This window comes from Populus alba, chromosome 6, assembly GCF_005239225.2.
Source record: "Populus alba chromosome 6, ASM523922v2, whole genome shotgun sequence".
NCBI lineage: Eukaryota > Viridiplantae > Streptophyta > Magnoliopsida > Malpighiales > Salicaceae > Populus > Populus alba.
In genome coordinates, this window is record NC_133289.1 from 15,414,785 (window position 1) to 15,558,963 (window position 144,179).

At 31.2% G+C, this 144,179-nt stretch overlaps 8 protein-coding genes and 1 long non-coding RNA gene across 13 annotated transcripts in view; 3 read left to right on the forward strand and 6 right to left on the reverse strand.

Annotated features, from left to right (window-relative positions):
• Positions 1–9,386, reverse strand: part of LOC118057946 (bifunctional dethiobiotin synthetase/7,8-diamino-pelargonic acid aminotransferase, mitochondrial) — a 12,267-nt gene extending 2,881 nt beyond the window's left edge. The window contains exons 1-10 of one of the 2 annotated variants that reach the window (XM_073410100.1): positions 8,560–9,386; positions 7,290–7,463; positions 6,876–7,137; positions 5,591–5,671; positions 3,913–4,033; positions 3,495–3,643; positions 2,605–2,699; positions 1,083–1,198; positions 847–993; positions 1–103 (exon numbers count right to left, since the gene is read on the reverse strand). The exon at positions 1–103 is cut by the window's left edge and continues 31 nt beyond it. In XM_073410100.1, the coding sequence (XP_073266201.1) occupies positions 1–103; positions 847–993; positions 1,083–1,198; positions 2,605–2,699; positions 3,495–3,643; positions 3,913–4,033; positions 5,591–5,671; positions 6,876–7,137; positions 7,290–7,463; positions 8,560–9,275 (1,964 nt within the window). In that variant the 5' untranslated portion in view covers positions 9,276–9,386. The remainder of the gene's footprint in view (positions 104–846; positions 994–1,082; positions 1,199–2,604; positions 2,700–3,494; positions 3,644–3,912; positions 4,034–5,590; positions 5,672–6,875; positions 7,138–7,289; positions 7,464–8,559) is intronic. The other variant, XM_035070682.2, reaches the window with a different exon arrangement.
• Positions 9,387–10,196: 810 nt separating this feature from the next.
• Positions 10,197–10,919, reverse strand: LOC118057924 (uncharacterized). The gene is made up of 3 exons (XR_012170055.1): positions 10,822–10,919; positions 10,443–10,727; positions 10,197–10,324 (listed from the first exon to the last, which is right to left on the reverse strand). It is a non-coding gene; the product is annotated as an uncharacterized lncRNA (long non-coding RNA).
• Positions 10,920–27,738: 16,819 nt separating this feature from the next.
• On the reverse strand, positions 27,739–30,685 carry LOC118057945 (uncharacterized). Its single transcript, XM_035070681.2, has 6 exons — positions 30,522–30,685; positions 30,315–30,428; positions 29,573–29,913; positions 28,838–28,930; positions 28,194–28,253; positions 27,739–28,100 (listed from the first exon to the last, which is right to left on the reverse strand). The coding sequence occupies exons 2-6, from the start codon at positions 30,424–30,426 to the stop codon at positions 27,903–27,905; spliced, it is 804 nt and encodes a 267-aa protein (XP_034926572.1). The 5' UTR covers positions 30,427–30,428; positions 30,522–30,685; the 3' UTR covers positions 27,739–27,902.
• Positions 30,686–47,700: 17,015 nt separating this feature from the next.
• On the forward strand, positions 47,701–55,602 carry LOC118057944 (uncharacterized). Of its 2 annotated transcripts, none has more exons than XM_035070679.2 (10): positions 47,701–47,977; positions 48,154–50,740; positions 50,822–50,926; positions 51,058–51,210; positions 51,925–52,088; positions 52,287–52,434; positions 52,529–52,651; positions 52,736–52,823; positions 54,692–55,148; positions 55,271–55,602. In XM_035070679.2, the coding sequence occupies exons 2-9, from the start codon at positions 48,338–48,340 to the stop codon at positions 54,856–54,858; spliced, it is 3,351 nt and encodes a 1,116-aa protein (XP_034926570.1). In that variant the 5' UTR covers positions 47,701–47,977; positions 48,154–48,337; the 3' UTR covers positions 54,859–55,148; positions 55,271–55,602. The 2 variants fall into 2 exon arrangements, with proteins under 2 accessions (XP_034926570.1, XP_034926571.1); XM_035070680.2 differs by having other exon boundaries at positions 48,407–50,740.
• Positions 55,603–66,716: 11,114 nt separating this feature from the next.
• Positions 66,717–68,566, forward strand: LOC118057943 (transcription factor MYB36). Its single transcript, XM_035070677.2, has 3 exons — positions 66,717–67,081; positions 67,201–67,330; positions 67,555–68,566. The coding sequence occupies exons 1-3, from the start codon at positions 66,946–66,948 to the stop codon at positions 68,384–68,386; spliced, it is 1,098 nt and encodes a 365-aa protein (XP_034926568.1). The 5' UTR covers positions 66,717–66,945; the 3' UTR covers positions 68,387–68,566.
• Positions 68,567–80,382: 11,816 nt separating this feature from the next.
• Positions 80,383–83,361, reverse strand: LOC118057942 (protein DETOXIFICATION 16). The gene is made up of 8 exons (XM_035070676.2): positions 82,924–83,361; positions 82,006–82,550; positions 81,808–81,894; positions 81,656–81,712; positions 81,338–81,576; positions 80,925–81,043; positions 80,740–80,826; positions 80,383–80,652 (listed from the first exon to the last, which is right to left on the reverse strand). Exons 1-8 carry the CDS (start codon positions 83,191–83,193, stop codon positions 80,593–80,595), a joined length of 1,464 nt encoding a protein of 487 aa, XP_034926567.1. The 5' UTR covers positions 83,194–83,361; the 3' UTR covers positions 80,383–80,592.
• Positions 83,362–91,809: 8,448 nt separating this feature from the next.
• Positions 91,810–94,136, reverse strand: LOC118057941 (flavonoid 3-O-glucosyltransferase). 2 transcript variants are annotated; one of them, XR_012170079.1, is made up of 3 exons: positions 93,581–94,136; positions 91,940–92,904; positions 91,810–91,878 (listed from the first exon to the last, which is right to left on the reverse strand). XR_012170079.1 is itself a non-coding variant. In XM_073409726.1 (2 exons), the coding sequence occupies exons 1-2, from the start codon at positions 94,071–94,073 to the stop codon at positions 92,045–92,047; spliced, it is 1,353 nt and encodes a 450-aa protein (XP_073265827.1). In that variant the 5' UTR covers positions 94,074–94,136; the 3' UTR covers positions 91,810–92,044. The 2 variants fall into 2 exon arrangements, 1 of the variants encoding a protein (XP_073265827.1); XM_073409726.1 differs by having other exon boundaries at positions 91,810–92,904.
• Positions 94,137–118,107: 23,971 nt separating this feature from the next.
• On the reverse strand, positions 118,108–121,508 carry LOC118057938 (CBL-interacting serine/threonine-protein kinase 21). Of its 2 annotated transcripts, none has more exons than XM_035070674.2 (15): positions 120,996–121,508; positions 120,840–120,902; positions 120,658–120,729; positions 120,460–120,567; positions 120,304–120,375; positions 120,150–120,203; positions 119,862–119,987; positions 119,688–119,777; positions 119,481–119,606; positions 119,303–119,410; positions 119,096–119,215; positions 118,944–119,009; positions 118,784–118,858; positions 118,577–118,665; positions 118,108–118,484 (listed from the first exon to the last, which is right to left on the reverse strand). In XM_035070674.2, the coding sequence occupies exons 1-15, from the start codon at positions 121,155–121,157 to the stop codon at positions 118,430–118,432; spliced, it is 1,386 nt and encodes a 461-aa protein (XP_034926565.1). In that variant the 5' UTR covers positions 121,158–121,508; the 3' UTR covers positions 118,108–118,429. The 2 variants fall into 2 exon arrangements, with proteins under 2 accessions (XP_034926565.1, XP_034926564.1); XM_035070673.2 differs by having other exon boundaries at positions 118,108–118,487; positions 120,996–121,505.
• An 18,397-nt stretch (positions 121,509–139,905) lies between these two features.
• LOC118057923 (ADP-ribosylation factor 1) lies at positions 139,906–144,018 on the forward strand. Its single transcript, XM_035070659.2, has 8 exons — positions 139,906–140,158; positions 140,284–140,322; positions 140,621–140,683; positions 141,471–141,489; positions 142,111–142,222; positions 142,790–142,837; positions 143,114–143,245; positions 143,987–144,018. Exons 1-7 carry the CDS (start codon positions 140,077–140,079, stop codon positions 143,198–143,200), a joined length of 450 nt encoding a protein of 149 aa, XP_034926550.2. The 5' UTR covers positions 139,906–140,076; the 3' UTR covers positions 143,201–143,245; positions 143,987–144,018.
• The last annotated feature ends 161 nt before the right edge of the window (positions 144,019–144,179 follow it).

Below are 144,179 nucleotides of genomic sequence, written 5' to 3' on the forward strand. Positions count from 1 at the left end.
ACTTCATCAAATATAACTGGAATATTTCTACTTCGGCACTCACTTACAAGCACCCTTTGGAAAAGTGGATCAATCATAAGCATTCCACCAGCACCTTGGATAACTGCAAAATAGTCTCAAGCCAATTAGGCAAAGACCATTTAAAACCATATTGAAATTCATAATTTCATCAAACCCAGAACTCTTTCCATAAAAATTGCACTCGCGCACAGGCCACAGGAAAGACCAGGCATTCACAGTTCCTATTAAGTAGGAGTTTCGATTATATAGAGATTTGTTGCAAGGTAAATACAAGACTCAAATGACTAGCGAGAGTGTGAGTGCATGCATTTAAGTCTTGGATATTAAGTTCCAAACCAACTGAATGAAATGCTGGGGAGTCAACATAAAAGAAAATTTGGAAACACTGTTTGCCTAAAATCAAAGGCCACTTGAAAATTGACCAGGCCAAGGGAATAAAGTATTCTGAAGGATTTAAGTTTCTGAAATGTTTTCATACAAACCATAAATTTTTTGAAGGACTTGCACAACACAAAAATCATTCGAAGACTCTTGGATGATTCGCATAATTCAGATTAACTATGCTGATGAAGGGTTGTCTTATCCAGACAACATAAACTAGTACAGGAAATTACTAGAGCCGCTGAAACTCAAGGTAAATTCTTTTACGATGCCGCACATCCTTTCAACAATAAGAAATGAAATAAGATACCAAGAAATCATCAATTGACTTTTGAAGCAAGAGACCTCAAAGATGAAATTAACAAAAAAAAATCAAGAAAACAAAATTGGCCACAAAGGGACAGATTCTTTTAATCCAGGGTATTGTAATAATAATTCTCTTGCCTGGTTCGATAATCAACGCTCCAACATGGATAGATTCTTTTAATCCAGGATATTGTAATAATTTCTGCGATATATACGAGGAATAAACTCCTGTGAGATTTGATTTGTCCCTGCTCTTGTCAAATATTTCATCACGAGTGCTGAAGTCTGTAAATGTCAGTGCACATCAGGAAGCAATAGAAAATAACAGCGGCCAACATAAAAATTTAAAAAGTGCATTTCAAAAGTTTACTTACTCATGTCTTTCTTAGTCATATTTTCACAATGCATTCCCTCAGGTAAAGAAAGATTCCATTTATAATTGGACATAGACACTGTAGGAGGGTCTAGAAAAAGCCCTCTTCCTGTGTACCTGTGAACATGCGTGAGGTAAGTAAATGTTAAATTAATTCAATAATAATTAACTGTCTTTTTTTTTCCTTGAGCGCATAAAATCAATGTAAAAAAATAAAAGAGCACATTGAGGTGAATTTGATGCCTGATTCCTTTAGAAGCAGGTACAATTTTGAGACCAAAATAATTATAGAAGGATCTACAAGGCATTGAGCCTAAAGCAAGGAATTTGGAACCGCTAGCCAAATTTTCAATAGGTACTTCGCTAATTTGCTCCAACTCCCTATTTCATGTTTCATTAACAGGTTTTCCTAGCATAAACATTACATTTCCAAAAACTGAATTTCTTCTTGTTCCACACAACATTCACATCTAATATTCAAGTATAAAAAAATGCAAGTTCTAGATCCAACTTGAACTTAAAGAAACAACAAAATGCTAAGTTATTTTCACTTGGGATAGTAGAGACCTATCCATACAATTACAAAAATTCCTTGAATCCACATCATCAGATCCCCTTCTCGACTTAAAAAGCCAAAAGAAAAAACAATAACCACTATATAGGCATCAATATTACAGCCACTTCAAAGTATCAATGTCATCACCCACCCCACATGATCTGCGCTATCTACTCTGAATTACTATCTTCCTACATTGATCATTCTCAGAGTTCAATGCAGGGCAACAACCAAACCAGGTTGCTGAAACCACTGTTGACCCAAAGCACCAAACTATCAGCACACAATCTCAACGTTTACCTCCCAATTAGTTATGCTAACAATCCACTTCACATTTCAGCTAATCTAATCAACAGGCCCTCGCAGAGTGATCAGTCACTCTTTTCCGCATTGACAACAGCTGAAAAACCATCACTCATTTGACATGAACCAACTCAAGCTTTGCCAGGGGCACTCATATTCAGCCCACTTTTGTCAAAGCAATCTTAAATAATTTCCATTTCTGTGACTGAAGTTATCATTTTTATTACAAGTTACATAATATGCAAGCACTATCCTTACCAAGAGGGTTCCAACCCAACTCAGTTCCCTTGTTTTGTCTTACTCTCTAATTTCTATGAAACAATGGAGAAAACCAACTAGGATATACATCAGAGCAACCCCAAAGTCTCAGAATGATATAGTGATTTAAGAGCTATGTTATTTAAAACAATGATATGGAACTCATGCATAGAAGCTATTTCATTGCACGTGAATTCTCACAACTACGCCTAGTTTTGAGATAATTACTTCCATTTTGCTCATCACCCTATAATTTTTCAATCCTAAATGATTGGTTTCAGCATCATGAGATTTGCTTGTGCAAGAGCACTAATTAGTAAAGCATAGCCCCAAAAAATTGAAACTTCTTAATAAAATAGTTTTATTCATCATAAAATTGTGCTTCTAGCACCAAAATATTCCCTACCATGGCTGTTGGAGGAAGCCTGTATAAGATGATGGTGCTTGTGCTTCCATCGCACCCAATGTGTCACCATGATAAGATCCTTTGAGAGCCAATACCTGAAATAAAACCACACCTAAGTTACCAGCAACTGTTTGGAAGAAACCTCATCCTGAATGAAAAAGGTACATAATGGTTCATGCTTTAGATTTGTAATGATTATCATGCAGAAAGACCCATAGGATATATAAAGACAATTCAGACCAATGGTACTTGAGTGTTACTTTTGAAATCAATAATGTTTTACTTACCACATACAAACAGATATGGGGAAGAAAAAAATTTTAAAATAACAGCATTCAATGCACAAACATGCATGTTTCAATTACTTAGCTTTAACCATATTCCAAAATCGTGCATGTGTTAATAAAAGTAGTCATATTAAGTAGACTACAGAACAATCTAACATGGTGTGATTGTCACCCTGGAATTATCTATATATAAAAAGTGCCCTAGTGTTAAGCTACATTTTAAAATAAAAAACTGTCTTATAACCAGTATATTTGGAAAACTAAGTTTGAACTTGTAAAGCACCCAGCATGGACAATTGTCAGATTTCAACGCCACTTGCTCAACTACTATTTACCTAGACTGTTTTCATTTTTGACAAAAATATACTTAAAAGGACTCACTCTACAACTGCCAGGGTAAATTGAGGTGCACGTATGACCATTGTTTAAAACATCCCCACTAGCAACTAATAATCAGAAAGAAAAGAAAATTAACCTACTTGGGAAAGAAAATCAGTAACCTCAGAAATAACCATTTTTTTCTGAAACCATAATTTCTTGCATTTTTTAAGAAACAATGTCCGAAATGTTATGCTGAAAGATGTAAGGATTATTTAAGTTCACCTTTAGTTGGACAGATTTGTCAGTTCTGTTATTGTTGGGAAAATCTAAAAGGAGTCCATTATCAAAGGAAAATTTGCGAAATGCCATTTTGAGAGCAATTTCAATTGCTGTTGATCCATTATCTGAATAGTATGTCCTTGAAGCCCACCCTGCAAAAGTACAAACATACATGATAAGTTGGGAAGAAGATAGTTTTGAAGAAGTTCAAAATGGATAACTTTAATGCATTTTAAAAGTTATAACTTCACGCCGTAGATGATTAAAAAAAAAACACTTATCACATCTTAAACACCAGGCACATAAGAAATGTTATGTTCATTGTTAATTAAGCAAGTGTTATTCGACATGAAAAAATTAATTACATTATGCCAGTTAAAATGCTTGAAAAAACATCAAATGGCAGAAGAACAATACAAACCTTTACCCACACCCTCAAGCAAAAGCTCTGCACATTCCAACACCGGCTCATAAACATTCTCTGGAAACATTACATGACCATATCTTGCAGCAGCATAACCCATCTCTCTAGCAAGCTCAGTCTGAAACCACCTAAACAAGTAACCACATTAAAGAACTTCAGAAAAGTGACCAAATGGTGCAGAAAAGTGAACATTAATGAGAGAAGATAGTTTGGGAGGCATATGGTAAACTCTCTAGCATTTGTGAAATTACTGGGTGAGCATGGCTCACTACCTACACTGACAGGGCAGCGGGTCCCATGGTACTTTGTTGCCATATGAAATTTATAAGAGTGGATTTTGCCTAAGAAGAGAAACCTGTCATAAGACATGCTTCTGGGCTATTAATACTTGTTTAGTTATAGTATAACTTTTCATGTTACAGTTATACAGTGCAAACTGTCATTTGCTTGGAAAGAGGACCTTCTGAACAGGATAGCTTATTTAAAAGCAGGGGACTCAATAATTAAGAAAAAATGCATCCCTAACACACATCTGTAGATACCACACATTTTAATAATCCTGTCGTGTGTTCCTCGGGTTGTTCCTAATAAACTCATCATCCATTAATCGGCAAATGAGGGGAGGGTCAGATCCAGATAAAAAAGTTCCCAATAATCCAGAGAAACAGTTAAAAGAATCCTGTGTACAAAAAGACTTTCAGAAATCCTCAAGGAAGGAACTTCCACTACATTCATTAAAATAGATTTTTCTACACTTTGCAGAAAGCATTGACTTCCAGCAACAGAAAGGAAAAGAACAACAATAATTCAAATGGTAGAAATGATATGCATATAAATATAAACCTACAAAATCATTTCCAGAATAGCCAAATCTAAATGCACCAATATCTTCACATCTTAAATATTTTATAAGGCCAATATAGCTGCAAATGAAAACAAACTCTCCAGTTCCATTCTCTATTACTCCAGCAACAATATCCCTTCAGCTAAGCAGATTCAAATTAACAGCATTTCTTCTTACTTGCTTGTACATAAAATTGCTTCATTTTTAATGTTAATTTTTGTTTAAAAAGTAATTAGCTTGTAATCTGTCTTGTTACTTACAGCTAAATTTGCTAATTGTTTTGAGTCCATATTAGATGGCACTCCACACCCACAGCAAACAAGCTTGCCATTAAGAATACAAAATTCTATCCCGATGTCACAGAGGTGCATGAGCATCAATTGAACTAACTAAATCAATATTCAAAAGGAAAAAATGCATCTTTTGAACAAGCAATTAACATGCAAGTAGATGAAATTGGTATTTAGAATAGAAAAGAAAAGTCAGAAGCAAAGATTCAAAAGCAGTTTCTAAATGTGGATTCTGGCTGTCAAAGGACCCTATGTGAAAGGCTAGTTCCCCAAAAGAAACACAAGAACAGATTACAAGAGAATTGTATGCCAGTGGATCATAAGAATAATTTGGAAGTCATTGATTGATCCTATAATCAAGTGGCTCATGATATTCTTGTAACTTATTCTTGTTTTTTCTTTTGAAATAGCATTTCTCACCCTTAAAATAATTGATATTTTCTAATGAAGCATGCAATACTGAAAAGATCAGTAATTACAACATGATTAGATAGGAATGTGTAACAAGAATAGAAAAGCAGTTATTTGCTATAAAGTTGACCTGCAGAGTAGCATCAGGTCCTTGGGTCCACCAACTAGCGCATCCATCAAATTGTTGAGTAATAAACTGATTGTCTTGGACCTGAAAATTCTATGAACTTTAGAAGCATAGAGAAATAGCCACTTTACATCAGAAAATAATTCTAACAAGAAAGGTGGGAACATTTGTATATAGCAAACAATTGCATTATTAGTTAGCACATTGAATTTATTCACTTACGCCTTGTTTGTTTGCTAGAAAGTGTTTTCTTATATATATATATATATGTTTGTGTGTGCACGCATGTACATTTGTGTGAACAATAATATTTTAATAAAATACTTTAAAATAGAATATTATTAAAAAACATTACTAATATATTTATATCAGAAATAAGATATATTAATATATAATTTGATGTATTAGTGCATATAATACTTTAATGTAAATAATATTGCTTGAAAATACATTCAAAATATAAAACATGTTATATTATACAATAATCATACATTTTAAATCATATAAATTGTGTTATAAAATTAGAATACCATAGAAAAGAAATTTATTTTCAATGTTCTCTAAACACCAAAAAAATATTTGATAAAAATAAAAATTCTACTATTTTAAAAATTTAATAACTCATAATGTATTATTTTGCAACTTATTTTTTTTGATATGTCCAAACACTAGAAAATGATTTCCAACTCATTTTTCATTATATAACTAAACATGTTATTAGATTTTACTTAAAAAATATTTAAAGAGGTTATATGTCTATAATATTATATTTAAAGTATTTATATTATATGTTTACATTTTATAAAATAAACTATATATAAATTTATAATATAATAAATTCTTTTTTTCACCATTACACTTTTTATATATTATTCTTTTATTGTAAGTGGATTAAATATCTACATTTAATATTCTATAGACGTTAAAAAAACTTGGGAAAAAAAAATACATTAATAAGTGATTTTACAACTCATTTTTCATGGCATAACCAAGCACTGGAAAATGTTTTCCAATATATTTTCTATCACACTTTCCAAACATTAAAAAATAATACACTTTTCAGAAATCTATATTCCATGGAAACCATTTTCTAAAAGAAAACTACTTTGTGACAAACATACAAGGCCTTAGTTAAAACCAATTGCAACCATTTCTATGAGAGAAAAGAAGAAAACAGAAACCCCAAGCAAATATTTTTTTAGGGGCAGGGGATCAAGAAGAATAAAGGGCATTCCATAATATAATTTCAAGTACATTAGTGAGTGACGCCTTTTTTGGCAACACTAACCTTGTAAATGGCAAAGTTCTCGCCACATCTTGAATCAATAACAGTAACAGCCTCTTCTGGTACGAGTTTGTGCTGAGTAAACGGCCACCACAAAGTGTGTACCGCCTTTTTAGCCATGTCATTCAGTCTCAGAATTCTTTCTGAAAAAGCTGATATCATTATTTCCTTTAGAGAATTAAATGCTTCATCAGAATCACCAAACCATTCCACCAAGTCATTTGACATATCTTGTGGCACAGGTGGAAGCACAATTACAGGAACCCTAGAAAAATACAAGAGGAAATGGGAACAAAAATCAATTTAAATATACCAAGTGATATTCCAATTATGTAGGTATCAAATGCATAACAAGATTGCAGTCAAATAATTGATTGAAAATTATCCAAGTCAGAAGAAGAAGAATGATTAAATTACCTATTTCGCAAATATGACAATAAAGGCACCTCATTAACAAGGCCATGATCTTCCAAAACAACAGCAACAATATCATACCCTCGAAGTTTCAAACTCTCATAAGCTGAAATGGTTCCAGAAATACCACCTAGCCTCCCGTCTCCCATAAGAACAGCAGGTAAGCGAAAAGGCCTGCTAACATACATCACAAAGAAGGAGAATATTAATATGATATTTTATCTATCCATGCAACACTGTCAACAATGTTAATGTCATTGAGTGACTGTTGGACTTGGAATATATTAAGGCTGTCCTTTTGTAAGATAACTGAGATATGCAATTCTGCATCCAGGCAAGCACAGCGTTAACATAGGTGTAAACTGTTGTCAAAATCACTGCCACAAAACGCTCAAATCTCACTAAAACCAGTTCATTTCTGCCATGTAAACGAAGCTCCAAAAAACAGATGAAAAGAAAATGAATACAAGCTTTCTTCCTTTACTTGTGTCCTATCTAATGCATATTCTCCGTGAGACACAAAATGAAAGCAATCAACTCAACTAAGTTTTAGTCCCAAATTAGTTTGGTTGACTTCGGAAATTCATTCCCTGTGTTCTGTTCTGTCACATATCCTGTAAGATAAAAACTGCACAAATTCAACTCAACCAACTTTTTGTCCCAACTATCATTGGTTGATTACATAAATTCTTTTCATTCCTTCCATCATACCATTTATTCTCTATGAGACACCAAATGCACATATCAAATACCAAAAGATTAAATTCTTGTCACTTTTTTGCAAAAGCACAGACCTCAAATGAATAAGTATCACGTATATTCAGGTTCCTAGGCAAAGAACAAACACAATCACCAAGCAAGATGTTCATATTCACTGCCAGCTTATTGCTGGGTACTTTTTTATTTATTTATTTTTTGTTCTTTGGGTGGTAAGAGTAGGACTTGAATTCAAGACCTTACTCCCTCTCCACTTCTCATTTAGTTACATTACTACCAAACCAACTTTCAAGGGTACCTTAGATCTTTACTGGACAAAAAGAGTAAAAGCCCACAAATAGTCTTTTATGTAAGTAAGATCAACATGTGAAAATAACATCAAGAAAGTCCAGCCTTCACTTATAAGTTTCATTTGAAGTCAAACAAAGAACCGAGGACATTAATTGTGAAACGTTGAACAAAAACCTGATTCCCAATTTAATAATCAAATGTTAGATAATCCTATAAGCAGCAATTGACAATTAACATTCATTAACAGGAGAGAATGACCACATACCGGTACAAGTCACATTGTAAGGTCCCAGACGGACCTGGACTCGCAACGCCACCAGCAGTCTCAACCACGCAAAAAACATCCATTTCCTCCACCTTTCTATCCTCTTCTTTTCTCAAACACTTCTCTAAAGTCTCCAACACTAAAGAATCCTCCACAACTCCATTCTCCTTCTCTGCTGCCAAGTGCGGCGAAACAGCCTCCTTCCATGCATACAAAGTTTCACAAACCAACTCCGAAACCACATTAACCCCATCTTTCACAAACCTGTTCTCCTCAGTGAAATTCAAATTATAAATCCCTAAGTTCCGACCCTTGGTCTTAGAATCGTCGCCAAAGAGGGAACTGGCAGCGGAAAGGGAGGAATTGAGGACGGAATTGGAGGCAGAGAGAGAGAGAGGAGAGGAACGGAGTGAAGCGAGGGAGGAGAGTTTAGAAAAGACGAAATGAGAATCGGAATCGGAAGGAAAACCAGTTTGGATTGGTTTGAGGTAGACGAATTTGGGGGTTTTGTTAGTGGTACGGGGGGAGAGGAGGAAGGAAGAGGCGAGGCCGGTGGAAATTAGGGTTTTGCCGAGGGAAGTGTTGGAGCCCCATATCATGTAGGTTGGGAAGGATAGTGGGAGGTGCAAATGCTGTGAGGAAATTGTGGAGAGGAATTTGATGTGGATGCGAAGGAGAGAGTGGTGGCGGCTACTGCGGAGGTGGAGGAAGAGCATGGCTACTGGTGACGTAGAGAAACCCTACAGGTAGAGTTAAGGAGGAGCCTAGAGAATAGAGAGTGATGTAACGGCTTCGGGGCGTATCAAAATTTAAAATGTGGAGGGTAGGTCGGGGGCGGGTTGTGGACAGCGACTTTGACTTTTCAAGGGAAGGTAAGTAAAAATGGTGGTGCCGTCACGTGCTAGACATTGATTAGGTTCGGTGACCCCCTTACCATCTTCATTTTTTCCCCGACAAAACGGATAGAAGATATAATTAAAACATGAGTATTTTTAGCCTGTGTCAAAATAACAGATTTCTCTACAATATTATATTAATTAAACTCAGCTTAATTAATAATAATTAATAATATTATATTATATTATATTAAAGAACTCTAAAACGCGTGGGGAAAGTACTGTAGCTTTCCCCACGGTTTTCTTCTCTGCAGTTGAATATCTTGCTTACTTTCCCATAAAATATATTATCACTGAACAAGTTTGAAAAAAACGACATTATAATTACAATGTCTTAAATGCTTTGAAAAATCAGACTGAAAGAAACGACTGATTACAGTGTCTTTTTAATGCTGCATTAAATGCTTTCAGGTTTTATTTACATAAAGTAAAGCTGACCAATCTTTTTGGTGGTGTTGGCATCATTATACATACATGTTGTTCGGTTTTCATTGTCACCTCTCCTCTTCCCCAGCCAAAAACCACATTAGCAATCAACATCCACCGTTGTTTTTCTGCCTTCTCCAGTGGCTGCAGTGTATCACCAGCAGCTCCACCGTGCACCACCATCCTCATGATAAACCAGCAACAGCAGCAAGCACCTCCCCCAGGCCAGGTAGCTTCTTCTTTTCTTGCTTATCCAGGCGAATCATGCATCTCTCAGCTCCGACCTCTATAGCAGAGTCGAAGTATAGCAAGTGACGAGCGAGAACAAAAGCATCACAGCTGTCCAGTAATCCATCCAAGCTGACCAATAGCCCAAGCCAAGGAGAGAACTCCGGACCCTATAACAGCTGTTATGATGTGAGCACTTGCAGTCCACACAGTTCCTGTTTAGAGAAACAACAAAAGAAAGACTCATGATAAAAATACACGACCATATGGCTAATATTTTTTCTTTTTCTATCAGAGTTGTCCAGAATATTAAATAAAGAAGAGTAAAGTTACCAGTTCGTTTGGGGCGGCCATCATCATCAAACCACTCGGAACCACTTCGTCGATTGGTGTCAATTGAGACGCTGAAAACCTGGTGAGGGAGTTGGTTCTTTGCGGATGTGTTCTCACCCACTGCAGAATACATGAGTAATTAATTACCTGTTGCTTGCAATCTGCTTTGCCAAAGGAAATAGCCATTTCGTTAATTATTCTTTTTTGATAATTGTTAATTTTATCGCTGATAAGAGATATTGCTACCGACCTCTGGCTCTTCCTTGACTGGTAGAACTTCTTGATCTGCAATACCCAAATCACCAAATTAGAGAACTTTCAGAAATGTCTTCATTTCTTTTGAACTAATATAGGAAAAGCAAGATTTCAGTTGGCTTACGCTTCCTGGTACTAAAGTGATTTCAGAGTATGATAGATCCATAGGTGTTGAGGTCACATGGACTCCGAAAAATGTTCCTTTGTTGCGATAGGTCATTCTTACAGTGGAGTTCACAGAGATCATATCAGTTGCCACTCCTGTTGAATCAGAACCAGCTTGGATTCTAAATTGCTCAAATGTAACACTCTGCAAGAGAATAAACCAATTAAAGCCAACCAATTTCCTCAATTGTAATAATTTTTGTGAGAAGAAATTAAAATATAATATACCTTCATTGTGATCTCGGGTTGCTGATGCTTGCTTGCCCCCCAAAGAATCAAAGAAAAAAACGAGAACAGGATTAAGAATCCAAGAACAAAAGCTAGGAAATAGCATTTACGAGGGAGACCCTTTCGACGCTCTTCATCATCAAGAAGTCCTTCTTCGATAGCATCACACTCCTTCCACTGCTTTTGTCCCTTTAGACCCCCTGTAGACGCATCATTTGGTGAGATCTTGTGCGATCCAGGTTTCAACGACCCAGAAAACCGGCTTGAAGAGGATTCACGTGAGTGGCGGCCAACAGAGGAGTGAGAATGAGGTGGGGATCCCATGGGGCTGAGTACAGGGGTGGAATGAAAAGATGTCGTCGTTTTCTCTCCATCGTGAGAGTCACGTGATGGGCTCTGAAGCAGTTTTCATCTATTTTTATACCATTAGATTTCTAAGGTTTTTGCCTTCCAGCACTGTCGCAACCTTTTGTTTTTGTTTTATCCGTTCCCCTCATAACCTTTTAGTGTTTTCCACATAGTTATTATTATATTATATCTATTACAGAAATTGAAAAGTGAAGATTGGTTCTGTAATATCTCGGTACAGAGGTTGAAAAGTGAAGATTGGTTCTGTAATATATCGGTGAAACAGTGTTTCACTGTGCACACAGTGCACAGTGAAACTCTTAACCTTTTTTTTTAAAAAAAAAATTTTTTCCTGTTTTTATTTTTTTCCTGTTTTTTATGCCTTTATGGGTTTTTTTTCTTTTTTCTTTGTGTTTTTTTTTTTTAATGAATTTTCTTTTGTTTAATTTAGTTTGTTGATGTGAAAAAAAAAATTTATTTAATTATCAAACTTTTATGACAAGAATCTTAGGTTCGACGGGTTAACCCATAAATTTTTTTGTTTTTTTTCCTTTTTACTCAATTTTTTTTGTTTAGTTTAGTTTCTTAATTTTTTTTTTTTTAACCTGTTGATTTTTTTTATTTAGTTACCAGACTTTCATGACGCGAATTCCAGGTTTGACGGGTTAACCTCATTTGATGAATTAACTCAGTTGATTCAGAATTTTTTTTCTTCCTTTTTAATCAATTTTTTTTTTGTTTAGTTTAGTTTCTTAATTTTTTTTTCTATTTAGTTATCAAATTTTCATAACGCGAATTCCAGGTTCAGACTTTCCCCACCCCTCTTATGCATCAGTGAATGAAAGTGTTTTTTTTTTCTTTTTTTTTCACGCCTCACTATACTCATTATTAATATATTATTATATTATATTATATTATATTATATTATTCCTAAGCATCAGTGAATGAAAGTGTTTTTTTTTCACGCCTCACTTTACTCATTATTAATATATTATTATTATATTATATTATATTATTTAACTGTCTTATTTTTTTTCGTTTTTAATTTTTTTTTTGTTTTTTTAATGAATTTTTTTTTGTTTGATTTAGTTTGTTGGTATTAAATTTTTTCTATTTAATTATCAAACTTTCATAACATGTATCCTGGCTTGACGGGTTAACTTGGTTTGATGTGTTGACCCAGTTAACTTTAGGTAAACCCGTTAATTTTTTCATTTATTTAGTTATCAAACTTTCATGATGCGAATTCTAGATTTGACGGGTTAATCCAGTTAATTCATTTTTTTTTTCTTTTTCTTCATTAGTTTTTTTTTTCTGTTAGTTTTTTTTTTCTTTTTTTTCTTTTTAATCAATCTATTTAGTTATCACACTTATATGACTCGACCTTGCAGCCAGACCTACATCCAAGACTATTGGATCTGGTATTGCAGCCACCCCTACTTAAACTTGGGTCATGCAAGTTTAATTTTATTATTAATATTATAAATATTACTCTTAGGTCAGGCGTTGCAGCCAAACCATTAATTAAAAAAAACAAAGAAAAAAAATCAACTAAAAGAGAAAAACTAATAAAGAAAAAGAAAAAGAAATTAAATTAATTGGGTTAACCCTTTAAACCAGGTTATCCCGTAAAACCTGGGATATGCGTCATGAAAGTTTGATAACTAAATAGAATTTAATTTTTTTTAATGAATTTTTTTGTTTGATTTAGTTTGTTAATGTTAAATTTTTTTATTTAGTTATCAGATTTTCATGATACGGATCTCGAGTTTGATGGGTTTGACCTGATTTGACGAGTTATTTTTTTCATTTAGTTTAGTTTGTTAAAATTAATTTTCTTTCTATTTAATTATCAGACTTTCATACTTTCATGATACGTATCCTGAGCTTGACAGGTTAACTTGGTTTGATGGGTTAACCCAATTAATTCTGGGTAAACCCGTCATTTTTTTTCTATTTAGTTATCAAACTTTCATTACGCGAATCTCAGGTTTTACGGGATAACCTGGTTTAAAGGGTTAACCCAATTAATTCATTTTTTTTTCTTTTTCTTCATTAGTTTTTTCCTTTTTGTTGATTTTTTTTCTTTATTTTTTTTTTAATTAGTTTATTTAATTTATCACACTTTTATAACACGACTTTATAGCCAGACCCACATCCAAAATTCTTGAGTCCGGTGTTGCAATTAGGCTCACTTAAACTTGGGTCATGCAAGTTTAATTTTATTATTAATATTATAAATATTATTTTTAGGTCAGGCGTTGCAGCCAAACCCAAGATTCTTGGGTATGGCCTTGCAAAAAAACCCAAGATTTTTAAATTTTTGTTTTTTTTTTTATATTTTTATACAAAAAAAAATAACCCGCGGCATAGCGCGGGTACCAAGGCTAGTAGAACTCTAAAACGCGTGGGGAAAGTACTGTAGCTTTCCCACGCCTCCTGTGCATAAATGAATGAAAGACTTCTTTTTTTTTTTTTTTTTTTAAGCCTCACCTCACTTTACTCATTATATTATTATTATATAGCCTCACCTCACTTTACTCATTATATATTATTATATTATATTAATATATTATTATTATATTATATTATTCGACTTTTTTTTTTTACGCCTCACCTCACTTTACTCATTATATTATTATTATTATTATATTAATATATTATTATTGTATTATATTATATTATTCCTAAGCATCAGTGAATGAAATTTTTTTTTTTTTTACGCCTCACTTTACTCATTATTAATATATTATCATTATATTATTTAACTGTCTTATTTTTTTATTTTTTATTTTTTTAATGAATTTTTTTTTTTATTTAGTTTGTTGTTATTAAATTTTTTCTATTTAATTATCAGACTTTCATAACATGTATCCTGGCTTGACGGGTTAACTTGGTTTGATGGGTTGACCCAATTAACTTTAGGTAAACCCGTTAATTTTTTTATTTATTTAGTTATCAAACTTTCATGATGCGAATTCCAGATTTGACGTGTTAATCCAGTTAATTCATTTTTTTTCTTTTTCTTCATTAGTTTTTTTTTCTATTAGTTTTTTTTTTCTTTTTAATCAATCTATTTAATTATCACACTTATATGACACAACCTTGCAGCCAGACCTACATCCAAGACTATTAGATCTGGTATTGCAGCCACCCTCACTTAAACTTGGATCATGCAAGTTTGATGTTATTATTAATATTATAAATATTATTTTTAGGTCAGGTGTTGCAGCCAAAGTCAAGAAACTGGAACACTGGACCGAGGAATATTGGATGTGGGTCTGGCTATAAGGTCGTGTCATAAAAGTGTGATAATTAAATAGATTAATGAAAAAAAACAAAGAAAAAAAATCAACTAAAAGAGAAAAACTAATGAAGAAAAAGAAAAAGAAATTAAATTAATTGGGTTAACCCTTTAAACCAGGTTATCCCGTAAAACCTGGGATTTGCGTCATGAAAGTTTGATAACTAAATAGAATTTAATTTTTTTTAATGAATTTTTTTGTTTGATTTAGTTTGTTAATGTTAAATTTTTTTATTTGGTTATCAGATTTTCATGATACAGATCTCGAGTTTGATGGGTTGACCTGATTTGACGAGTTATTTTTTTTCATTTAGTTTAGTTTGTTAAAGTTAATTTTCTTTCTATTTAATTATCAGACTTTCATACTTTCATGATACGTGTCCTGAGCTTGACAGGTTTAACTTGATTTGATGGGTTAACCCAATTAATTCTGGATAAACCCGTTATTTTTTTTTTATTTAGTTATCAAACTTTCATTACACGAATCACAGGTTTTACGGGATAACCTGGTTTAAAAGGTTAACCCAATTAATTCATTTTTTTTTTCTTTTTCTTCATTAGTTTTTTCCTTTCTGTTGATTTTTTTTTCTTTGTTTTTTTTTAATTAATTTATTTAATTATCACACTTTTATAACACGACCTTATAGCCAGACCCACATCCAAAATTCTTGAGTCCGGTGTTGCAATTAGGCTCACTTAAACTTGGGTCATGTAAGTTTAATTTTATTATTAATATTCTAAATATTACTTTTAGGTCAGGCGTTGCAGCCAAACCCAAGATTCTTGGGTATGGCCTTGCAAAAAAATCCAAGATTTTTTAAATTTTTGTTGTTTTTTTTTTATATTTTTATATAAAAAAAAATGACCCGCGGCATAGCGCGGGTACCAAGGCTAGTTAAAGTCTAAAACACGTAGTTTTTTCACTGCAGCTAAAGTTATTTTTTTTTCAGTCTTTTTTTTTTGTTTTTTTTCCTGTGGCATTTTTTTTTTCATTTTTGGTTTTTTTTTTCTATAGCAGTTTTTCCTTCTTTTTTTTACATGTTTTTTTTTTAACGTGTGGGTTATTCACTGTAACAGTTTTTTTTTTTTTTCCTCGCTTTTGTTTCTTCTGTTTTTTACATATAATGTATCATTGTGCACACAGTGAAACACTTGACTTTTTTTTTCATTTTTTTTCTTTTATTTTTTTTTCATTTTGCCCATGGGTTTTTTTTTTTTTGCTTTTTTCTTTTTGTTTTTTTTTTTCTTTTAATGAATTTTTTTTTGTTTAATTTAGTTTTGTTAATGTGAAAAAAATTTAATTTAGTTATCATACTTTTATTATACGGATCTCGGTTTTTTTTTTCTATATTAAGCTGGTTGAGAACTTAGCTTTGTAGCTTTTTTCAAAAAAAAAAAAAACACTATGGATTACTACAGTGTTTCCCTTGCAAGATTTTTTTTTTTTGCTGCAGTGTTTCCCCCACATGTTTATTTTTTAAATTTTCTTTGTTAAATTTATTTTTTTTAATATTGAGTTAGTTGAAAATTTAGCTTTAACTTTAACTTTCCCCACGTTTTTTCATTATAATTATTATTATATTGTATTATATTATATAGCTGTTTTTTTCTTTTGTTTTTTCTTTTGTTTTTCTTTTTAATTTTTTTAATGAATTTTTTTTCTTTGATTTATTTTGTTAATGTTAAATTTTTTTTTATTTAGTTATCATATTTTCATGATACGAATCTCGGGTTTGATGGGTTAACCTGATTTGATGAGTTATTTTTTTCATTTAGTTTAGTTTGTTAAAGTTAATTTTCTTTATATTTAATTATCAGATTTTCATGACACATATCTTGGGCTTGATAGGTTAACTTGGTTTGATGGGTTAACCCGGTTAATTCTGGGTAAACCCGTCATTTTTTTTCTATTTAGTTATCAAACTTTCATGACGCAAATCCCAGGTTTTACGGGATAACCTGGTTTAAAGGGTTAACCCAATTAATTCAAATTTTTTTCTTTTTCTTCATTAGTTTTTTCATTTTTGTTGTTTCTATGTTTTTTTTTAATTAATCTATTTAATTATCACACTTTTATGACACGATCTTATAGCCAGACCCATATACAATATTCTTGGGTCTGGTGTTACAGCTAGGCTCACTTAAACTTGGGTCATGCAAGTTTAATTTTATTATTAATATTATAAATATTACTCTTAGGTCGGAAGTTTGCAGCCAAACCCAAGATTCTTGGGTATAACTTTGCAGAAAAACCCAAGATTTTTTCATTTTTATTTTTTTAAATATTTTTTATACAAAAAAAAAAAAGATGACTCGCAACATCGCGCGGGTATCAAAGCTAGTGATTGGCTTAAAGAGTGTCGGGTGTTTTTTTTTTTTTTTTTTAAGTAGGGGTGGATGTCAATTCAATTAAACTCCATTGACCGGTAAACACAACTCATGACTTATTTGACTGGGCAGATTAATTCTAAGAAATTTTTTAAATTTTTATTTATAATAATATTATTTTTATTTTTATTATTTTTATCAAAAAAAAATGTTATTTTGGGTTTGATATGGGCTACCTGGTCAACCCTTGATCCATATCTTGAGCCAAGCCTAAAAAAGGTTTTGTTTATTTTTATGGTTGGAAAGTATATTTGCAAAAAATTATTTTTTATGTGTATTTTTAAATTATTTTGATTTATTGGTATTAAAGTTGTTGATTTCATTCCGTTTCGTTCGGAATGACCAAAACATTTCATACCGATTCAAAAAACAGAACAAAACAGAATAATTTTCACCTCATTTCAAACCTTGGTCTATTCCAGATTTTTTGGATAAATTTCAGCCAGAATATTCCGGTTTCATTTCACATGTTCCGTTCCAAGCTTGAAAAACTATTGAATCAAATTGAATCCGGTTCAATTTTATTAATTAAACCACCCAGGTATAAAAAAAATTATTTTTCATTATTATTTTCAATAATAATGAAATTAATAATGAAATTAATAATAATATTGTAAATGATTATTATTATTTTCATTAACAATGATATTAATTTTTAAAATTAGATTTATCACTAATATATATGATTTATATTCATGTTGTTTTTTTTCATGTTTATAGTTCGTAGGAATTTACGCAAAATAAGAGATGCTTTAGATCTTATTAGCCTTAATAACATTGACATATTAAATGAATGGATTTGTAACGAATCTAGCCTTCTTGTTGGAGAGATTGGACGACTATTGAAGCACATTTATCTACTTTAACTTTAGATGATGAAGAAATATGTTTTGATGATGAGAATGAGCTTGGTGGAAATAATCAACTATTGAAATGTTTAGCTGATGACTTTCCCCACATACCACCACAGGATCAAGATCCTTATTTCTATGTTAATGATTGAGATGATGTTTTTTTTTTTTGTATTAGTACATTTTACTTCCATAATATTTTGGTATTTTGTTCAAGTTAAATTATTTTAAGTTAAAGTTCTATTTAATCTTGATTATTTAGGAATATTTTAAATTTTGAAATTATATTTGTTTGACATTGTGTTTGTATTGCATAATTTATCTTGAAATTGAAATATGTTTGTTGAATTATATATATAAACAATACAACCCCGAAACAACACGTCGAAATACTCCAAAATCGAAACATTCCATTCCAATAGAAAAAACAAAACACCTACCGAAACAGAATTAACAACCTTAGTTAGTATCAAAATTGAATTTTGAAAAAAAAATTATTTTGATGCATTTCCAAGCAAAAAATATTTTGAAAAACAATTGCTACTACAAAGTCAAATAGGCTATAACTATACTACATACTAACTCTATGACCTAAACTTAAAAATAGTGTTTGGTATTGTGGTAGCGGTTGTTTTTTAAAATGATTTTTGCTTGAAAATACATCAAAATAATATATTTTTTATTTTTTAAAATTTATTTTTTTTATCAATACATTAAAATAATCTAAAAACATTAAAAAATATAATTAAAAAAAAAACCTTAAACTTTTTAAAAAATACGGTCATGCCGTAAAGACAAATGAGACCTTCAAATGAGGAAACACATTTCTTCACCTATTAGAGGTCAAGTATGCAAATTGCAATATACAAAATACACAAACCATAAATACATGTTATAACAAGTGAGAAAATAATGTTATCATGTGGATTCATATGATTCTTAACCAAATTTAGTGTTTTTTTTTATTTACGTGGGTGTCCAGGCCAGCTTATGTGCACCACGACTAATCTCACAGCCCACTGAACATCCTGCAAACCCAGTGAGCATGTAAGGCACCGCGGGGGTGACAGGCGTGCATAATGATGTTTGAACTCAGGTGCAGAGGAAGGGAACAAGCCCCTTCCACCGCTAGGCCAAGACCTCAAGTGCCAAATTTAGTGTTTTTACTTAGATGGATGGCTTGTGCAACCACGTAAGCCGAGAAAAATCTTTTCAAGATAAAATAAAAGAATATTCAAGCAACAATAGTGTTTTTATATGGGCAAGATTTGAATATGTCTAATATATTTAGTTAATTTAATAATAAAAGTTTTTTTTTAAAAAAAAAAAAGATAACAACAATAAAAAAAAATACAATAATGACTAATAAAAAAATAAACACTTGATAATATTATAAAAATATATCCTCTAAATATTTTTAAAAGATCTCAATGATTTTATTTAATAACAAAGAAAAAATTAAATGAAAAAGGAATAAACTTATAAAAAAGAAAATGAATAATATATAAAGTTCAATCACCAGCAAATTGAAGTATGAATTGACCAATTTTTTTTTTATTTTTTTAAAAAAACTTGACTCGGGTCAACATGTCAAATTTACAACCTAATTGTGAGGTTGGGATAACCCTATATAAAAAAGACTAAATATAATAATGGAGGTTAACATTCAAGCAAACTAAATAATAAAAGGTGAAACTGAAAAAAAAATTTTGATTAAGAAAAACACTGCAAAAAAAAACCAAAGTCAACCTAAATTAACTTAACTAACATGTGACCCAATATATGAGATTGAGATAACCTCATAGAAAGAAAAGCAACAAAAACCACAAAATTAAAGGCCCAATAATCTAATCTTAAAAGATGATATTAAAAAAAAATCAATTTGAAAAAAAAAAAAAACCTAAAAAAAGCTAGTGTCAAATCAGGTTAATCTTCAAAACTTATAACTTAAGTCATGAGACTGGGTTACCCCATAAAAGGCGAACTTGGAAATATCACAAAGCAAAATTCTCAATCATAAAAAATAAAACAAATAACAATAAAAAATAATAAGAGTTAAATCTGCTATAAAAGCTAAATGATATAAAACAATGAGGTACACAATTGAAAACAAATCAAGAAAATAATAGGGACCAAATCTATTATAAATATTAAATGAAATAAAAATAACAAGGGATAAAATTGAGAAATAAAATCAATTAAGAAAAGGATAAAAAAAAACCAAAAAATAGCAATAAAAAAAATGAGGACCAAATATGATAAATGTAAAAATCGATGGATGATGAAATTTAAAAAACAATTATAATTTTTTAAATTATTTCAAATGAAAAATAGTAATAAAAAAAACATGGAACAAACTTAAAAGGAAAAAAAAATTGAACGACTATTTTGAAAAACTGGAGGAGCATGCATAAAAATCTTGTTGTGGGGGGGGGGGAAGGAAAAAATAAAAGGTCATTGGCACCAAACTAAAAAATTGTTGACCACACGTGCCTTCTAGGGATGGAGAGGCCTACGAGATGATTCGAACATCACCCGAATGGTATGAGTGTCTCCCTATATGATAACATATGCACGTATCAACCAAAAACCAAGTAGAAATACAAAAAAGTCATTGCATGATAGCTTAATGATGTTTTATTCTAAGGGTTATTTTGTCATTTCATTGTGCTTATAAAAGGAAAAGATGTGGAAGCTCATGGATTCAAGTTTAATATTTTTTTGCTTTTTAGGGTGGTTAAATAATGTTATTGCATTGAAAAAATATATGCAAATACTAATTCATCCCAATCATTTTGATAATGACTAATGAGCCATATGGAAAAGACCATATTACCTCATCTATAAGGCCTTCGGGTTTTGTGTGTGTTTGGTATTATGGTGCAAGTTGCGTTTTAATTTGATTTTTTTTTCAGTCGAAAATGCATAAATATATATATATATATATACACACACACTTCAGCACATCAAAATTGTTGTTATCCATTTTGAGACTCCATATAAATATACAAAAAAAATTAGAAAGGAAAAAAACAAACAAATAAAAATTAGAAAAAAGAAATAAATTTTTTAAAAAAAGTTGAAAAAATTTCAAAAAAAATATATCAATGGAGAGAACATGAATAACATCCAGAAGATTGCTAAAAATTGGTCAGGGATGATCAAACTATATAAGGTTAGAAAAATTGATAATCCAATATGAATTGGTGAAAGCCCTTTGAATTAGAAAATTAAATTTGGGAAGGAAATTCAAAATTGGATATTTAAGGACTCAATCTTTTCAAGGTTTAATTGCATTTATTAAGGGTTTAACTACAAGAAAATTGATTTTTGAATTCAATTTGGGCTTTAATTGAAAGAAATAAAAGTTTGAGGGTTGAATTGCAACTTTGAAAAACTAATTTGTCAAATCAATGGCTTAATTGCATAAATATTAAAGTTTGATAAGCAATTAAGGACTTCATTGGAGAAATTCAAAACCAGAAACTAAACCAAAAAAAGCGCACGGCTTTAGGGACTGAAATCAACAAAATCAATGGCCAAATTAAAGAAAATTAAAAGATAAATGTTCAATTAAGGGTCAATTTGCATTAATAAAAAACCAAGGACTAAAATGAAAAGGGAACTAAACTTTAGGGTTGGTAATTGAATTTTGCAAAGAGAAAATTGCATAAAATTAAAAGTTAGAGGGTAATTAAGGATATAATAAAGAATATTAGAGAGTTTAGAGACTAAATTGAATTTTGGCCAAATCCTAAATTAAAAACCATAATTTCTCAGTGATTACGCTAGATGACATGTCATCTGGTTCATGTTGATAACATACCATTTAGAATAGAGGGTAAACTGTATGTCGTGTGTCCATTATTCATCTTTTTTTAGGGCAATTCTAAGTTGATCGAGTTGGATAAACGAATAAATGTGAAGTTAGAGACCTTCAAATTGAGCATGGTTGGATTCAAATCAAAGATGTGCATCTCCTCTACCATCTTCAGGTGCTCTTCGATGATGTTTACATCGTAATTGCTCCAGCAAAATCTCTAAAGTAGTCAACTCAGTCAGCCTTGACTTTGACACCTATTTTGCAAAATCACTAGTTTTAATACATTTTTTTTATGCAACCAGTCACTTGTCTAAAATCTTTAAAGATTAGTTAAAGTTTCTAATAACTATAATACTAGATGATGACCCCTTAACCAACCAATGACCTCTTAACCTTTCTAAGAAGGGTCCTGTGACGTCGCGCTCTTGCGAAGGATATGATAAAAATCATCAAAAAAGTATTTAAAAATATATTAATATGATGCTTTTCAAGGCAAACATATTTTTAAAAAGCATTTGAAAATGAAAATTATTGCACTCCTAAACAGGTTCAAAATTGTTAAGAAGGGTAAAAGGTCAAAACATTATTTCAATCCTTAGTGTTTTGTGTCTTAATTATTTCATAGTGTTTTACTAATATTTTTTAGGCTTTGGTTAATAGCAATGGTGAAAAATTCATAATTATCTTCAAGATACTATTATTTATAAAAATAAAATGTAGCACATTACGTACCTTTTGTTTTATGTTTCATAAAGTGGTGCGCTAAAAACATTATTTGTATATATAGCTATAGAAAAAATTATGAATCTAACAATTATTTTATAAAAACTGATATTCATAGAATATATTTGGATATTCAACATCATTGATATGATATTTTCATATAATGTTTATAATAAAAACAGTTTTTACACCTTTGTATAAATATTAGCACATTAGAGTGAAAAGAAAAAATCTTAAATAAACAATATTATTCATAACATCCACCTGATTTTAAAAAATCTAATTGTTTGTTATTTATTATTGATAGAAATATATCTATATCATATGCAATACTTGAGAAGTTTTATATTATTCAAGCTGTAACTAGTGATATTTTATTAATTATAGTTTTAGTTTGGTCCTATTTATCACTCTGCCATGTCATTAAAAATTCATGTTAGCAACATAAAAGAAATTAAAATTCTACTACTCTTTTCATCCTTGATTACAATGAAATCCCTAAAAATCTCACCCCACCCTATGTCCTTTGTCCTCCTTTTTCCAGATAAAATCATAGTCTCCCTCCTCCCTCTCTCCCAATAAAATCACAGCACACAACCTTTCTCCCTCTCTTTGACATAGCGGAACCACCCTCCTCCCTTTCTCTTATGGCTAAATTTGATTCTTGAATTTTTATTTTGTATAATTAAGTTCTTTTTAACCCAAATTAGAATCCAATTACATTTTTTATTTAGAGAAGGTTGAATTGAAAAATAAAAGAACTAAAGTGAAAAAAACAGGTGGCATCTTTCTTTTAAATTAGTTAGCAAAGTTTATTTTAGTTCCACATTTTTTTTTAGCTATCAAGTAACTAGCTCCTCCAATTTTAAAAATTCAATTTTGATATCAAACTTTATTTTCTTTTTTTTAGTCCTTTTTTTATGGAGGAGAGAGAGGGGTTGGCGAATTCTAGTGTTAAGAAGAAAATTGTCGTTGACCTCAATTTAAGACACAAAATCGTTTATTTTTGTGTCAAATGGTGCCATGTTATGAGAGAAGTTAAGATTAGGTTTTGTATTTTTTTCTTAAAAACACCTCCAAAAACATATTTGAGCTTAGAACGATTTTTGGTTTCGAGTTCCTTTCAGGTTATGGGGCTGTTTTTTGCATTTTTAAAAATCATTGATTGGTTTAACAAGGTTCCTATAGCGTTTTCTAAGTGTTTTGAATAAAAACAAATAGATTGAAAATGAGTTTTTTTGGTAAAAAACAACAACCTTGTTTTTCCAACCAACCAATTTCTAGATTATAGGGAGCTCCAGATGACGCGTTGGTTTTTCTCAAACAATTAAGGTGAACGAGATCCACCCCATTAACTTACAAAAAAATAATAATTAAAGGCCCCTATGTGAGCGCTTTCTTGCTGGGCCAGGCTCGTGGCCTAGCTTACCTAGTCCAGCACCGCCTGCTTTTTTTCTTAATTTTAATTTTTTATTAATACCTTTTTATTTCTTTTTTAAAATAATTTTTAAATTTATGTTTTAATTAATAGTCATTGTTTGTGATTTTTTTTTGTTATTTAGCTTTTTTTAAATAACGATTATTTTTTTAAGAGGTTATATATTTTTTTATATATCTTATATGGATTAAATTTTTATTTTATTATAATGTTTTTAATATGTCCAACCTTGCATATAATATTTTTTCCTTTTATTTTATTCAAAAAACAATTTATATGTGTGTCGATTTCTATTACAAATTAATTTTAATAAACAAACTCATTAAACACAACCAAGTAAATGACCAATGTTATGATATTAAATATTTTCATTTACGTCTCTCAATTTTTTCAATTATATTTTTATTTGTCGCTAATAACGCTTTGTTCATTTATTTACATAATAGTTCGTGATTTATTTAATTCAATGCATGCATAAGTTTTTTTTTTTTTTACATCTTTTATTTTTTTTATGTAAAAGAACAAGTTGAAAAAATCTATAGGTTCATTTTTTTATCATGTATTGGTGTTTTCAATTTGATCCTTGTTTTTATGATTTCTTATATTTTTCCTTGAACTTTTTGTAAAAATGTTATTGTATTTAGTTTCATCATTCAATCCAAGTTGATAGTGTATTGCTCTCTCTCTCTCTCTCTCTCCATTTATGACCTCATTCTTTTTTTTTTCTTTTGTTGATGTTTTGTTCTTTTCAATTTAAATCTCAAAGTGAAAATTTGGTGTTGCCCTTTAATTTATTTTTTTTATTTCTATTTTAATCCCCATTCTTTTAATTGTTATGTTTTAATTTGGATTTTTTGTTTATATTTTTTTAATTTCATCCTTCAACATTTAATTTTCTAGAGATTGAGCTTCATGATTTTTTTTTCATATATAGTGCTTCCGATCTAATGATCAAAGTCACAAGTTTGAAAAGTTAACAGGGGTTGATATTTTATTTTATTTTTCGATATCATTGTTCAACATTTTTTTTATATATAAAAAAATAGCTTTGTGATTTTGTTTAATTTCTTTTTCTATATAATTATCCCGATCTCATGACCTAAGACATGTATTTTCCAGGTTAATCAGGACTAGTTTACCCTTTGATGTCCATATTAAATGTCAATCTTGTTGTCTTAGGCTGGCTCACACCATTTTTTTTAATCTTTTTTTATTATGTTTCGTTCTTCCATGTTTAATTGACTAAAAATTAAATAACATCATCTTTTTACTATTGTGTGTGTGTGTATTTCTGTTTGCTATTGTTGCCTCTTTTTTTCATATGATTCGAATACAGCTAGATTATTTAGTTGATCGGGACTATAACCCAAGTTATTGGATTTCTCTTTTTTTTATTATTTAATATGCTTGCAACACATAAATATTTTACTGAAAAAATAATACAAACTCACCAGATAACACAAGCACCAGTCTAGTGTGTGTGTGTGAATGAATCAATTTGGTGCCACACTAATTATAATTTTTTAAAACCTTTGAATTGCTCAAGTGAAAACATAATTTTATTATTAAACTCTATTTGCTTATCCCTAATCTTTTTCCCTATGCCAGGAATACTAAAATCTATTTCAAAAGTAAGGATATCAATTAAATCCAAATCCTATAGATACACTCAAACGTTGGATTCAATTTGTGGAAAAGATTCGATACAAAAGGAAGGTTCGTGCATACTGAATTCAAATAAATATACTTTATTTTTTAATATATGATAATTTAAAATAACATTAACTTAATTTTTTTAATCTATTTTAACTATGTAGATGAGCATGAGAGTGATACATCAAAGATTGCAGACATGCATCATGTGAACGAAGAATTTTCTTTCAAAACTGATATGATTTTTTTTTTCTAATGATCATGCTTACAATATCTATAATGCTTATGCACTCCAAGAAGGTTTTGGAGTACAGAGAGTTCAAAAACATTGCAATAAATATGGTAAATATTTTCTTGATCTCAATTATTTGTTTCATAATCTTCATCTAATTGCTTTGTAGAATATGAAAGCTAATTAATGGATAAATATTGTGGAGTTATATTTTATTTGTAATGTCTTTAAGCAACACTTAGCTCTAAAAATACTGTCCTAGAATATCATATTGTTTTTGCTTGTTATTTTAAAACAAAAGGTAGATTTTAAGAACTTGGAATATGTTATATAATTCTTTTTATAAATTGTTTTATTTGTTTCATGTTCTTCTAATAATTGTTAAACAAAAGAAGAGGCAATTTTGTTCTCATACTTTGATTTTTAGGAATGAAGCATCCTTGATGTACTGTACATAAAATATTATTTTTCTTGCTTATGATGTATTCATCTGGTTCGAGCAATAGAGGAAAAAATAATAACGGAGAAGGCCTTGAGCAAGTCTGTTTGTCTGTCAACAAGTCTGCCTTTGATAATGTTCTGACTCAGACAAGTCAGTGCAAATGCAACAACTTCCGCTATACATAAAATCTTAAGGTGGTTAATCAAAAAAAAAAAAAAAAAAAAAAAAAAAAAAAAATCTTAAGGTGGTGCAGTAATAATAATTTGAAATGAAGAAATTTATTTTTCCTATAATTTTAGATTCAAATCCTATAATTATCAATATTAATGATCATTGAAAATTTACCTGATTATTAACTTTAGGTCCATAATAATTAATTAAGGTACACGCAAGCTGATCCGAACATCTTATATGAATTGTAACGATCTTTCTCTAGACACAAAGCACTGGAAAGCTGAAGAGCGTAAAGACTTGTTTATTTTTATATTTTAAAAATATTTAAATTTTTTTTATTTAAAATTAATATTTTTTTTAATGTTTTTATATTATTTTAATGTGCTAATATCAAAAATAATTTTTAAAAAATAAAAAAATTATTATTTTAATATATTTTTAAATTAAAAAACATTTTAAAAAATAATCATGCATGTTGTAAACATCGCAGCTCGCCGGCTAGAAACCTAGAAAGATATGCCAACAACTTGGTAGCAATCTAGCATTCTTGCTTACAAATTAATCTTTTTACAAAACCCGTTTGAGCAAAATATTAAGAACTTTAAAATAGCTTATTTTGATTAATGTATGAGCCCACTATTTTAAACCAATGCATAAGACTCTTGTGTTCTGTCACATGCAGCTGTGTTTGAAAGAAATTAAACAGATTCTCATCCACACCTTATTCTTCAATAAAACCATGGAATACATCTCTCATCCCTTTATCAAGTTCCCTATCGATGAGGGAACAATTTGTCCAAGTCTAAAAATCAAATCCATTAACTTTCTATTTTAAAACATGATGTAAATTATATATTTTTTTTAATTTTATTTTATTTAAAATAATTTTTTTATATTTTTAAATTATTTTAATATTCTAATATCAAAAATAAACTTTTTTTTATTTTAATATATTTTTAAACAAAAAATACTTTAAATCATCATCACAACACACCTAAATTTATATCCTCCAGAAACTCAGTATTGTCAAGCTCTTGCCTAAAAGAAACGAAACAAAGTGAATTTCAAAAAGAATTTATGATTAATCTAAGTCATCTAAATAGATTCAATATATTATTATTATTATTATTCTTTTTATAAAAATATATTATTCAACATGTTACCATTTAAATATTTTAAAAATATTTCATCCAGTATACATTGAAATTTTTGCTTCCTAAAATCACTTTTTTTTAGATTGAAAAAAATGATTAGCCTGCAACATGGCACAGGTAAAAAAACCAGGCATATATTATTTTCTATCCAGCACACTACAACATTCAAATTGTGGCATAACTTCTCCAAAAGTTCCTCCATAAATTTATCAAAACCCGATACTAGTAGTTATTATTGCACCTATCTAGGCCAAAAGAAGGGGAGTGAAGAACACGGGCTGTCTAAGCTTCGTCATGATCTTTTTCATCATCAACTGTGTGATCATAAGACCGATATTGAAAATCCTCATCTTGACTCTGCATAGAAGTGCCGAAAACAAATGATTTTGTCCCCATTGTTGTGAAAGGCATCAGACCAAAAGCTCGAGCTGTTTTGATCTCCCTTGCAACCTTTCTCTGGGCTTTGGCACTTATGCCAGTCTACAAAATAAAGATGATGACGTAAGGCAGGATTCCACTTTTTTATCATAGATTCAATGAACAGCAATTACTTGAATTGACACTCAATGCTACCTGTCTCCTCTTAATAATAATTCCAGCATCTGTTATGAAGTTTGCAAGGAATCTAACATTCTGCTCGGAGAAAAAAAAACGATGAATTTAGGTATGTGCCCAAAAATGTGGAGATTGCAAGGATAATAGTGACTTGAATTAATATTTAACAATTATGTTCCAACAAATGAAGTTGAAGATATAATCAACAATAAAAATGTAGAGATTGCAAGGGATAGCCCTGACTTGAATTAATATTTAGCTATTATTTTCCAACAAATGAAGTAGAATCAAGAATAAAACAATTACAATCTGATTTAGTTCAGGAGAGCAGCAGGAGAAAATTGCAACCATCAGTCACAACGGGAACAAACCAATGGGCAAAACCCACTAATTTTGCAAGCAACTAAGAATAATGCCAAACAGAACATCATTTCAAGGACCCAAGGGAATGAAGTTGCATGTTACCAGCAGCCACAATAACTCGCAGGCCAGCAGTCACTTGGGCAGTGGTTATCACTAGTGCTAGTAAGAACTTCAAGTGACTTGACTGACTCATATTCCACAATGGCAATTGTAACACCTATTAGTGGCACCTACAATTATACTATACTTAATATTATATCTTGGGAGCATAAATGACAGACATTGTGTGATAAGCTCACCCGAAAATCAGCTTTACTCAGAACTTCCGCAGTAGTTACACAAAATTCATCCCGTCTTTCTCTACGTACAAATGGCTTTGTAAGATCCAGATCCTGCACACGACCCATAAGGTCTTAGACAAGGCAACCATGGAGACAAAGGCATAAAGAGTACAAAGTCATAGCACCAGCAATAGCGATAGTCAAGCTCTGAAAGAAGATGCCAATTGAAACAATCATCAAAGTCAAATGCAGATAGAATACTGCAACAGGGCACATTATTTCTTTCCCATTAACAGCCCATGTCACAACTTTAAACTGATCATCATTGTGTTCCCCCTGGAAAGTTCTAGGCACAACTTGTCATTTAACATCAAACTGTGATTTTTTACCTGTATGAATAATTTAGCATCATAATACAATATCTTATGTCAACTATTTCCCATAAAGACAACAGAAAATTTGCACATCAGATAGTAATAGAAACTGGTTGCTAAAAATGATTCACAGAACTTACTAAAATTAGAAATGGGCATTGAGGGAACATAAAACAAGGATTTATTTATTTATTTTTAAGTAGAAAACGAAACCAAAATATCAATGCCACTTAAGAAACCAGAGCAAGATGCACCCCAGCCCCAGGAATACCCTTCAAAGTAGCAAACTGTATGAACCAAACTAACAAGCACACAGCAACAATACCAGATCAAATTACAACATTCTAAGTATAGATTCAATGGCTGCGCAACTGCATACCTTAATATCATAAGTATCTCCATCTTCAAAGTGTGCATCTGGCCTATACTCATCTATATCATCAATATCAACATCTATATATCCAGCTGCTTCCTGTAACTTTTCATCCATTCCATCTTTTAATGTGTTAAAACTCGAATCTAAATCATTCACCATTTCAGAACTATTTCGTTCATTCAGCCTTGAACCAGGTCCATTGCGAGCCTTTGCCAGTCTATCAAGCTTTTGGAAAAAGGATTCAGAATGTGAATTACCCCCATCAATGCCACCAAATATTCGTTGCTCAAAGCCATCAGCAGACTCAAAAGAATTGGAGCTTTGATTGTCTCCAATCCAATTATCTATTCAAATGCCAAAGATCAAAAACAATACAATGAAGTTCACAAATGGTTCCACCACATTTGGCCCAGATGAAACAAAAAAATATATAAAAATGACAATAATATGAAGACTGTATTCAGGAACTCAAAATAATAACATAACCAATTGTCAACCATCATACAATCGCTAAATAAAATGCTACATATTTTTAACTTAAGCTATTTGAAAATCGTCTAAGGTTCTTCTTTTTTTAAAAAAAAAAATCTCCAATCATCCAAAACAGCATTTCACAAGAAAAATAAAATACAGAGAGAGAGAGAGAATTGGCATCCCTTTCGGTCTATTTACAAGAAGTAAAGTTAAAGGAGGTTCGATTAAAAAAGCTACATCTAAAAGGGTATCTGAAAGAGGGATTCAGTACCTGAAGGTGCATTTGTAGAGAGGGATTTGATAAGATGAGGAGCCTGAAATCGCCCGCTACTCAAGAATCCATCCCTAATGCAACGCAACGAAACCTGAGCTATCATTCTCATCTCTGCAAATAAACAATCTTATCTTTTATTATTCATTCATCGTAAAAATTCTATAAACCCATTTTCTTTTGATTCAATGACGGATGGAAAATCACCTTAGAGTTTTGAGAAGAAGCCGGGTCGGGCGGTGCTTGAGAGTGGTGGTTGGCGAGGTTTCGGTGGTTGGCAGCGGTGTGCGTGTCTGAGATTAGAGAGGGAAGCGTCCAGTGGCGAGTTGATGCAGTATGTGGCCGTGGGTGTGGTGTTTAGGGTTCGCATGGTTATTTGGAATTGTGCTGGAGTTGTTTTTAAAATATTTTTTTTATTTTAAAATTATTTTTAATATTAATATATTAACACAATTTATTCAAATAAAAAAATTAATTTGAAGAAAACAAATTCAAATTTTTAAGAAATGCATTCTCAAATGGCCTTTTGGATTTATTTGACATTATATTCTAATCATATTCTTGAAAAGTTTTAATTTTTTTAGTTTTAATTTAATTTTTTGATATAATGATTATTTTGATGTATTAATATCAAAATTAAATTTTAAAAAATATTATTTTAATATATTTTTTAAGTAAAAAATAATTTATGTTATACTTCCAAACTAACCTTAAAAATGAACTTGACACCTCTATTATTTTTAGTTTTTTAAGTGGTTGTTTATCACGAGTTTAGGGTTAAATTGTCATTTTTAAATTGTTTTTATATGAAAATATTAAATTAATTTTTTAAATAATTTTTTATGTGTTAATATTAAAAATTAAAAATTATTTTGATATATTTTTAATTTTAAAATATTTTTTAAAAAATATAAAAGGTTGGATTACCAAACATATACTTAATTTGATACCTCTCTCTTATTGATCTCCATTTTTATTCCATCTCAAATTATTGAATGCATGACAATATATGAAATCACAAACTCTTTAAAAATATTTATTTGATTGTTGCATCCTTATACAATATCAACATTATTCTATAATATTAATGCTTGCAAAAAAAATTAGCTTCATCTCTAATTAAGTAAAAGACTAATTAAAACACTTTAAAAAATTATAATTCCTAACGGACATGCCTTTTTTAAAATGATCTTAAAATATAGGTTAATATCTTTTTTTTTTAATAATTTCATATGAAATCCTAAATAACACAAATCAATTTACTTAAATTACTTCTATACTATATAATATTATTTTGTTATTTTATTTTGATTATCAAAACTCTTAATTGACTTAAAATAATGCAATAAAACAAAGTATTAAACTACATAAAAAATTGTCATATTATTAAATTAAATTCTTAATTATTTTTTTAGCTGATTATTATCTACTATTTTGGAAAACACTAATAATATTAATATATATATATATATATATTAAAAAAATAAAACTTTATTTGATGAAGTAATTAGAGTTTCAATAACTCTAGTTTATTTGGTTATTGCGTAATAAAAAAGCTCTTATATTATGCAATCCAAGAACACTTTTCAAAAATAGTTTTTTTTTTTAAATATTATTTTTTATGGCAAAATAGTCAAACCTGGGTTGTTGATTTTCTTTCGGGGACTTCTGATGTGGCGACAAAAAACTGGTACGTATTTTTCTTGGATTCATCCGAATCCCACATGCAAAAGAGTTCAGGTGCCCAGTATGTTGTAGGTATGCTTTTAACCAAGTGGCTAAAACAGTAATGAGATGGCAAAAATCTCTTTGAATTTTACAGATAGAAGCATCTTCGAGCAGCATCCTTTTTCTTTTCTTTTTATTCATTTTTTTTTTACTGTCGATGTGAAAACCAGCTTATATATAACTTAATTAATTTCTTAAAATTTTAAAATTAATAATTATTTAAGCTTTTAATAACTTTAAAATTTATAATACTTTAACTAATAATTTTTAAAAAATAAACTCATAACCTTTAATACACCCCACCAAATTCACATACTTGTTACATATAAATGAAAGCAATAAATGAGTTTCAGGCAGCCACTGAGGTGCTTGTGAGCGGTGTGTGATATTTGGTTCGCAGCTGTCACTGCATGAGAGTTTAATGTAAGATTGTCAAATTTCTGATAGGTATTTTATTTTTTCAATTCGAATAGGAATAGAATATTTTAGTTTTGAATTATTTTGACATGTCGGGAGTTATACTGTTTATATATATATATATATATATATATTCAATAAATAAAATTTAAATTCAAGATAAATTAATTATAAATTATGTAATACAAATATAATATCAAAAATTATAATTTTAAAATTTAAAATATTTTTAAATAGTTAAGATTAAATAATTCTTTAACTTAAAGTAATTCAACTTAAATAAAATATTAAAATATTATGAAAGTAAAATGTTTAAACACAAATATTTTAAATATAAAGTTAGGTTAATGTTATTAAGACTAATGGAATTTAAAGCATCTATTATTTTGCTCAAATTCCTACAAAGTATAAACATGAAAAAAAAAATAACACGAATATAAATTATATATATTAGTGATAAATTTAATTTTAAAAAATTAATATCATTGTTAATAAAAATATTAATAATAATTTTCAATATTATTATTAAAATCATTGTTATTGAAAATAATAATAAAATTTTTTTATATATATATTTGGATAGTTTAATTAATTAAATTGAACCAAATTCAATTTGATTAAATGACTTTTCAAAACTGGAACAGAATATGTGAAATAAAACCAAAACATTTCAATAGAAATTTAGCCGAAAAATTTGAAACGGATCGAGATTTTATTTTATTTTATTTTTTAAATTAATATAAAATATTTCGGCATACAGAACAAAATTAACAACATATTTCCATGTGAGATTGTCTGGGCTCATTTAGCATCTTGCTGCTCAGTTTTCAATCAACTTGTTTCCGGCCATTGAGCTGCACGTCAAATCATAAGAATTTCTGAAGAAGTTTCATTACAGCGTTACTCTTTTCTACTCTGCTCAGATTTTGTTTCTTTCGATATTTCAAATTGTGCTTGTCATACACCCTATAGTTATTAGAATTTTCAAAACATGACATTTTTTATACAAAATAATTTAATTATTTTAAATCTAAAATTTACTTACATAATCATAAACATAAATCTTTTTATAAATATAAATGATTTCTCTACATGAAATTACTATGCATATCAATTTAGTCTACATATCATTTAATAAGCACCTACATAATAATTTTACCTATCCTTCATATTTTAACTTGTGAAAATAATTTTTTTTTTATCAAAGAAAAAACATAATATATTCAACTCTAATTAATATTCATTTTTAATAAAGTATTGACAATGCTTTGATGCAATAATAATTTTTTAATTCTAACAACTTTATAATTTCTTTACAAAGTTTTTTTGTCCCAATAATTTTATTTTTATTTTAAATTTATTAATCAAATATTTGAATAAAATTAAAAATAAATAAATTTTTATTAAAAATTAAATATATTTAGATAAATATTGTATCTTACGTGAGCTCTATGAGTAGCAGCTCTCTCGGTTTTCTATCATGGCTCAAGATTTGGAGGAGAACGTGCCACTTTTGAAGACTTGTGAATGCTTTAGCATTCTTTGCTGAAGATCTTGGCAGCCTGATAATCACAAGTGGGTGCATTTGAATTTTGAGAGACACTTCTTCAAAAATATAGTTGATTTTTTTTTTCAAATTTATTCTAGGAGTATAATTTAAAATTTGCATGGTCAGGTTTATCACTAATGTTGAGTTCTTCTAGTACTTCACTTATGCAAAATTGGCGAAAAATGTAAAATTTACCTCAATTGGAAAAACAATGCATTCTCTGTGCGCTTGAAAAAGTAAACAAGATTTTTATTAGAAGTTTACGGTTAGGGTATGATCAAACAGCTAGATGAGATGGTGAAGAAAGTGGCGTCGATGCTCCGGGAAACAGCAGAAGCAGGGAGGGAAAGGAGCAGCAGCAGATAGGGTACTCAATAGTTTCAGACTAGGGTACTTTCCTAGTGGTGGAGGATTTGGTGAGCAGCATTTGAACATATTTATCCTCTTTTTTTCTGTGGGTGGTGGTGGTGGTGGATACCGGAGACTAGGTGTGGTGTTTTTGGGAGGGTGGTGGTGGTGGATACCGGAGACTAGGTGTGGTGTTTTTGGGAGGATGGTGGTGGGATAAGAGGCAGCTGGATTTGGTGATGAGTTTTGGGAGGAGGGAGCTGAGTTTGTTTGTGATTCTCCTTAAGTGATGCTATGTTTGCTTTTTCAGAGACGAGTCTGTACTAAATTTGTGCAACTGATGGAAGTCTATTTATAATTGGATACGAATATATGCAACACAAAAAGTTTAATTTTATCCCCTTTCGAGAATCTCAAGGAGGAACTGATGACACAAAGGTAAAAGAGAGGTAATGAAAAATTCAATGCTACTTCAAGGTTTGATTGTATTTAATAAGCTTAATTAATTCAAATAACATGAAAAAAAAATACAATGATAATAAATAAATTCACAAAAAATAATTGAGAACATAAAATAGATAAAAAAAAAAAAAATCACAGTCCATCCAAGTTATCATATCAAATTTACGATCTAGTCATGATATTACAGTAACTCTGTTAAAAATAAATTAAATAAAATTATGAAACTCAATTATAAAAAAAAAACTTAATATTAAAAGGTGAAATTAAAAAAAATTAATAAAAAATCAAAGTCAACTTGGGTCATCTCATTAAGTCTACAACCATCGATAATGAATTTAAAAAACAAAAAAAGTCAATTTTACAAAAGGACAAAACATAAAATCCATGAAACATGTATTAAACCTTTAAAATTTGTATTAAACCTTTAAAATCCGTGAAACCGGGTTATGAGCCTAGGACAAACTTTATAGAAGGCAAGCTCTAAAAAATAACGAAAACAGAATCCTAAATCATTAAAATACTGAGGGATGAAATAAAGAAACAAATGAAATAAAAAAACAATTAAAATATTGATGACACCTCATGTGCCATCTAAAGGGTGTGAGTGTCGCTCACTTGTTGGTATGTGCCACGCATGCACTACTAAATTTTTTTTATTAATAAAAAGACTAAATCACCCCTATCAATTTGTTTATTACAAAAACATATATATGCAAAGACAAAAAAGCCCCTTGATTTAAGTTTAACAGTTTTTGCTTATAAGAGTAATATAGTCATTACATTATATATATGCAAGGTTAGAAGACCAAATTCTCCCCAACCAAAAAATAGATCCTTGTGAAAAGACCATTTTACCCCAACATAAAAGACTTTGATTTTTTTGTTTTTTTGAAAGGACAAAATGGTAAGTGCACTATTATGGTGACTAGCAGTATAGTCTAGGTGCACTTCTTGATGGGTTTTAAGTTTGTTTGTTTATATATATATATATAATTTATGTTTGTTCTTTTTAGATGGTTAACTAATTGTGGACATACACTATCCCACTAGGCCAAATCTTTTTTTGTTTTTCATAAAAAATAATGTTTAAGTGTTACAAACATGTTTTAAAGGAGGAAAAATATGTGAGTCGGGTAATATACATGACTAGATCAAATAAGTTGATTTTATTTTAATTAAAAAAAAATAGGTAACGACAATATATAAACCAAATTAAAAAAAAAAAAAAGTAATCATGATACCTATGGAAAATATATTTTTCTAAAAGGGGATACATGATGTAGCTCAATTTTCAAACCATTAAATATAAATGGACAAAATACATAAAAAAAAAAGGACCTAAGAAACCAATTAGAGTCAACTCAAGTTTGTATAACAAACATGTAACTCAAATCATCAAAGCCGAGCTAACTCGGATTATCCTGCCAAATTAGCAATCTATATCATGAGATCGAGATAATTTTATAAAAAAAATAAGTAAAAAAAAAAAAAGAGATGTCAACTTACATTAACTTTTCAAACTCGTAATCTGAGTCATTAGACCGGAAGCACCCTAAATCCAATTCTCAACTAATCAAATATTGAAGGATAAAATTGAAAAAAATAATTTTAATCATATAAAAGGATCCAAAAACAAAAAACAAAATAGTAATTAAAAGAATAAAAATCAAAATAAAAATAAAAAAAAAATTTGATTTTTGATGGAAGAGTGAATATGAAAAGAAAAATCAATTAAACAAAAGGAACCAAAAGAATAAAATAACAATTAAAAGAATAAGGATCAAAATTGAAAAAAAAAAATCAAACCAAAGTTTTGATTGAAGGGTGAAATTGAAAAGTAAAATTAATTTAACAAAATGAAAAAAAAATCAAAAGAAAAAAGAATCAAATTAGAAAAAATAATATATCATAAATTGGGATTGAAAGATGAAATTGAAATCAAATCAAATTTTTACAAAAGGGCTAAGAACAAAAATTAGAAATCAAAATAATAAGAACTAAAATTGAAATCATGATAAATAAGATAACAACTCTGAAATTTTTCATGGTTATCGTAAATTTCATGGGAGGAGAGATAAAAGAGAAAAAAGAAAGAAAGCATGGCTGGAGACAAATCTTCTCACCACCAACCATACACATCACCCCCAAAAAAAATAGGATGCCACAACATAGGGGTGTGCAAAAAAACTGAAAAATCGAGTAAACCGATAAACCGACAAAAAATTAACTGAAAAAACCGAACCGAATAATAAAATCGAGTAAACCGATTAGATTATATAGAAAAAACTCTGGTTCGGTTTTCGGTTTTGTAGTGCAAAAACCGGGTTAACTGGACCGGACCGGTTACAAAAAAAGGGGTCCGTACCCCCTAATATAAATAGAAAACGTTGTTGCACGCCGCGCCCCTCTCTAATCTCTTCTCTCCGCTAAGGTGCTAACCCTAAATAGTAAACTTTCAATTTCAATTTTCAATCTCTCGATTCTCTCCTCTCAACTCTCAGACTCTCACTCTCACTACTCACCGACACCGAGTAAATGGCGCCAAAAAGTGCTTTTCAAGGCTTTTTCATGGGGCAAAATCTTGTTTGCATTCTTCTGCGGCCAAAGCTGCAATATTGAACGACTCTCTCTTTATCAAAATGCTTCTCTTTGTTTTCCTCCGTGTTGATGCCTTGATCTTGTGTTTTTCAACCAAGTATGTTCAGTTTCTTCTTCCATTGGGTTTTTGCTCTCTCATAAACCCTGCCTATTTGGTATTTAGTGGCTTTAATTTTAGATCCTAACTTGATTGTCGTTTTTGGAGTCTATTGTTGATTGATTTCTTTGTTAAGAGAAAGGCTGGATATGGATTTATGGGTAGTGGCCGTAGCACTAGCTGCTGGTGCGGGATATGCAGTAAAAGCTAATTACTTCAAGAATTCTTCAGCAAGGTTAAGAGAACGCTCATTTGAATCATTTTCTTTGGATTATTTCCAATCTCACTTCTGGAATTTACTGCAACAAATACGGGAGCAAACTTGCCCCTTTTGCAGATTAGGTATCTGCAAGCATTCAGTAGTTGCCCATTAAAAAAAGCTCAAAAAATGCATATAGGTTTGTCTGGTTTTTTGGCTAAAAAACCGGATCGGAACCGGCCGGTTTGGGCCGGGTCCGGTTCGGTTTCGAGTCTTTTTGTTTTTTTTTTGTTTGGTTGTTTTTTTTTTGGTAAAAACCGAACCGAACCGGAAAGGGCATTTTTGTTCATAGAGAGGCACTATACGGGCCACCCAAAAAGTTCGAACACCTCCCATATGCCAACCATTTTTTTTTTTTTTAATTATATTTTATATTATTCAAATACCAAATTCCCTCTTAGTCAACTTAATTATAACAAAAAAAAAAAAATGAAAATACAAAAAATCCTTTGTATGCACGTTTTAAGTTTTTTGCTCTTAAAAGTATTTTAGTTGTTTCACTGTGCTTTTAAAATATAAGAAGACTTATTTGTTCTTAATCAACTTGGTAATGACTAATGTGCCTTATAAAAAGATATTAATACCTTAATAGTCAGTTTAATTATTTTTTTGTGAGAAGGATAAATTTGTCATTACACTATTCCAATGAATAATGATTATGATTCTGTATTATCACACTCAACAACTCGACAACCCACCTTCTTTCATAAAAATATGAGGAAAGGAGTTTTTTTAATTTTTCAAGAAGGAGGTCTAATCTTTTTAAAGGAATCGTCATATAGTATTATGGTTACTAAAAACTCTAACTGGTTTTTAGAGATCTGTGGTAAGAAACTGGTTTTTAGAGATCTGTGGTAAGAGACTGGTTATCCTGGAGAGAAGATACCATCACCTTAAAATATTCTACTTGAGATAATTTGCATTGTTAATCTTGTTTTAAATTGCAAATAATTTAGTGTGTATATAATCTATTAGTGATCTATCTATTGGGTTTTTGACTCTAGAGTTAGTTTCTTAGGTCTATTTTAGGTAATACTCAACAATCCCAAGATTGGTGAGTATTACCTAAAATAGACCTAAGATTTCTAACACCAACGTTAATAGATATCAAAAAATAATACTTCTAATTCTAACATTGGCGAGTATTGCACCGAAAAGATCTAATGACTCTACTTCATGAATATTGGAATAAAAATAATACTTTCAATTTTGGTTTTGGTGAGTATTGACCACAAAGATCTAATATATGGAGTCAATAAATATTGGACTAAAAATAATACTTTCAATTCTAGCATCGATGAGTATAACTTAAAATAATATTCTTGACTTTATTGTTAATATTTTAAATTGGAAATTTTTATATGTTGAAGTTTTGGGAACGCAAGTAATCACTTGTTATAAGTCCAATTACTCAAAAAGTTAACAAGGCATATCCTTTTTGAAATGGGTGTTTAGAAAACCAAAGTTAAGCTTTTGGGGATTTTAGGCATGTCATTCTAATAAGCCTTTCAATTTAGACCATGTTGCAATGAACTCTATAAACTTATTATAAGGTCTAAAAATTTGGATTATCAAAAATGAAGTTAAAAAAACAAAAAAAAAATCATGGGCTATAAACATACCATGAAACTTTCAGAATAAAGGTTCATCATCTTCATTCTGTATTGTGTGTGTGTATTCAAAGCATCTTTCTCTATAATATTATGTATTATCTCTGTCTAAAAATATACTTATTTAAGAATCGAAGAGTCGTCACCTCCAACAAAGGGGACCTATTGCAAGTACTAGTTACAAGCCATCTTGGCCTACCAAACACCAAATATAAGCTATCAACCACCTTGGCTAGAGAGAATAGATGAGATTGCTAAGACCAATTGATTAACTAATTATCTAATTTTGAAGTCTCGTTCCTAGGTTACTTGGATTTTTAGGACTTTATCAATGGCACCATCTGTGAGAAATTGATAAAAAAAAAAGTCATTGATTTCTTTCTAAAGCTTGTTTTTGACATTTCCAAGCCATTTCACCTAGGCTAGGACGCGAGACAAGTCTCTTATTGCTGTGTACACTCTTACCTAGCAAAAGCTTTAACAACTCACTAGTCAAGTGCAACTCCTCACTTAGGTTGTGTTGGTAACCCGAGGGAAAAATCAGATCTTGCCACCTCAACAAGTTTAACACCCTTAACAACTCACAATGTTTTAACACCACAGTCATCAGCTGCACTAAAAACCCGTAGACAATCACACTACAAAGAAGAGACTAGGAAGAATAACATTTACAGGAGTTTCTTAAAAGATCACTTGCACTATTGTGACACCTATGCACAAAGAAAATACTTTGAAAAAACTTTTGCTAGCTACCATAGAACGGACACTAGCCACCATAATCGTCGTTCTACACCCAACTTTTCAAGCTCCCAAAAGCCCAACAAAAAAGAACTAAAAGACAATCTATGTGTGAGCATATCCAGGAGAATGTCTATATCTACCATTGGTGGAGAGGTTCTCTTTTGACCAAATGCATATTGAACACTTGACTCTCCAAGAACTATATTCCCATGGAAATGAGTTTGGACAACTATGATTGCTTGATCAACCCAATTGAACATGTACAAAATGTGCATAATAGCTTAGAGTTGGTCATCCAATATCGTGACTCGATGTGCAAGATACTTCCTAGAACATTCAGAAGGTCTGTGCATTCCTAGTATAACTTGGAACCTAATTCTATTAAAGGGTTTAATGATCTATACACCAAGCTAATGACACACTTTTGCACTAGCATACCTACCAAGAAAAGCTCCACATAAATTTTTAGTGTTGCCCGATAAAATGGTGAGTCTACACGAACATATTTGAGAAGATTCAATAAGAAGATGTTCAAAAAGGAAGAATTAAATGAGCTAGTGACCTTAGAAGTCTTGCTAAGAGGAGTAAGAAAGCATATCATCTAGATAAAACTTTATGTCTTACTAGATAAAATTATATGAAAAGTGAAGCAATTTATTAAAAATCACATACGAGTTGAAGATACCAGTTTGCTATGACACGGACCTCCTCGATTTTACAAGGACAACCAGCGTGACTTGGAGCATAAAGTTGCTTTAAATAGGTTTTTTAGTTTTTGTATTTTCTTGCTAAACTTATTAGGTCAAGTTCCAATTATTGTTGTTTGAAAATGTTATTTTGGAACTGTGTGATTGTACTTGGAGCATATTATTGCTAAACCTATATTAAAATTGTGTCATCATATTTGAGAACATCTTAGTCCTATTTCTATGTACATGATAATTATTTAACAATATATGATAGTGTAATAAAACAAAATACAACATAAGATAATTTAAATTATTTTTTGTTCTTTGTATTTCATAGCAATTTGCTTTGATACTTGAGGCTAAATTCCTCTTCCAAGCATTTCAAAGATACATTTTTAACAAACCTAAGGGGTGTAGCTTAGCTGGTCAAGCTTTAGGTACGCATAAACCTTGAGGCTACTGGAAGCTTACATGATTGTTAACTTCAAGACCCGTGAAATTAGTCAAGGTACGCACAAGTTGAATTGGACACCCACGTTAATAAAAAAAAAGGATATACTTTTAACATTGATCTAATATATTTTAAAATTTTCTATTAAATGCTACCCCAAAAATATTTTCAATTCCTAAAATATTAAAACATCATCACCTAGAAAGGTCTTTATTTGAAAAACCCTTCATTTGAACCCACCATCTATAAAGTAGAGGAGAGTTAAAAGAAAAAAAAAGAAAGAAGGAAAGGAATTAAAAAAGAAAAAGGAGGAGATAACCATACTCATTACTAAATAGTAAGTTTAAGAGATAAATTATCAATTAAAAGAAATCTCTCCAATATAAGTCTTGTTTGAAGCATTAAGTTACATTTCATTGTATAAGTTTTTTTTTTATATAATTATTATTATTATCATACAAAGAAAATAAAAATTGACCCTCTTGTTCTCATCAGTTTTAGTTTTGATATTTTTCTTAAATTTGAATTTGTTGTTTAGGTTTGGCATTCATCACTAACAAAAGCAAAATAAATAAAACTAAATTTCAAGAGATTTGCTAGATAATTAAAGAGGTTTGCTTCATCCTATAGCATAAATACCAGAAAGGGCAAAAATAGAATCTCCTTTGAAGACGGTATAAATTACAATGCTCGAAAGGGATGTTTGGATATTTATATACATCAGGACAATTGACATCACAGAATGAAAATGAAGGGTTCAAGTGAACTGACAAGAAATTGGAAAGCGAGTGCACAACAGTTTGAGTACTCTGGCTGTATCCAATGACACCGCCACTACCATCGCATCCACAAGTTGGTGACTCACGAATCAAACATTGTGCCACCTGGCACCTCATTACTGGCTTCTCGTTCCGTGGCCCACGTGATTTTTCGCGAGAAAGCGAGAGTGAGCTGACTGACAATGCCTGCGCGTGGAGCAGGAGAATTGACCTTATAAGGAATCAAACGTAACAGGTCGTTTATACGAAGCATATTCCACGATATCATTGGATCACTCAATGGATGGCTGACACGTTTCTAAGAGTAATACCAGATTGGTGTCCGCTTATGCAACGTGAGCATGAAAGAAAAAAAATTGAGAGATCAGGATCATTCACTTGATAAGGTCTAATATAACTTAGTTAATTTAATAATATTATTAAGAAAACTATATTGATAATAATAAATAAAATAAAATATTTAGCAATAATTAACTATAAAAAATAATCTCACAATATTATATTTGGGAGAAGAAGAAAAAAAACATGGTAGAGACTCATTATCATTCTATTATGGACATTGTTCCACTACCAGAAAAAACTCATGTAAATAGTTTTAATGTCTCATCAATAGATTGAAAAAAATCTACACAAGATGTTAAAGAAATGACCTGGAAAACAAACCAAATAAATTATTATGAAGTGAGCATCTTATATTTAATCAATTAATTTAATTTAGTTCAAAAACAAAATTCCTTGACAAAAAGCTAAATTTAACAAAGAATGATAATTAAAAGGATCTTAGATAACCTAGGTCATTTTTTATATTAGCAAAATATCTGATAGAAAGCAAATAAAAAAAATAACAGAGCTCAATCTCCAATTTAATAAATATCTAACAATGAAACTAAAAAAAATATGAGCTAAAAAAAAAGAACCCGAATGAATCTTCTAAACTTGAACTAATCTCCTAAACTTGCAACCAATGAAATTATAGATTTGGGCTCAATCAAGAAGTTCAATTCTCATTTAATTTAATATTGATGGATGAAATTGAAAAAAAAAGTCTATTTTAAAAATTAATAAAAAAACAAAAAAAAATCAAAAGAATGATAACCAAATCTGAAGGCTGACACATAAAAAAAATTAAATAATGATGAAATAAAAAATAAATTTTAATTTTATAAATAATTTCAAATAAAACAAATAGTAATAAAAAAATAAATATCAAATTTGAAGGAAAAATAAATTGAAGGGTTGTTATGAAGATTTAGGAGGGATAAGTGTACAAAATGAGGAAGAGAGAGAAAAGAAGAGGAAAAAAAGTCCATCAGCGACATACTGTAGGTTCATTGGCCACACTCGTCGCTCAAGGATGAAGAGCCACCAAGATGATTCAAATAGTATGAACTTAGCTAAGCATATTGAGCATTAATAATTTTTTGTTGAATATATTACAAAAGAAATCATTATGTTCTAATCTATTAAACTGAAAAAATTATTCACAATTTAAAATAGTTTATTGTTTAACTTTACTAGATTTAGTTTATTTACTTGTTGATAAAAGGGTTAAACTTGATGACAATATAAAATCAAGGTGATAAAGCATTGTTTAAAAAAGTACGCCAACTATTGAGAAAAAGAATGAGAAATATGCATTTCAAGTAAATAAAATATGAAAAAGGGTTGTCTTTGAATCAGGAGATTGAGTTTGGATATATATGCGTAGAAAAAAGATTTTCTAGATATTGAAAATCAAAATTAATGCTTAAAGAATACAATTTATTCAAATTCCTTAAAAGGAAGAAATGCCTATAAAGTGAATCTATAAGTAAGTATAATGTTAGTGTTATATTTAAAGTTTCTAATCTTTCTTTGTTTGATGTAGGTCATTTAAAGTCGAATCATTTTGAGGAGATAAAGGATGTTGCGATCCTAGATACAACATCAAAAGACCTTAGGAGTGTCTATTGGGTCTATTCTAAGACCTAAAACAAAGCGGATCTAAAATGAGTTCAATGAATTAAGTAAAAGGATTTGGGTAAAAAAGGCTCAAATCTGCCAATCTAGACCTATGTCTAATTTTCGGATCATATATGAAGCTACATTTGGAGTTTCAATTGGGTTGAAAACTAGACATTTGTACATTTCTAATGATATATGGTAGGTTCGCTAATTTATCCGGACGAGAGAGAACAACATGTTTGAAGCTGGGCCTAGAATAAACAAAAAAGACATTGTTTCCTTAAGAGTTGTGGATCTCATTTACTATAAAGAGTTCTTAATGCTATTGAGAACTTATGTAGCAGCCTTTGGCTTACTTTTCTTACAAGAATTTTATATCAAACAAGAACAGTTAATTAGTTAGAAATTAATTCTTATTTACAAGGCATCAAGCTTTTGTTTAGCAAAGATTCTTCAATAATTATTTATCCTAAGTATTTTTTTCACTATCATTTATGGCAAAACATGAAAAATTAATCTTAGACTATTGTTTTTTATATACAAAAACCTTATTTTAATTAGCTAGGACTTTATTTAAATTTGATACATGTCTAACCCATTAGTTTTAGGGTTTATATATAAATATTATTATGTAAGGATTTTTATTAAGTTGATAAATTTTATCTACAAATTCCTGCATATTGTGTGCTTAATTTTCTTGTGTGGTTGAGTGATTTTCATACTAAATTCTTGATTGAGCTTGCAAACTTTTTAAAGGATTGACCGGCTTCATTGTGATTTATATTCCCCGTTCATGTTTGGATTTAGGTGTAGAGTGAGGGTGATTAATTGCATATAACTTTGGTTCTTCAAGGCAAAATTCTTGTTGGATCAAGTTGCAAACTTTCTTCAAAACCTCAAATGAATCAATCTAAAGGACAATTCCGCATCAATTACTCTATTTGATTTTATTTTTTATGTTCATCAATAATTTTTCATTTAAATTTTGCTCATAAAGAAATATAATTTCTTTCATAAAATTTAAATTTATAATTTCTTTATCACAAAGAGATTTTCATTAAGTCGAAGAACTTTATCTACAAGTTGTTGTATATTGTGTGCTTATTTCTCTTGTGTGGTTGAGTGATTCTCATACTTAATTCTTGATTGAACTTGCAAACTCTTTGAATGATTGATCAACTTCGTTGTGATTTATACTTCTTGTTCGCATCTCAATATAGGTATAGAATAAGGAAGATCATTTGCATAAAACTTTGGTTCTTCAAGGCAAGGTTCTTATTGGCTCAAGTTGTAAATTTTCTTCAAAACCTTAAATTTATCAATCTAAAGGACAATTCTGAATCAATTACTTTATTTGATTTCATTTTTTTGGTTAATCAATAATTTTTTGTCTAAGTTTTGCTTATAAAGAAATACAATTTCTTTCCTAAAATTTAAATTTATAATTTCTTTATTACAAAGAGACTTTCGTTAAGTTGATGAACTTTATTTACAAGTTGTCATATATTGTGTGCTTATTTTTCTTGTGTGGTTAAATGATTCTCTTACTAAGTTTTTGATTGAACTTGCAAACGCTTTAAATGATTGATCAACTTCGTTGTGACTTATACTTCTTGTTCGCATCTCAATATAGGTATAAAGTGATGAAGATTAATTGCATATAACTTTGGTTCTTCAAGGCGAGGTGTTTGTTGGGTTAAGTTGCAAACTTTCTTCAAAACCTCAAATTTATCAATCTAAATGACAATTTCACATCAATTACTCTATTTTATTTTATTTTTTTGGTTAATAAATATTTTTTCATTTAAGTTTTGATTATAAAGAAATATAATTTCTTTCATAAATTTTAAATTTTAAATTTCTTTATTACAAAGAGAGAAATGAAATTTTAAATTGTAGTTCTAATAATCTTAATTCGGTTTAGTAAGCTACTTCTTTTATTCATTGAAAAGTTTATTGAAGTTGAGTGAGAGATTGTTTTATTTATATTGTAATTCCTTATTGCAAATAAAATGTAGTCATAATTATTTAATGTGATTCCAGTTTATTTTAATTAAATTAATCAATAATTAAATAAAAATAGATAAATTTATATTCATTGAAAATGAACAATGTTGCAAAAGAATTCTTTTGTTATTAAATACTTATATTTTCATAAACAATATTATAGATTACAATGTTTGAAAGTTATAACTATGAAAGTTGCATCCACATTTTGTTTTCATTAGATGGTATTCTTGGATATTTTTTATATATTAAGAAAAAATCTCAATCCAATAAAAAACATAACATTCACATGAAGAATATAAAATTGGTTAGAATCTTATTTCTTGAATAAAAATCCTCACCTTTTAATTACATATGAAATAATGCATTGAGGTAGATATATTAGAGGATTGTGTGAAATTTAGTAAGACTTAAGCATATCATATCATATAATGTGAGAAGGAATGGAGTTTTGAACAATTAATATATAATAAAAGGTGTGGTGAAAATACTATATATCAAGTTAGGGTAGATCTAGACAAACACTATAGATTACAACAACACTATGTTTTTTTTCCTTACAATTTGATCCTTGAACGGTTAAATTAATGGCCAATTGCTTCTAATTTGTTAGGAAAAGACAAGATTAAAAGACAATGGACCAAATTAAGAAAGACATGGAAAATATGTGGTGATTTTAAAGTTGGCGTAAAAAATTCATTTTGATCCTTCTAGTTTTTAAATGCTTCATTGTTGGCCCTTTTAGTTTTCAATAATTAAACTTTGGTCCAACATTTTTTTTTAAGTTCTTGGTTTAAGAGAGAAGAGAGAAAGTCATCGGATTCTAGTGATCTTTAAAGAAAATTATTAGTTGGCACCAATTTTGATCACAAAAAAATTATTCTTAATGTCAACAAGTTCTATTTGATTAAAGGAGTTTCACTTATATATTTTTTAGCCTTTTCATTGTTTGAGATGGTGGATTTAGGTTTGTGAAGTTTTTGATTTCAGATTGATTTTGTATTTACTCATTAATGGGTTTATTTAGGTATCTAAGTTCTTTTAGAATTGAATGAAAGATAATCTCACAAATAAAAATTATTAAATCTAGTAGGGTGCATGATTTGGGTTGTGATTTTATTAAGTTAATTTGAGTTCACTCTGATTTATTTTTTGGATTTTTTTTTAATTGAATATTTTTTTTTCAATATATCTATTGAAATTGAGTTGATTGGAAATTAGTTTAGTAATTTAATTTAAATTAATTTAGGTCAATCTAATATATTATCATCTCAGTATTAAAAAAAAAAAAATAATATCCCAATATACCACCATTTCAATTTTTGTAAAAAAATATCATATAATATGTATTAGATTTTTAATTTATGATAAAAGTTTTTTACTCATTAGAAACACTCTAAGAATGCATAAGTTATTTTTAACATTAAAAAATAATTCAATTCGTGTCGTAGCTGAGCCAAATATCTAATATTCGCTATTTTGGTGCCAATCACTCTCACCCTCAGAGTTCAAGAATTTAGCCTCCAAACTGAATCTTAAGTTCCAGAACTAAAAGTAACATTCTTAAGTACTACATTTATTTAATTATTTATGGTAGGAAGAACAAATTCTTTGTGATGCTCAAACAAACGCTCGACAAAAGAGCGTGGTGGAGAAGCATGCGAGAGCGAGAAGAGTGCTAAAGTCTCAAACAAATGATGCCAAGAGAGGAGAGAGAAAGCAGGCAGTGCCTGCCACGTATGAGACTACCTGGCAAGCAGCCATTGCCTTGCAATTCGCCATCTCCCCCTTCCTCCTGCTCTCTCCCTATCATCATCGCAGTCACAACCCAACCCTCCTCCAGACCCCATTTTTTTGCTTCCTTTTCTTTCTTCCTTCCTTTTTTTCCCCTTTCCACAGAAACCCCACTAACCCAATTCTGAGAAACAGACATAAATTTTTAATCTTGGAACTTCTTGTTTTCCTATTTTAATTTCTTCACCAGGTACCTTCTTGTTTCATTTTAGAAACTGGGATTTATTTCTTTTACATTTTATTGAACCGAATCTGGGTTCTTGAAGGAGGGTTCGTTTTGATGTTTTGAGTTGTTTATGACTGTAGTTTCTCCTGGTTTAGATTGATAAACATAGTTTTTTTTTTTTTTTTTTTTTTAAAATTTAGGGATCTTTTTTCTTGTTTTTGGTGGTGCTGGAATTAGTGGCAATGAATGATTTTGATGGTTTTAGGGGCTTTTTATGAGCTTCCTAATGAAGAATCAGTTTGTTTTTTGCTTTGTTAGAATCATCAGTGAATTGCGTTGTTATGCTTTCAATTTTGAGAAAGCTGTTAATATTGATGTGTTGTGATGTTACACTCCATGTGTAATAACAGAATTGAATTCCTGAATAAGATTGATAATCCTGTTGATAACCAGCAAGGTCTCTACGTCATGGATACACCAATGTCTACCACTAATTCCACAGCTGGTTCCAACCCTGGTTCGAACGATGATATACCACGTGTTAAACTACTGTGTAGTTTCTTAGGTAGCATAATGCCTCGACCCCAAGATGGGAAATTGCGTTATGTAGGTGGGGAGACGCGGATTGTGAGTTTGCCTTGGGGTATTAGTTATGAGGAGTTGATGAGTAAAATGAGAGAGCTTTATGATGGGGCGATGGTGTTGAAGTATCAACAGCCTGATGAGGATCTTGATGCGTTAGTCTCGGTTGTGAATGATGATGATGTGATTAACATGATGGAGGAGTATGAGAAATTGGGTTCTGGGGATGGTTTCACTAGGCTTAGGATTTTTCTGTTTTCGAATACAGACCAAGATGGTTCAGCCCATTATGTTGATGGTGATGGAAGGGAGAGTGAAAGAAGGTATGTGGATGCACTAAATAATTTGAACGAGGGGCCTGATTTTAGAAGGCATCATCCTGATTCCCCTTTGATGGGTCCAATTGATGACATTCATTTACAAGAACAGTTTTTTAATGGAATGAATCTTGATGGTGGTCTCCTTAGCCACAGGAGTGGTGAGATGTCAATATCACAGTACAACTTGCATCATGTTGCGATTGCTCCTAGGTATAATGAGATGGAGGGTCCATGGAGTCCAGCATATTATTCTCCTAGGCATCACGGGCACCATGATCCAAGACCATTATCAGAGATTCCAAACTCACCCCCTTCTGCACGGTACCGTATGCAGTTTGGGGAATTACCTGATAAAGGGATGGAAAGAATGCCTGAAGAATATGCTCGGTTGCAGCTAAATCAGCACCCCCCTTTTGATCACCAGGCACAGTATTCTGAAAATGTAGTATGGATGCCTGCTGGAGTAGTAGGTGGTGATAAGGGTGGTTTTCCAGGTAACTTGCTGCACAGTCCCAGTGTTTTTGAAGGGAACAGTGTTTGTGAGCATTGCAGGGGGGCTTTCCCAAGAAATCAACTGCATTTGGAGCAACTCTGCATGGGAAATGGACTTCCTCAGGTTGCTAATCCAGGTGCTGACTGTCCCCCAAACAGGGAGACTTTCATAGTAAATGCAGATGCAAAGGTGCACCACCCAGTGTATCCCAGAGAGCAGAATGATCCACGAGCTGTCTACAATGAGACACAAGGCCATGAAAGCGGTTGGATTGTGCAGCATCAGTTGAGTCCCCGCGCTGATGAAGCCAGAAAACATATCTCTGGAGCTGCAAGATTCACTGATCACTACATTGTAGATGGTCCTGGCATGAATTACCCCCCTGGGCATGGTAATTTGGTGGATGGCCATCATATGTCCTCCCATCACCGTCCTGGACCTGAATTGGGTAATGATGTGTTTCACGATCAAGCTGTGGCTGCTGTCCACAGCCTACAAGTTTCACCTCCCGAGGAACACGCAGTACGGTATGGGAATTTTCCTTGTGCTTATGGATCTGAGAATCTTCACACATCGCCACATGGACATGCACATCCACAGACTTTATGGAGAAATGCTCAAATTCCAGTACATGGCACTCCTTATGAAGCATCCGGTGCAGCTCCACATGTGAGTAGTACTGTTAATCCATCGTTTCTTAGGGGCACGACAGAAGGTAGTCAAAGGAGTGGCATTGGCGTGGATAGTCAGAAACCTTGGGTTGAGTCCTCACAGAAAATGCTGGTTTTTGATGGGACAAATTCCTTGGAATATTCTTACGGTCACATGTTGAAATTGAATCCAAATGCTAATGGGGTAGAAAATAATCAGTTGTTTGCTCCAGAACCCCGTCAACCACCACTCCAACATGAAATGCTAAACTTATCTGCAAATACAGTTACTTCTGGTTATAACCAAGAGTTAAGTAATACCAATGTAGCTGAAGCATCAAAAGTGGAGGGAACAATCTTTCTTGGTGTAGAAAACCAAGCAAATTGTGTGGGGAAAGTTGAAAACTTGGATGTGTCACGCATGCCTTGCCCGGATCAGGACATGATTGCTGATATGCATGGCCAGGCAGCATTTCCTGAGGCTGTCAATTCCAATTTCTCGAGGTTAGCTGAAGAAAGTGGTGATACAGTGAAAGCAGGAGAAAGAGATCCTTCTGCTGTTCCTGGAGATCCAAACCTGTCAATTAGCCGTATGAGTTTCTTACCTGATTTAATTGCTTCTGTAAAGAAGGCAGCACTGGAAGAGGCTGAAGAGGTGAAAGCTAGAGTCAAAGAAAATGTTGATCCTGCAAATAATGATTCAATATCAGGAGAAGTAGATGATAAGGAGCCTGAAGCTGTGGTAAGAATGAACTGAACTTTTTTTGGCTCAAAAAGCATTTTACATGTAATCTTATTTTCTAATGAATTGCATGTCTAACAGAATACTCATGAAGAAGCAGAGTTGGGATCTGACAATGACAATATAAAAAACAACAAAATTGAGCCTACAAAGGCTGAGGCAGAAGCTATAGAAAGGGGATTGCAGGTGCCTGTTTGTTGTCACATTCACATCATCTTTGTATCACTGCACATTCATTTTAGTTATTGTTCCTTTCTCTCTACACTTGCTTGTTTTGTGTGCTTCGATTTTAATAATAGATTGATTTTGTGTCACAGACAATAAAAAACGATGATTTGGAGGAGATTCGTGAATTAGGATCTGGAACATATGGAGCTGTATATCATGGGAAGTGGAAGGGTTCTGATGTGGCTATAAAGAGAATAAAAGCCAGCTGCTTTGCCGGGAGACCTTCTGAAAGAGAGCGTTTGGTAGGACCCATATCCTTCTGATGATTCTTCATTCCCTTGTTCTCGATGATAGACTTGGTCTCAGGTGACATAATATGTGATATATGCACATGCATTTGTGTGTGTGTGAGCCAGTGGTACTTGTAAACAGTGTCAAGGGAGGCTTGTGATAATTTTTGGATGTGGCCTTTCAGGGGATTGTGCTTAAGGATGTTAGAGTAGGAAATGTTATGTGCTAGTTAATTTTATTCCGAATAACTATAAAAGAGGCTAATTAGTTTGTTTGAGGCAAAAGAAAAGGAAGATTGAATCATGACCTTGATAACATGAAATTTGTATTTTGCTTTGAATATCTGTTTCGTTGTTCTTTGATACTTGTGTATGAATTGTGGAAAGATTAAACCTCTAGTGCATATTTTAGACATCTTTTGTAGGAGATTTGATGCTTTCATGTCTGTTATTAATGACAACTTCACCAGATCCTTGAGGGTTTCCTATTCCTCATCTTTCCCATTTGTTTTTTTATGCATATATTTTCTCATGCCAGGACCTTATGGTGTATCTTTCTGGAGAGGAGTTGATACCATGTATTTCAAATAGTCTTCACTTAAGAAATTAATCAGCAGGAATCATTCTCTTTGTATTTGATGCCAAATTGTAGTTTCTAATATGATGACCATGTAGTGTAATTTTTTGTGATTGATGGTAATTTTTTCATTTATGTTGCTTTTGTAGATTGCAGATTTCTGGAAGGAGGCTTTGATATTGAGTTCATTACACCATCCAAATGTTGTTTCTTTCTATGGTATTGTTCGTGATGGCCCTGATGGATCATTAGCAACTGTTACTGAGTTTATGGTTAATGGATCTCTGAAACAGTTTTTGCAGAAGAAGGACAGGTAACCAATCAGTTGGTGATGTCACGATTTTGCATTTTTGAATATTCAATCTCTTGTTTTTAGAAGAGTTCTTATTCTTTATCAAATATGAATTGAACATGCTTTACAAGTAAAACTTAATTAGAAGGGGCAAAAAGACATTATACAAACAAACTTTCTGAGGATGAAGAATCTGTGACACTGTCATATCTTGAACAGAACCATTGATCGTCGTAAAAGACTCATCATAGCTATGGATGCTGCTTTTGGAATGGAGTATTTGCATGGGAAGAACATTGTTCATTTTGATTTGAAATGTGAGAACCTGTTAGTAAATATGAGAGATCCGCAAAGGCCAGTTTGCAAGGTATGTGAGATAGAAAGTTGTACGTTATTGTCTTCTAATAATGGTAATCATTTCTGAAGGGCCTGAGTCTGGCATCTAACACAAACATTCTTAGATTGGTGATCTGGGCTTGTCAAAGGTGAAACAACACACGTTAGTTTCAGGTGGTGTTCGTGGAACTTTGCCCTGGATGGCACCTGAGCTTTTGAGTGGCAAGAACCACATGGTAACAGAGAAGGTAATATTATGCTCGAATAGAAATGCCATAACTTATTTTCCTTTCTTTGGTAGTTTAAGTAACACGTATTGTGTTGTGTTGTAGATTGATGTTTACTCATTTGGGATTGTTATGTGGGAATTACTTACGGGAGAAGAACCTTATGCTGACATGCACTGTGCGTCCATAATTGGTAAGCATCAATGTTTCTGTATGCTGGATAAGCATATTGATAGCAATATAATTTGTTTCCTCTAGGAAAGTGTTGTTTATCAACACATGGATATACGATTAGAGTCTTTTAACCTGTGCTTTCAGATGTCCTTCTCTTAAGAGTGTAAATTAAAGGACTTTGAACCTGAATTGCTATTAACATGTAGGTTAGGATAAGCATATCTCTGTGGAGCATGGATACTTTTACATTAATCAACCATGATTCTTTTTGTGCTCTACATTTTTCCCTAAAGAATTGCATTAGTGATAAAGAATCAGGAAAGCCAATGGAAACTGGGTTATATCCTATTACAGGCTTCATATTACAAACTCAGACACATTTGGACATATGATGGGTCAAAATCTTTGATGCAAGAGGGTATGGTGTTGTGAATTGTTCTGGAAAGTTAGCTGCTTAATTCTTTTTTAGATAAAAGTAGTAGTATCAATGAGAAAAGAACATATTTTTAAAATTGGAGATAAGAGACCACCAAATGGACAAAGAAGAACAAGAATTTTTTTTTGACAACTACAGAGTGTTTGAATTTCTTAGGATATCAGTCAGGGAAATACCCTAAAAGCCCTTGAAGCGCAGCAGCTGCTCTGCGTGGATGCAAGGATGCTGTAGGAGCTGCTCAATTCTTCTACGTTGTTCATCTATGTGCCTTTCATGAGCATGGCCAAACCAACTAATATGGTTCTCCCTCAATTTATTCTCGTTGAGTGTCACCACCACCTCTATACTCACTCATTTCATATCCGGTCTTTTTGCTCATTTAACTTTCACCTTAAAAGTCATTTTAGTTAAGCTCCATTTATTTATGTTTGACTCTGCTTTTTGTGCTTTTTAGTTTTTATGGCAAAGTCACCTTTCAGTCTAACAGGGATTTTAGATTCCATAGTTCTCCAATTTTATTTTTCCATTTCAACCTCCTCAGTTTAATACTCTGGATAATGCCTCTTTACTACATCATAAAGCACCCTAGCTCCTGGATTTTGCATTTCCTTAATTGCATTTGGGGACTTGGATGTTCTTGAATTTTGACCGCAGGGTTTTCATAGGGTAGACCATGGATTTCCAATACTTCTAAATTATGTTTTTTGGATATGTTAACAATATTGAGCTAAAGCTGGTAGATTTTCAGTAAGGGCAGTTTTTCATTGGTCCATCATGCATCCTGTGTTGGTGGCTGACTGGTGACTATCTATTGGACTGTGTTTTAGTCTCATAATTCTTAGCAGCAGAAAGATATGGGTTTCTAAATAGATGGAGCAGCATGACCTCTAAGATTAATATATGCCACACAGAAAATTCTGCAGATTGACAGATGTTTTTGATGCTAAACTATAACAATCTGCTAGAAAACCTAATATATAATATAAGATTATGCATTATGGAAACCTAATAAGAAATTTAATAGTATCTCAGGTACCTGTTTCTATGTGATGTGGGTCAGCTCCAGAGTCAGACTAGAATTAGTCGTGTGCGTGTGCGTGTGCGAGAGAGAGAGAGAGAGAGAGAGACCTGAACTAATTTATTTGTAAGAGAAACAGCATGCCTTGGTGTGATTAAAATAACCATACAACCTAAACTGCAAAGTGGACAAGTTTTTAAGAAATATTGAATGCTAATGTATATTCTTCATTTTAAGCTCTTGTTAATTTTTTGGTGCTCTCCACCATTTTTCATCTGGCTCGCCCAAATGTTTGTGGCATAGGTTTTTGAAATCTGTTTCAACCTCATCAATGGATGTAGAGAATGAAATATATTCTTTCATTAAGTCAAATTATTCCATGATTTATTTGCGCATTTGATTGTGATTTGTTTGCTCGTTTCTTCGTTCTTAGGAGGAATTGTGAACAACACATTACGTCCTCAAATTCCCACATGGTGTGATCCGGAGTGGAAGTCTTTGATGGAAAGTTGTTGGGCCTCAGATCCATCGGAGAGACCATCATTCTCAGAGATTTCTCGGAAACTGAGGAACATGGCTGCTGCAATCAATGTGAAATAATTCCAGTTCCGAGGCGGTCAATTTTCATTTCTCGACTATCATTGTGGCAAGAAAAGGGGGAAATACAAACAAATAAATAAATGAATAGAAAGATTTCTCTGATTAATGTCACGTCACCGTACGAGTTCTCAAATATTTACAGGCTAATATTATTATTATGCAACCTTATCAAGCATTTATTTAATGTTGCTATGAGTTAGGATTGTTCTTTTCAAAGTGCAGTTACAAGCACACTGGATTTTACCTCGAGGCTTACATAATACAAAGAGCTGTGGATGCACAAGTGGAATGTAAGTTATCCTTTCAGCTTTGGCAAAGCTATTTTTCTTTTATCAAATAATTCAGGTTTACTCCTTTCACATGAATTAATTGGTGTGAGTGGCAGCAAAGTGATTTTAACTTTCTCATGCAGGTTTTTTTAGCTGTTTGGATCGATCAAAGTCATTTTACCTTGGGCAATTTCTACTATTATTTGATGTTGGACCCAAGTTTTTTACGAGGAAGGGCGTGTATATACAAGTCAAATCGTAATTAAAGAGTCCGAGCTTTATCTTGGGAGCGATTATGATGCATAATGCTTAGAACTTGAAACTATCTGTTATGAACATAATTGACGTTCAATATATGGTCTGAAGATGTAAAATGTATATGATAATCACTTGAGGAAATACTTGCATTATCTATCCTTGCGATGATATGTGCACCCCAAGTACAAGTTCATGAAGCCTGAGACGTGTTTCTTTTGATTTTGCGTAATTTCATCTATCTAGTTCTTGAAAATCCGAGAGTCAACCATTATTTGCACTGGCTTTTTATGAAGTTGAATTGGAAAACGAAAAAAGTTCTGGGCCATTGTTTTGTAGCCTTACGTGAATGTTTAATGCAGGACCACTTAAGTTGGATGCATGTGAAGAGGTGCTTCCAGCTTCAGTTCATTACCAGAGCCTGCATGTAGGGTTCAAGGCATGGAAAATTGTTATGTTGAAAGGAACCTGTTGTTCGGCAAGTTTTATCTTGAAGTTTGACATTAGAACAGCACAAATTGGAAAACATCTCGATCAAAATGCTATGCCAAAAATCATTTGAAGACTAAAGAGTGTTGAGATTTCAGACCAAGGACTCTAGGGCGATTTTGTGGGTCCAACCGTACTAACTTATGTTTGATTAGACGATAATTAACCTTATTTTTCTTTAATTAAATTTCATTTTTGACCCTCTATAACATATAATGACTAAGAAATGTGTCCATAATTGATAAATTAGTAGTTTGTTAATGATTAAGACAACCGAGTCAAGTAGCACAACAATGGCATCGAAACCCTCATTCTCTCTTAGAATGTTTTTGTTTCTGCTGTAATTTTTGTGATTGTAACCTGAAAAAAATAAATTTAGAAAAATTATTTTTAGTGTGGTTTGTTTGATTTAAAATTTTTTTAATTAAAATCATGATTGAAATTACGAAGAAAAAACTATTCTATGACCCTCATAATAATAAAAAGCTAGTATCCAATGTCTTTTTCCAACCACATGTTGAAACTCTCTTTTCTTTTTTTTGTTTTGTTTTTATTTTTTTTATTTTTTTTGTGATAGTTCCCAACAATTCCACCACTATTTTTTGTTCGTTACCAAATACTAAAAAATCATGGTGCATTCAAAATACTAAAGCCACCAGAAAGACAAACACAGCACTCTTGGTACGTGGGGGAGATCAATAGGGTCAAATTCTGTGACACCATCACCCCCCACCTTACTCTCAAATTCCTTAAGTGATACCTAACACACGGCTATGGCGTAGACTTTCTTGACAGGTCAAAACTTTGTACTTGCCCGTGAGATGCCGACAGCATTGTTTTTTCTCTCTAGGAAGTTGCATTTGGTAGCTAGAGACCGTATATGTGTTTCTACTTTCTACCCCACGGCACCAAAGAAAGACCAATCAGAATATTATTAGGTTTCAGATTTTGTTGTTGTCATATTCTGATACGTTTTAGGGCATGCTAATCAATATGGGTCATGGAAGTCTGATTGATTCTCTCTTTTCTTCTTTCCTTTCTAATTTTCTGTCTGCATATTTACACTGCAAACTGTGTAATCGCACTGTTCACATCACCTTAGGATCAAATGGATCGTTTTTGGCTGTGTTGATGTCTTAAAGAGGCTGTGACATGATTGGCATTGCCAAGTGATGAGAGCCAAGTCAAATATTTCTTGGATGCCGACATTGATATTGGTTTGTTACTAGAAGGAAAAAAGGAAAGAAAAATTAACGAGGGTTGACAATTGCCCGTAATTAACTTGGAGAAAGGGGCATGGCCGGGGAGAGCACCCACCCTGAGCTCAGCAACTGCGTCTGCTTGTGGCGTTTTTTGCGTTATTCTACAAAAAGTGCATGAAGAGGGCTAATTATGCATTATTCTAGGTTGATCAACTCCTTACTGTACCTCATTCAAAGGATGCTGTGGGCATATATTAGCTTAGCTTGCTAGCTAGGTTTAGCGTTAGTCCACCAATGGAATATAACAAAGTCAACATGTGTCATATCGTCCTTGGGTTTTCATTGTTCACGGAAATTAATTAATATTTCAACTAATCTTATCTCTAACTATAACGAAATAAGGTTATCTTATACAATATTAAATAATTAAAGGAAGGCACTACGATCTTTCTTGGCGAAGCAGCACGATGAACACCATGCATTGTCTGCTCTTTCTTTGCAATAATTGGCACAGTGAATATCTTATGTTAGCATATGCTGCTACTGCTAGAGTTCCGCTCTAATCACGGTTATATTAGCACAAAAGTCAATTGCCTGGTCTCTTAAAACGTCTTTCTTTATTTACATTAGCAAAATTATTCGATAATCTTTTATTTTATTCATTTTTGTGGGAAGAGGGGAGGTAAAGGCACGTACGTATCGTGGTGACTTGTCTCTACCTTTTGAGTTTGCGTATGAATGTAGCTTGTTAATTACTTTGTTTAGGATCCGTAGACTGTAGCCTTTGTTATTTTATTTTGTTTTTTTTGCATTAGATGCAAAGATGTGAAGGTTATCCCATATTTTTTGATAAAAAATATTTACGTTTATATCATACCAAAATTTCCCTTCAGACTTATTTTTATGGTGCGGTGGTTTTAGTGTTTTTAATGCATCACAATTTTTTGAGTGTTTGGTAACAAAAAAAACGGTTGAATTGGTGAAATCCATCAAAAAATGAGTTCCAACCTATGATTAAAAATAAATAAATTTAAATCACCTGATAGCTTTTTCATCTTTCTTTGAATATATATATATATATATATATATATATATATATATATATATATATATATTTTTCTAAATAATAACTTTAACCACAATTTTAACCAAACACATATTTAAATTAAACCAACTACAATTAAAAGTGATTTTTTAAAATTTATTTTTTTAAGCCACAACCACAAAAATTACCTAAAAAACAAACACTCTAAATATGTGGTTGTAATTATTTTTTAAAGTACTTTTTACTTGGAAATGCATCGAAATAATTTTTTTTTATTTTATTCATTTTTGATATTAGTACATCAAAATATTTTGAAAATAAAAAATAAAAAAAATTAATTTGAAACAAAGAAAAAAATAAAAAAAAATAAATTTGATGAGCTTTTGAAATGGAAAAACAAATGGGATCTAAATATGGTTACAATCATGTATGAGGACATAAATGTCATTAGTTACAACTTATGCCAGGTGAGATTTAAATTCATAACCTCATCAAAGAGTATTCTATAAAAGCTCACTTATCACAATAATATTATTGTAGATAATTTTTTTTGTATTCCAGTATATATTTGTACATATATCTAAAAATTTCAACGCATCACACATATGTGAAACAAATTCACCAAGTATTTTCTCTTTATGAAACACTTTTTTTTTTTTTTTTAACTTTAGTTTGAGTTACCATCAGCTAAAAAGAGCATGTGGCAACCACCTTTTATTGTTTATATATATGGATGAAAATTTTCACATCCTTTTATTTATTTTCTACTATAATGGTATGATTTTTTGTATCTGATTTGTAGGTATGTTTCTCTCTCATTTGAATGAGAGTTTTATGTCTTTAGATATTGGAGATTGAGTCATTTAAATAAATAATTTGAGTACCTATCTTGTTATTTGAAAGGGATATTGACATCCATTGATAGTGTTAGATGATAAAAATATTCTATTAATAGGGTTTGATAGTGTGACCAATTCCCCGGTTAATCTATAATAGCAAGAGACTTGTATGCACGTGTGATTTTGAAAAAAAATTCCTTTTAAAAAAACCTTGATTAGAGAAGCTAGGAGAGCTTTATTTTTCATATTTGAAGGAACTTTTCCTCATAAAATCAAGGAATAAAAGAAAAAATAGAGAAAAAAGAAGAATTTGGTAGAAAACATTTTGTCCCTATGATGTGAGGTTTTATATTAGATTCAATGTATTTATGATACATTACAAGTTTATATGTATATGCTAACCCTAGTACAAATAGAAAAAAAAAAAAACACAAAATAGAAAAAACATGTCTCTTTGTATGGTTAGGAAGTCTCTTGGATCTTCTTATCAATATTAAGAGCTCTAATACGCTCGAAAGTTGAATGTGGATGGGAGCACAACCAACTTGGATAAAAAAGAAAAAGAAAAATATGAAAAGCTTAATGGTTTAGCAAGACTCCTTTTATCTGATTCAATGGGAATAAACTAAACTTGTAATTCGTTTTTCATACCATATCATAAACAAAATGGAAATCAATTTTAACATGTTTTATACATGAATGAAAAAAAAAGATTATAAGTGAGATAAATTTCTTTAAAATTATCACATTATAGAATATAAAAAGAAGAGGATGGATAACTAATTTTAGACAATAAGGAGATGAACCGTCACAACTTAATAACAACATTAACAATAATATTATATTCAAGCTTCATATAAGGTCAGACAATCATTTTCTGCTTACTAGACTTTCAAGATGTAAGGTTACTACTAAGATATGCAGCATAAGCACTCGTAGATCAACATTACCATCTTAATTGGAGTCATTAAGGCCATGCAATAGTAGATTAGAATAGGTAATCAAAGATAAAACAAAATGAGATGTACCATGAATATAACATAAGATATGTTTAACTGTAAGCCAATGGTCCTCAACCAAAACATGCATAAACTAACAAACCTTATTAACAACAAAATAAATATCTGATCTTGTAAAAGGAAGATAAAGAAGAGCTCCAACTACTTGACAATATAAAGCAGGGTCAAAATAAGCAAAACCACTATTAAAAGTGGAAAAAAAAGATAAGAACCTACAACTATTGGCATGGAAATCAACTGACATTGGGAATATACTAGCTATGTGAAAAATGTTGGAAGCATAATGAGATTGGGAGAAGAATACCACATGAAAAGTATATTGCACATCAATACCAATAAAGCAACTTAAACAATCTAAGTCTCGAATAGAGAATTCTATGCCAAAAAAATGTATGTTGAGTCATAAAAGAAAAATCATTACATATAACAAGGATACAATCAATATAAATCCTTATATGTGACAAAGATATCATCAATATAAACTAGAATATAATATAGATAGTCGAGAATTTGCATATAAAAAGAGAAGTGTTAGTTTAACAATCACAAAAGTTAAAACCCAATAAGAATTAGTGAAGCTAATTAAACTATGCATATGTTGTTTGTTTAAGTGCATAGAAAGATCTATAAAATTTGCATACACCAGAAAGAATATGAGGATTATTGAAACTTAGAGGTTGTTACATATAAATTTTAGTGTACAAAAACCATTAAAAATAACATTAAAAATATCCAACTAATAGATAGACCAACCCTAGGAGATAATAATAACTAGAATTGTCCACATTATAGCCAACTTGATAACTAAACTAAAAGTCTTGTTGAAGTCTTTTATTGATGATACTTCATAACTACCAACCAAGCCTTATAGCATTCAATTGATCCATTGACTTTTCATTTAATCTTATACACCTATTTATAGCCAATAACATTCTTGGAATTATAAAAACCAAATATCAAGTATGATTATAAACCAACACATTGATTTTCATAACCATCACTGAATTCCACCTATGATCTTGTTTGGCCTCAATGTAACAAGTATATTCGAATAAAGAGGGTGAAATGAACTTGGCTAAGGAAAAATATAGGACATGATAATGTTCGGGCTACATAGATAAAGGGTTATAGGGTTAGTACGAATATGATTATATGTTGGGAGACTTGAAAAAGAACATAAGCTAGGATAGTTATTGTTTGTGACAATATTAAGAGTACAAGTAGCAAACAAGGTCATAGTAATTGATAAATGATGAGAGACAACATAAGACTATATAGGAGTTGAAGAATGAGAATCATATGAAGAGGATAAAAAGGGACAGGAGATGAGGTAGTTGATAAGTCCCATAACAGGGAGACAAAGTAGAAGAAAGCGACACATAGAATGTCATAAAAAGATGAGATAATAGGGTAAATGCATGATTTTTAACTACGTAAATTTTTAGAAATAGAGGATATGAAGGCAAGAGTTATGATAAGGGAGAGGAAACCAATAAAATGGACTTGGCATAAGGAAATGAGGACTAATGGAATATACAATAACAAACAATGAGATATGATAAGTAAGATATCCATGCAATGATATCCTAGGTAATTTGAACTATAACTAAGAAAGATAAGACAAAGAAGAAATCAAGTTTATTTTTTTATATGTACATAGAAACTGTAATCATAAGCTTTAAAAATGCATATTTAGGTTGTCATTCAAAAGTTTTGAAAAAGGAGATTAATGTTGAAGAATTGGTATAATCACTTAATTGATGAGAAAAATAACAATTTAGAAGTCATATGACCAAAAATTTTGTAAGAGAAAAGCTTGTCCTAGTAAAGTGAGGTTGGTTTCAACAATTTATCATTGACCAACCTTATTATGCTTGTGTGTACAAGGACAAGTAATACAATGAGGAATGCCTACAATTTTAAATAGTAATTTAGTTTTTTAAACTCACATTCCTAACACTCTCAAATTATTTTATACAATTTTAAAATGATTTTCAATAAACTTTTAAAATTGAATATATAAAAATGTCATAAATCTTGGATTTATTATGTAAAGAGAAAACTAGATATAGTTGAAAAAATAATCAATAAAAATAACAAGCTACTTGTATCCATTTACCAAGATGTTGGTAAGGTACTCAAATATCACTAAAGATGACGTCGAAGGAGCCAAACTAACACAATTTGATGAATTTAAATGAGATTGACTGGACCTGCCTAAATGGCTCGACATATAATTAATATGATAATTGATGGAGGGAGAAACCATAAAAGTTTTATTAGAGAGAAATATGATTATAGTTATCATAGATGTGGCATTGGGTTTAGATGTTCTATCATTGTTGATTCCAACTTGATTCATTCCCTCGACTAAATTTTCAATTTTTTTTTATAATATTGCCGATTTGTATCATGCTCCTTATTGAAAAGACCATTCTAACTAGAGAAGGAACTAGAGTTAAACTTGTTACAATTTTTAACAAAAATGTCGGCCAAAAAAGGTAATCATATCAGCAACAAACATAGATCTAATAAAGAGCATAATGTTTTTTTTTTTTTCTTGTGTAACAATTCATGGTTAGGGAGTAAACCATACAATTTTGAGAAGGTAAGAAGTTCATATCGATTCATTAGGATGGTCACTAAGTCCTTGAACTCTGATTGTAGAAATATGAATAGATATAACTTAAAATATGTCAGAGTAAGTGGCTTAACAACTAGTGCCAATTAATTCATCATTGTATTCTTTCCAACAATATAGATAAGCCAAAACTAATTTTATAGGGGATCAATCACAGTTCAAAAAACCCAAAGTGAAGAGATATAATGTGGATGTCAACAATGAAGTAAAGGATAATTCTAGGGGTTATTTAAACAAGTTGAGAGATTTGAAAATTAATCATACAAGACAATACATTAGTCGACAAAGATGCAATTAAAATGCTCATTAATAATTGATCCTGTTGAGCTCAGTATAAGATATTCAAGTTTAGTATGGTAGCGAATATATTATTTACGGTAAAAATGGTTGATGAGAATGATGTTGATTTATCAATAAGACTATACAAGCCTTGTTGAATAAGAAAAGGCTTGATTTGAGCCTTTTAGAACAAATAGTTTCAATTTTTTTAATTTCTTAGGGATATAATGATGAGCATTTTGAATAATAATAATAATAATAATAATAATAATAATAATAATAATAATAATGTGAATGCTACTATAATCTACTAGTCGACTAGGAGGGAATACCATTCTTTAGTGCAAAAAATTAAAATAGAGTTTATCAGGAGAAGTCATGGATGTTGTTAAGAAAATACTTTGATACCATATAAGATAAAAGGAATGGAAAGAAGAAGATAATGAAAAGAAGGATAATTTGGCAAAAAAATATTATGCCCCTTTACCATGAGTCTTTGTATTAGATTTATAGTTTTTTTGCTACATTACAAGTGTATATATATGTTTAATGCTAGTATTAAAAAAATACAAAAAAAATTTTATGATTAGGAAATTTCATAAGCCACCTCATCAGTATTAGACTTTAATATTTAAAAAATATTATGATTTTTACCAATGTTATGAATAATTGTTTTTTTAGAAAAAAGGTAAAGAGAATAATTTGTTTTGTATCAGTTTAATAAAACATTCACCAAGAAGCATTAATCAAGATGAGGCTCTAAAGTACCTATATTTGATTAGAGAATATTCATGCATATTATTGGTCACTGAACATCAACTAAGATATCAAGCATGAAGAAAACAGCCCAGCTTATAATCTATGCATGTATTCGTAGAATTAATAGAAATACATATACAGAAATTGACGTTCACACCCATATTAATCTAAAACAAATAGACATAGAGGGAGATATTTGCATGTTTACTGTTCATCAAGTTCAAATGTGAGGCCTAAATAGTGTTGAAGAATCATAAATCTTCCTTGGAGTAATGGACGTAGCTAGGGCACCAGTTAATGATTGCATCTTATACTGTGTTTAGGCACTGTTGATCCAAGTTTATCCTCTTGTCAGCAGGAGCACCCCCTACCAGCTCTCACTACAGAGGGTCTTATTGATGATAATATATATATTATGCAGTGTCAAGGAAGAGATTCTATGGTTGAGAGAACGACAAACAGAAGCATGGTTTCTTCCTCCCAAAGATCCGACTCCATTTGATGTTATATATATATATATATATATGAGACTCAGTGCTTTTTGAATTTGATAGTTTTCTTGTTGTTATTTCTGACTGGCTCCGGTTCTTGACCTCCCTTTTCTTCTCCTCCTTATAGAAAATGCATGGAAAAATATTAAAATAGGAAACCGAGGTCAATGAGTGCTTCTTCTTCAAAATGTCTTGAATTTTCTATTGCGTGTCCTTTGGTTCTTCTTCCTTTCATCTCAAAACATTGCATTCTCCCTCTTTATTCTTTATTATAAAGAGAGAGAAAAAGCTAGCTAACTTGTAACGTAATAGGGTTCAGTATTAAATTATTTGTATGATTAGTTTTAAGACAACGAGGGCTGCCGGTGTTGTGATCAGGAAAATCATTGGACTTAATTATTTTTTTTGTTTTCTTGGAAGAAGGATCCCTGTAATTTTGTTTGGTCTCTGCTTTTGTTAAGTAATATTATTTATAAATTTCTCAGCTCTTTATGTGCCTCTTCTTTTCTTCTCTTGTCAAGATAAACTGATATAAATATATGTAATGTGTTCGATGATTTATTTTGGGGCATTTCGACTTTCAAGCTCTCAATTTTCTATTTATTAATAACTACATAATACTATTAATTGGCGTGGTTACCTTTGTTTGACTTTTACCAAATAACAAGTTAAAAATTTAAGCTTGTGTTTACTTATTATGATTTTTTTTTAGTTTTTTTTTAAATAGTGTTAGAGAATAATATAAATTATATCCTGGAACCTCACCTAATAGCTTAAATTTTTGGGTTGAGTTGGTTCTTTGACATGGTATCAGAGCCTTGATGACCTAGTGGTCATGAGTTCGAATCTCACCATTCCCATTTATTTGATAAAATTAAGCACAAGGTAATGTGGACCTGTGCAAGTTTCAAGCCCAAAGAGCTTTCACTTGAGGGGGTGTGTTAGAGAATAATATAAATTATATCCTGGAACCTCACCTAATAACTTAAGTTATTGGGTTGAGTTGGTTCTTTGACAAATAGAATAAAAAAGATGTTTACCAATTGAAAATATTTTTTTAAAATAAAAAAATTACATGTTTTCTATAATATTGTTTTTTCAATTTCCCAGAAAGCATAAAAGCATCATAAAGTATATATATTTTTTTAAATTCTTCACTATAAAAAAACAAAGGTGTTGATTAGTTTATCTATTTATTATTATTTTTTTTATATCAGGTAGTGTACTTTAGAAAACAATTCTCTGATTTTCATCCTCACTACTCTTCATCTTTATTCAAAAATATTTTTTCGTAAGATATTTTTGTTTTTTTATATTAGGTAGTGTACATTAGAAGATAGAGAGGTTATTCTTCATTGCATTAGTGTAGAATGACTTCCAATGAACACGGTCTCTTTTTACTCCTTGAAGCCGTATATTAACCCTCCCCTTGAAGCATGCTACTCTCACTTCTTGTCCTTGAGACTCCTAGATAACTACTACAAGAAATTCCTCTTTTTTTTTTTTTTTTTGTGTGAGAATTCTAAGGGAACATGATCAATTTTCAGGATATTTCATGAGATATTAATTTCTTTACCATCTATGTTTAGCAATATCTTCTTAAAACCTTATAGAACAAGCTAGCTAAATCAAATTTAGCAGCAATCATATATCAACTTAATTTTATCAACACGAGATTGAATGGAATGCCATTATACCTTATGCCATGTACGGTACTGTTGCATACCAATTAATATTGTCGTTAATGGTCTACATAAATACCAATAAAATAATTAAAAATTCTTTCGACAGATAGAGTAAGAGCAATTGTTTGAAATGATATGATAAATTACAAGTTTTCAGTTTATCTAGCTAGAAGTTTTAAGAAAAATATGATAAATTACAACTTTTGCTAAGTGTGTGCAATTATTCCCTCAACTTCATTCCCTTTAATTTTCGGACACATGCATATGGTTTAGGTTTGAATATCGAACCCGCAACCTCATACTTAGGAGCTACAGTTTTGCTACCAATCCTAGCCAATAAAGGTTGTCTGGTAACTAGCAGTGCTCTTCTTTATTTAGTTTGGCCAAAACACTAGACTCAGAGAAAGTGACGTAATTATAAGAGATTATCTGAGTTCAAGTTGTTGTTAGAACAAGTGACAGAATAACACTATAAGAAATGTTGGATTATGAGCACTTATTCTTTAAAATGTTTTTTATTTAGAAATATATTAAAATAATATTTTATAATAACTAGAAATATTTATTTATAATAATACTGATGGAACAAGTAACCATACACAATTTTACTGCCTAATTAACAAGAACATTAATATTATAATTAAGGTGGATAGTATTGAAACATTTCGAGGATATATCGGAGACAAACTAACAGGATGGAGGTTTCTTCTAATACTTACCTGTAGCATAATCTGTTCAAATAATAAAGTAATCAACCTGGAAAAAAGCACTGTAATATAAAATTCTAAAGTTGAAGAAATTTGAGTTGTACTTTGTCTTGTTGCATGTATAGTTAAATATCGACGAGCGAACTAATCAAAAGGGGGAGAGAGAGAGTGAGAGAAACCTATCAAGAAGAAGAAAAAAAAACCTAGAGAAAAGAGAAATGGGGGGTTGAATTTGTGAGAGGAGAGGAGGGTGAGGAGACTTTTTGTCCTGTAAAGCACATCATCACCCACTATTCCCACCTATAAACCTTGGGTCATCCTTCCCCAATTTTCCCAACAATCTCAGACAGCCTTCAAAGAGTTTCTTGCTTAGAGAAAGAGAACAAGAAGAAAGCATAGCTAGAGAGATGGGTCGAGCTCCTTGTTGTGATAAGAACAATGTGAAAAGGGGACCATGGTCACCAGAAGAGGATGCTAAGCTTAAGGCTTATATTGACCGTTTTGGTACTGGAGGCAACTGGATTGCACTTCCTCAAAAAATTGGTACATATCTATCTCTATATTTTTCTGAAATATGTTCTTTCATGACTAGCTCTCTTTGATTCTTGTTTAGGAAGTGGATTAGAATTATTTGTTTGACCAGTTGATGGGTTTGATTATAGGGCTTAAGAGATGCGGAAAGAGTTGCAGACTGAGATGGTTGAATTACTTGAGGCCTAACATCAAGCACGGTGGATTCTCTGAAGAAGAAGACAACATCATCTGCAACCTCTACATAAGTATTGGCAGCAGGTAATCATTCTCTCTCTCTCTCTCTCTCAGCTTTTCCCACGGAACTGAACATGCACTGCTTTGTCCTTCTTTTCTTTGTCCATGATGCTTGTGTTTAAGATATTGATTCTCATCTTATAAATTCGTATCTTAGTAGTAGAGTTTATTCTTTTGTTTTGATTCCTCTTCGTTTTTTTATTTCTTGGGAGGGACAAATGATATATTTAAATTCCATGTACAATTAGGTGGTCCGTAATTGCTGCACAATTACCAGGAAGAACAGATAACGATATCAAGAACTATTGGAACACAAGACTAAAAAAAAAGCTCCTAGGAAGACGCAAACCATCTAGCATCAATAGGATATCATCCACGAATCCAGATGCCAACGGGATAGAAGATAGCTCATCTTCACAGGCCTTCAGTAACGCAGCACTTGAAAGGCTCCAGCTGCATATGCAGCTTCAAAGCCTTCAAAACCCTATCTCTTTCTACAACAATCCTGTACTGTGGCCCAAGTTGCATCCTTTCCAAGAGAAGATGCTCCTTCAATCCCTGAAAGAAAGCTTTATCCCTCTTATGCAATCTGCTTTCCCTAGTCCTCAACAAGGGGATGAACAAAAGGTTGATATGTACGGGCAGCTAGTTGATTCTGACACGCGTCAACAAGGTCATCCAAAATTCAGCAACTCAAGCGTAGTTGGCTTGAAGAATTCCTTGAATGGTATAACATCCTCAGGCAGTTATATTCCCTTCACCAGTGGTGACCATGCAATGGACTTGACTATTGTTTCAAGAGCAGGCGTGGTAGAGCCAGCTGATGCAGCAGCCCAGCCTGTACCGAATTTCCAATCTGAGCTCGAAAACTTTCTCAACAGCAAAACATCTGGTTTTACTTCACAGGAGGATAAGATTGGTGAATTTGGTTGTTTCAAAGAAATGAATCGTTATGGGGAAGGCATGAATTGGTGGTCTAATGACTTTGAGACAAAGGCCTTCTTGAATTCTTGGGATTCCGCTTCCGTTCTTCAGTCTGAAGGGATGTTTCATGATTATGAATTAGGCTACAATATGTAATCACCAATAGCAAGAAATATTAGGGTGTGGTCTAAACTTAATTACCTATTTGCAATGGTAATAAGATGGGGAGGAAAGAGAGAAGTCTATCCGCTGCGGGTTTTGTAAATTGAGTGAATAATAATGTTAATTTCATTCTCATTATATTGGCAAATTAAAGTTTATATATATATATATATATATATATATATATATATATATATATTGTTGAGTTTGTATGTAAGCACAAATAATAAAAGAAAAAAACTCATATACTTGAGCCATAGCAAAGCCTAAAATTATCAAGTTTTAGGTAAGACTTATTTGTGAGAGCTTTTTATTCTTAATACTTTGGTAGCCAGAAAAATATGAGTTTTTTTTGGTTTCTTTGAGATTTTCTATGTGGTAATTTTGTGTGACATCTTATAAATTTTTACTTTCTCATAATAATTTTTTTTTTATTGTCTTGCTTGTTAAGTAAGCCTAAATTTATTGAACCATGTAAATTATATGTGGCTCTTATGTGATTGATTGTGCTTGTCCTTCTTATATTTTGTTACTTGTCAATTAGTTTAAGATGTTAGAGTTGTTTTCATTACAAATTGGTAACATAGTAGTTAACTTTTGCAATGGCGACAAAAGTAACATCGATGGTGAAGTTTGGTGTAGAGAAACTTAATGTAGTAATGACTTTAATCTACAATGTAATAAGATGTGTGCCTTGCCAGTTCAACAAGGTTTATTTAAGAAAGGTTGTTGAGGAGACTACAACTGTTAGATTGTGAAAAAAATTGAAAACTCTATACATGATCAAATCCCTAACAAATCAATTTTATATGAAGTATTGGTTCCATACTCTCTGAAAGAAAAAAGATATGACCATTAAATACCATCTTGATGAATTCAATTAAGTAATTTTAGATTTGTAAAATATTATTGTTAAGGTTGGATTTAAGGATAAGGCTTTGATTTTATTGTGTTTGTTACCTTCATCTTATAATCTTTTTGTTGATAATTTCTTGTATGAAAATAATAGTTTTAATTCAGAAATTGTCAAAGCTTCTTTAAACTCTAAGAAGTTGAAAAAGTGAGTGTCAAAGAGTCATAATGATGATCATGTAGAGAGGGCTTGATTATAAGGGGTAAAACAAATAATATGGGTTTAAGTAGTGGAGAAAAATCTAGATCAAAATCAAAGTCTAGGAAAATTAATGCTATGAATGTCATGAAGTAGGGAACTTTAGGAAAGATTTTCCTAAATGGAAAGATAAAAAGGAAAAAAGTGAAAATGTTTGATGCTACAAAAGTTGCTAGTGAAGGGAAAATCTCTAATGACACTAAAATATTATGGTTGTGTTTATTGGTAGCAAGTGAATTCTTTATTTGAGTTGTACATTTCATATTTATCCTAATAGAATATAGTTTTACACTTATAAAGTCATCAATGATACTTTTTTATTAGGATACAATGAATGACTTTTTGTTGTTGGTTTGGGTACAATTCAAATGAGGATATATAAGGACATTGTTAGGATACTAGATCTTTAATATTTTCTAAAGATTAAAAAGAATTTAGGTTTTTTTTAGTCTTAATGATTCCCAATGTTATAGTTATTATAATAAAGGTGGAGTTCTAAGGGTTTATAAGGGTGCTCTTATCATGATGAAATGAAGCTGGTTAATGACCTATACCATCTTTAAGGTTCAACAATTATTGATTTAGATAGTGTATCATTTATGGTTGATTTAGATAGTGCTTTCACTTAGTTATGACACATGTGGTCGAGACATGTAAATGAAATAGGAATGATAGAGCCAAGAAAATAAGATTTGTTGTATGGTCAGAAAATAAATGAATTAGATTTATATAAGCATTATATTGATGGTAAATGGTGCAGGGTGAAATTAGTGTGACTATTCATCATACCAAGGGTATAGTGGATTATGTTCATTATGATCTTTAGAGTCCATCTTGTATTATGTCAAAAGGTGAAGTATAATATCTTGATATTTATTTATGATTGTTTTAGGAAGGTTTGAGTTTATTTTTAAAAGAAAATGAGTGATGTATTTATCACCTTCAAGTAGTGTAAAACCTTAATTAAGAAGCAATGTAAAGCCTTGTTATTTAGTTGTTAGTTGGTGCATGTTTCTTGATAATGCTTTTATTTCTTAAAGAAGTAAAAAAAAAGGATCAAGTTTATAAATCCTAAATCGAGTTTAAATAGCATGATATGTCATTCATATAATGTGAGATTGAGATTGTTTGGCTTTAGGGTATGTTGGGAGAATTGTGTATTTCTCAACTTATTCCAACTCTTTTTTTTTTCTTTTTTTTATGATAACACTAATGATTTTCAAATTGTTGTTAATCCAATTTTTTTTATTAGCACACTAAACATATTAAAGTATATTGTCATTCTATTCTTGAACCACTTGACCAGCATGTGATTACTTTCCTTTAGATTTCCACTAAGTTTTAAATAGCTAATGTGTTTATCAATGTTTTATATCATCATCGACATCAATTCTTGGTTAATAAATTAATGCTTCGTGATCCATCAACATCAATTTAAAAAGGGATAACTATAATATCTTGATTAATTGATGTGAAATTATTTGATAAAAAGAGCTTAATTTAGGGAGATTGATTAATAGAAAATTATAATTATGGTCTAGAAATAATTGTAAGATGCATTATGTTGACATTTTACTATTTAAAAAGAAGATATCCTCTATTGAAAAGCATTCAAACTATTTTGACAAGTTCGATGAATTCTACTAGAATGAAGGAATTACTAGGCATCACACCATCAGGAATACACTGTCACAAATTAGGGTTATATAACATATGAATAGGATACTATTGGAAAGAGCATGTTTTAACTTTCACATACTAGATGATCAATGAACTTTTAGGCTAAACAATTCACATGGATTGTTATATGATAAATAAATCTTTATTAACTATTTAAAGCTGAAGACTTCATATGAGTTATGGTCTAATTCTTTTATTGATTACTCTAAATTAAAAGTATTTAGTTGTTCTACTTATACTCATGTTAAGAAAGATAAACTTGGGCTAAGAGCGAGGAAATGTATATCCGTAGGCTATGTATCTGTAAAAAATTTCTTCATATTAGTACTCACAATAACTGCTCTTGTCATTAATCTTAGTAGTAAATATGGTATTGTACTCATCCTTGTAACCATACATTCTTGTAGATCTCTATTTGAAAACATCTCTAGTAAAACTGCTCTTATTGTATGTTTCTTGCATATAATCCCTAATATGCTTGTCCATAATGTTGTTCTATATATTGGTTTTGTAAGTGATGAAACTATGAAAAACTCTAGACTTACCATCCATTGAAGTATACAATTATGTGGGACAAAGTTATCATTTAGGAAAACAACACATGTTGCCATTCTTTAATTTTGTAACATGGAGAGCTAAGAAGAAGTCACATCTAATTCAATCAAATCTGTATAGGCTTTAAGAACACTATATTTAGATAGAAGTATTTATTACTTTTCATTAATGATTGTATATGAATGACAAGAATTTACCTTTCAAAATAAAAATTTGATATGTTTGGAGTCTTTAAAAGCTTTAAACAACTTAAAGCTTTTAAAACTGATAATAACAATGAGCATTCCTCTACAGAATTTGATGGTTTTTATGTTGATATTGAAATATAATATTAGTGCACTATAAGCTATCTCCTTAACATGATGGGGTTGTAGAGAAGGAAGCAAGACAATCATGAAGATGACAAGATATTTGTTGGTTAAGAAGAAGATACCTAAAAGTCTTTAGGATGGGGCCATAAAAATAATTGTGTATTTGTTTAACATGTTGCCAATTAAAGTAGTAAAAGATAAGACTTAGATTGAATCTTGGAATGGAATGGAACCAACACTTAAATATATAAGGGTGTTTGGTTGCATTTGTTTTGACTATATACCTAAAGAGAGGAGTAAGCTTGATGAAAAGATATATATATATATATATTATATATATAATATATATATATATTATATATAATATATATATATATATTATATATATATATATATATATAATATATATTATATATATATATGGAATAATAGTCAACCAAGGGTTACAAACTTTATAACTCGAGAACTAAAAATATTTTCATTAGTAGAGATATAGTATTTGATAAAGAAGCCACCTAGAATTGGGGAAAATAGAATTTAAAATGAGTTTAGACTTTTAAGATTGAAGATAATTATATAGAAATTGAAGTTTTTTTATGATAAACAAGTGATTGATGATGATAATGATTATGGATTTGCAATGAGAGGTACTAGGCTTTTTTATGAAATTTATCATATATATAGCAATGTTATGTTGGAAACAATAACCTATAAAAAGGCAAGTAAACATGAAGGCTAAAGAGCAATGCAAGAAGAAATTTATATGATTGAGAAGAAATATACTTGGGAGCATGTAGATAAACCTGAAAATAAGACTTGGGTTTACAAGGATAATACGAGTCTTGATGGATCTGCACTAAAGTTCAAAGTAAGATTGATTATTAAGGGATGTTCTCATATACTTGGAATTGATTGCACCGACACCTTTGCAATTATGACAAAGTTAGACATTGTAAGACTTTTTATTACACTTGTAGCTTAAAGGAGAAAGGGAATTCTACACTTAAATGTTAAGTCTGTGTTCTTTTTTTTTTAACAATTGGATTGAGGAAAAAATTTATATTACTCAACTTAAAGGTTTGAAGTTTAATGAAATGAAAAATATTCTAGGAATTGCTTCCAAAAGGTTCAAGGAGCAGTTTTGAACATTGAACCTTTTTTAAAGATGAATAAATTTGGTTGAACATTGAATGTTTTTGGAAAGATGAATAAATTTATAATGTAGACAAAAGCATAAACAAGAAGACAAAAGAATAAAAAGACAGAGTATTAGGCCAAAATAAGGTTATATCAGAGAAATCCTAAGTGTAGTTTTATTTATGACAATAAAGTCTACTGAGTTTGTTGTTTCTAAGAGGTTTACAAGTATTTCAATAGGTCTAAAACTGATCTTAATAGGGAAGAAAATCATAATCCTTAAACAAAAGTGAAAATTAACAGGAAAAAAAAAAACATAACATAAAATTCAGAAAAATAATAAAAGTGGCTCAAATAGCATAATTGGAGTATAATTTGAAGGTCTTTGAAGCTTTTACAGAACTTCATGTCAAGAAACTTATAAAAAAACTTAAATCCGATCCAATAGTCAAATCAAAAGTTTTAACCTTTGATGCCACTTTGTTAGGATAGCATGATTATACCTTTTCTTGAGCCTAGCTCTCTCTTATTGGTTCATAAACACATTTGATAGACTATCTATATGATTCTTTGGTGACATGTTCTCATCAAAATATAACAGATCATCACTCGACTTCTTAAAATCTTTATTTTCTACTAACCCAACTACATGAAAGATGAAAAAAAAATCTATGAAAGATGAATGGATTTTGCTTAAATAAATTCACTAATAGGTAAAAGACTTTAAATTTCTTTTAGACCATACATGAATTAGCTTTCAATAATTTTATGATTAAAAAGAATTGTCTTCCTCCAGGTACCTCTCCCTCTTTTAAATGCGTTAGAAGCCTTAACAATTAATTGCTTTCAAAACTTACAATTAAAGATTTCAACAAGAGAAACAAAGTCCTGCTTAATGTTTGGATCTGCTTCAAATAAAAATGAAAGGAGCAAATGTAAACCAAGCTTGGAAATCAAAATCAAAATAAAATTATAGGTAGAAACATTGAACTCAGCATCGTGTCTATTTATAGAAACTCAGCAATATAAGGTAAGTCCAATCAATTACATGTATTATAAAGAGAATGTCAATTAATCATTCTAACTGAGGAATGACGTTGCTTGTGATTATGAGACTTCCAAGGCTGATGTAGTGGAATCAATAGATTGCATGGGACTGACAGATTTGATAGGATCTACTGGTGTAATATGCTCTGCTAGTGTAATTTTCTCTTTACCCCCCTTAAGTGGAATGGAGCAACGCGAAGATTGAGCTTGGATTTAAGAAGAGATAACAAATTGCGACTCAGGCCTTTGGTGAATATGTCTGCAAGTTGATGAGAGGAGGGAATATAGAACGTATGGAGAGATTTGTGAGCAACTAATTCACGAACAAAGTGATAGTCAATCTCAATATGCCGAGTGCAAGCATAGAAAATGGGATTGGTAACCATATGGATAACAGAGAGATTATTGACATAGATGCAAGGAGCAGTCTAAAGAGGGATACCAAGTTCTCGAAATAAGAATCCAAACCAAAGGATTTCAGCAGCCGTGTGGACAAGAGCACGATATTCAGCTTTAGTGCTAGAATGAGAAATAGTATATTGTTTCTTAACAGTCCATGTAAGAAGATTGGGGTCAAAAAATATACAAGCACCAGTGGTAGACCATCGATCATCTATAGAGCCAGCCCAATCAGCATTAGAAAAACTGCGTAAAGTGAAGTCATCAAACTGGTGAAACACTAGACCTTGCTCAACTATACCCTTAATATACCGAAGAATGCGCTTGACAACCTGAAGATGGGAAGAACGAGGGTTGTGTATGAACTAACACACTTGATTGACAATAAATAAAATATCAGGTCGCGATAGAGTAAGATATCAGAGGCCACCCACCATGCTGCAATAGGTAGAGGGATCAGACAAGGGATCTCCATCCAAACAAGACAATCGAGTGTCAGAAGGTAACGGTGTAGGATATGGTTTACAATCAGTCATATTAAACTATTGCAATAAATCAACTGCATATCTAGTTTGAGAGAGGAATAAATGATTAGTAAATCATGTAATTTCCATGCCAAGGAAAAAATTAAGCTCACCCAGTCGGTGACTATCAAAGGTGAAGCACAATTGATCAAGAAACCAGTGGACATGTTGGAGTTCAAACCTGGTGACAATGATATCATCCACATAGATAAGGACATAGATTGTGCAGGAAAAGGAACGATGAATGAAGAGCGATGCATCAAATTGACTATGAGCAAATCCTTGAGCAAGGAGAATTGCATTGAGACATTGGAACCAAGCTCTGTGAGCCTGCTTAAGGCCATAAAAAGCCTTATAGAGTTGACATACATCCTAAAGATGGGAAGAATCATGAAAGCCAGGGGGTTGTTTCATGTACACCGCTTCTTTCAAGTAGCCATTCAAGAACGCATTTTGAACATCAAGTTGTTGAAGGGACCAGTTAGAAGACACGACCACAGACAAGATAATATGAATGGTGGCTGGTTTCACTACCGAGCTAAAGGTCTCTGTATAATCAAATCTTTCCTGTTGATTAAAGCCTTTAGAGACAAGACGAGCCTTGTAGCGATCAACAGAGCCATCAACTTTCTGTTTTACTTTGAAGACACATTTGCAGCTAACAATATTCATTTGAGATGAGGTGGGAACCAAATACCATGTTTGATTCTTCATGACGACATCATATTCATTCTGTATGGCAGCTTGCCAGTGACTGTATTTGGAAGCCTGGGTGAAACTCGTTGGTTCAAAGGATATGGGATAAAAAAAAACGATAGAGAGAGCATGGGGTAAAGGGTGTGGGTTGGTGTGGGAGTAGAGGGGTTTCAGTTCAGGACCAAAGGGAATGATGGTCTTGAGACTCTTAAATATTTTAGGAGGGTTTGGTGTAGCAGAAGAGTTAGGGAGGAGAGATAGGTCAAAAGGGGAAGGAGGAGGCGTTGACATAGGTGAGGGGGTTTTGGTGTTGATGACAGATGTAGGGTTTGTAAAGCTGGATGGTAGCGAGGGAGATAGAAAAGGTGATAGGGGTTTGTTGGATTGGAAAATAGGGGAAGGAACGACTGTTATTGGATTAGGGGAGAGGTTATGTGTGGATAGATTGTGTGGGGGAAAGTTATGGTGGGCTGGCAAAAGGAGTGATTGATGAAGAGTTAAGTATAATGGGGGCAAAATGAGTTGGACCTATAGAATTGTTGGTTTATTGAGAGGACAGACCGGGCACAATATCAAAGTGAGCAGTAGGTTTGGATTGGGCAATTGGTGTAGGCTAAGGTTGTTGGTAGGGGAAGCTTGCCTCATCAAAAACCACATTCCGAGATATATAAATCCGGCCTGAAACAAGATCAAGACAGTAATAGCCTTTGTAATGATCATCATAGCCAATAAATACACATGGAACAGATTTAAAGGATAATTTATGCCTCTTGTATGGGTCTGTATGAGGGAAGCAGGCACAACCATAACTTTTGAGAAATGCATAATCTGGTGTGCATTGAAGTAATTTCTCATAAGGAGATATGTGATCAAGCTTGGGAGTTGGTAGATGATTAATAAGAAAAACAGCAGTAGAGAAGGCTTCAACCCAAAAGCTGTGGGGCAAGCATGATTGGGCCAACAAACAGAGTCGCATTGCAACAATATGTCAATGTTTCCTTTCCACCACTCCATTTTGTTGAGTGTATGGATATGAGATCTAATGAGATATTCCAAAATCACGTAAAAATATCAGAAATAATTTCCTAGTAAATTCATCTCCACCATCAACCTGCAGTTGTTTGATGTGAGAGTTAAACTAATTTTCCACCAATTTTTTGAAGTGAATAAATGTAGTAAGAACTTCTGATTTCTTAGCCAATGGATATAACCAAGTAAATCGAGTATTATCATTGATAATAAAGAAATAATAACGATAACCAAAATTTAAGGAGATTAGTGTAGGACCCTATAAATCAAGATGTAAAAGTGCTAATGGAAATTGAGCATGGGACTGTCTGTCTTCAAATCGCAATCGACAAGATTTTCCCAACAGGCAAATATGACAATTTTTATTGGAGACAATTACACCATCAAGTGGTAAGTGGTACTTATTTAACAATGTAGTAAAAACTGAATGAGATTGGTGTCCAAGTCTGGTATGCCATGCTTCTTGTGTTGTACGCTTTTTATAACAGGCAATTTGATGAGCAATAAAAGGGGATGTCTGAATATGATAGAGGCCATCGAAACTACTGCAAGTAAAGAGTACCTTCTTTGTTTTGTTATCCTTTATATAAAAACCATTAGCATCCATCTTAAACTAACAATCATTATCACACCAAAAACAACAGATAGAGATCAAGTTTTTGCAGATAGCAGGCACACACAAAACTTCATTAAGATTTAATGATTTGTGCAACCCGGTCAATTATGTATTGCTAATATGAGTTATTGCTAATTGATTGTCATTTCCAACAATAATTTTATTGTTAGCATAATAATATACTTGTGTAAGGATGAGCATCAAGAAGAGAGGTGGCGTTGGCTATCATGTGGTGAGTAGCACCTGAATCAAGACACCAATTGATATTTGCCACATCAGCAGTAGGAGAAGAAGAGGTGGTAAAGTTTTCTGCCATGTATGCATAAGGTCTACGGTCAGGACAAAACCGAGCTATGTGCCCTGGCTTATCACATGGAAAACAAATGACTTCACTGCGTTGGGTATTTGAGAATTTGCTTTAAGGTGTTGGAAGAAGAGGAGGGTGCCCATCAAAGAGAGTTGTAGGAGAAGGGGTGATGACAACAAATTATAGGTCGCGAGGGTGAGAGTGACGATCTGGAAACCAAGCCCCTTAAGTCGGCTCTCAATGCCCTGTTTGCCTCGATCCACTCCCTTGATTCCAATTCCTGCCACGATTGCGTCCTCTTCCAAATCCGTGATGAGAATTGTGATTGTGACTAGGTATGTTTGAGTTGAAAGGGCGCTAGTTGGACACACGGTCAGCAGCCATAGCAACTCTTGAAGTCAAGGTAAAAGACATATGTTTCTATAAATGCTCTTCTCTTAGAGCTAGATCATGGAATTGATCAAACTCAATATCGAGATGCAGGTGAAGTGTTGTGGCTAGATCTTTGTATTCAAGACCAAGTCTGTAATAGCCCGGCCTAACATGCTGAATATTGTCCGTTTTGGGCCTTACTGCCCTCACGGTTTTGTTCCTGGTGACACGAGCTCATTTCTTAGTCTGACGCCCCAAAACGCGTTCAACATGTTAGCACCAGCACTACTAATAAGGCTCGCAACACATCCCTCACCCGCCGATGTGGGATCTTACAATCCACCCCCCTTAAGGAGCCCGACGACCCCGTCGGCACAACCGAACAGCCAGTGAGGTCGGCTCTGATACCAAATGTAATAGCCCGGCCCAACATGCTGAATATTGTCCGCTTTGGGCCTTACCGCCCTCACGGTGTTGTTCCTGGTGAAGCGAGCCCATTTCTTAGCCTGACGCCCCAAAACACGTTCAACATGTTAGCACCAGCACTACTAATAAGGCCAGCAACACATCCCTCACCCGCCGATGTGGGATCTTACAAAGTCCATCCAAAACATAACTGATGAGTTCATCATCGTCCATGGTTGCACCAAATTGGATGAGAGAATCAAAGAGTGATTAGGCATAATTGAGATAATCAACCATTGTGGTGTTATTGTCCTTCTAGAGAGTTTAAATTTGGTCTCGAAGAATCCATACACGGGTGCTAGCAAGAGGTGAAAGACGCTTGAACATCATGGTCCAGGCTTGATGAGTAGTGGTACATGGGATGAGAAGTGTTTTGATGGAAGAGGAGGAAGCTGTTTTGATCCAACTCAGGACCAATTTATCTTTTGCTAACTCTGGGTGCACAGAACCATCTTCTTGCACTTTTGGTGGTTCTATGTTATTCTTGACAACTGCTATAAGGTCGTGCATCTTTAGTATATCTTCAAATTGGGATTTCCAACTCAGGTAGATGGTGCGATCCATAGGGATAGTGAACAAGGATGAGATATTAAAGGAGGTGGGCAAGGAATAGGATGCGAATGAAGGTGAGGAAAGTTTTGACATTTCAGAAATCAGTTTTGACATATCAAGATTGTTTGATTCTCCAAATTTAGGTGTGTTGGCCATTGGTTTGGATATGATTGATATTTTGAGGGTTAGTTCCAAAGAGCTTTGATACCATATAAGAAAATAAACTCAAGGGAAGAGAAAGGGATGGGAATAGAGATATTGAGAATAATTGCCACACTCAAGGTGCCGTTCAATTCTATTGTCTGGAGTATAAATGTTGGTACATGAGTTAGACTTTCTCAAGTCTATTTACAGAAACTCAGCTATATAATGTAAATCCAGTCAATTACATGTATTACAAAGGGAATGTCAATTAATCATTCTAATTGAGAAATGTCGTTGCTTGTGATTAGAAGACTTCCAAGGCTGATGTAGTGGAATCAACAGAATGTATATGACTGATAGATTTGATAGGATGTGCTATTGTAATGTGCTCTGCTGATATAATATTCTCTTTATGCATGAGGTTATGGTAATAAAAAAATGGTATATAATTTGCTTGTTTCTTGGTCAGGCTGATAACTGCTTTCAAGTTGTATACATCTAAAAATACATATATTAATCTCACTCAAAGAAGGAAATAAGGACAACGAACCGTTTCACATTCAGGATCTTAATGCGCCACTACTTAACTCGAAAGCATTATATCAAGAAACCCCAACATCCATAACCTTTCTTTCAACTTCTGTAAACTGGCCCCCCTATCTATTATTCCACACAATTTAGCTACATGCATATAAATCAGGGACATGACTAATGCAATCTTTGGCATGATTAATGCTGCTGCAGTAACAACTGCTAGGACTGGTTTCACTGCCTCCAGCATATGTAATATTGGGATCTGATTCGCCATTTACTTGTTGCCTTGTATCTTAGGATTCTACACTTGCGTTCTGTAATAAAACATAATCAATACTAAAGAGACCGGCTTATTCTATGTGCTGACCTGCTTATAATATTTGTTGAAAGCTCTATATGAATCTTCAATGGTCTTAACTATAAGAACTCATTTCTAAGGCGATGATTTATTAGGTTCCAGTTTAGAAACAACGAATTGCATGTTGACCTTCTTAAGAAGGAGAGAAGAACATTGTAATGAGAATGAAACTTTGTTATAAATATATCTAAACAGGGAGTGCTTTTAATGGCCTGGCTCATACATTCAGTGTGTGAAATTGGTCATTACTTCTTCTTTTTTCCTAATCAAGAACAGGGCCAGTTAGCGATAACTTCAGTTTTGATACTATAATGCAATTTCTCTTCTTCAGGCAAACAAGTTATACTAAGATCTTTGCTCCCTTTACGTTGATGAATTATCAAGTATGACTGCACGGTAGACTCTGTCATGAGCTTTCTTTGACTGCAAAAGAGAGAGCAAAAAAACAAGAAATGAGACTAAAATTAACAGGCGATGCACAAAAGAATTAACAAAGGAATAGGCGTTTACATCTTTCTCCCAGTTGGTGCGAAGAGTTACTACAAAAAGCGCTAATGCTTGGAAAAACAGAGCTACTATAATGCCTGTCCACAGTCCCTGTAGACCATATTTTAGTAAGCTTTTGTATGCTGTTCAGTTGCATGGCACAAAAATATGTTCTATTCAGACACAGACAGACGAGGATATGGAGTTACCTTCCCGCCAAAATTGTAGACAAAAGCAAGGATTACAGAACAAGGAATGCCTAGAAGATAGTATGCACCCAGATTAATTACCGCTCCAATCTTCTGCCATCCACATCCTCTAGCAGTGCCTACAATTGTCAATTGTGGTTGTTTCAGCCAGCATAAAAAATCATGTAACAAGGCCATTCCACGCAAAGTACAGTAGAATTTTGGTGAAAGCATCCACATCATGGTTTTCATTGATGAAGGCATGTACAATGCATTAAATTATCCTTTCGAATTTTGGTTTTGTTTCTAATTACTGATTTCACTTGCTATATTCATTTGGTCCTCAATTTAGCGTGAAAAATCCCTATGTTCAGAAGTTGATTTTATGCATGGAGGAGGCACAGAGAAGAGAAAGATAAATCGCTGATACAGACCTGAAAACACAGATTGAATTCCGTCAAAAAAGTGAGATACTGCAACAAAAACCAACATTTCTCCCACATAGTTCACTACTGTTTTTTCTGTTGTATAAAAGGAGCCCCATACATTACGACCAAAGATCATCAAGGAGGCCACCGAAATGCCTTCAGTACCGACCAGGAATGTCGCAACACATACTGCTAGACGAGCTGCTTGTGGTTTCCCAGCACCCAGTTCATTTGAGACTCTTGTACTGACTCCAAAGAAATAAATTTGTCAGGAGAATGAAGCAGTTTTAAGTATATCTACCAGTTCATTTTGTGCAGGCTCACCTTATAGCAGCACTAAGACCAAGGGGTATCATGTAAGTCAAAGCACATGTGTTAAGGCTGGAAATACACAGCAATTTGTTAGCGTTCATGCATTTGAGACAAGTTCGCATGTGCCTAACATATTATCACTGATGGCTTCACATAACTCTAACCTGATGGAAAGGACAGACGTTTCAAGTTTAGGATTTGGAAGAAGACCAGATAACAGAACCATCATCTCAAATGACCAAATCTCCAAGCTATTCCAGCACAATAATAATGAAAATTAATTACTACTTGATATGTAAACCCAAATAATTCAATTCAGTTGGCTCTTGGAGTGATTGAAATAAAAAAAATAAAAAAAATACCTGACCATTATAGCTGAAGGAATTGCTAGTTTAAGGAAATTGGGAATTCCGTGCAGGGCCTCCTTTGATAAACCAGTCCAAGTCTTCTTACAAGAGGGAGATATCCTCACATAAAGAATAAGTAAGAGTGCGTTAGCCCAGTAGGAGATAGCATTTGCCAACGCAGCACCTTTATTTCCAAGTCCGGACTTGAAGACAAGAATCCAACATGTAAAGATGTGAAGAAAGGTCGTAATTCCTGCGCAAACCATCATTGGAATCACATTGTTTTGGGATTGCAAGAATCTGACATGACATTCTTGGATTGCAAAACCAAAAATGGTGGGAATCATGTAGCGAGCGTAACGCCCAGCCTCAGCTGATATTTCTGGATCCTGCTTCAAGAACACCAGAATGGCCCCGGCATTGGCCCATACAACTGCAAGTGGAACGCTGGCAAGTAGAAGAACTATCATGGCTCTCTGCAGGTGTATACCAAGCATGTCGTATTGCTTTGCTCCATAAGATTGACCACAGTATGTGTCTAATGCACTTGCCAGTCCTTTCTACTCATCAAACAAGTTTTATATATAAAAAGAGAGATTTGTGAAACTTTGATACAAAAACTTCAAATGTAAGTTTGAAAGACACGAGGATCTGTCGCTTGGAAAAAGGGAAAGCAAGTTTTATTCCTCAACAATGGCTTAGCTTCATTCATCACTAAGTTAGAAGAGGCAAATGGTTTAAAATCCATCCTTCTATGAGCTTGAAATGGGATTTGAAAAATATATTCACTTTCTGTAGAAAATGGCACAAGTACTACCATCGTTTACAGCCAAATAAGTCCAGTGATATCCCAGCTCTAAAGTTTATTGTAGTTGAGGTTTTATTTTCAACTCATAAATTGCACACAACCATAATGGGAGAAACCCCTCTTACCAATAAACTTAAGCCAGTGACCGAAGCAAAAGAAGTGGCCATGGAAGCACCTGAAAGTGCTAGCTCTCCAAGATGACCCACAAACATGACCGAAATCACCTGTAAAAGAAAAATGAAGAAATTAACAGTAACAAGAGGCCCTGCTAGCACAAGCTGCCTCTTCACCTCGTCAACAATCTCAACTTTGCTGAATCCATGTCTTGATTTTACTGCAGTTTCTGGGGAGATCAACGGTAAGTCAATACTTGGTTTTTCTTCTTCTAGGTCCATTGTTTTCGTTTCTTACAATCACTCACAGCACAGTAAGCTAGCAGAACAATTTGAAATTTTGTTTTTTGTTCGTGATGACACAAGTTACATAACTAGGCAAGTTGGACAAGGACAAGCAATCTGACAAGCACAAAAAATGGTAAAATAATGACCAAGAAAAATAAATCTATTGGTCTGTCTTTGTTTTGTCTTGTCGAATTCAATTTTGGTTTCTCCTCTTGCGAGGTCACCATGTATTTTTTATTTTTATTTTTAAAAGGAGATATCATAGTGATTGGCATTTGATATTATCTCATAAGCTAAAGGAACTTTCACTATGAATTTTGCACGTGATATTACTTTTTTATTCTAGAATTGTAAATTCACTTAACTTAGTTTCAGGGAAAGAAAGATATTAATCATTAAAGGAAAGAGAGGTTAAATAATATTTTCTATCTCTTTATTACACGGTGTAATTAAAACATTTTCCTTATGTCAAGGAGATTTTCTTGTTTTTCAATTTATTTGTGTGGCACAATTACATAAATATCTCTAAAAATAATATTTCTTAGCTTTGAATGCAAAACACTTTAGTTATTATGCTATGATTTTTTTTATTATTTTCATGTTGAAAATAATTGAATCCACCGTTTAGAAAAAAAAAAAAAAAAAGCAAGTTTTAGCCTCCATAAGATTGACTATCATGATAAAAATAATAAAACGCATGTGGTAAGAAGATTGTGGATTGAGCTCTGATCACTTTTTTTTTTTCTTTTCCTTTTTACTCTCTATTCTTCTGAAAAAACATGATGATACTTGCAAAAAGAAAAAAAAAAAAGAAGAAGAAGAAAAGTATGGATATTTGTTTGTTGTGTCAAATTAGGTCATCATTCTTTTAATTATAATGTATTTGGTTTAGAATTATTTATTGAGTTAATTTTATTTTTTAATTTCATCTCTTTACATTTTATTTTTATATTGGATTTGATCAATATTCTTTTAATTATAATGTATTTGATTTTGAATCCTTTATTAATTTAGTTTTTTTTTTTTTATTTCATTCCTTGACATTTTGTTTTTATATCAAATTTGATACTCATTCTCTTGATTTTTATTTTTTTCTTATTATTTTCTTAATTTAATTTTTTTTTCAATTTCATCATCATTATTTTATTTTATTTTTTTTGTGTCAAATTTGGTTTTTATTTTTTTCTAATCTATATTTTTTTCTTTCTTATACATTTTTTTTATTTTTTTTCAAGTTTATCCCTAATTATTTTGGTTGGTTGAGCATTTTACATTGTTATTTTTTTTTTTTGAATTTATCTTTTATGTTATGATCAAATCTCATAATCCGTGTCACAAGTTCTAAAGGTTAGACTGGGTTGGCTTTAGTTAATTTTTTTTTTATTTCATACATCATCATTAGGTTAGTAGAAAATTGATAATCCTTATTTTTTTTTTTTTTTATAGAGTTATCTCAATATCATGTTTGAAATTATAGATTCAACGAGTTTATCATGTTTGAATCAGACTTTTTTTTATCTTGAGTAAATAATTAGAATCTTTAGTTAATTTTTTAATAATAATTTTTATCATTTTGATTAAAAAAAAAATTAGGAAAAAAATTGGTAAACTCACATATTCCTACAACCCATCAATCTCGTACAATGTAAATATAATAGGGGACTAGATAGTTTTAAACCAAGGAGTATCATTATCCTTATTTCTTATCGGATTTGTGACCCCACAATTTGGACACCCATTAAAAAAAGAAGAAGATAAAAGAAAAGAAATCAAGACGAACATGATATATGTTGGATTTAGCCATTGTCTCTTTGTTCTTGGTGAATATTGATGAGAGGAGTCCTAGTTGATGACGTAACATGATTCCCGAATTCGTATTCAAGCGAGTCAAACCAAAAGGAGAGAGCCGCTCGAGGTTACTAGTTCGGATACTCTCTCTCTCTCTCACTTTCCCGATCGGATAAATGTTTGATCTTTCAACCATCATCTGTCGGGTCTCGTAACTGTGAATCTTTCCACCCACTTCCCCTTGTTTCGAGGAATAAAAAAAGCAGCGTTTGATGTCTTGGTCCAACAGTTAAAGAAACTTGTTTTTTTTTTTTTTTTTTATTCTGGGTTCAAACCTCACCGTATATGTCTGTCATTCCCGCAGTTTCTTACATGTTTACTGGGTTTGCAAGATATTTAGTGAGCCGTGGGATTAGTCGTGGTGCGCGCAAGTTGGCACGGACATCCATGTAAATAAAAAAAAAGAATAAAAAAAAGCAGACGTATTAATCTGTTCATCAACTGGAAAATCAAAGATTTGTTTTTTAAAAAAAATTAAATTAAATTTTTATTTATTTTTATTTAAAAAATACTTAATAAGCATTCTTAAAATATAAAAAAAATCAATTTTAACAACTAAAAAAACCTCAAGAAATATTTAAAAACACAAAATAAAAAATGTAATTTTTTATTTATTCATCCACCCCAATCTATCTTTTTAAGTAAAATAAAAGTTAAAAAAAATTAATGTGACCCCTCGTCAAATAAAACTCTCACGCTTATTAACTTTTTCTTTTGTTTTAGTCGAGTGATTTTATCTCTCTTTTTTTTTATATTCAAAAAACTTAAAAATAAACTTTTTGATGAGAACTAAAATTCCAAAAACTATAGAGATTAAAAAAAACAGTAAAATAAGTGAACTATTTTTTTTGTGTGAATTTGAGATTATGAGATTTCTCCTTATTTTACCTTTAGTCCTCTTTTGTTGGAATTTTTATTTTCTTAACAAATATTTAGAAATTAGTCATTAATTTGGTTATAAAAAAACTACCAATAAAAAAAATAAAATTAAAATTGAGAAAACAAATTATGGTATTATAAATAGGAAGTGATTTGGCTTTTCATTTTAATATATTTTATAGTGCATCTAAATATTTTACTCATTTTTGATAATTAATTTTATTATTGAAGTTGAAAATGAAATTCCACAGCCATCATATATGATTTTATAGTTGATCACTTATATGATCTCTAGTATTGTAATAATGGTTGTTTTTTAAAATATTTTTGCTCAGAAATATATCTAAATAATATTTTTTATACTTAAAAAAAATTACTTTTAACATTAACATATCAAATAATACAAACATATAAAAAATAATAATTTTAAACTAAAAAAAATTGAAAACAAGCAGCATCGTCAAAGATGCTCTTACTATTTCCTTGTACTCGATGATATTTTTTTTTTAGTTTAACGTGGGTGTCTGGTTCAGCTTGCGCGCACTTCGACTAATCTCATAGGCCCTGAAGTTAACGACTATGTAAGCCTCTAGTGGCCATCATATGAGCAACCTAGAGCTCGATGATATTGCAACTTTGGGGCCATGAACTTTAAGAATATTTAGCTAATGCTAATGATTATTTTTGTATGCATAAGGAATGCATTTATAGAAAGATGCGCAAGAATCTCCTACTTTTTTATTCTCAAAAGTCAGCTTTTTTACACAACAAACAACCATGTTAAATCCACATTTGTAGTTGGGTAAAAAAACAGGCATATACACACTAGGACTAGGAAATTATGAAAAATTTACTTCTCGGAGTGTAAAAAGGATTCAAAAACAAAGAAAAATCACGACGTTCAATGAACAGCAAGAGCTGATAGACAATTTACTTCTGAGTGCATGAGCCAGCTGGAAAGAAACTTGGGATTTCCAGCTATTCCCCATTTATACCCAATATTATTTATGTCTCTAATTTGATGCCAATAACCATTTTTTTTCCTTTTTTTTCTTCTTGATTTCAACATCAACCCCTGAAAAAAGTTAAACTAACCCGTAGAATTTATTTTTCCTTCACCATTAATTCCTATCCTTTCAATTATTGTTTTTTCTAATTTTGAATAATATATTATATTACAAATGTTTTTTAATTTCATTCCCTATAATGCTTTAGTTATATTCGCGAGGTTAGCAAATTCATACCAAATTAAATTACTTTTTCTATTATTTTTTTAAATTAATATTTTTTTTTCACTTTTCAATATTGAGTTGTTCGATTATTAAGCTTCAAAATTTTATTCCATTTGCTTTTCAATGTGGTTACCTTGATATTATGATTAAGTCAAATATTTTGCATTTTGAATCTGGTGGGCTCAGATCGAGATTTTGTCAACCTTTTTTTTTAGTTATAATTTTTCTTGAATTTCATCCTATAACTTTTTATTTGCTAATATTAAGCTTCAACTTTTTCCTTCTCATTTTTTTTTATAGAGTTATCATGTTCTCATTTAATTAATTAAAAATTTGTCTCCAAATATATATATTTTTTTTTATAAGGTTATATCAATCTTATGTCAATGGTCTCAGAGTTTGTGATTGAACTTGGTTTAATTAAGGATTATTTTATTGATTTTTTAAAAAAAAAAATTCAAGTTTTCCCCTTCAACATTGAGTTTTTTATACTATGGATGGGCTTAGATCGGGTCATTTTTTGTTAATTTTTTTATTATTGTTGTATTTTTTATTCATATTATTTAAATTATCAATTAAACTAATGACTTAGGTCTTAGATGTTTTTTCCTTAGCATTAAATTTTTTTTCAAGTTTTTTCCCTTCAACATTGAGTTTTTTATAATATAGATGGGCTTAGGTCGGGTCATTTTTTATCAATTTTTTTATTGTTGTTATATTTTTTATTCATATTATTTTAAATTATCAATTAAACTAATCATTCAGCTCTTAGATGTTTTTCAGCATTTTTGTTACCTTGAAAAAAAAAAAATTGGATAAAAATGACTTGCCCATGACAAATCGCGGCCCACAAATCTAATTGGAAGAAGAGGGTAATCTTGTAAGTCGCAAAATATGAGAATAGGATTTTTTATTTTTCTAATAGCTTGTATTAGGAGTAAAATGGCCAAAAATCTTAGTACAAAGCTCCAAATCATGTACCGTTTGGTTTGTTGAAAACTAGACACAAATAGCTTTCTACGGATATATACTTAGCTCGGTATCTTGCTCTATATTGATACAGTTTTCCATTTGAATTTGTTGATTTCTTTAGGTTGAGCTCAAGTTCTTTTAAGCTTTATTTAGAACCATCTAATCCAAATTGATTAGAGGATATAAATGTTGGAATTACTAGGAATGCTTTTACATCACATAGATATTGAATTACTAAAATTTTGATTTACCTTAGCGTGACATGGTTGAGGCCATTTTCGAACAAGTCTTTGAATGCATATGTAAATAGAATAAAAATTATACAACTTGATGTATCAATATATTTTATATATGTTATTTTATTTAAAACTCATGTTATAAAAGGTCAAATAAAGGGTAATAACCCAACATACCTAGGTTTGACTGAATGTCAAACCCAAATGACATGGGTCTGACTTACTTGTAGGCTCAACAGTCTTAGGTTCAGTTATGTACTATGAGTTGCGCCCAAGTACATATGCATATGGTGAAATTACAAACCCAATATCATTGGGTTCAGCTATGTGTTGCGTCTAAGTATATATGGGTGTGGTGAGATACCAAACCGATAATATTGGGTTCAGATACACACTGGCCCTAAGTACATATAGGTCTTGCAAGATGATAGACTCAATATCTTTGAGTTCAGCTATACGTTATGTTCAAGTACATGTAGATTTAGTGAAATGTCAGACCCAACATTATTAAGTCGAGCTTCATATTGAGCCCAAGCACGTATAGGTCTGGCAAGCTATCAAACCTATCACCTTTGGATTTTGAATTATTCCTAAATGTTTATGGAACTAACGATCATTGTTGGTCTCCTGATTGGGTCACGAGACTCTATATTGGGTCATGAGGATTAGTTTGTTAATTTATTCTTATAAATTTTAATGTAAAAAGTTAAAAGTCAAGAATGATTATCTCCCTATATCATTAAGTGTATAAAAGTATTATAATGACCTACTATATTTCTATCAACATTAATATTCTGTAAAAGATATATATTTCTCATTAATGCTACCAGGAGAAAATAATGTTACAACTCCTTCATTCAAACACATTGACAGAGTTCAGAGGTTATATATACTCTTTGAATCACCAAGTAAAAGGTTTAATATTTTATTCCACTCCCTATCATTTTTTAATATTTAATAATCTATAAAATTACAATTTTGTTTTTCAATTTCACCGCCTATGATTTTTTTAATCTTTCAAATTTGATCCTCATTCTTTTAATTGCAATTTATTTTGCATGGGAGAAAACTTTTTTCATCCTCCATTGGTTTTTTTTTTTTTGTCAAAGTTTTTCTCCAATCTTTTTATTGATTTTTTTTTTCTTTTGCAATTTATTTTTCTTAATATTTTTTACTTAATTTTATCCTTCAAATTTTTTTTTTAAGAGTTAAGTTTCTTTATTGAACCCATATACATGATTTCACAAGTTGCAGGTTTTAAATATTAGACTAGGTTTTAGGAGATTTGCCCGAGTTTGCTTGTGTTTTTTCTTTTCTTGTTGCTTATTTTTCTTATTTTTCTTATTTTCTTTGTGCTTTGTTTTCTTATTTTTTGGTTTGATTTTATTCGGTTATCCCTCAAAAACTTTCTTCAATTTCACCCCTATCATTTTTAATCTATAAATAATCCATCAATTTACAAATATTTTTTAATTTCATCCCCTATGATTTTTTAATCTCTCAAATTTGAAACTCATTGTTTTAATTACTATTTATTGTTTTGGGATTTGTTTTTTTCAAATCTTGTCCTCAAATGTTTTTCTCTCAAATTTTATCCTTATTCTTTTTTTATTACTTTTGCAAAAAAAAAAAATTAATATTTTTTCAATGATTTCATTCCTTAAAATAAAGTGCACTACTAGAAATTCGCTTAATACCAACGGATTTACAGACGACATATTTCTGTCGGCAACATAAAGTCAAAATTACCGACGGAATATTTATAATTGGTTGACAATAAAGTTTTTTAATTGAACTCGAGTCCATGATTTAACAAGTTGTAAGTTTTTAAGAATAGACCAGGTTTTAGTGGTTCGCTTGGGTTTTCTTGGGTTTTTTATCCTTTTTTTAGGTTGATGTTTTTTTTTTTATGAAGTTTTTCTTCTGTTTTTGTGTTTTTCCTTCTATTAGGGTAATATTAGGCTATTTGATAATCTAGACAAGTTCAAGTATGTTTTTTACATCTTTTTCTTGTTTTTTTCTTGTTAGTTTATTTATTTATTGTTGTTGTTTTTTTCCATATTATATAAATTGTCACTTCAACCAATGTCTCTGGACTTGTTTTTTTTAGCCTAGCACTTTTTTTATGTCAAAAAAAATATATTTCTCTGCCCTATGCTTTCTCGGGTTTCATGCACAATGTGTGTTCTATAGTGATTTTCAATGTTCGATCATTTGCTAGGAATCATGTGAAAAAAGGTTTGAGTTGGCACATGTAGAAAAAAAAAATTGCTGAGGAGGTGGTCTTTAATTTTTTTAGAAAATAACCAGACTATGCTTGGATTTCTTTCGATTGGTAAATAGCCAAAATAGTACTTTATGAAGAAAAACAAATAAATTGGTGATATGAGATTTAACTTGTGATAAAGAAGAAGAAGAAGAAGAAGAGACATTTAATAGAGAGATTAAGTTATAAAAAAAAAAAAAAAACTTAAGAATGCCAAATAGGGATTTTTTAAAACCAAAAGTACTACCTAATTATATGTTTTGTTCAATAGTATTAATTTTTTGGTCAAGTAAGGGGTTATTAAATTTTATTGTGATTTAATTTTTATTTTGTTGACTTGGGCTATTGTATTTTTATTTTGTTGACATTGGATATTGTGTGGATCGGCTTATTTCAGCTATATATATATATATATATAAATGCAGGTTTCGAGAGCAAAAACTATCTAGTTGGATGCTCTATTTAGATTCCCAACAGTACTTAAAGTCAAGAAACTCTCACATGCATTGTCTTAATTATTACAACAGTTGCTATTTGCTTTCCTTCATTATTATATGACATGATTTAGCCATGAATATGGGACATTAGCCATAGCAAGCTATGCCTGCAACTTGCTGCTTGTGCAATAACATTAGCTTATATTAATGGCTAATTGGTAAAATATCTCTGAACTATTGGTTAAGTTCAACTTAACCCTTACTTAACCCTTTTTTAATTATTTATTTTAATCCCGCAAATTATCAGATCAAAGTAATGCACCGTCTCTGTTAAGGATTGTAAGATAAAAAAAAAACACTTTTTCAGTATATATAATATGCTTCTATAGGAAGCCTAATGAATTGCTTTGACCTATAGTTTAAGGAACTAACATAAGAAGATCCGGCCTAAATTGAATTAAACTAATATTACAGGAGTTATTTTACCAATTAGCATATTTTATTTAACCAATGTGGCTTTCCTGGTATTTGTGTTTGTGTTGTGTCTCGAGATTCTACACTTTGAATATATATATATATATATATATATATATATATATATATATATATATATATATATATATATAATTTTTCCTCGTTAATGTTTTATTAATTAGTTAGTACCTCATGCATTAGTTTTTTTTTTTTTTTTTGAATTTAACACAGTAAAAATAAAAAACTAAGACAATGATAAAATCTAAAATAAAAAAAATAAAAAACTAAAAATGAAAAGGATACAAACATGATCGATTCAGACATATCTTCCAAGCCTAGTTCGAAGATCTTTCACAACTTAATTAGTTGGGAAGCCTTGACTACGTACTTCCAAGCCTAGTTCGAAGATCTTTCAGAACTAGCCTATCTCCATGCAGAACTACGTACTGCAGCTTTAAACTACTCTCAAAAGCACAAATTCTTGGAATTTTTCATCTCACATTACTTGGCGACCACCTCTACCAGAGTTTCGAAATTTTTTGTAGAGCTACCACTTGATCGCACGGCATCCAAAGCAAGACCTTGGAGGTGTTGAAGTTTCTTTCTCATTTTGTTCCCTTCATCGGTTGACATGATAAGGCTCAAGGCTTTCATCAAACCTCCTTTTGTGATTCTTCCTCCTTCAATCTCGAGACCAGTACCCCATACTGCCTCTATAGTCCTCGAGTTCACTGTTTGATCCCCAAAGAATGGTCTACAAATCACAGGCACACATCCAGCAATACTATCCAAAACCGAGTTCCACCCACAATGTGTCACAAACACTCCGATTGCTTTGTGTCGCAAGACTCTTAACTGCGGAGTCCATGAAACTACTTTTCCCTTCTCTTTAGTCCTTTCTAAGAACTCTTCAGGCAATTCTTCCTTAGGATTGCCTCTAAATGACCAAAGAAATGGCAACTTGCATTCCTTCAGCGCTTCTACTAGCTCTGCTAACTCTTGGGGTGGCAGCGTTATCACACTTCCAAAACTAATGTACACCACAGATTCGTGTTTCTGCTTGTCCAGCCACTCCAGGCAACCGTGTGGATCAGACGTGAACGGATCTGGAGATGTCAACACGAAGGGGCCGATGTGGAGAAACTTGGGAAGCCTTGACTTGAACAGATTCACCGCATCGGGGTCTAATTCTTCAAAAGAGTTTGAAGCAACAACAGCTGCCTGTGGTAATGCTAATCCCATTTTACACAACATTGCTGAAAATTGTGATTCCTTGACGTCAGTGAATAGTTCCTTAGGTATGTCAGAAATACGTAGTTCAGAAAATCCTGGAAGAATGTCGATTGTTCTATCCTCGGGCTCTGCAATAAGATTATGCAAATGAACAAGTTATCAGACTATAAAGGATAACATATATATTCATATGCTAGGCAGACAACAAAGGAAAAAAGATAATATCACTGATGATGTTGTCTAGGCCATGAGGCCATGCATATTTGATGAAATCCCAATTCCAAGATTTATGTTCTACCCAAAATTGGTGCTCTCATTGTAAACCTTCTGATTTACAATTCAAAAAAATAATATTAAAGTTAATTTTTTTAAAATACTCATCTAATTCTTTAAAAAAAAAAACACTTTGAACATAATTGAATTTTATCTTTTTCAAACATGTAAACTCAATTCAGTTATCATATGAATTCAAATGAAATTATATAATTGAATTAAATTAAAATAGATAATTAATTATTACAAATAAATTCTACTCTGACCGTGGAAAACCATGTACGTAGATGCAATTAAACGCATAGTAACTGCACCTCTAATTACCTAGGATGATGAAGATTGTCTCTTGATCCTGTCGAGTTCCTTAATTTAGAAATCAGTAAAAGCACAACGTGTGTTCTAGCCATTAATTCATTATGTAGAAAAATCTCAATTCCCTTGATAGTTACGAGTTCTTTTCACTTGAGAATATGCTAACAAAATAGCTATATTGTTGATGACCAGCTCAAAAAGGAAAATATAAAACCTTACCATTAATAATGCTTCTCATTTTCTGGTGGACTAGATCGGTTTCAAGGACCAAGAGGAGGGAACGAGAACTTGAGGTCCAGAGGGGCACCCAAGTGATATGCAATTCCCGAGCCAAATCCGCTGCAAACCAAAGAAATGCATCACTAATTATGCAAGTAAAATCCTTCCCTACCTCTTCCACCGCCACTTCCATTGCTTGCTTAAAATTCCCCGGCGTCGCCTTAAAAAAGTAATCCATTACTTCATCGTGATTCCCTGCAAAGTTGTAGTTCTCAGGCAAACCGTCGTTGACGTTGTACGGTTTTATGTTTTCCAGCCCGTCCTCCTCGGAGAAAAGTTTGCTGTTGGACTCCTTTGTGCTGAAGAATGAGAACTTTGCATATGAAGCAGAAGCGGACAGCCTCCTGACGAGAGAAAGAAGTGGAGGACCATGAGTGGCCATCGGGAATGCTAGCACAGCAATATGTTTTAAGTAATTTCTGGCTTCTGACATGATGAACTTGGTTTACTTCAATAATGGAGGTATGAGATATTTTTTATTATTTTGGGGAATCAAGTTAAATAGGAGGGAAATTGGCTTTCTGTGTGCTCACTAATACAGTATCTAGTAGCACAGTTAAAGTCGTGTTTGGATAAAAAAAAAAACATGAAGAAGCGACAAAGAGATGGTAGGTCAACGACCAGTCATAAAGCATTTCTCGTGCGGGACAATTTTCGAAACATAACTAAAATCAGTATTATTATTTTTTTATTTCAATTATTTAATTTTCGAGAAAAAGTATTATTTTTTATCATAATTCTTACTTTTTATTTATTTTTTTTATGTTCATGGAACAAATATTTTTTTTATTATTATATACTACAAGATTTAACAGTTTTACCGACGGACTTTTTCCGTCGGCGTAAGACACATATTCTATCGGTAATTAATTTACCGACTAAATCACCGACAGAGAATTTTTATCGGTGAATCTTTTTGTCGGTAATTTTTTTTTTTCTGTCGGTAATTCCGTCGGTAATAATATTACCGACGGATTTACTGGCGGAACAGACGCGTTGGTAAATTATTTTTTATTACCGATGGATTTACCAACGGATTTACCGACGGAAATAATTTCCGTCGGTAAATCCGTCGGTAATTATTTAAAAACATTTTAAAAAAATTCATTTTATAAAATTATAAAATAATTAAATTAACATAAATCAACATTGTATAATATATACTCAAAATGCTTGGAAAAAAGAATAAGAAAATCAACTCAAACAAATTTGTAACAAATAAATAAAACAAAAAAATTAATTCAACTAAAAAATTCATATGAAAAAATGAAGTTGCAATTGCTAAAAATTTAAAAATCCTATAAATAAATCAACTAAAAATTGATCTCATATGAAAAAAAAAAAAAAAAAAACTCACAACAACATTTATACAATTATTAAGAACAAAATCAATTAAAATTAAATAAAAAAACAAATATAGTGAAAATCATGAAAAATAAGAAAAAAGAAAGATCTTACCTTAATATACTTGCAAGTGAAGCTAAGGAAAAAAAAAATCGTGAAGCATATTAATTAAAAAAAACTAAGAGGATAAAAGAAGAAAGAAGAAGAAGGAAGAAGAAGACATACCCGAGCATGGAGAAAAAGAGAAGGAGATGAGGAGAGAAAAGAAGAGAAAGAAATAGATATTGATGTTTTTTACATATAGTGAAGAAGAAGAAGAAGAAATAAAATTAGAAGTAGTAATAGAAGAAGAAGAAGAAGAAGAAATAGAAGTAGTAGAAGAAGAAGAAGAAGAAGAAATGAGTCTGTCTCTTGTGAAATAAGCGGATTCAGGATTTTTATTGGGACGCGTTACCGACAGATTTACCGATGGATAATTGAATATTAATATTTTTTAATTATTCCGTCGGTAATATTTAATTTAAATTTTTAATTTCGTAAAAAGTTTTTAGAAACCGCCAAAAATTACCAATGATTTTTCAATCCGTCGGTGATTCCGTCTGTAATATTTAAATGAAAATTTTAAATCAATTGAATTTTTTCAGAAAACCGTCAAAACACGCCGACGAATTTTCAATCCGTCGGTGATTTTGTCCGTAAAGTAAAACAACAGTACAATTGGAAGATGAACAGTTCTGGAGCTCTCTGTAAAATACCGACGGAAAAATTCCGTCGGTAATTTCCTTTGTAATTGACATGATGAACAATGTTCACAGTTTACCAACGGATTTCCTGACGGATTTACCAACGGAATTACCGACGGAAAAATTCCGTCGGGAATTCCATTGGTAAAAAATGACACGTCATCTTTTTTTTTTGTTTTGCTTTTTTTTTTTCCCACGGTAATTCCCTCGGTATATACCGAGGGAATCTTTTCGTCGGTAAAATCCCTCGGAAATATTTCCGTCGGTAAAATCCCTCGGAAATTTACCGACGGAAATATTCCCTCGATATTTCCGTTTGTATTTATTGATTTTCTGGTAGTGATATGTTGGTTGTTTAAACACAAATTTGAAGCAATTAAAATATATATACGTAGAAACACAAAATTTAAATTAAGTGAAAAAAAATGTATCGCATAAGCCGAAATCCTCTCTTCATTATTAATTTGTTTCTTTTTAATTTTAATATAAAAATGTTATTTTTTTTTATTAAAGGCATGCTTCTCTACTTAAAATGATTTATAAAGAGATTTTAAATCAATAAAGAAAAAAATAAAATTGTAGTTGTTTTTTATACGATTACATCAAAACATTAATGAATATTTAGTTAAAAAAAATATAAAAAAGATGAAAAAAATAAGAAATATATATATATATATATATATATATATATATTGTTTTTATTAAATATTTATATGCATTTAAAAAAAAAGACTTGTATATTAGTTCGATATATAATTATATAAAAAAATTAAATATAACTATAAAAATATTAAATATTATTTAAAATCATAGCGTAATATAATAATTTTTAAAATATTATTTAACATATTTATTTAAATGAAATTTTATTTTAAGATTTCAAGGGACAAAAAGAGACGGAGAAAGAAAATATAGCAGAGACTTGTCAATTCCAAACCTGTGAGTATTGATTTTAGAGCTCAAGTCCAAGATTTTTTTTTTTTTTTTTTTTTTTTTTTTGAAGATTGTGGAAGAACCATCTTTCACCTAAAACAGATTATAGTAAATGAAGGTAAATTAAATTATCAAAAATTTTGGGTTCAAGATTTTGAACTTCAAAAACATAGATTTGAATTCTTTTTAATAAAATAAATAAATAAAATGTCACATGTATTTTTAAAAACCTATTTATAACCATAAAATATATTATATCATGTCTAAAAATTCAAAATACAATCAAATGAAAAATATATTCTAACATGTTAAATACTCTTCCATGTCCTGATGTGAAAAAAGGTAGGAATATAGGGATCGTAGTTTGCAAAAACCAATCCAGGAGCCCTCGAGGGTCAATTTGAGGTGACAATAAAAAGAATGAAATGCAAGTTGAAGTTAAGGGAGATGACATGTTTGGAATATATTCTAGAGGCTGTGATTGAATGAATCAGCCCTCCCTTCATGTAATATATATATATATATATATTATATATATATATATATATATATATATATATAGAGGGTTGTACATAGTATTAACCATGTAGTATACTATACATGATCAGAATCCTATATAAAATAAATACATGATAAATATAAATATACATAATAAACATTCCATAATATGCCCCCTAAAATTGAAGGAGGGGAATTCACATGAAGCTCAGATCGAAAATAAGTGAAGGACGCATGAGGAAGAGGTTTGGTAAGAACATCAGCAAGCTGATCCTTGGAGGAGATGAACCGAACCTCAATGTCTTTTTTAGCAACTCGATCACGAACAAAGTGATAATCAACTTCAACATGCTTATTGAGAGCATGAAAGATAGGATTGACAAACAAGTAGGTAGCACCTAAATTATCACACCAAAGGATAGTCATAGGAGCAGAGGAGAAATGAAGATCAAATAACAGAGCCCGAATCCATAAAATCTCAGCAATACCATTTGCAAGAGCCTTATATTCTGCTTCAGTTGATGAACGAGCCACTGTGCGCTGTTTTCCAGACTTCCAAGAAATAGGTGTTCGGCCGAGATATACCAAGTAGCCACCGGTGGATTTTCTGTCATCTAGACTACCAGCCCAATCAGCATCCGTAAAACCATGTAAGGAAAGAAAGGAACCTCGAGTGATGTGTAGACCATAAAATGTCGTTCCTTGAAGATACCGGACAATTCTTTTGACAAGGGACCAATGACCATCGGTAGGCGAGTGCAGAAACTAACATACTTTATTAACAGCATAACAAATATCCGGACGAGTAAAAGTGAGATACTACAAGGCACCAACAATCTGTCGGTAACGGGTAGGATCAGAATATTGAGTATCCGAGGACAACAATAGCTTAGAAAAGGATGAAGCAGGCGTATCAACAGCTTTACATGAAGATATACCAGCTCTTTGAATGATATCAAGAGTATATTTATGTTGTGAGAGCATAAGTCCCATGGCAGTCTTAGTGACTTCAATTCCCAAGAAATAATGCACAGAGCCTAAATCCCTGATTTTGAATTCTGAATTCAGTAAGGTAATCAAGTGACGCAGCAGAGTGGAATTGTTCCCAGTAAGAAGAAGGTCATCCACATACACAAGCAAGTAAATGAGATCATGGCCATCAGAGTAAATAAACAGAGAAGGGTCAGTATTAGAGGCACGAAAACCAAGAGAAATGAGAAAGTCACTGAGTCTGGTATACCACGCCCGGGGAGCCTGCTTTAAACCATAGATAGACTTATGCAGGTGACAAACATGAGATGGTAGAGTAGGGTGAGAAAAACCAAGTGGTTGCTCCATATACACCTTTTCTAGAAGGATCTCATTCAAGAAAGCATTGTGAACATCAAGTTGATGAATAAACCACCACGGGACACAACAATAGTAAGTACTAACCTCACAGTTGCAGGCTTAACAACCGGATTGAAAGTCTCAAGATAGTCTGTTCCTTCTTGTTGAGTGAACCCTCTGGCAACAAGACGGGCTTTATACCTGTCAATACTACCATCTGCTCGTCGCTTGATTTTATAGACCTAGCGACTGCCAACAACATTCATAGAGGAACAATAAGAAACTAAAGTCCATGTACCATTTGATTGCAAAGCCCAAATCTCATCTTGTATAGCTTGCTGCCATGCCAAGTGCTGAGTGGCGTCTTTAAACGTAAGAGGTTCATGCTCAAGAGACGTAGAGCACACGAAAGCAGGGGACTAAGCAGAACGCATGGGAGCAGAGGACTAAGACACACCAAAATGCGCCTGTTTTGGTTGGCATAGACGAAGTGTCATGTGGTGGCTACGAGAGGAGTTAGCTGGCAGAAGGGATGGGTTATGAGAAACCTGCTAAAGATCAAAGTTAGATAAATCCACTACCAAATGCAAGCCAGGAGATGAGCTAGAGGAAGGACCCGATGTGAGACTACTAGGAGGCCGAGATGGGGACACAACCGGAGAGGAGTCTGCTAACAGTGGAATCATCATACCTGGAGAAACAAAAACCATACTTGGAGAGTGATCAGTAGCATAATAAAGTGGAGATAAAGGAGAGGGATTGTTACTCACGGGATAGGGTGAAGGAGGTGAGGCAACAGCCCTATGAGCAGGTGTTGGAGAAAGTGGCAGAGATGGGGTAGATGGAGTGCTCATAAGTGTAGGAAAAAAAGTTAAGGCTAGGAGTGCTGTTTGTAGAGATGAAGAAGGCAAGGACGTTGTCTGTTTAGAACATGCAAAGGGAAATGTATTTTCATGAAATTTAACATGTCGTGCAATATACATACGAGATGTTGACAAATCAAAACAACGATAACCCAAATAAGAGGAACTATAGCCAAGAAACACACACGGTGTTGACCAAAAATCTAGTTTATGTCAATTATAGTGACGAAGCAAAGGAAAACATAAACACCCAAAAATACGAAGAAAACTGTAATCAGGAAAAGATTTAAGCAAACGTTCAAAAGGGGTACAACCATCTAAAACAACAGTAGGCATACGATTTATGAGATAAACAGCCGTGTCAAAAGCATAACTCCAAAATTTTAATGGAGCCTTACACTGACCAAGTAGCGTAAGGCCAGTTTCAACAATGTGACGATGACGACGCTCAACAGTACCATTTTGTTCATATGTGTGAGGATAGATTAAATGAAGATGGATTCCAATGGTTTTAAAATATGTGTTTATTTTCCTATATTCACCACCCCAATCTGTTTGAACGAATTTAATTTTGGTGTCGAATTGACGTTCAACAAGAGATTGAAATTGAAGAAAAATTTTAAACACATCAGATTTAACTACTAAAGGAAAGAACCAGGTATACTTAGTATAGACATCCACTAAAATCACAAAATACCGATAACCGTCAGTAGATAACATAGGAGAAGGTCCCCAAACATCACTGAAAACAAGTTCAAGAGGAGCACAAGTTTTATGACTAGTAAGGCCTAATGACAAACGCGATGTTTTGCCTAAAGGACAAGATGAACAACTAAAATTAAACACTTTTGAAGTACATGCAACTTTATTATTTGATACTAGAGACCCTAAAATACGAGAGCTAGGATGCCCAAGGCGATGATGCCAAACATCAGCAGTGGAGGACACAGATGTAAATAGGAAAGCTTCAGGTATGGACGTTGCAGAAGACTCGAATAAGACATATAGACCATCCCTACTCTGACCGGAAAGGAAAACCTCCTTGGTTATTAGATCCTTAACATAAAACACAGATGAATGAAATTCAAAGAATACATTATTCTCAATGCAAAATTTCTGAACAGACAATAACAGTTTTTTAATATGTGGGACATGCAGAACATTTGATAAGGTAAAAGTGTGTTTGGGAGTATAAAGTTTAGAATGAGCAATATGTGATATAACAAGTCCCTTACCATCCCCGACATGCAATTGATCACTACCAATATAGGGCTCTGAACTCGTCATACTGGAAAGGTCCAGTGTCACATGTTGATTAGCACTCGTATCAGGAAACCAACCTGCAGAGGTGAGCTGAGAATTTTGAAATGCCAAGTTAGCGGTAGCCTGTACATGCTATGAAGTGAATTGAAAGCAGTATTTTGCTAAATGCCCAAAACCATAACACAATTGACATTTGACATTTCAAAAACTGTTGTTGGATCCACGAGAGTGTTGCTGCCAACTAGTCCCAAACTCGCGAGAACCTTGCTAAAAACTGGACCCAGACGTCTGCTGCCATCCAGATCTAGAGGTGCCATGGGTTCCACTACGGTAACCTCTCCATCCACCTCGGTGAAGCCCACACCCATGCCCACGATAGGAATGGCCAGAAGACCCGCCGAAACCACCACACGGGGCTAAGAATGCTGAAGTCGTGGGATGTGAAGGTGTGGGCAGCAGAGGCGCTGTCATAGGGGAGCCAATAGTGGATTGAAGGGAGCTCTTATTGAGGTATTCATGAGTGAGCAAGTAACTGTGAAGATCAGAGTACGATAAAGGGTCTGCCCATGTAGACAAACTGGTCACTAAATCTTTGAAATCACTGCATAAGCCCCGAAATACATAAAGATTAAAATCTTCTAAAGAAAGAGGCCGACCAGTGACAGCCAACTCATCAAATAGGACCTTAGCTCGCTGCAGATAAATGCTAGCTGAATCATCCCCTTAACACAAATCCTGAAAAGAACCATGTAATTGCATAATCCTTGAATGTGATGGGGAGGCAAAAGATTTTTCAAGTGTCTGCCAGATGCTATGAGATGTGTCACCGTCAACCACAAGATGTAGAATTTCAGTAGATAAAGAAGAGAGGAGAGCACTCATAATTAATTAGTCTTGTTACTTCCTTGAAAGGAAGAATGAATTGATAGCAAGAGCTGCTGTCTCGGTGGTAGCAACATAGAGTGCAGGACAAGGATAAGACCCATCAACAAAAGCATACACACCCTGACCCAACAAATATGGTTTCATTTGCATTCTCCAGTATAGGTAGTTATTGTTGGTCAGTTTCAAGGAGATAACTTGATGAGTATTTGAGAGAGGGACTACCGCAACACCATGAAGATGTGTGTTGGGAACAATTTACGCAGTAGAGGGGAGTCCAGAATGTGTCGAAACAGTCGGTGCAAAGGAAGGTATTGCTGTCATTGTTAGAGGAAAACTACATCCAAGTGAATAAACAGGTGATGGAGCAAAAAATCTAGATGGAGGTGCCATTGAAAAACCTGACGCAGATTGCAATATTGGAGAATTTGCAGGCAGAGCAGATTGCGTGTTTGCTATGAGAGTAGCAGCAGATTGGAGAGGAGCAGGTTGAAGAGGAGCAGATTGAAGTGTAGTAGGATCCATGATTAAGGAGTGTTGGTTGTAAATACTGCAGAAAAAACAGAACATTGGAAACAGAACACTGGAAAGAGAAGGGGAGGCGCTGGTTGTAGATGAAAAATATATTGCTCTGATACCAAATTGAAGTTAAGGGAGAAGACGTGTTTGGAATCTATTCTGGAGGTTGTGATTGAATAAATCAGCCCTCCCCTCATGTAATATATATATATATAGGGTTGTACATAGTACTAACCATGTAGTATTAAACTATAACTAAAAGGGCTCAGTCTTTTACTGTGGACTGTACAGTGTAGTTCACAGTAAAAGCTGAGCTATTTTTTTTTTTTAAGTTGTTTTTTTCTTTATTTTTTTTAATAGATATTTTTTTTTAAAAAAAATTGTTAATGTTAAATTATTTTCTATCTCAAACATTTATAACATGCATTCCGGGTTTAACGGGTTAATCCAGATTTTTTTATTCTGGTTTTTTTTAATTAATTTTTTCATTTAATTTATTTTGTTAAATTAATTATGGGTTAACTTGGTTTTATGGGTTAACCAAATTAATTATGGGTTAACCCGTCAATTTTGTTTTTCTATGCAGTTATCAAACTTTCATGACGCGAATCTCAGGTTTGACGGGTGAACTTGGTTTGAGAGTTAACCCAATTAATTCAGATTTTTTTTCTTTTTCTTCATTAGTTTTTTCTTCCTGTTGGTTTTTTTTTCTTTTTAGTTAATCTATTTAATTATCATACTTTTATGACACAACCTTGCAGCCATATCCACATCCAAGGCTATTGGTCTGGTGTTGTAGTAATTCTCACTTAAACTTGAGTCATGTAGGTATAATATTATTATTAATATTATTTTTTCATTTTTTTCTTACTTTTTGCTTTTTTTTTAAGTTGTTTTTTTCTTCATTTTTTCTTTGTTTTTTTTAATGGATATTTTTTTAAAAAAAAAATTTTGTTAATGTTAAATTATTTTCTATCTCAAACTTTTATAACACGTATTTCGGGTTTAACGGGTTAACCCAGATTTCTTTTCTGGTTTTTCTTTTTAATTAATTTTTTCATTTAATTTATTTTGTTAAATTAATTATGGGTTAACCTGGTTTTATGGGTTAACCAAATTAATTATGGGTTAACCCGTCAATTTTTTTTTCTATGCAGTTATCAAACTTTCATGACGCGAATCTCAGGTTTGACGGGTTAACTTGGTTTGAGAGTTAACCCAATTAATTCAGATTTTTTTTCTTTTTATTCATTAGTTTTTTTCTTCTTGTTATTATTTTTTTAGTTAATCTATTTAATTATCATATTTTTATGACACAACCTTGCAGCCAAACGCACATCCAAGGCTATTGGTCTGGTGTTGCAGTCATACTCACTTAAACTTGAGTCGTGTAAGTTTAATATTATTATTAATATTATAAATATTACTCTTAGATCAAGCGTTGCAGCTAAACTCAAGGCTTTTGGATATATATTTGCAGAAAAACCTAACACTCTTAGATCTTAGCCTTTTTTTATATTTTTTATGCAAGAAAAAAAAAATTTACCCGTGGTGTGTGCCTTTGTTTTTTTTTCCTTTTCTTTTTCTTTTCAAGCCTTTTATTGTGGACTGCACAGTGCAATCTACAGTGAAAAAGCTGATGCCTTTAGTTTTTTTTTCTTATTTATTTATTTTTTTTAATTACTTTTTTAATATTAATTTTTTTTCTATTTAATTATAAGACTTTTTATGAAACGGATCCCAGATTTAATGGGTTAACCCAGTTGATTCATAGTTAATTAAGATTTTTTTTTCTCTTTCTTCATTAGTTTTTTTCTTCTTATATGTTTTTTTCTTTATTTTTTCTTTTTAATTAATATTTTTTTATTTAATGAATTCATTAATATTAAATTTTTTTCTATTTAGTTATCGTTTGATGCCTTTAGTTTTTCTTGTTTTTTTCTGTTTGTTTTTTTTTTTATGCCTTTGACTGTGGATTGCACAGTGCAGTCCACAATGAAAAAGTTGATGCCTTTTGTTTGTTTTTGTTTTTTTTTTAGTTAATTTTTTTTTGTTTAATTTAATTTGTTAATGTTAAATTTTTTTATATTTAGTTATCAAACTTTCATGACACGGATCCCGGGTTTGATGGATTAACCTGGTTTCACAGGTTAGCCCAATTAATTCTGGGTAACACATCAATTGTTTTTCCTATTTAATGATCAAACTTTCACGACACGAATCTAAAATTTGATGAGTTAACCTTGTTTGAAGGGTTAACCCACTTAATTCAAAAAAATATATTTTTCTTCGTTAGTTTTTTTCTTCTTGTTGTTTTTTTTTTTTCTTTTTAATTAATCTATTTGATTATTATACTTTTATGATACAACCTTGCAGCCATACCCACATCCAAGGCTATTGGGTTCGGTATTGCAGTTAGACCGACTTAAACTTGGGTCATGCAAGTTTAATGTTATTATTAATATTATAAATATTACTCTTAGGTCAAGTGTTGCAGCCAAACCCAAGACTTTTGGGTATAACTTTACAGAAAGACGTAATAGTTTTTAGACCTTAGTGTTTTGTTGATATTTTTTAAGTAAAAATAAATTAATCTGCGGCATCGCGCGGGTCATGTAACTAGTATATACTACACATGATCAGAATCCTATATAAAATAAATACATAATAAATATAAATATACATAATAAACATTCCATAATAATGCCCTACTCTAAAGCAAAGGTTGGGTTTGGTTATGATGGTAATACCAGTGATTATTTAAAGTGTTTTTTTTATTTAAAAAATATATTAAAATAATTTTTTTAATTTTTAAAAAAATTATTTTTGATATCAGCACATTAAAATAACATGAAAACATAAAAAAAATTTATTTTAAATAAAAAAATTTAGAATTTTTAAAAATATAGTTAGCATTACGTTTTCATAAAAAATAAAAATAAAAATAAAATAGGAAAATGCATTTATCTGGTCCCATTCGAACATGGAAAAAACCTCATGAAGGGACACCAGGAGAGAGGCAAACACAACAGATAGTAATAAACTAAACACTGTTTGTTTATTTTTATGTTTTAAAAATATTTAAAATAATTGAATTTTTTAAAAAAAATTAATATATATTTTTTTAAAATTTAAATTATTTTAATATATTAAAATTAAAAATAATTTTAAAAAAAATAAAAAATAAATATTATTTTAATATATTTTAAAATAAAAAATATTTTAAAAAATAATTAACCGTGAATGTTGGGAAGAAACCCAGGTAAGGCAAAGGGAGCGACTTATACACACAGTGATGTAGCTGTCCTAATCTTGGAAAAAGGAAGCCCCCACTTCAGCTTAGAATTATTTAAAAAAAAAACCATTATTTTAAAATAAAATTAAAGAAAAAATAAGATACTTTTAAAAAGTTTTGAAAAACTATCATATATATATATATATATATATTTGACATAATTGTTATTCTAAATCATGGGTTTTTAAAATTACTATTTAAAATAATAATTTATATACAAATTGTTATTCTTAATCATGTTATTGATAAAACTGAAATATTTACTTGTCATTATAAAAAATATAAATAGTTTTAGATGGATTATTATATTGTGTTATTTTTTTAATTAATAGTTATTTTTATTACTTTTAGTTTTATAATATTATTTTTACGAATTGTCGTATTGATTTTAAATTTATTTTGTATTATGCACTTTCATACCTATTTTATATAAGCATAATGTAATATTATATATATAAAAAAAACAGATAAACATGGGAACAAGTTGTTTAAAATTTCAAATTGTTCATTAATAATTATTTTAAAAAAATATGTTTAAAAAACATATGTATTAATTTGGGATTATAATTAATAAATTAAAATGATATTAAAATATTACACTTTGAATTATGAGTTCGATAATTTATAGATTTGTTTAGCTTGTGATGATTTAAACTTAGTTTTTTGTGAAAATTGTTTTTGAAACATAACGGTTATTCTTATTAGCAGTTGCTTAACAGTTTTAAACCACTGCTAATGATAATAGTAAATTACTATTATCATCAGCGGTCATTCATAAAACCACGTTTTTTAATAGTAGTTCAATCTAATTTTCAACACTAATAGAGTATCTAGTGACACGGTTAAAGTCGTGTTTGGATAAAAAAAAAAAAACACAAGAAGAAGCGACAAAGGGAAGGTAGTTCAACAAGCTTATTTGTATAACTTACTTTTCAAATTGACCAAGGGACAAACTAGGTGTAGTAATTAACGACTAGTCATAAAGCCCATCTCGTGCGGGGCAATTTGAAACATAACTAAATTCAGTATTATTATTTTTTAATTTCAATGATTTCGTTTTCGAGAAAAAGTATTATTTTTTTATCATAATTCTTACTTTTTATTTTTTATTATTATTATATGTTGGTTATTTAAACACAAATTCGAAGCAATTAAAATAAATATACGTACAAACACAAAATTTAAATTAAGTGAAAAAAATGTATAGCTTAAGCCGAAATCCTCTCTTCATTATTAATTTGTTTCTTTTTAAATTTAATATAAAAATGTTAAATTTTTTATATTAAAAGCATGCTTTTCTACTTAAAATAATATATAAAAAGATTGTAAATCAATAAAGAAAAAATAAAATTTTAATTGTTTTTATACGATTACATCAAAACATTAACGAATATTTAGTTCAAAAAAAATACAAAAAAGATGAAAATAAATAAGAATATATATATATATATATATATATATATATATATTGTTTTTATTAAATATTTAAAAAAACTGCACATAAATATTTAATAAAAACAATATATATATATATATATTATTATATAACTATAAAAATATTAAATATTATTTAAAAGTCATAGCATAATAGAATATTTTTTAAAATATTATTTTACTTATTTATTTAAATGAAATTTTATTTTAAAATTTCAAGGAAAAGGAAAAGGATAAAGAAAATATAGCATAGGCTTGTCAATTCCAAACCTGTGAGCATTGATTTTAGAGCCTAAGTCCAAGAATGTTTTTATTTTTTACTCGGTTGTTGATGAGCATTGATTCTAGTAAATGAAGGTAGTTCTAATGACAAAAAATTGGGTTCGAGATTTTGAACTTCAAAAACACAGATTTAAATTCTTTTTAATTAAAAAAATATCATATATACTTCTAAAAACTTATTTATAATCATAAAATACATCTAAAAATTCAAAATACAATTAAATAAAAAATAAATTATTAAACCCAATCTATTTTTACCAACATTATTTAAGGTAAAAAAAGACATGTGTTGATTTTTTTTTATATATAAAAAAAAAAAATTATCATTGACAACAAAAGTTTTACCACCCAAGATCTTTCTTTCCTTTTTTTTTTAAAAAAAAAATTAATGATGTTTTCTTTCCTACCTAAACTTCAAGAAAAGAAAACTGATAGGAGGAGGTGGGCGCAAAGAAAAGACAACATGATACCAACATGATAGAAAACCAAGCAACAAAGAACCACCAGAACACAGCAATCACACTAACCTATGAATAGAAGAGGAAAAAAGAACCTGGGAAACAATGGAAGCTGAAAACTAAACTATATAATATATTAATAAATTAGGCTTGTTTGTTTTTGTGTTTCAAAAATATTTTTAAAAAACATTTAAATTTTTTTTATTTACTTCAAATTAATATGTTTTAAGTGTTTTCAAATCATTTTGATGTGCTGATATCAAAAATAATTTTTAAAAAATATATAAAAAAACATTATCGGAATGTATTTTGGCACGAAAAATTATTTAAAAAATAACTGTAACTATACTACCAAATAAGCTCGAAGAAAAAAGCAGCAAACAATGCAAAGAAAAAAACACAAGACAATTTTGAGGAGATAACAAAAAAATCTAACATGTTAAATAATCTTTCATGTCCTGATGTGAAAAAAGATAGGAAAATAGGGTTCGGAGATGCAAAAACCAATCTAAAAACCCTATAAGGGTCATGGAATTATAATTAACAAATTAAAATGATGTTAAAATATCATACTTTGAATTATGAGTTTGAAATTTGATAATTTATAGATTTATTTGGCTTTTAATTATGGTAATTTAGATTTAATTTTATATAAAAATTAGATTTAAGATATAACCGTTATTTTTATTTACAATTGCTTAGCGGTTCTAAATGACTGCTAATGATCATAATAGTTATTTAATAAATATAAGTGATTTTTTAATAAAATCATATTTTTTTTAATAGAAGTTGAGTCTAAACTATGATATTTTCTAAATACTTTTATTTCTTATGCTAGTTTGAAAAAAAAAAAAAAAAAAAAAAAAAAAGCCTTTGGCTTTAGCTAGTAAAGAAGCTGAGCTAGAGCAAGAGAGAACCTTTCCCTTAAATCTCAGCAGCTCATGAAAGCTAGAAAATCACTGCAAACGCGCTACATTTGAGGTTTTGACCATGATCTAGGAATAGAGCAGCTCGATTGATCAACACCAAGCTCAGTCATCTTTGCAGACTCAACATCAAACACATGGCGGGCTAGCCATGAAGGAGCTAACAATCCAAGCCAGAAACATAAAAGCCAACCAACAACAACACTAAAACACTACCATTGATGCCCAAAATGAGAGACGAAAGAAGAACTGTTCTAATCCACGGTAGTGATAATGCCCACGGTAGCTACATGTGGTTGTAGACATCTGATCTAAAAAATATAGGCCATGAACTCACTTACATTTAATAATATTATTTCTTGGAATACGAATGTTTTATTTAATAAAATAATAATACAAAAAAGATTGAATAAAACTACAGGGGAGAAAATTTTAAGTTGGGCTAAAAAGAAAGAATGGTTCCTAACAAAAAAAAAAAAAAAGAGTTGAAATCTTATTCATAAAATAAGTAAAAATGAAATAATATTCTATAAAAGAAAATAATAAAAACTTGTTAAAACATTAATTTTTTTTTAAAAAAAACAGTAAATAACAAAAGAAATTACAAAAAAAAGCTAAAATACTAAAAAAAAAAAAAACATGCAAGCTTGAGTGACCCAGTGCACCTAGGCTTTAAAAAGCCTAGGTGTGTGGGCCTTTTAGTTTAGGCTAACATATTTGGGTTGATTTTATTAATTTTTTTATTAAGAAATAGATGATTTGTCATATAATTCTAATTTTTTTAAAAAAAAGGTTGATGTTTTATTTTTACCTAGAAACTTATTTTCAACTCATTATTTATCGAAGACACCTTGATAAACTTATATATGACTTTAAAAACCAAAATAAATCCCTTTAAAACAGAAAATTAATTTTAAACAAAAAAAAAAACCCTTCATGATCTCAGATTTATAAACTCCCTTTATTAAATGAAACTTGTTAACATAATTTATTTATTTTTGTGGTCAAAATTAGCATCAATCAAGTGTTTTTCTCTCTCTATCATCTATATTCAACCTTTATCTCCTTTCACAAAGCGAAAACTTAAAAACAAGAAAAATAAAGTTTAGAATTAAAATTAAATTTTAGAAATATTAAGGGGGCAAAAATTTGTAATTTGAAAAGTAGAAAGACCAAAATAAATAATTTTTATTCAATTTCAAAACTGCCATTTATTTTTTCCTTCATTTTCACTCTGTTTCTTTGTATTTCAGTCTCGTCCCTCCTATATAAATTAAAAGCAATCCCCCTTTAATTTATATATATATATTTTTGTAGAGTAAAGTAGGGGTGAGCAAAAAAAACCGATAAACCAAGAAAACTAAAAAAAAAAAAAAACACCAAACTAAAAAAAAAACTAAATTAACAAATTAAAAAATCACAAAAACAATCCGGTTTGGTTTCGGTTTTGAAAATCTGAAACCAATTGAACCGAACCGAACTGGTTTAACCAAGCCACACTTAAAAAAAAAAAAAAACACAAATATAAATAGATAGCTTTTTTTAACCCTAAACTTAAAGGAGCATTCCCTAAACACATAACCAGCCGCCCCTCCATTTGTTTTGCTCTCTGCATCTCTCCTTCTTTAATATTAAGATTCTTAACCAACAACCCCCCATACAGGCACTTTGGCGCACACACAAACAACTATTGAAAGGAAAGGGAGGACGGGCAATGAGTTTAATAATCCACTCTTTCTTTTCGCTCTAGTCAGGCTTTCATCTGATACTTCAACTGGGGAGGAGAGGAAAATTAGTTTTTTCGATATGATCTCCCTATCTCGCTGCACCGACACAGAGAAAAACTTCAGAACAGGGCAATAGGCTTCGCCAAATCTTGATTTCGTTTTCCTTCTCCCGATCATCAAAAACTCAAAGCTACGGGTTTTGTTCTGTCATGCTCTATTCAAGTTCTTCCTACTCTCGAGTTACGTTTCAAGCAAACTCAGAAGAGAAGAAAAAGAGGAAGCCCACAAAGCGATAGCAGCTACTTCTTCTGCTTCATCTTAAAGCTAGAATCAATCCCTAGATTTCATACTTTTCAGGGAGAAAATTGTGTATTTTGGCTTGTACAGAAATGACATCATTTCATAGATTTTTAAGCTAGCGAACCAAACTGATTGGTTTGGAAGGGAAAAAAACCGAAACGAACTGAAACAAGTCAGTTTGAATTGGTTTTTGATTCGATTCAATTTTTTTTTAAATTTTTTTTTATTTGATTATTTATTTTAATCCAGAACCGAACTGAATCGAAAATGCTCATCCATAGAATAAGGGTGCTAGAATATTTTCAGTTTCTAATAAAGAATATATTTCCCGTCATTAAAAATCGTTAGAAGTACGTAACCTAAGCAAAATTGATTTTATGAATAAAATAGTTTACTGGGAAAAATCTAGACATATTCTAGTGATGACATGACATCTATTAGCTGTACTAAACTATTGTTTATTTTCTTGAACAATGAACGTATTTTCATACTCTATTACAACTCAAAAGTACATGTTACGTGGTGCACTCTTATTGGGTTTTGTCAAAGCTAGATACGTTTAATTAAACAAATCTTGCTTAAATATAATATAATATAATATAAAATAATGAGACTAAAACATGAGAACTTTGAACGAGTCTATTGTCTCATAATCTGTATTCTGTGCATTGAATAGAATCCAGAATATATAATTATTTATTTAGTTTGGCTATTTAACAACCAATTTTCTACATATACAGAGAGAGAGAGAGAGAGAGAGAGAGAGAGAGGTTGCAAAATTTAAAACGGGAGTGGTTATTGGATAGAACAGCCTTTATATATCTTGGCATCCACAACTTTTTCTCAGTTAAATGACTTTAATATCCTTTTGTTTTTTTTGTTTTTTTTTTTTTAAAAAAAACATTAATTTGTTACAATCTCATTAATCAATTAAACACCACGCCTGCACAGTGCATCCTTGTTTTTTATTTTTTCCCATCCAGCCACTCCCACCTGCATGCTAGTCAAAATTCAGAAACCACTACACATCTCAACTATGGATGAAAAAAACGAGAAAAATGGATTTACTTTCTACTGAACTTAAAAAATGATAGCTTAGGAGAACAAGAAGCGTTAATTAGTATCGGTTTTTTGGGGGGTTCCTGTAGCTTGGGTTTTTGGTGGTGCTGCTGCCATTGTTGGTTGTGCTTGGGTTTTTTGTGGTGCTGCTGCCATGGTTGGTTGTAAGTCCTCCTTTCATCGTCAAAAGTGCCGGTAATTGAAGGGTGGAGCCACTGCTAATTTGGTTTCCAATTTTCAAAGCCACTGATAGAATGTAACAAGGAAATGACTAAAATGTCATCCACAAAAACAAAGGTGGCAATCATTATCGAACATGGGTGCCACCCCATAGGTGACACTTTTTATACCCCTCCAAATATTCTAGCTACCACCGCAGCCCCGTCATCATAAATATGCACAGGCCCCTCCTAAAATCCCCGAATGAACGAAAGGTTCAAAATATTATTCTGCAAATGCATACTCGTTATGCTACCATCACTATTTTTATTCTTCTCATTTCCAGCACACATGCTGTCATCACAAGACGACCAAACCCCTACCTTAGGGCGGCGAACCAGTTCATGGCTCCTCAAAACGCTGCCCGTGCCTCTTTGAGGATTCGGCCATTAGTGTGGGATGCAAATTTGGCACGTTACGCGCAATCGTATTGCAATCAAAGGCGCTACGACTGTGATTTAAAGCATTCTAATGGACCATACGGTGAGAACATCTTCTGGGGCAGTGGCAGTGGCTGGACTCCAGCTCAGGCCGCCGCCGCATGGGTCTCGGAGCGTAAATGGTATGATTATTGGTCTAATTCTTGTGCAGAGGATCAAGAATGTGGACATTATACTCAAATTGGAACAGCACAAAAAGAATTGGGTGTGCTAGGGTGGATTGTTTTCGTGGAAGGGGAGTTTTCATGTCTTGCAACTATGATCCTCCTGGGAATTATATTGGAGAAAAGCCTTACTGAATGTGTTTCTTGAGGTTTTGCCTGGTTTTTATTTATTTTATTTTTTTGTGGAAACCTCATATGATAATTACATTCTATCATATGGTGATTGATGTGTTCTCCTTCACACAATTTTCACCCTTCTTTATTTTATGTATTTATTGTAAAATAAATTTCAATATCACATGAAATATAACGATGTAAGCCAAAAAAAAAAAAATTTTTCATTGTTAACAGCGTGGCTTCTCATCCTTTAAGTTTCGGCTCGTCCTTAGTTTTGGAAGCATTCAATCTCGTGTCCTTGCTAATTATTTATAATTTTAATATTAAAATTCGTTTATTTTTGTATTTTAAAAGTAAAAAAACTTATTTAATTTTTTTATTTATATTTTATTATTATTTATAAATTATTTTGATATGGTGATATCAAAAAAAATTTTAAAATTTTTTAAAATATTAATTTAATATATTTTTAAATATAAAATATTTTAAAAACCAACCATAATCATATTTCAAACGAGTTTATGCTCTTTTATATGAAATTCTAGCCGAGATCTACTCGTATACAAAGGAAGCTGCTTCTATCACAGAGTAGTTAAGAACATCAACTAACCAATTAATATGAATTGTAAACGAAGAGAACCAACTAACTGGTTTAAATGCACCAACTGTAGTTGCCAAGGGAAACTAGGAACAGGTAGGTGTAATTTGTTGCCCGTTCGTTGCCACGCGGAAAGCTTCGTTAGTGTTATTAAACACAGCTTCTCTTTATACGAGGTAATTTGATTACTTGTCGATCCAGCCTTTACTTATTTTTAAATTAAATTATATAAAAGTTTATTTGATGTGACTTGTTTAATATTTTTTGTATGACTTTTTTTTTAAAACAGTCTTAATAATTTTTAAATATTAAAATAATATTATTTTTCAATTATCATGTTTATATTTAATCTGTCAAAATTATAATTTAAATCATGAATATAGTTGGGTTTTAATAACTTTACTTGCTTAAATTAATTTTTTATTTAATTATAAAATAAAATAATTAGATATTATAATCATGAAAGCTATTTTTAATCAAGAAATTAAAAAATTATTAACCAATTAATTTTACGCATTTAGATGAAGAAATTTAAGAATAATAAATTTTAAAAAAATATATTTCATTATAAGTAAATATTAATGAGAAAATATTTTAAAATTTATGCTTATTAGATAAATGCATAATCATCCATAAAACAACAAATGATATCATAAAAAAAAAACCTAAAATTCTTTCTCAAAAAAACAATAGAATAACTAGATCATCATTTTAAGTATTATTCTAATAAAAAAGATACATATACAAAAAGACGCATGTAGGCTTGGCCTTCTAGCCTATTTGCCGCCTAGCCTTTGAAAACATGTCAATTGTCGTACATCCATGGGCTTAGAAAGCCTTTAGGAGATAATGGCCATGCCCACATGCATAATTGGTTTTTAAAAAATTAAATAATTAATAGACAGACAACATTTTTTTTTTAAAAAAAAGAAAAGTAAATGACACCATCATCATTTTTTTTTATATCTATTTTGATGGTCAAAATATAGCCGATATCACTTTTTCTTTCTTTTCATATTTTAAGGTGATTTTCTCTCTCCTCTCCACTCTCAAGAATTGAAATATATATATAAAAAATGAAGATTAGAGATAAAATATAAAAATTCTAAAAACCCGGGACCATAAATGAAATAAATAACAAATCCAAGGACCAAATTGATTTTTTTCCTTATGAACAATAATAAAATAAAATAAAATTGAGAAGCAAAACAAATAACCAGTTTAGGACCAAAATAAATGCATTGTAGCGTACCACAATGCAAGTGTCTAACGATCCATAGTAAGAGAAATAGTAAAAAACACTTCTCATTTAGTTTTATTTGTAAATTATTAATTGTTAATGTTAATAATTGATGTACTCATGTGACTCGTGAGGTTGTACCAATAAGGTCACCCCTTGAGCAAAGATAAATAGGCTATTATAAGCAGAGAAATGACTCGCACCTTGTATTTTATTTTTCAAACTGGCCGTTATTTTAAGAAGAATAATAAAATAAAATAAAATAAAACAAAAGGTAAATTTACTATTCACCTCCTTTGCAAAATACTTTCACCGAAAAAAAAAAAATACTTCGATATTTTTTTTAATTTTATTTTTAATATTAGATTTATTTAGAATTAAATTTTATAATTTATTTTAATTCATTTTATATAAAGTAATTTTGGTTTATTGGCCTGGGTCATTAGTTTCACTTACTAGAGTGTACTTGAGTTTTTTTAAAAATTTATTTTTCAATATTAAATTAATTAAAATTCTTAATTTATTTCGATTTTTTTTTCTATAAAATTATCTCAATTTTTTAATTAACAAAAAACTAAAAAATGATGTGAATTCATTGTTTACCTCCTTACAAAACACAGTTCATTAGAATAGTGATTTGTAATTTTTTTTAGGTTTTTACCAAATTTATTTTTTTAATTTTTTTTATTATATATTGAATTTACTAAAAATTAAACTTCAAATTTGCTTTAATTTTCTCTGAATAAGATTGTGCAAAATGCCATGGAAGGGACGGCTGGGCTCAAGTTTGTTTAACATCCAGTAGAGTTGAACCGAGACATTTGGCTTTGGTTCCTGTTAGCTCAGGATTGTTTTTGCTGGGATGGTATCATTTTTATGTGCTCTTTCCATGGGGACTCTTCTTTATTTGTTTTAGATTATTGCAGCAATCATTCTTTCCTGCATTTTTTTTTTTAAATTTGCTGTCCTCCATACATTCCCTTTGTTTCTCTTTCTAATCTAGAGTGTCACGATAAAAAAAACTCTTAAGATTCTTTCCGGTTTTCTCCCTTCTTAATTCTCTCTCTTTTTTGCCATTGCTGGTGTTTTTTTGTCGTGTTTATTAAAGTTGGATGGTGTTCTTCAATTGCTTTCTTGTTCAATGATGAAGTCTGCTGGTTTTCTATTTAAAAAATATTTGGCTTTCGTTTCTTCTATTTGTGTGTTCTTTGAATTTTTTTGTGTTTGTGGTGTTTCACGAATATTGATCTTGTTCTGTTATGGAAACTTGCATTAAACGAAAAAAAAAAAATATAACTAAAAAATCAAAACAAATTAAAAACAAAAAAAATGAAGTTCATTTTGGTTTTGATTTAAAGTTTTTAAAACTAATTAAACTGAGACAAATCGAACTTAGTTCAATTAAAAATTGTGTTAACTTACATGGTATAAATATAAAATTTTCTTGTAAAGATATTCCAACTTTAAAATTCGTTGTCATAGTTGCATGCCCACTTCCCCCCTTCATCCTTCTCTCTCAATCTTTTCCACGACTCCATAGCAGATCACTCATAAGATTTGCATCTTTTGTTAAAACATAAAAGTTTATATTATTCTTAATTTATAAAAAAGAAAAGATTCACTGTTTGGATAAGTTTTTCTTGCAATAAATTTTTGTGAATACATTTATATATGTTGTTTGTTAAGTTATTACCTTCTTTTACTCTCTCTCTTCCTTTTTTTTTTTTTTTTTTTGTGATTACTTTAATTATATGTTGTCAAGTACTATCCATAATTATTATTTGATTTTTTAATAGGATTTTGTGTGGTTTTCTATGCTTTTATTTTTAAAAAATTAAAAAAAAAACCAAAAAAATATTTAAAATAGATTGTTTGTTCTTTTGAAAAATATATTTCTACAAGTTTTTCTCTTGAAAAAACCAAACCAAACCAAATTAAACCAAACCAAACAGAAACTAATTGGTTTAAACTAATTTCCAGTTAAGTCCACAATATATATATATATATATATATATATATATATATTATATATATTTATAGTTCACGCCTTGTTTTTCTGCACATTTTTGTCTCTGTTGTTTGCTGTGTGTGTAGTGTTACATTGCCTTTCGATTTGAGTTGTTTAATTTTTTTTTTTTGCTTCGACAGCTTTTTATTGCTTGATTAGTGTGTTGCTGCTTCTTTTTTTGATGTTTTTTTTTTGTTTCACTAAGTTAGATGTTCCTGTATCTTTTTTCCTTTGCAGGAGGAAATGTTTTGTGCTCCGATTAAACCATGTGCATCACATTTATGGATGTGTGCGATCGTTTGTGTTTTGGTGATTTTGAAGGGAACTTCAGCTCTGGGTTTCAACAGTCAGCATTACTGCAGATCATTTTAGTGTTTGCATGAAAAAAAATTACAGTTTTGTGTCTGAATATTTTGTGTGTTGTTCATTTGATTCAAGATGGACTTGGAGAAGTTTGCCATTAGTGAATCTCTGCAAAAATATGCTTAGGGCAACAGAAGTCTAGCTAGCTCGACTACTAGACTATAATATTTATTTTTAGTACAGAAAAAGCAGAAGAAAGCAAGAGGATGAGTGTATTTGAAAATACGATAATAATTATTTTTAAAAGTGTATTTTATTTGAAAAATATTAAAATAATATATTTTTTATTTTTTAAAATTTATTCTTGATATTAATACATAAAAATAATTAAAAAAAAATAAAATTCAATATCAAACGCTCACTATCCTAGAAAATCAACGCTAGCTTGATCAGCTTGCAAAGCATTTCTCAAAATGGTGGAGGATGATCCCGCGCTTAACGAGGCCTGCCAGACCCTACTGTAATAATAATAATAATAATAAAACAAATTGAATTTGACGAAGCCCATATCAATAATTGCTCTTCACCTTTAAATATACAAACAACGCGTAAACTTTAAGAAATTTGCAAGTAAATAATTAACATTAACAAAACTACTAAAAGATGCATTAGGTTTTCCTAGCTATTTTACTATTTATATAAACAGCTGTCACTTATTTATTTTTTTATTTATTTTTATTAAAATGTGGAACCACCTCTCCTTCAAGTGGTTAATGATTCTCATGGTCTAAGATTCATGTGAGTATATCTACCATACTATCTTTAAAAAGGCCACCCATCAGTCTCTTCATGAATAAATATTTGGAAACAGTGTTTATGACTTGTAGATCAGCTTCACACGTGCATTCAAGCGTCTCCTAGAGGTGGATCTTGCTTTCTTCAGATACTAAGCAAATGCAAATTATGATCACATCCTTTTCCTTCCTCAAATTTGCTTTTGAATTATGGATACCTTCCATGCTTGAATTCAACAGCCACCGATTATTTTTTCTTATGAACATCCATGATTACTATAGTTTCTGGATTGACTGACGTGTTTTGTTGCCCTTTCATGAACATTAGCAAGAAATCACTCCCTATTTACGTCTCAGATATGTAAATATTGTATCCCTTTGAAAAGATGAAGATGGCGAATGAATTATCTGAGGTATCAGAATAGAACCACCATATCCATAGGATGAGCTCCTTGGCTTCGCCTTGCTTTCCTCTAAATTTACAAATTGCATGACCATTGCTGGGTGTGCCTCAAATCTTACAGATTTTGTTGCCTGTCCACTCAATTGAGGCTCATGTTGAGATTTAATAGATAAAAGGCATGTGCATGCCATTTTTTATACAATTCGGTTGAATGTGTCCTTATTGGCAGCATATGGCCAACAGAGGGAAGAAGGTGAAATATGGATTTATATTCTTACGCTGTCAACAGAGAAAAAACCAGGCTGAGATTGGTCTAATAAAGGTACTTGAGGAATTATTTCTCTGTCATTTATTTCTCCTTTGAAAATATTAAAGAAGAATTAAGGCCTCAAATATACATTTTGGAGTGAGGAATTAGTTTCAAAAAGGAAGAAAGAAAGAATGACCAAGACTTTGAGGCATGAAAACAACCTTCTAAACAAAAAAGCCGACCTTTTCCTGTGGGTGAAGTGTGCCTTGAGTGCCGTAATTGTCAATGGAGCTTAGGTTCTGCACTTGGAAGATTATTGAATAATAAAGTGTTCTAACTTTTATGAAGGTTCTTCATGAAGCATTGAATTCCTGGTCAAATGCAGGTTAAGGTAATCATCATGAAGTGGAATAGCCTTGAAGGACATCGGTCTCCTTTTCAATTTGCTCCTCACTGCTGCATAGTTTGAAAACTTTCCTGTGAGTTGGATAGGCAATCTATATCAGTCTATTAAAGTCAAATTGTATTCCTGAGTCTTACATTACCTTTTTATTTCCTGAGAACTTTTATTGCTGCTTGTTTTTTCTGATCCGTCTGGCTTCTTTGTCAGCAAACTCGATAAACTTTTGCAGAACTGCTCATTGACAACGATGATATGAACTCAGTAATAGTCATTATGCTGCATTTCTAATCAACACTCATTGTTTTTGCAAGAAAGTGACATAATGCAACTTAACAAAATGCTTTCGTACCTCTTTGTACAATCTTAGCTCCCCTACTGATTTTGATATTTCTACAACGCAATTCATGGGAGCAACCTCAATCACCTGACATTTGACACGGAATCATTAGACTGTTATTGATGTTAGACTCCTGAATTCTGAAATCCTAAAGCTGTGTGGAACATTTTACCTCTGCTGATAGGTCATAATATGATCTGGTACATCTTTTCATCTTTAGTTTTTGATTCATTTTCATCTGATATGATACAGTATAGTCATTAGCCACTCTATAATGGAGAAGATCTCTCTAGATGAAGACTCGGGAATCTAATGAGTTTTTACCTTGGAATTTTTCATCCTTTCGACTGACAGACTCACATCCATTGCAGCAACTTCAATTTTCCTTATTGTGTCATGAACCGAATGTTCAGACCCTAGCCTGGTTTTCTGCTTCTTGTCTTCCTAGGAAAGAGAGGAGATTGATTGAAATTCACAAATGAACAAAGGAAGTTTGCAGTAATTAAATTCAAGTTCTGATTATAGGCTTGCCTGTTCTTCAAAGAGACCTGATAAATCAAGGTCATGGGACATTGCTATCAATTGGAAAGCGTTTATGAAACTTGAGGATTCAGGGGTCTCTGTTTCTGAGGCATTGTCCTGCTTAGAGTTTCAGGTATTCAGGTGAAATCATAAAACTTGCTGTCATTTACTGTTTATGGAAATTTACCTCATCTGCATCAAAAGCAGCATTAACATCATCCAGGAGGATTTTCTCGTCGCTTTCATATCCACAAGAAGGCACGTAATCTATCCGAAACCATTCATCTTCAATGATCTCTGGTATTGTTATTCTCTGCAATGAAGGATGACGACATTGTTTTCTTTGTTATGATCTTAGTATTTGTTAAAGCATAAAATCTTTCCTTGGATATACCTTTCTGGGATTTGGATCTAATATTCTTGATATTAGCTTCCTCTGACTTTTTGTAAACCACAGTGGACAGGTGTATTCAGCTGTAGATATCTTTACACAAACAGGGTCATCAATGGAGTGATTTCTTTCTCACTTGGGAGAGAGAATTAACAGTGCACATATATAAAATAATACCTTCTTATATAACATTATGAGGTTACGTTCGTCAAATGGTAGATATCCTGACAGCAGTTCGAAAAGGATTATCCCACAGGACCAAACATCTGCAGCTGCTCCATGATAACCCTTATTTGCAATAAGCTGCTTAATTAGAATAAAATCACCATTAGCTATAGTGGCGAGGAGAACTGAGGAACAAGTTTCTAAACTATTCCCTAGCCCTCAACCTCCCTTGTTTTCTCAGATGTTACCAGCTGAGAATGATTTTCAGGAATTTGGTAAAACAGGAAAGTTGCTTCTTACCTCAGGTGCTACATAGCATGGAGACCCACAGGCTGTTGTTAGCATGCTAGCAGGCTGTCGATCATATATTCAACCAATGTTAATGGGAATTGCACGAACTAACTTTGCAAATAAATAAATAAGAATAGAAGAAAGATTGCTAGACTTTCAGTACCTTGTGAAATGCGCTTAGTCCGAAGTCGGAGACTTTCAGATTTCCTTTGCTGTCCAGAAGTAAGTTTTCTGGCTGTACCCAAGATGTTCATTAATTTGTGTAAATAATTTGTAGATAATTGAAAAATAATGCGAAGAACATTGTATATTATAACACCTTTAAATCTCTGTGATAAACTCCTCTGGTATGGCAATAGTCCACTGCATCTATCAATTGATGAAAGATTGTTCTTGCTTCTGATTCATTCAGTTTCTTGGCATACGACTGAGTAAACAGGGTGCGAACAGGATTAGAAATGTCAAGTGAAACACTTACTCTTGGAATTGCAGATGCTGCTACTTGGATAATCCTTACCAGCTTGTCTGCAAGTTGTCCTCCTGAGATATATTCCATTACCATATAAATCTTTGTCTTTGTGCCGATAACCTGTAATTGTAATTCAACACCAATAATAAGTATTGAGAAAGAGCTCTCCGACTTGCCAAGTTGAAGTTTAGTTGAGGCCACGTGACACCACATGAAACTAGCAAACGTACCTCATGTATCCGTACGATGTTAGGGTGATGGAGGAGTTTCATAGTTCTTATCTCCCTCTGTACCTGGAATTAGTATTAACTCCGATATATTAGAAAGAAGCATGTTTGGTTTCGTTAGTCATCAAGACCTTGCTCCAGGAAAGTGGAGAGATTAACCTGATTCTTGAGATCGCTTTGCATGACCATGTTCTTGTCCATGATCTTGATCGCGACCTGATTGCCATTGGTGGTGTCAACAGCAAGCTTAACCTTTGCAAATGTTCCCTCTCCGATTGTTCGACCTACCTGGTACTTACCAAGTTTATTTCCGTATGCCATATTTTATGACAAAATATCGACTCCTTTCTCCTTCTTCTTCAACTAATAAACAACTGCTCCTTCTCTAGCTTCTGCAAAATGTTCCTCCCTTGTTTTTTATACTGATATGGATCACGAGCACCTGCACCTGCACCTCTTGCAAATGTTTCTCAATATCCTCTTTGCTTCAAACCAGTGGCTAAGCGATTAATTTGATTGAGAATGGAGGTTGACTCGTGCTCTTCTTCCCAGCAACTACCATTTACATGGCTCTCAATTCTCATGTCTGTTTCAGAAGGAAGGTATCCGTCTCTGGCACACATTTTTATTTCTTTCTATATAAACGTATTTGTACATTTGTTGGAGGCTTAGAATAAGTTTCTCTCATGGAAGAAACGATGACTTGTTGTTAGCTGGCTAGTCGGTTGACTCTGTTTTGAATGGTAAGTTAGCAGTTGCTGTAACATGTACAGTCTTAAATATACATACTTGTGGTATGGTCACGTCTTGCTGGTTTGGAAAATACTTCAACGTCCACCCAAATTATGGCAGCTCTTCACTTCAGTTTTGGATTTGGATCGTAGCCGTTTTATTTTATTTCTTAGTTATAAATGAAATAGGAAGAATTATTCAAATTTTAATTTTCCATCCGACCCATTAAATGGGTTCTCAAAAGACAAGAACAATTTCATTTTTATCAGCTATTTTGTTGCGTCATTGATGTCGCATTTTCACTGGCATCATATTATATGCATGCATGTAACGAAGGGCGGAGGGGGCATGGAAGGCTAAAATGCGCTGTATCCCAAATAAATAAAAAAATTCCTAAGAAAACCTAATAACCCCCCAGGAAAAACTTTATCTTGTGCCATTTAAAAAAAAAAAAAAAAAAACCATGTTTTGCTAGGTGCTGAGAAGCTTTTTAAAACGTAAGTTATTTGCCCTAAATTTCAATTTGTTGTCCTGAATCTTTTATTTTGAATATAAATGCAAAGGGAAACCTAAAATCACTTATGTTATAATCTTTTTGTGTTTAGGGTTGGATGAATTCTTAAAGCAACTTAGAGAATTTGCAATGTTTACTGTTGGACTTGAAGGATTGATTGTTACTTCAATATATATTTGGTTTTTATACCTTGTTTTATTAGCTATTATATCCTTTTCTTTTATTGATAATTTCTCGGTAAGTTTGATATACAATGTTTGCAGGTTATGCCAAACCACTTGTTGACAAAATAGATATAAAAAATCAATTTAGTCTACGTCTTTATTTGTTTATTGGCCTTCAATATCTAGCACGTAAGCATAAGTTTTTGTATTCATATTTTTCTGATCTTTATCACCTTAATTCCTTTCTTCCTTGAATTTGTAACTACTAATAGCATATCAATTTTTTAAAATTAAGGATATGTAATTCTTTAAATAAAAGTTCTCTCGCAAAGACAAGTTAAAACTTAAGTTATTTGATAAAAAAAAAAAAAAAAAAATACCCATATTTTGCTGGGTGTCTGGAAAGCTTTTTGAAACTTAAGTTCTTTGACTAAAACTTTTATTTTCAGTCTAACCATGCAAGTCTAGCGGTATTCAAGAAGTATAGTATTCAAGAAGTATAACAATTTCAATTAACATGTTGTTTTACCATGCATTTTATCCTTTTGTAGTTTGCATTTTATGAATATCATATTGTGGCATTAATATTTATATATCTTGCACTTGGATTCCGTAATCCCTTGTACTTGAATATGTTATAAATTATAATGAAAAATCAAGGAAGCAAGAGAGAAAAAACTATGTTTTTATTCTTTAAACCAATCATCAAACATCAACCAGTAAAAGACATTCTTCATATATATATATATATATGGTACAACTATTATTGTGCATAAAAGTATGGTTCAAGAAGAATCTCTTAACTCTATATATGGAGGAGCTGGTGGTTATTTGAATGTGGTGAAATCCTTTGAATTTAAATCCATCATATATTTAATGTATAAAATAATAAGGATAACTAATTTACTTTGTCGAGCTTTGCAGCAAAAATCTCTTAACATCTTAAATGCAATGGATCTTGTATCAATTACTAAAGCATTCCTTCGAACTTTGAGAGATGTCAGATTTAATCTTCTCTTTGTATATTTGCAATCTATTTGCACATAATATGAGATTGACATCCCACATATGAATGCTTCATATAAAAAGACTACAGGTCGTTTATGTCAGCTATAAGGATCGATGATAGTTTATCAGCATTGTAATTATAATATATTTAACTCAACAATAGATTTTCAGTTGGAAAAATTAAATTCTAGATTCATTAATGGGACAATGAAACTCTTTGTACTCAACTTTATTTTAAAATCTAAAAACAACTTTAAATCATTTAAAGTTAATGTTGTTTGCAAGCTTATTAAGAAATTTTATTTTGAAGATTTCAATGAACACGAGATGTATTATTTGAGATCTCATCTAGAGCATTATTATATTGATGTGATTCATCATAAGAGCTCTCAGAATATGTCTACCATTTCTGAATTATGTCAAGGATTAGTTGAAACAAATAAGTCACAACATTATCATTTGATTGACAAGTTGATTCATCTTGTTATGACTTTACATGTTTCCATTGCCACCATCAAGCAATCATTTTTAGCTATGAAACATGTTAAAGCTATGCTTTGCAATAAAATAGAACATGACTTAATTTTTAGTAGATTCTATAATGATTTACATTGAATGAGAGTTTATTGAAGATATCGATTCAAATTTGATCATAGATGAATTCTATTCTAAAAAATATTGAAGGGTGCAACCTCGATAGTGTAGTTTATTTTTATTTTTTCTTTAATTTTATGTACTTTAAATTTTATTTTTTTATATTATGTGTTAAGTATTTGGATTGAAACTTTATTATTAACTAGACAAATTTATAAATATAAGTTAATAATTGATCTTAAAAAATAATTTATGTGTATGTGTATTTGCTTCGTAGCCTAGGGTAGAAAAAATTTCTAGCTATGCCCTCGCATGTAACATATACAATAATAGTATAATCACAATTATTATATGCAGACTTGGTGCAGCTTGATTTTTTTTATCATATCTTAAATTATTAATTTTTTAAATAAAGAGATAGATTTATATTTTAATGAAGACAAGCTTATTGTGCTTAAATCAATTTTTAAAAGTACAAGTATTCAGTGAGATGTTTGCAAGTAGAAAAAAAAAAAAAAAACAAGTAAATTCTTGAAAATAGAGGCATCTTGTATAAGAAAAGGTAAAAACTGATGACGTGTTTCTCTCCAAATTAGTTGAAGGAGGAATTTTATTTGATCGATTTTAAAAACACATGAATTATCAGAGTCTATTATATTCAAATAAATGAACTTTTTAAAATACAGCATCCAAGTTGGCTTGCTGAACCATTCGAATTCGAAGGTGGCCGGAGACGGGTGGCAGGGAAGCGTTATTTGATCGATGTGTGTGGTGTAATAATATTAGCATAATTAGCTATCCACACAAACTTCTTTTGCCAAATTGTCAAGTCTTGATCAATCCACGCTTGATATATAACATGTCAAATTGTTGTGGTTTTGATGCCTTGTAACCACATGAAATTCGTGGTCTTGTATTAAATAGATGAATTATTTAACAAATGATATCCAAAAAAAGAAAAAAAAAGTCAAATTGTTGTGGTTTTGATGCCTTGTAACCACATGAAATTCGTGGTCTTGTATTAAATAGATGAATTATTTAACAAATGATATCCAAAAAAAGAAAAAAAAAGTCAAATTGTTGTGGTTTTGATGCCTTGTAACCACATGAAATTCGTGGTCTCGTATTAAATAGATGAATTATTTAACAAATGATATCCAAAAAAAGATAAAAAAAAAAAAAAAAACATGTCGGTGTTGAAAGCAGTGACAGCTATCTAACCCCCAATGCGTCAATGGCGAGAGCGAGGTAGGAAGGGTTGATGGAATCACATGGGATGAATTTTTGTATTATATAAGGATCTGGTTGAGAGTATTTAAAAATATACTTTTGGTTATTTTTTAAAATATTTTTTATTTAAAAATATATTAAAATAATATAATTTTTTAATTTATTTTTTATATTAGCACTTTAAAATTATCTAAAAATACTAAAAAATATATTAATTTTAAAAAATAAAAAAATTTCAATTTTTTTTTAAAATATTTTAAAACACAAAAAATGAACAACTAATTATTAATATTCAATGGTAGAGTACGAAGGCTCATGATAAAGATCCTTGATCGTGTTCTCTCCAAATCAAGAGATTTCTGACAATGGCATTTGTTTCTTTTGGAAGGTGTGTATATATATATATATATATATATAAGACCAAGATTAGGTTTGGTGAACGCATAAAGAAGGAATTGTAATTGCTTGAAATGATTTTTTTTGTTTTTTTCTCTTGCGGTCAAACTATATCATATAATGAAAAATCTCTGAGGCCGAAACTTCTGACTTTTTGCCCCTAATTAATTGTTTCTAGCTTGGATGATAGTTTGCAATTCAAATAAGTAATATTTTTTGGATATTTATTGCTTTGGTTTGGTTGTAGATATCCAAAATTCTTAATTACCCAATGGGTGAAAAATAGATATTGATATTGTTAAATCCAATCTAAAAATTTTTAGATTAATTCAATCACCTTATTTAATATGGAATATATAGTAATTCAATTTCATTCACTTTTAGAATAAAAATGCTATTTGAAATTATTTTCTAACAAAAATTCTTAAATATAAAATATTAACACTACTAAAAAAAATTATAAATGAATAAAAAATTAATCTTAAAATTTTTTTAGTTAATATATTTTTGTAAAACTTAAAATCCTCTATTCTACATTGAAATTATAGTTTATATAGTAAAAAGTTAAAGAGTTAAAAATTAGACTTTGAACTTAAGTCACACGCTCTCGCTTGTGCACAGGCTCCAACTCTCATTTATTGGAGTTTGATTTGCTATAAAATAATTTTTTTAATTATAAAAAAGCTTTTTTCTCAGCTTATTTTTTGCTTGGGTTTGAGTTTGTTGTAAAATAATTATTTGGTTCATATATTTTTTTTTTACCATCTCAATTAGTGTAGTTAACCTATGAATGAACAATATTAACAATAGCCTTCCACCTCTTAAACAATTTTGTTTTTTGAAGTAAAATGTCTTGTTTTTAAAAGCAAAACCTATCAAGTTTTTTACCTACTTAATTATAACAGGTAATTAAAGAAAAATAATGAAAATAATTCTACATTAGTTTTGGTTTAAAAAACTAGTATAAAAAGGGGGTGAAGAGTAATTTTTTCTTTTCCACTTTATAATACACCACTGGACTATTGCATAACATTGACAAAATATTATGTAAGTCTTAAAAAATCAATTCTATTGGAAAAAATATACGGATAGAATCACAAATGAAAATTGTTCATCGAAAAACATTTTGTTAGTGATATATACGATGTTAGTGGCTTCGTTGATAATATTATCACCGATGGAAAAGGGGTGACAAACAAAAACATTTACCAGCATCTATTCCGTTGGTAATTTCAATGGTTTTTATTATATATTATTGATAGAATAAACTCTTTGTTATCATATATATATATTACAAACTAAACTATCAGAGAATTATATCTAATAATGACAAGTCTTGTATTTTATCCATGATTTAGATTTCAATCCTTTTTCATTTAATTTGATATTTTTATTGTAATTTCAAACATAATTTTATATAATTATTCTCAATTGACAGGAAAACAAAAAAAGAAACAAGAAAAAAGGTTAAGCTATTTCACTTTTCATATCAATAATGAATGAAATGTGTATACATCTTAGTTTTTTTTATGTTGTATAATAAGAAAATTTATTTATTCTGGGTGTCAAAATCTTAATTTCTTTTTATTTTTTTGAGAAATTACATATTATCTATTTTGTTAGTAAATAAATTATTAATTAACTTGGTAGTTATACTTAAAATAGCATGTATGTGCTTGTAGGAATAATTATTTAGAAAAAAACACCATAGTGCCATATTAGATACTTTAAATTTTGTGGTAGGATAATAAGTAAATTTATTTGAATTCTTCTATTATTTACTTAGTATAAACTAAACATAATAAAAACGTATCATCATGAATTTTAATTTTGAAGTAAACAAAAACTAACATTTTTTATAACAATATTCTCAACAGAGAAAGATGCTTAAGAATTCACATTCCAAACACTTTTTATAAGATATTTATAATGACTCCTTGTAACGTATTATTTATTTTAACATTTCAAAAAGTGTTTTAAAAAAAATTTAAATTTATTTTATTTTTTTCTTTATTTTAAATTATTTTTTTATAATTTTAGATTATTTTTAATGCGCTGATTTCAAAAAATAAAAAAATATTATTTTAATATATTTCTAAATAAAAAAATATTTTAAAAAGTAACTGCAACAATATTCCTAAACAACAATAGGCCTAAGATGCCTATGTTACCTTCCATAAACTCTCCACCATTCCATATACGTGGTATTTTTCAAAAACCTCTACCTTTGAGGATGGGTTAGGTGGTAAGTAAATATGTTTTGTATATTTGCTTTAAATTCAAACAAAGACATGGAGAAACAATTTTTTTATATATTTTATTATTTTTTTTATCAAGGATGCCAGTATAACACAGCTTATTTGACGAGTCAGTCTAATAACCTAAAAACTTGAAGCTTAAGCCACTCAAGTTTTATTTTAAATATAATCTTGTTTTTATAAAAAAATCTAAAACGATATATATATATATATATATATATATATATATATATATATATATTCTTCTGTCAATTCGTAATTAGTAAGTTAACACAATCAATTTGAGCCTTTGGATCTGTCCATGTCCACCTCCACACAAAATCCAGACCATTTATGAAATCTGAAGAAGTGATAAGTCAATTCTTTGGCCCAATCATATGGAGAGATTAGAAGCCTTAAACTAGTTTATGTACTTTGCTAATTGCATTAGTTGGAGCGATACTTTGAAAATGGCGTCTTAGGCATTGATGGAAGGGAAAGCGATAAAGTCAAGATCAAACCTGTAGCAATTATTTTTTGGTTCTTTTGGGTACAAGGCAGCTGCGTCACTGCTGACTAATAACGTGTAATATAATTTTTAAAAATATTTTTTATTTAAAAATATATTAAAATAATTTTTTTAATATTATAATATCAAAATCATAATAAAATATTTTAAAAAAATATTAATTTAATATTTTTATAAATTAAATATGTTTTTAAAATACAACTGAAAACAAATTTACAGTAGTTAATACAAAAACCTATACTTTTAGACCAGGTTATCGTTTAGACTAAGTTAAATAGGTTAATTTTATTTTAATCAAACAATATATATATATATATATATATATAACAACATCAAAACAATTTTTTTTTTATAAAAAAGGACAAACAATGTATTTCAATTCTCATCTCATTAAATATAAAATAAAAAAATTAAATAAAAAAAGGACAACAAACCCGAGCTCGAGTAAATCCGAGTAAGTATAACAAACCTATAACTCGGGAAATAAATGGTTAGCCAATCTAGATTAACTTCTTAAATCCACAGCCCAATTTATGAGATCAGAATAATTCGATTGAAAAAAAAAAAAAACAGAAAAAATCACAAAGTTAAAAAGAAAATAAGTTTTTTTTTTAAAAAAAATAATATCAACCTGCATTAACTTTCAAACCCGCGACCTTGAGAATTAGATCGGAAGCATTCCATATAAAAAACCAAAAAGCTTATTTCTCAACTAAGAAAATGTCGAAGGATTAATTTGGAGAAATAATAAGAGTCAACTCGGGTTAAAATTACAATAATTAAAGTCAAGAGACCAAAATAAGACGCTGAAGTTTCGAGGGTTTAATTGACTTAATCAAGGGTTAAATTAAAAGAATTAAAAGTTAATTAAAAATTAAATTAAAGTTATCCAACACCAATTACAGAAGGTGCGTGGAAATCTGAAAGTCTATTTGAAGAAAACCAAGGGTGAATTGTAAAGATTGTCAAAACTAGGGACAATTTAGGGCTCAATTGAAATGTTTTGAAAGTTTAGGGAGAGAAATTGAGATAAAGCTTTAACAAATTACTTGTCCTTTGATTCTTCATTCGTAACACCTGAATTACATATTATCTAGCTACCATTCATCTTCTTCCTCTTCTAAAACCAAAAAATATTGCCCAGGTGTCAATCTTCTCAACCTTGATTTAACCTCTCTCTCTCTCTCTCTCTCTCTCTCTCTCTCTCACCAAACCTTGCTAGAAACCTTGCCAGTCAATAGATCCAACAATTGTAATCTATTTTCTTTGCCCTCAAGCTGCTCCCATGACACAACAAAAATCCATCCTCTAAAAGCAAGAGGGGCAGCTGAGAGGTCACCGTTTGAATAAAAAAACCTTAGCCTCCTCCATCTTATTCCCTCCGTCAAAATAACACAATAAATAAATAAATAAATAAATAACCTTATCTCTCAGTAATTTCCAACCAAGCAGTCAGCCACACACCCTCCTTTTGAAAAAAAAAAAAAAAAAAAAAACTAACCTTTATTCTTCCCTAAAGAGAAAAATGATAGCCCCATCATTTGACACCTCTCAATGCGCTAAAAAATGGCTGGCCAAACCTCAAGCCACAGCCTTTAGCCGAAACCAGCATCTCTTCTCTCCTCGACCCCATAAACGACGACCTGTAGAAATTATTTCCATCTTTTCCATCCATGTGAGTCTTACGTGCATTTTAGAAACCAATCCAAAATTATTTGAAGGATAATAATACAGTTCTCGGATCTCAGAATTTTTAATTTGAATATATTTTTACTTATATCAGAGTAAACAATAATATTAGATTTTGTTTAATATTAATCAATATCAAAATTTGAAATATTTTAAAACCAATATTTATTAAGCTAAAGTTAAGAATATCAAATCTTTTTCAATGCAAAAGTTAAAGTATTTTTAGTTAAATATTCATGATATAAAAATATTATAGGTTAATTATCAATAACACATCACAATAAACCATCAGTAATTTAAAACAAGATTAGTAATGCAACATATTTTAATTAGAACGCTTTAGAGATGGTAATATATTTTTTTAGTGTAAATCGTCTTTTATTATAAAATCTTTATAAATTAATAATGTTTTTAATAATCATAATACTAAATAATAACTATAATATCAGGACATTTTCTTTTTATATAATGAGTTCATGATAAATAATATAAGGCAATTCTCATCCATATTTATTCTCATGGACATGAGCCTTGTAAAAGTATTTGTCATTTTAATTGCATGCTTATGCATAATATAATAATCATCAAACTTAGTACACAAAATACTCATTAATATCTCATAAAATGACTTATCAGCATTTTAAAAAGACTCTTCCATAAATTTCTTAAATTCCTTAGCATTTTTAGTTTTGAAAAGAGCATACTTGATGTTGTTTGCTAAACTCATTTATATAACTATTAGGCTTGGTCTAATTGATTTTCATACATTTTTTAAAAAGACTTTTCTTTGGTAATGTTAGTGTTAGTAATAACAATAAATTTCTTAATTTGAAGAGCCAAATCAAGCTCCAAAACATCTAAGTAAAACATCAATTAAAAAAAATCAAGCCCATTAAATATTGGAATACACCAAGCATGCAAATGAGAGAAATAAGAACAAATACTTGCAAAGATTGGTAAAAAAGCTCAAAAATTTTAGTCTTGCCAAGAAATATTGCCAAGTGTGTAGCTACCACTTCAGTTTTGGCTGGTGATCAAAGTGAAATTTCTAAACCCAATTACCCACTTTGAGTCCATTATCGGGCTATTTATTCAGTCTATGTACTATGACCTCTCTTTTCTTAATCCTAACCAGATTAAATTCTAACTTAATTATCATGAGCATACACACATTTTGCACGGTTCTTATCTCTTCTCAAACAAAAACACTTCCACTACTAGACACAGACTTCTTTGAACCAAAACAATAAAATATACAGACAGTAGCAATAGTTTTATGAGGAAAATTATATTTTTCTTCTAATCTTTCTAATTTTCACATAGGTTTATGATAGAAGAAAATGTATTGTTATAGGGTACCAGTTTTGTAAAAATCTATTTTGTATTATAATAATGGTTGCTTTTTACTGTATTTTTTATTTAGAAATACATCAAAATAATCTAAAAACATAAAAAATTAATTAATTTTTTTTATAAAAATTTAAATTGTTTCAAAAATATTTCTTTACCGTAAAATTAAATAGACTTTGTATTCCATACTTCTATCAAGTGTTGTGCAGTTTAATACAAAAACTGCTTCTCAACATTAACTAAGAGTATTATAGCCTTTAATATTTATTAAAACCATTTAAGATTTCATTATCACTGGTCTATTTGGGCCACATCTTACTATTTACACTAAGAGGGAGGCTTGTCAGATGTGATTTTTATGAATTTTTATATTGTTTCATTAATTTGAAGCCGCAGAGCTTTTCGTTCATTTGATCATGGTTGCTTTTTGTTGTTGCTGTATGTATTGGTAGGTATTTCCACCTATATAATAACTTTTGAGGAAGGTGCATTAGTTTTAGATGATTCAATGACTCAAACACCTGCATACTGCTTCAACCAGGAGATCAAGAACATTTAGATTTTAGTTTTAAGATGGCGTGTTCTGGTTTCTGGTAGAAGATGGAGGTTGTTTCCTAGTTTAGTCATGAAGAAAGTCACCGGTACATGTTATCCAGAAAAGAAAATGAAAGGGGCGGAAATTGTGTACTCGACTTCATGAGTTATCTGTGGAGATGAGATGGATGCTACAATTTTAGGTTCTCCTTAGTAATAGAATTGTTGATTTGATGGCTAATGCACTGTACTCTACCAGTAAATCAGTATTTTATATTGATCAGTACCTCTTGTGAAGCACTTAAAAGCAAGCACAACATATTAACAAGGATTAAACAAAAAAGGAAGAGAACTGATAAGCACTTGAATTGTTTTTATTTAGGTTGCTTGCAGTATTGTTGTATTTTGTAGTTTCTTATGGTTGGAATGATTTTTTTTTTATCTTATCCATCCAAAAATGAAAACGGTACTTCATATGCTGATGAGAGGATCAAATACAGTTGGTATTGGGAATTTAACAGAGAAAATAAAGGGTTTTGCCACTGTTAATATTCTAGAAGGATTTTCTGACAATGAAGCATTATGGCCCTTCCTCGGTGGTTTCGAGCTCCATGCCCATGTTACTTCTTTTCGAGGCAAGAAAATGAAGCCTCTTGTCATTACCGAACAAGCCAAATTTGCTTGATGAATCTTTTTAGTTACTAAGATAATTTACTTAATAATAACTGCAAGCAAAAATATGTTTATTTTAGACGCTGCATGCCAATCTCACACCAACCCCGAAAATAAACAATACAGAGACACAGGATCAAGAAGGTCAACTCGGAATCAGCAGTTGAGACGAGCCGGCTGTAGAACTGGCAACCGGGGCAGCTTGAGGCAACATTTTAGATTTAGCAGTCACCTTCCCATTTGACAAAGCAGGTTTGGTTGGAAGTGTGGATTTGCTCTCTTGCTTTGAATGAGCTTTCTTGAGGTTATGAGGCTCGGAGTGAACCCTAATGTCCCATGGCCGAGCAGCAATCCAGCGCTCCTTCCAGCTCCAACCCCAGTTTTCTTTGCCGAGGCTGTAATAGGCCTGGCCTAGATATTGGGTAGGGTTGGCTCTCCACTGTAAATCATTCACATTAAGCTCACACGTTTACCTCCAACTGAACCAGAGACTGCAGGAAATAAATATGTTTAACAGTTAATGGACCTGATGAGAGAAGGCATATGCCATGGCTCGTTCACGCTTTACTGCAGCTTCTTCTCTTTACAGTTAATGAACCAGAGAAGGCATATTGATCAAGTCTTCGGCCACCACAGGAAACAGCTGCAGCTCAAACAGTGTAAGTGCATTGGTTTCGGATTCCATGCCAATTTGTGAGGCTGGGTCTGCTTTTACAGGAGAAAGGTCACAATTGTTAGTGCCTTTAGATCAAGAGCAATGTAAAAAAACATATCGAACTCCCAAGTTAAGCGTTCGACATTTGCATTGATGTAAGAAAAGGGTGAGACGAGATACAAAAGTTTGCTTCATTTTTTAGGATAAAAAGAACAGATAGAAGATAGACATTGGTCGGTTCAATCTTTAGATTAGGGTTGAGTCTATTTGGTATCCATAAAGAAAGTATTTCAAGAGGGGGAGAGACTTCCAAGACAAGGTTAGCTTCATTTTCCTCGATTGTCTTCTTAGATATTTCATAATCCTAAACCATTTCCTCCTTTTAATCATATCCATTATATTTGAAAAGTAAAAAATAATTAAAAAAATAATGACAACAAAGAGAGAGATGTATAGAATTTTGCTTGGACAGGATCCAACAATAACAATGTGTTATTATATTATTATCAAATCAATTCAGATGGATAGTTCAGATGGTCAGATTTTGAGTTTATTTTATAATGGTCACAAGTTCAAGTTGTCTTAAGGCCACTGGAAACTTACATGGTTATTAACTTTAAGACCCGTGGAATTAGTCAATATACGTACAAGCTAACTTAAACACTCATATTAATAATAAAAAAAGTATTATCAAATCAAAGCTCTTACGTCAAGGAAATCATGACACTTAAATTCAATCATCTCATCACTAGAAATAGAAAAATATATGGATTTGAATTATTAAATTTTAAAACTGTGAGGGAAAAACTTTTTGTTGATTAATTGTTATATTACATTTTGTATGGTATTGTTCTGTCTTTATTTTTTAAAACTTTGGGATAAAAAGTAGCGGCAACAAGCCAAAAACTGAAAAGCAAAATGTAAAAACTTATATTCGTGAAGCGCTATTGATTTCGTCGGCAGTTGGACATGAATATGTTAGTGATCAAAGTGGAAAATAATAGAGTGAAATAATCTCCACGAACAATGTTAATTAATGTTATGCAGCTATCCAAGAGGACCATAACTTATATATAAGCAATTAAATGCATGGAAACTACAAATCTAGTTTCAATATAATAGGAAACATGAAATATTATTTGTCTAAAGCATGTCTAAAACACTTGTAAACCAGGAAAAAAAAGAAAAGAAAAAAAATATATATTTTATGAGATATTTTCACATTTAAATAGTTCTAGAAATAGAAGAATTGAGATTTCAATTCTTCAATCTACCTTTAATCTCTAAGTCTTCAATATTAAAATTGTTAGTCTTAAGACTACCTTTCCCTAACTCGAATCTCTATAGAGTGTGGCCTGACCTCTTTTACTAAGGAAATTTAATAATAGTAAATATTCTAATGAATTAAAATTATCATGATTGTATGTTTTCACATTATTTTAAGCACTAAAATGGCATACATTATGAGTTTGAAGGGGAGTATAAGCTTTATGGGAAAATTAAAGAACTGAATAAATCAATACTATAAAATCTATCATCATCTTCTTCTTAGTTTGGTGAGATTGGTTCTTTGTAGCAATCTTTATCAATAAATAATCAAACAATTTTATAAATGAAATAAAATGATAAAATCAAATTTAATGGGTCTAAACTCCCCTCAAAGCCAAAAAAATCTATGATCTTAGGCAACATTGCTGGCCTTAGCCCTAATAGGCTCATCCTTGGGGAAGAATCCAATGCCATTAGCTCAATCTAGGGAAAAAGCTAGTCTCTTATAGGTTCAGGGAAAGAGCCCGACTCAACTTAGGGTAAGAGCCCAACTCTCATGGGCTCTACTACATTTTGGATCCCACTCTATCTACACCTTTAGGTATATAAAAATCCTTTAAGGGCTTACCATATTTTCATCGACATTAATGTTGTGTGAGAGATAATGTATAAAATTCCTTTAAAGGTTTATTATATTTCTATCAACATTAATGTTATGTAAATGATAATGTATAAAAATCTCTTAATGACCTACCATATTTCTATTTTATTAATACATATGTCAAAGACATATTTCCTTATCAAAACTATTAGAGCAAAATTATACTTTAACCTTTTCTCTTTATAAAAAGATAAGATTCATAGGCTACAGATAGATCATGAATCCTTCGAGCTCTAGGTTCACAATCTTCATTCTATACTATATACATATTTTTCGAGAATCTCTTTGGCCTATCAAAATAGGCTTTTTGGAGGCATTAGCCACCATCCATTTTGGTCTACCAAACACCAGGTACTACCTACTAGCTATATTGGCCAGGGAGAATAAATCAGATTGCTAGAATCAAGAGATTAACCGATTATCCAACAAATAAGCCTTGCTGTTAAGCTACTTTGATTTTTTTTAACATCATCATTGACATCATTTATGAAAAATTGATCAAAAAACTATCAATTTCTTTCTAATAATATTTCAAAGTCATTCTATAGAACACAACTATGACCCACCTAGGCTAGAACACATGACGAATCTACTCATTACTATGAGCACTTCTGTCCATTCTAACTTCCAACAGCTCGACAACCAATGTAACCCCTTACCTTGGTTGTGTTGGTCGCTTAGTGGAAAAATTAGGCATTACCATCTAAGTAAGTATTAGCACCCATGATAGCCACTTCTTTGGAAGGGATTGACCAAGAGTCTTTTTAGTGCAATGACACCACTCTTAAAAGGATGGATCAATTGCCTCCCTATAGCCCAACAAATCACCTTGGTATATATATTCCTATAGGAAATAAGTTTATTTTTAGATTAAAATAATTTTCTTTTTAGTATATATTTTTTAGCTACAGATCTTTAATTGAGGTTTTCTAGACTTTTGCACAATCTCCTTAAAAGGGGTTCTTCTTAGTGCATTTGCATAATCTTATTAGAAAGAGTTTTTCCTAGTTTAATAGCTTCACCCTTCTTTATAGCTTGAGATGACCAACCTCAACAAAGAAATAAGACCCCGTTTTATAGCCAAATATATACCATCAAGGCTAACTAGAACCTTAGAAATTTTTCTAAGAATTGACGTTGATATAGGTCCATCCCATCAACCCTTTAAATTTTTTTCTATGTATGGGCTTCACCTTGGATTCCCTGCAGCCATTTAGAAAATTTCTAAGGCTCAACATTCTTGGATTTTTCTTAGCTGCTTAGAAATATTTCTAAATATAGGCTGACCCTCCTTGGGTTTTCCTCATCACCTTAGAAATTTTTCTAAGTATAGACATCAACATGGGTTTGTCCCTTTCGCCTCTTAGAAATTTTACTAAGAACGGGCTCCTTCTCCATGAGTTTCTCCACCTATTAGAAAAATTTTCTTGGCATATGTTACTTTATGGTTCCCATTTACATACTTAGAATTTTTTTTCAACCATGGTGTATGCTTTACACATGGGTTCTCTGGTATATTACTCGAGGTTTCCACCCCATTTCTAAAATAAAGAAAATTCAACAAACTTGTTGTAACGAACATTTTTACTAAGTCTTCACTTATAAAATATCACCAAGACTTGGAGCTCTATTGATAAACACAAGTTTAACAAGCTTAAAAAACCCCTATGAAGGCCTAAAAATCCATGGTCTTAGGCAATGTGCCCGGGCCTAACCCTAATGGGCTTAGTCCTAGGAAGAACTCAACTATATGAACTTAACCCAGGGGAAGAACTTAGCTTTCATGGGCTCATCCTAGGAGAAGAACCCAGATCTCATGGGCTCATTCTAGAAAAAAGAGCTTAGCTCTCATGGACTCAGCCTAGGAAAGAGCCCAACCTTTATAGACTCAACTATATTTTGGATCTTACATTCCCTACAACTTTAGGTGTTTAAAAGTCCTATAAGGACCTACCATATTTCCATCAACATTAATGTTGTGCCAATGATCGTGTATACAAGTCATTTAAGGGCCTATCATATTTTCATCAATATCAATGTTGTGTAAGGGATAGTATATAAAAATCTCACAATGGCGTACCATATTTTCATCTTATTAATACATATGCCAGGAATATTTTTCCTCATCTGAACTATTAGGAAACAAATTATACTTTAGCCTTTACTCTCTATAAAAAGACAAGATTCATAGGCTATAGATAAACCATGAATTCTTCAAGCTCCATATTCACAATCTCCATTCTTTATTGTATATATATTTTCAGAGCATTTCTCTTTCAAATATAATTATCTTCTCTCTCTAAAAAAAATATTTACCTAAGCATCTAAGAGTTTCTAAATCTATAAAAAAAGATTTTTTTACAGGTACCAACTACCATTCACTTTGACCTACCAGACGCCAAGTATCGACTACCAGCCACCTTAGCCAAAGAGAATGAATTATATTACTAGAATTAAGAGATTAACTGATTATCAAATACATAAGTCTTGTTCCTTAGCTACTTGAATTTTTTGGGACATCATCACAAAATAAAATCAGAACTTAAATCTCTAAAGAAAGAGTCATTAAAGAAACCATAACATTTGAGTTTATATATATGGTCCTATCAAAAGAGAAGAGGGAAGGAGAAACCAAATCATAATAGGACTTCAAGGGTACTGGGATTTTATCGGTACGACTGTGTGATTAGAGGTTTTTATTTTGATTTTTTTTAACAACATGATCTAAAAATTTGATATGCAAGAGGCCAATCCTAACTACATTAACGGGTAATATAAATAGTCCAAGAAAAAAAATCTAAAGGACTAGAAAATATAGTAAAGCCTAAGAAACAATAAACAAGATCAAAATTATAAAGCTTAAAGCAATGGGTAATACATGCATCAAATAACGGGAAAAAAACTTGAGCACGACTAGGAGAAGGCTATCTGGTTTATTGTTTTAAGGAATTATGAAACCACCAAAATTAATTATGACTTTTCTCTCCTTTTAAGGAATTGATTTTTTATAGCACGGTAGTGAAAGCCAGGTTGAATCTAAGGGAAATTGTTCTAATTTTTCTTATAAGAAATTGAAATAAAGATTAGGGATTAATAAGAAAACTTAAGAAAATTAAAATTCTGAAAACAGACATAAAATATAATTCAATGTTTATATGCTTGATTCAAAAGATGTCCATTCAATGAATTAGATTAATTATCAAAGTAAAATAAATATTCTTTTAATTCAAGCAATACTTAAATTCCTTTAAGTAAGGAAGATAAAAAAAAAGATTAAATTAATTAGAAAAAAAGTACCTAATTAATTCCTTGACTTCAATCAAATTAAGCATTGAAAAAAAAAATTATATGCAGTGACAAAAGCTTTAAGAGAGAAAAGCGATCAAGTATTTCAAACTATTGTTAAAAAGATTAACAATTTTTACTTGTCTTATTCTTTTAACCTAAAAAGTTAAGTCAACCAAATTTATTTATTTTTCTTCCTTCTTGATCTAAAATTAACAATTATAGATTGAAAATTTACAAAAAAAAAAAAAAAAAAAACATGCCTACCGTAGAAACCATTCAAAAGGCTTGAATGAAAACAATAGCTTTACGCACCAAATCCAGGGAAAATAAGTACTTGAATGTCAAGAAATAAAGTTGAAAAATATGTCTTCTCACAACCTAAAACAATAATGGAATAAAACTATTGTTAACTGAAAGATAAATTTTAGTTCATATCTGCTGGAAAATTGAAGAATAAAAAAGGAAAAAACGTTGCAGAGATGCCCTTTTTTTGCCATGATTTGCTCCTTTTATTCTCTCCCTTGGCTGCTATGTTTCTTTAGGATTTTTAAGCTAATTAAGAGTCCTTATGCTACTTAATTTTTGTCTTATTTATCTAGTTATTAAGGTTGGTTAAATTCTTAATAATTTGTGTTGAAAATAGATGTTGATGCTGTCGCAACTTTACTGTCATTCAAACTCTGCTACAACTTAGATTTTGTTTCTGACTTGGTTTCTTGCAATACCCGACCATTTTAGCTTTATTCTTTTATTTATGGCATGTTACAAGCTTTATTTGCACTCTTTTTGGATCATAAGGCCTACAATTTCTATGTCAAAATCTCAACCTTAACGAGATGCTCAACATCTATAAAATAGGAAAAAACATTTGCATTAATAACAACTATTTTATGAAGTCTTTAAACTTTGTCAATTCTTCTAAAATAATCCCTAATATTCAGTAATGCTTAAAACATAAAAGAAAAGAAATAGTGAAAGGAATGAAAATATATTTTTTTATGATTATAAACAATCCAAATGATTTATTAGAGCAAATTAAAGCGAAATCCAATCTTAATTTATCAAACCTTTTCTCTTTAAGGTACACTAGTTTTTTTTATCCGTCTTATGACGCGAGTCAAATCACGTTTTATTAACTTTTAAAAAAATATAAAGATATTAGAAAGTAAAAAATTTGATGCATGTCCACTAAAAAAAACTTTTAAAATATTAAAATATTAATATATTTTTAAACCCAACAATATTAAATGATATTATTTTTATTTTTTTTATAAAATAAAAAAATTAAATTAATTTAAATAAACTCAAATGAACCCACCATGAATTTATCGGCTCAACCTGTACTTGAGTTTAAAAACTATGCCGCTTCTGCGCTGTCCCAATTTTCCCTTTCTACTTTATTTTCACCGACTACTTCTTAAATTTATATTTCTGACCCATAATCATAAACATCTTTCGCCCAGCAGACCTCCTTTTCTCTATAGGCGCGTTTCTTTTCATATACTTGAAAATCTTGTACACAAATCAGTCCATTTTGACACTGCTGGGTTTCCCCTTTTCTTTTTTCCATTTTGTTGACTGCAGAGAGGAAAAGGGCTCTGCTTTATAGATCTGATTCAAATTATACCATCTATTCATCCATCGATGCGCTGAAAGAATCTCCAGTATCTTTGTCTCCCACTTAGGACTTAATAAGATGGGAATCTTCTTTTTCTAAAATGTTCTCCTCAGTATTTGGCAACAAAGAGGCTCGGATCCTTGTTCTTGGTCTTGACAATGCTGGCAAAACTACAATTCTCTGTATGTTGTTCTTTGCTTTGTTGATTCTAAGTGACACCCTTTTGTTTTTTAGTGATTTTGAGTAACGGGTAGTTATTGAATTTTGATAATTTTTGGTTGTGTTTTGATTTTGCTTTTTGATGCAGATCGGCTTCAGATGGGTGAAGTTGTATCCACTATTCCAAGTTAGTGTAATTTCATTAGAATTTGATGTTGTTTTGGTTGATGAGAGTATGAATCCTAAATTGACATAATTTATGAGATGAGATGTGATGTGTTGTTTTATGGTTTGCCTACGACCCAATTGCATTGGCTTCAGTTACATTGAGGATTTATCCTTCAATGGCTTAGCTAATGGATGAACTTAGATATTGGAATTGCATTTTTATTTTAAAAATGCTGTCACTTTTTGCTGTAATGGGGTTGAGTAATTTGTTACTCTGTTCATAATTAGTAACTGAATTTTTTGTTTTCCTAATACAGCAATTGGATTTAATGTCGAAACAGTTCAACACAACAACATCAAATTTCAAGTTTGGGATCTCGGTAAGCCTATTTATTTTCCCTTGATCTGTAAACCAGTGCTATATTTTACATTCATTTATGGTGGAGTATGTGAATCTTTGCTGATTACTGATTGCTCAGTGTAAGAAAAGTTGGAAGTGGCACTTTCTATTACCAACAAAAGAATGGAGATTTTAGGCTTGTTGTATTGTGAATAAATTTGCTTATTTATTTTTTGGTGGTTGAGGCAATGTATGGAATCTTCATTGGGGGGGGGGGGGGGATGTTGATATACCCCTTTATGTCACTTCCATGTCTCTAGGACCTCCATTATTTAAATGCTTTATATACCATGGAGAACCAATTTGAAGGGAACTTCCTGGTTGGAATGGAAAAGTGTAAAACAGAATACATGTAAGACTAGTAAGATTTTGATGGTTTACTTTTCTATCTTTTGCTGCTTTCCCTAGAATTGTGAAATTGCAAGGATACTTTTCTGGTTGGAATTGAAATAGTGAGAACCTGCACCCTTGCTTGAGCTGTAAGAAAAAAGCGAATACATGTCAATGTTCCATTATTATCATTTGAGCTGGACTTTTTATTGACACACATACCAACTTTCTTTGAGAAGACTAATTGTTCCCACACCATCTAATTATTGTTTTCCACCAGCTAGTCCATTATTCCCACACCATCTGTCATCATTTCAGTGGTTATTCGTAAGCAAATGTGGAGTTACAAAAAAACTTTGTTTCATTAAGTCTTGCATGATAAAAAAAATGCGTGTTAATTTCATGCCCTGATTGCATTTATGTTATTTGTGGTACAGGTGGGCAGACAAGCATCAGGTAACTTCTTGCCTCTTCCCTCTACTTCTTTTTTCACAAATAACTCTGCTTTATATTGGTAGGGAACTATAACATGAGTTGCCTTGTGATACATACTATTTTTTATTTGGTTTAATGGCTGTGCAATGTTGGAATCAAAAGCCTATGATATATGATGTGATTCATTATATTCTTTATAGAACTAATATCTGCATATGTACTCAATTGTTGTTTCTCCACAAATAATAAACAAAAAACTTGTAATGAATTATTGCTTCATTAAAATATTCTTTCATGGTTTTTTTGAACTATCAACATTTCCTTCATCACAAAATATATTTGAACCACTGGCATTGATATTTCACAGACTCAATGCATGTCTAAATACTATCCAAACAGTTGATTTTTTCTACTCGAATAGTTTTTGCTCTATTTCAAGAGGAAATCTTCGATTGATGACTTGTTGTACATAATTACATGTGTAAAAGATTAAGAATGATATTATCACATGCTTTTATGATCATTGATTATCACTTCTGCCTTGTTTTCCACAACTTGTACATTGTATACGTTGATTGATTGTGAGATAACGGGTTGTTTGATCAATTTCACAAACTCACTGGCTGCTTATGTTTGCAACAGACCATACTGGAGATGCTATTTTCCCAACACACAAGCCATTATTTATGTTGTCGATTCAAGTGATACTGACAGGCTCGTGATAGCTAAAGATGAGTTTCATGCAATCTTAGAGGTACTGTTATCCCTATTTTGTGCTCACATCTGAGTAGTTGACAAAGTTAGTGTTATTGCTACATCCTATACCTAAACCCTTGGCACACATGATGTAAAGATTATGAAGCCTTAGTGGACCAAAAATGGCCTGGCCTTTAGTAATAAATGATGATATGATATCATTGTAGCTTTAAAATAATCAGCCTATCTTGAAATTGAACTGTGGAAGCGTATCCATGTAGCCACCCTTAACTAGTCTGGGATTGTGGTGTACTTGAGATGCCTTGAGGGTTATAAAGTGGGAATGAAACTGCATTTAATTTTCATTTTCATTCCCACTTAGTTTTTTTTCAACCAAACACCTACAAGTAGGAATACAACTTTCATTCCCATTCCTGTCATTCCTTTCCTTGTTACCAAACAACATCTTAGTGTTCTTGCATGCATGCATGCTTCCTATATAATGTAAGTTTAGGCGACTCAACTCTCTGCTTTTAGATATTTAGTTGTCTTTGATGTTAAGGTACATTTTCATTCATTTAGTGTAATCTTATAGAGCAAGCTTACATATTTGATTGTTTGGCAGGAGGAAGAGTTAAGAGGTGCTGTTGTTCTTATCTATGCAAACAAGCAGGTTTGTGTTGTTTAGTTATTTCATTTTTACTAAACATATGGCAGAAACAAGACTTAATTCTAATGATACTTGCAAAATCAAATGAAAAAAGCTTTATTGGATGTGAAAACAATAGGTCTAATATTTTATGATGTGGTCAAGGAAAGATGCTCCCTTTATCAAGCTTCATATCCATACATAAATTTCACATTAAATATTTCTATCAAATCAGGCTTTTGCTTTCTTCTTTGTTTTTTATTTTTATTTTTTTTTTCTTCTTTCTTTTGGCTTATACAGGATCTTCCTGGTGCACTTGATGATGCGGCTGTGACTGAGGCTTTGGAGTTGCACAAGATTAAGAATCGACAATGGGCGATTTTTTAAAACTTCTGCCGTTAAAGGAGAAGGTCTTTTTGAAGGTTTGGACTGGTAAGTTAAGTTGCCAATGGATTGAATGAATTTCTGGCATTGGTTTTGAAGATGCCGAGAATTATAGCTTAGGCTTTCCATGGACTTCATTTGTACAAAATGTGCTTAGAAAATTCTAACTTCTGAATACATATCCCATTAGTCTCCTTTACTTTGGAAACCATTCCCTTTGACTCACCGACTCACATTTTTGTCAAATAACCAGTCCCCAAAATTCTTTGTTATCCAAGACCAAGGTAAGTCAAGATAAATGATTTAACTCCTAAGCTTCCTATCTTTAGAGCCCAGATCCAATTTCACCAATGTAACTTGTCCTCTTTTCTGAATACACCATAAGACCGAACTTAAGGAGAAATAGTTTCGTTGAGCATTTGAAAACAATATAAGCATTCAATTCAATCTTTATGTTCAATGCTCGAAATATAATGCTTCAATGTGAAGTCTATATCCATCACTGTCTGCCAAATTGTTTCAAAAAACAAAATCATCTACTAGAAAACAAAAACCCCGGAGACTCAAAATGCTTCAGTAATAAATGTGAGAAGGAAAGAGCAGCAGCAGTTTCTATAACTATCTCTGCCTCTCGGAAAGAAATTTTTATATCTACAAAATCTAGGAACTGATGGCGCACCTGGTTTTCTATTAATGCAGATATTAAATTCTGAAGGCTTTCACATTTTTGTTTTCTCCTGCTATTTTATTTTTGTTAGAAGCCTGATGGGGAGTGATGTGTTATTGTAGGTTGAGTAATACACTTAAGTCTGGAGGTGGCTTAACTCTTTCAGAAGAAGAAAGGGAAGCTCGCCGTTGTTTCTCTGAGCAAGAATCTATAAAGTGTGACCATGATTAGTTGGTTTGGCTGTTAAAGAAATTCATTCATGGCTGCAGTTATGCCATTTGACCTTTACTGATTTTTCTCACCAGTATACTTGTA

Bases quoted from the DNA above. Each gene is read 5' to 3' on its own strand.
- LOC118057945 (XM_035070681.2), bottom strand. From the start codon at position 30,426: ATGAGAATGATAGCTCAGGTTTCGTTGCGTTGCATTAGGGATGGATTC. The intron at 28,931-29,572 runs GTATGCAGTTGC...GGTCGTGTGCAG, and splicing joins GAGATACTTATGATATTAAG to GATCTGGATCTTACAAAGCC. The intron at 28,254-28,837 runs GTGAGCTTATCA...TTCTCCGAGCAG, and splicing joins TGAGTAAAGCTGATTTTCGG to AATGTTAGATTCCTTGCAAA.
- LOC118057944 (XM_035070679.2), top strand. From the start codon at position 48,338: ATGTTACACTCCATGTGTAATAACAGAATTGAATTCCTGAATAAGATT. The intron at 50,927-51,057 runs GTGCCTGTTTGT...TTTGTGTCACAG, and splicing joins CTATAGAAAGGGGATTGCAG to ACAATAAAAAACGATGATTT. The intron at 52,652-52,735 runs GTAATATTATGC...GTTGTGTTGTAG, and splicing joins ACCACATGGTAACAGAGAAG to ATTGATGTTTACTCATTTGG.
- LOC118057943 (XM_035070677.2), top strand. From the start codon at position 66,946: ATGGGTCGAGCTCCTTGTTGTGATAAGAACAATGTGAAAAGGGGACCA. The intron at 67,082-67,200 runs GTACATATCTAT...GTTTGATTATAG, and splicing joins TGCACTTCCTCAAAAAATTG to GGCTTAAGAGATGCGGAAAG. The intron at 67,331-67,554 runs GTAATCATTCTC...ATGTACAATTAG, and splicing joins TACATAAGTATTGGCAGCAG to GTGGTCCGTAATTGCTGCAC.
- LOC118057942 (XM_035070676.2), bottom strand. From the start codon at position 83,193: ATGGACCTAGAAGAAGAAAAACCAAGTATTGACTTACCGTTGATCTCC. The intron at 81,044-81,337 runs GTCTGTATCAGC...TGACAATTGTAG, and splicing joins AATTCAATCTGTGTTTTCAG to GCACTGCTAGAGGATGTGGA. The intron at 80,827-80,924 runs GTAACTCCATAT...TATGGTCTACAG, and splicing joins TCTACAATTTTGGCGGGAAG to GGACTGTGGACAGGCATTAT.
- LOC118057941 (XM_073409726.1), bottom strand. From the start codon at position 94,073: ATGTCAGAAGCCAGAAATTACTTAAAACATATTGCTGTGCTAGCATTC. The intron at 92,905-93,580 runs GTAAGGTTTTAT...ATCTTATTGCAG, and splicing joins AATGAGAAGCATTATTAATG to AGCCCGAGGATAGAACAATC.
- LOC118057938 (XM_035070673.2), bottom strand. From the start codon at position 121,157: ATGGCATACGGAAATAAACTTGGTAAGTACCAGGTAGGTCGAACAATC. The intron at 120,568-120,657 runs GTAAGGATTATC...CTGTTTACTCAG, and splicing joins GACAACTTGCAGACAAGCTG to TCGTATGCCAAGAAACTGAA. The intron at 120,376-120,459 runs GTGTTATAATAT...TCTTGGGTACAG, and splicing joins TTTATCACAGAGATTTAAAG to CCAGAAAACTTACTTCTGGA.
- LOC118057923 (XM_035070659.2), top strand. From the start codon at position 140,077: ATGTTCTCCTCAGTATTTGGCAACAAAGAGGCTCGGATCCTTGTTCTT. The intron at 140,159-140,283 runs GTATGTTGTTCT...TTTTTGATGCAG, and splicing joins TGGCAAAACTACAATTCTCT to ATCGGCTTCAGATGGGTGAA. The intron at 142,223-142,789 runs GTACTGTTATCC...ATTGTTTGGCAG, and splicing joins AGTTTCATGCAATCTTAGAG to GAGGAAGAGTTAAGAGGTGC.